Source organism: Tribolium madens, unplaced genomic scaffold (assembly GCF_015345945.1).
Source record: "Tribolium madens isolate multiple individuals breed KSU strain unplaced genomic scaffold, Tmad_KSU_1.1 Scaffold_20;HRSCAF=117;Tcas5.2_LG4, whole genome shotgun sequence".
Taxonomy (NCBI): Eukaryota; Metazoa; Arthropoda; class Insecta; order Coleoptera; family Tenebrionidae; genus Tribolium; species Tribolium madens.
The window spans coordinates 3,932,650-4,058,439 of record NW_025400985.1 but is presented as its reverse complement, the minus strand read 5'-3'; the positions used below and the strand labels follow the sequence as shown (position 1 = coordinate 4,058,439).

The window sequence follows — 125,790 nt, the reverse complement described above, 5'->3', positions numbered from 1 at the left end:
GCTTTTATGAGAAAAATGATTTTATAGTGGGTTGCCATTTAAAAAAATTAATTTTTTTGTAGAACTTGAATATAAAAGGAAATTTCGAAAAATTTTATTCTTGTTAAATCATCACATTTTTATAGTACTTTAGCACTCATCAATTAGTTTTTTCAAAAAATAAATAGTTTAAGCAAAAAACGTTTGGTTCCATACTTTTTATTCACCTGGTATAAGGGCAAATCCTTTTCAAATCAAATCACTTTTCATTTAGATTCTGACTTGTTCACTTTGTTCTAGCTTTCTGAACTTTTTTTTGAAAATATTCTCATCAAATGCTTTCTCATCACTTTCGAGTGATGTTGAATGCAATAAGTCACTTGATTTATTTTGCTTCGTGTGCAAATGTTATCACAACGACAAGCTAACTGAAGCTAATTGTAGAATGTAAAACAAAATAAATCAGGTGACTTATTGCATTTAACATTACCGAAAGTGATGAGAAAGCATTTGCTGAGAACATTTGAAAAAAATTCAGAAAGCTAGAACAAAGTAAACAAGTCGGAATCTAAATGGAAAGTGATTTGATTTGAAAAAGATTTGCCCTTATATTTAAGGCTAGTGCCTTAAACTTCTAGATCTTCTTTGTTCAGTGATCAGTGGTAATTTTTAGAACAAAGGAACTTTTTATTTGCTTTAATTAGTACGCAGTTACTCAAAGAAGTTGCAATTGATCATTTTTAAGCAAAAAAATAGTCTTAAAACAAATACTTTTATAAAAATCCAGTTTTAAGTAAGATTAACATGCATTTCTCCTATATGGTTTGATAAGCAAATCTTAACTTCAAAAAAATTATATCTTGAAAACTACTCGGTATATTCTTTTAAAAATTTGGATTTGAATTAATAAAGAAATGCTCTACACGATGATGATAATGAAAAAAAAATTACTCGTAGTTTTTTTCTTAGACTATTTCGATTTACTTCGAACTTCTTTGAACACTGTTCGAAAAAAGTTCCCCAATATTAAATTTCAAATTGCAATTGCTAGCATGGTCTTTATTTGAAAGAAATCGACCTAATAGTTATTGAGTAATAATTTTTTGGAGTTGAAGTATTTTAAATTCATTTAAATTAGAAAATAATTATTTAGTTCAAAGTTTGTGGACTTTTTTTTAGTGCATTTAATTTGTCAAGTTGTCACGACATGCCCTTTTTTGTCGCCCTGTGTAATTATAAACCGAAAAAACTATTTTGTAGAAACTAATATTTAAAATACACTGTCCGCCAAAATTGACCGGACAACTAAAATTTTGCAATTTTTTACATTGCATTGAAGTTCGAAGAAAAGTTCGCCAATATTAATTTTCAAATTGCATATCATTCTAAAGAGCAAATCCATACCTTTATAATGGTTTTTATTTGAAGGAAATCAGCCTAATAGTTATTAAGTAATGATTTTTTTTTAAGTTAAAGTATTTTAAATATATTTAAATTAGAAACAATTATTTAGTTCAAAGTTTGTCGCCCTGTGATATTTGGTAATTTTCTAAAGCTTCCACTTAGGCGCTAGCCCGGGGCCCCAGATCCTCTTAGTCCGTTTCTGTCAACTCCATTTCGAATTCGGATTCCAATTAACTTTCGCATAATGAGCGAGTATTGCAACATATGACCGCCGGCCGCCCACCGCGTTATATATTTAACAAATCGATACGGCCCTGCTAATTATTCGGTAATGTTAAGTGGAAATTGCATGTGTTTGGACACGAATTCGTCGCGGTTACGGCGTCATAAACGCCAACTTTGGCCTTTACGACGCTCCCCGACGCCTCCTTAATAAGTCCCGTTAACCGACCGCGCGGCCGCACTGCATTTTAATATTCGTCCCTAAGGGCGATAAAAAGAATGCGTGAGATGATAAGTTTACCCCCGACAAGGGTTTTTAATCCCGATCGCCCCTTCGAGAGCCGCAAATTGTTAAGATCAAGGCCGGACGCTTAATTAGTTGCGAAACTTCACAGTTCCCAACACAACCAATCGCATGAATATTAACCATATTTAAGGCAACAGGAAGTTAAAGGAAGTCGTTAGACTTTATGAATACGTTAACACCAAAAATTGCACTAAAAGCTCTTAGCAAATTCCTAACTAGTTCGCCGTGATACTCACGAAATATTACGTTTAAATTACATCCCGATCTTTTTAATTTATTCCGACACTTCCAGACCCGGCTTAATTATCCTGATGATGCAAACGCGGCGAGGACTCCAAATCGCAATTAAATCCTCGTGATTACCAGAGGGCGACTCAAATTGACTCTATTTATATCGACCATTCTTAAATAAACAGGCAATTTTTCAACTCCTCTATGATGGTTTTCGAATTGTTCTGCCAGAGGCGGTTTACTTGAACAACTCAATTTCAGGAGACAATTGTGACACACATTTCAACCGCACCTCTTTCGCTCGCATAACGACTCCAGATATTAGTCTACTTTACATTCAAAAATTATCGATCTACCATTACTACCATGGTGTCATATCTCGAAACTTACGCCAGATTGCGGTACTAAACGCAATAACGCAAATAAAAAGAGACATTATAAGGGCATGTTGCATGCAAACGCCTAACAAGAACCAGAGGCAAGTAAAAATTACTCCACGTCTGATATCTCCACTGAGATATTATATTTTTATTAAATTCATAAACCCGCTCTACAGCTACACCTAAAACTACTTTTTTAAATTACCATTCATAAATATTTTACTCCTGAAACTAATTTCAAACAATGTTTGCACATAATCTTTTAAAGAGAAATTTCCTGTTTCAGCATTTTACTACTTTTTAATTACATACGAGTATAACAACTTTTTTAGTTTTTAACTATTTCCGACTTTTAGATTTATGGTGGGCGACCATAACACACTTCGTTACTTATTAATTGTATATGGTAACAATTAAACGTAAAATTGTTATTTGGGAAATTGCAAAAGTGTAAATTTATTTTCCTACGACCATATACGAAACTAGATCATAACGCACAATTAAATTTGAACGAAAATTGGCAATATCGTACGACTCTTCTTCTTTAATCTTCTTGGTATGAAAACGATGAACAAAAACACGATTAGCCCGTCAGACCAAACTTTTATTTAAAACACAACGCGTTTCAACCACAAAGTGGTCATTCTCAGGTGAGAATAAAACTCTCGTTTTATATCGTACGAGGTCGAAAACCTGTGCAATTTGTTTTCGCACTGTGTGTTAGAAATCTAACGCACAATTCACACTCGAATGTTTTGTATTTTTTCATTTAAGGTATTTTTTTTTGTATCCATTATAAAAAATAAATTGTTATTCAACGTATTTTTGTATCCATAATAAAAATAAATCGTTATGAAAAGAAAATATGTTCGTAAGAAAAAAATTATTCATGGTCGTAGGAAAAATAGTGTATAAAACTTGCAGGAAAGTATCTAACGCACTCGCGGTATTGCCTGCACTCGGCTAACGCCTCGTGCACAATTTTCCCGCTTGTACGTTATTTATCACTTTCCGTGCTCGTTATGTAATATACTATTTCAGCTAAGGAAGCAAATTTAGATATTCTAGATATTTTTTTGAAATTCTTAATCAAGTGTGGATCAAAGGAGTGATGTTACTTAAGCGACTTAATTAATAAAGAGGTGCTTAGGTCTAGCTCTTTGATCTCGATAACATTATTTAGATGATTTCTTACGTCTAGTACAAACTAGGAATATCAAGTGACTGAGATGTGAGATACCTCGAAGAATTATTCTGAGACTTGCAATGTCATTTTTCAAATAGTTTAACAAACAAAAAAAGGTTTGATAATGTCTAAATAGGGGAGAGAAAAATTACTTTACCATTGTGCGTTTTCACTGAAAGAAAAAGAACCTCCAATCCTCATCATTATTTTGAAGGTGTCTCCAGAAAACTGTTAAACGGCTGTCCAATTATTTCCTTCATTATTCCCGTTGGATGGAATCAGTTTTTTTAAATTAATTATCCAAAATTCATTTAACTTTACACAAAGAGACGTAAAACGAAGCCAATTAACTTGGGTGGGGAAAAATTATCAAATTTTAATTAAAATTTATATCAAAAAATCACCCTGAGGTTTTATACATTGATAACTTTTTCTGTGGTCTTTTTCCTCGCGGTCTCGCCAGTAGCTTTGCAGTGTTTGAGTCGTTGTTATTTTCAGTTTTATTCTTGACTATTTTCGGTAAGTTCCCTTTTAGTTCACACATTTTTCTCAACACGAAAAAGACTAAAAGCTGTTAGTGTCGCAGATGTGGTAACGCTCGCGGCAAATCTTTTTTTTTTTCTCTTATATCGCAGCAATTCAAATGGAGTCTCTTCATGAATCATGTATACGATAAGCCTGGGGTGAAGGCATCCTCGTTTTAGTGCGTATATCCATCGAAGCGGCAACAACTTGTGGAGAAATCCAGAATTATTGACTCGGTTGTCACTCACTTCCTAGGCGTGGGAAGCGGCAACACGCGACGTTATGGCGTTAATAATCTTTATACCAGTTTCACTGATAAGCTGAAGTGGTGTTACTGGAGGTACTTCATTTAAGTTTTTTTAATTTACTAGGGCGTAACGCAGAGTATGTAATTATATTTACGCAGCATTGGAATAGTTACGGTCATAAAGTCAAAATTGCTTTTGTAAGCCTAGATTTGAGCGAAAAAATTAATCTGCATTAAGGATTTGGTAATGATCTAGATTCATCCATAATAATGTCAAATCTTTAACCTTTATTGATTGTTACAACAGCAGTCACTAGTAAATCACTGTTATTACGAAAGCTCCATCCATTAGATAATTCCCAAGTAAAGGGTAAACAGTCTGCAACTAAATAAGGACTAACTGAAAACAAACATGAAAGCTCCTTAAAGACGAAACAACAAACACTGTATTGCGTATTTTGCAAAATATCTTTGTTTCAAACTGTTGCTCAGTTTATACAATAATAAACCAGCTTATACAAATAGAATTTGTGTTTTTTTCTTTTAACGATCATGGTCTACTTTTTAAGTTTGTGTTTGACGTTTGATAAAAAGCTTTTGTATATTAATGTTAAAATTCTGCGCTTATCTTTTCTCTGTATTAATTTTTTGCTTCTGAAATGGTATATCGACTCGTAATTTTGCTCGAAAGCATCAATAATAAATAATGAGTTCTCTCCTACCTTCCTGAAAAAATGTAACCAAGTTTGATTGATGCGTTTTAAATTAAGTCCCCCAACTTGACGCTTAATAAAGCCGTTTTTGGCTCGCAACATATTAACGTGTGTGACGCGTTTCAGCTCGGTATTCCGGGCTACAAATTAAATTCAACGAGGAATCTGCTTGGTGATAAATGCGTTTGTCTGTCGTCCGGAAAAAAGAACTGTTTTAAGCGGTAGTGATTTTAATAAAAGTCCTATTACAGAACACAATTGCGGCTATAACCTGAGGTGATGGCATGTTTGAGCTTTTTCTCAAATTCCGCTATCAATTTCTCGTCTGTCAAGCGTTCCATAAGATGGCTGGAGGGCGTCACCACTGACGCGAGAAGATTAAGTCTCAGTCAAGTGTAGTACGCGGCTTAAGAGCTTCGCCGAAATGTTTCATTATTGATCCCGGGAATCAGCCCTGATTAGGACTTTTTCACCAGATTTTGGATATCAGATTGGGGATGTTCTAAAGACGGGTTATTCAGCCTCATTAGGTCGCATTGTTGTTGAATTTATAAATTACTTCCAGTAATCGCTTCATGTTTGATGACAGTTTTTTGTCTTTTGCTCTTTTATAGGGGAACATTTTTGATTTATTACTTGATGTCTTCCTTCTACATTGTCGTATCTGACAGCATACATAATTCATAAAAATTATAATAAATTACGTTCATGATCAGTCATTTATAATAAAGTTCAATAAGGGATTAAAAACCATTTTTGCAATAACACCAATGGCGTAGTGAACAGGATTCCGTGGTTTCCGCGGAACATACACTCGAGCCCCGAAGAGACTTGCACAAGTTTTTTCCATTGTCCAATTGCGACTTACAGAATTAAAATTTTACAAAACTGGTCCACTTGTCTTTAAAAAAAAATAGAAATATTGGATTTTCTTTAAAAAGCAAATGACTTTATTAAAAATATTCTTGTGTGCAATTATTATCTTATCTGTGTACTAAACAATAATATTAATAATATTAATTATGTCTTACAAACATAAACTGGGTAGTGCGAAACGCAAAAAAAAAACGATCAAAAATTGATGATAGATTTTTAAGAAAAAAAAGTGATGTAGCTAGTGTTCAAATTAGTACACGCGATATACCTGATGATCCAGAACCGTCTAATTTTAGTAATGAAAAAAGGGCAGAATATATTGATCATTAATTAATTGTTGATTGTACCAAAAAATGTCAATGATAGAAAAAACAACAACTTGCGAATTTAGAATTGAAAATAATATCAACTTTTCAAGAGCAATCTACACAAAAAAACCCGTAAGATAAAATTGATTTTTCTCCTATCAACAAGAATATAAAGTGACGCTTTATTCCCTCGTTTTTGACTTATAAATATGGTACTTTATTTTTTTGAGAATTAAATAAAAGAAATGCTGATATTTACTCTTAAAATAAGCTGGAATTGAATTGATTTTTTTGATTGTTTATCTTTTTGACTAATTGTAATGTTAATACATATTTTTTGTTTACGCTCATTTGTCCCTAGAATTAGTCTTTTCCAGACTCAATAAAATGGTACCTGAAATTTTAGGTACCAAGTACCCAAAATACAGTTTCTCCGGTCGGAAAAGTCAATTTGGTTACCATTGTAGCGATTATTTTTTAATTAATAAGAGGTGTGAATTTGTTTTTTGGGAGCTTTAGCAAAAAATGTTGTTTGTATCACATACCTAAAACGTTTTTGCGGACTCATCTGCTATTCCAGCAACGATTTTCCACAAAAACCGTATTTTAGGTACTTGTAACAAAAATAACTGTATACAGTGAGCGACAAAATTATGGAATAATCTTATTTATTAAAACTGAAAACACCTATTTTGCTTTGGAAAAAATACTCAAACAAGTCAATTTTCTTTTTAAAAAATACAATATTTTCAACTTGATATACATTTGTATGTTTGTTTTTTGTTGATATTGAAGCTTACGTTTTTCACTTTTTAAATGATTTTTTTGGAAACTTTATGTAATAGGTAACATTTTCATGTTGTCATTTCGATTGAAAAATCTATCAAAATGGGTAAAAAATTAGGGGTTTTCAAAACAAAAAAGTGTAAATTTTAAATCAAGTTGAAAATTGTGTATTTTTAAAAAAGAAAAGTGGAATGTTCAAGTATTTTTGACCAAAGCAAAATAGTTTTAGTTTTATACGTAATAAGATTATCTTGCCGCTCAGGGTATATTGAATAAATTAATTTATTAATATGATTTTTAAAAAGAATATTTCTTTTATATTATTTTAGAAGTTATTATTTTTATATAATTTTTTGAATAAATACTCCACTCATCAGTAACACTGACTAAATTTTGCAAAAATATAAATAAAGATTGAGTGAAAACTTTTAACCACTCAAGGTTTTAGAAGGGAAAAACGACGATAAAACTGTACGTTTTATTTTTCTTTTATATTGTATTCTAACATATAAGAGTTTTATTTTCAGTTCGTAGAACGCTACCTTTTCTTCTTAATTCTTGCTATTTGTTATTCTCCCGTCTTCGCTATTATTCCTTTATATTTTTTCCTTGTTTGTATATTTTTTACAACTTTGAATAAAATTTCCTTGAGACTTTAAATTGTGGGTATAAAACGAACAAACTGACATAAGTTATACAAAAATCTAATAAAAAAGAAATAAAGTTTTATTATTTTCCAAAAAGATTTGTTTTTTTGGCTCATTATTGTTATTTAGAACATTCGGTTAACCCTCTGGTGGCAATAATAAATCATAACAGTTTCAAGAACAAACAGTTGCTCTATTCACTTCAACCCTCCAAGTTCCAGATTGTCCAAGAATAACACGAAATTGATTCACCGTTGTGCGTATTGTCTGGCAAAAGCAACTTCCTCCCACAGTTAATTTCCACAATTAATTACCCGTTGTTGATTTAGCGCTTTATTTGTTTCAGTTTTTAGTGCCTGATCCAGAATATCGACTCGAGTCTGTGTGCTAGGCAGCGTCCGGAGTTTCTAAGGTAAGTCCGGTTTCCGAAGCTCATGTGTTATACATGGAATGGATTGCCGATACAGTGTAAAAGTGTCAGTTTGGGTTCGATGCATACACGGGTCAGATTGATGGCGGTCTGGTTATCAACCCTCAGGAATAACAAATCTGATAATCGGTGGTTCGCCACGAAAATTTCATAAATTTTTAAATTGTGAAGTAGAGGAAAATCCGGAGTTTGTTGCGTCGGCGGCGACTCTTATATTTCAGCGAGTGAAGCTAACAAATGGTCCCTATATCGCGACAACAGCGGATTTTAAATAAACTCAAGCCGGAGTTACGTTGAGTTTACTAAAACCCCATTTGTGAATTACTAGCTACTCGTGTTGTTTTTTAACGAAAGAATATCCGGTTTGAGAATTTATTAAAACACCTCGGAATGGTTGAAAGTGCCGCAACCACAAGGGAATTATCAGACAGCACACATCACTTAATGTAAAAATGAAATACATCAGCGGAAAGTTAACTTTAGCTCTGAATTTTTTGCAGAGCTGGCACACTATAAGATAATATTTACTGCTGAAAACCTCTTTTGAAAAATTTAAGGCGTCTCAAGAGATCAAGTTGTCGACGTTCCAAGGTTTTCAAAAATTCAACAAGTAATAACTTCCACTCTCCCGACTACCAGTAATAATACCTTTAAATCAATATAGGAGCTCGATTCGACCGCAAAGTTGCTGCATTCAAAGTTCAAACCTGCATTATTAATAAACATCGAAATTAATAAGAATAATTTAGGAGTATAAAATAGGGACTCATCTCTTAAAATCAAACATAAAATTTTTGATTTATTTGGTTTTGACGTGGTTATACGTATTATATTCCGGTGAAACTCAAATTCCAATTTTTTCAGCTTCAATTCAACCACAATTCACGTCGTTTTATTTTTGCAACATATGTATATAAGATTACATTTTTTAGAAGTAGTTATTTGAAAGCGATACTAAAGAATAAGGTATTCGTAATAACTTTGCTTTTTCTTTTCTCGTGCAAACTATAGATAAATAAATAAGCATAGGTAAGGCAAATCTTTTTACTCTTTGCAAGTAAAATTTTAATCTAAATTCAAATGTACTTGTGCACATTTGCAATGTAAATTTTTTAAAATCCTGAAAGATTTATAAAGTATGTTTATTTCTAAATCTTTGATAATCTGATAATTCCCTACCTATAGACAACACCAACCAAGAGTAAAAGTTTAATTTTGAAATTTTGTCTAGTCGTTTATATTTTGCTTGAATATCGTTCATTTTTAACGACAAAAAAATTGACACTTTTTGGTAGGTAGTAATAATAATTTATTTGTTTTTTAGATCATATCAAAGTGACAAAATAATAATATTTATTTACGTGTTTAAAGTAAAAATAAACAAAACGTAAAAATACTTCTACACAAACAGCAGCAAAGAAAACAATAAATAATTGGTGATATAGAAAACAAATTGTGAAAAAGAAGTAATAAAATAAATATTGTGAACATTATGAGTCTCCTTTGCCGTAAAATTTTCTATGATAAAAGGCTTTTAAAACCTCTTTGACTTTGAAGATTGTGAAGCAATAAAACGTAAATAATATTCAAGGAGTTGGGGCTTAGCTTCAGGTGTATTGCGTGTCGTCTAAGAAACGAATAAGAGTTTTAAACCTGCCACAAGAATATTAAATCCGAAAATCCTTGGCAGCATTCTTGACAACGTTGTTATACTGGTCGTCTATATTCCCCCAAGATCTGGTGCCGACAAATTAATTAAGGCTTAGTCTGGAAGGGGGTTTGAAAAAAACGGTCGTCGTCGCAGGAGGGCCGTATTCAAACGCGGAATCTGAAATAAGAACCGTTGCGGAATCAAACGGCGTTTGAAAGCTATTGAAAGCACCGTAGAGGCAATATCGAGCTTCTAATATTGGCCCCGAGACATTTCTAACCGATTTTTCTTAATTCGCCTGTCGGTTCGAAATCAGGTAAGTTAATTTCCCGTCATCAAGCTTTACGACGGATTTTGTTGGCCGTAAAGACGTTTATACCAAAGCTCGGAATGTTTCGCTGACGCTAAATATTTATGAACAGTTTCCGTGATTAAATCTTACAACGGGTCGTTTTTTGCGCATCAACAAAGCTGTAACTTTAATTTAGTAAAATAGTAGTGCCGACGATAATGTCAAGTTATTAGTTCTGATATTGTCGAAATAATTTGATTAGAACCACACGCAAGAACGCTGTTTTGGTAGCTTTATCGAGAACTTACATTTGCATATTTGGCGGATGCGCCGCTCGAAATAAAATAACAAATGACACAAGCTGAAAAAACGTGTAAGCTGAAAAAGTCTAGCGGGAAAACAAATGTCGACGCGCTGATTGATTTCGATGTATATTATTTGTCACGATGCACGGAAATAAAATATACTTCCCTATGGGTTTTAGCATTATTTTACTCTTTTATGCGACCAAAATGTTAATAAATTTTAAGCTAATAGCAAAATTTGACATTAAATATTTGTCTTCATAGTTATTGTGATCAAAAAAAAAAATAAATTAGATTAGGTGGTGATTAAAGTCCTTCAGATGGCAATCCTGATTTTTGACATCAAATGTCATCGGAAATTTTGACAAGTTTGCGTTTTATTCATTTTGAGTGAAATAATGTTCACTTTAGATCAGAAATTTTTTATTGTTGCAAGTTATTACAAAAATGCTGTACAAGACGAAAACAGTGAATGGTCATTTTCACTTTCAATTTGTGTGGAAAATTTGCAGCCCAAATTCCCAGCAAACGTGTGTTGCCAACTGTAGAGTATTAATCGTCGCCTACTCTAATTTCTTGTTTGATCGCACAGTAGTTGGTATTTATTCATACAAATCGTTTACCAAGACTTGCTGTTACAGTTTACATAAAAAATATTTTTATATTTTTTATTTGTCATTGTGACATTTTATCTTCCACAAACACACGTTTTAAATTTGTAGGTTTGCTTGATAGACAAACTTTTTGAATGCACTGTATATTATATTATTAAGAGTAAGTGTGGCAAATAATTCAACTAAGCCACATAAACTCATTTTTACTTCAAATAACATGTATTCTTTTATCCGCAAATGCATTCAGAGAGTAAAGAGCAACGTTATAATTAGCAAGTAAATAAACAAAATAATCAGAACGCTTTGTAATGAAATCATAACAAATGTCACGCGTCAGAATCGAAATTTGTGTTAAGATTTTTGAAAGTGTTTATTGATTTAACTAGTAGATGACTAGTGCACTTAGTTGTGCAAAATATTTAATGCTTGTATACAATGTATGTACAGTCGCGGCTCTTGAAAACTAACAGATTTACTTTTGGCATAACTACAGATTTGTCAACTGAAGTTACCACCTTACCAACTAGGATTTGATTTTTTAGGAAAATTACATTTCTCATGTTGTTTGCAATTAGCATTTTCAGAAGTAATTTTGAATGCCTAGAGTTGGTTGCCCCTTGTTGTTGACAGTTGACGTTTTCTATCAACCTCCTGCCAACTATCAATTGAGTTATTTATACAAGCTGACAGGTGACTTAATCTAAATTTTTGAACTTCTTATTGGATTCTCTTGGTATGGAAACGATAAATTATTGACACTAGTTACGATATCTTTTGTTTGTCACCACAAACCAACCTAACTAAATTTATGGCAACCTACTCACGAATATCCCTAAATTCTAGGTAGTAATTTCTTGTTGATACGATAATATTATTTGCTATTTTAAATATTCGTAGTTTTAAAAGTTTAAATTAGGTTTTCATCAAGAATGACAATGTCAGTTTTAATTTTTCGAATTCGGATGGTGCTGTAATAAAATATTAATTATTTCTGTTTACAAAATTTATGTTCATCGTTTTGAAGTAGGTATAGTTTTTTACTCTGCGAAACTGATTTGTATTATTTGAATGACATCTCAGAAACTTCAGTTTCAAGGCATTTTACAATGACAAAATTTTGGATTTGTGAAACTATCTTAGTTTTTAACGGCCGCATCTGTCTCTCCAGAAATTGCTGAAGCAGTGAAAGAGACAAGAAAGAGACAACATTGATAAAATATGGTAACAGTAAAAACGCTAAAGGGAAAAAATACAGTTGTTACTCCATGACTGAGAGGTACAGCTTTTACTAGTGTCATTTAGTTACAAAAGGGTTACTTTTGTGACGTTTGCGGATAAAGTTTTTTTTATTTATAGCAAATTTAATAATACTGCATTGTATAATAATTTTTATACTATAAATGTTTTTTAAAAGGAAAAAATGCACATATAAACATATTAATTTATATAATGGATGTTGACTTCTAATTGGGGCTGGCTGAATCGAAACGGCGGAACCCCAATTCAGTAACGACCTTGTTTCTCATAATCCAATTATAATTGACTAGCTTGCATATACTCTAGGATTACATGTTTTTAAACTTAAATATTTATTGGATAAAAGGTTGTTACAATATTGTTTGGTTTGACAAAGTTTTTATTTTTTGACAAAGTTCAAAATGTAAAATGAAAAAGTAGTTTACTAAAGAAAAAGTGTTAAATATTTAGACGGTTTATTATGAGACAGTACATCATTGTGTATAAATTGTGAATAAAATAAATAGCAAAACTAAGATTCCAGTTGTGTGTATTCTGTGTTGCCTATGTGTAAAAATTGGTGGATGCGCCGGTTTTGCAGCAATTTTTAAACCAAAAATAATTCGAATGGCCTCGAAGCGTTTAGACATAGTCGATTAATGGTATATAAAAATAATGTCACGCACTCAGTTATGACAAATGTTGCGTATTCGGCTCCAACCCTTGATCAATAGCGCAAATGTTTGCAGAAGCGTTCGCATGGCAAAAATTCCCCACGGTAATTAGACGAAGAAATTTTTCTTACATAACTCTCATAAAAGCAATTAAAACACTTGGCGTAAAACGTGCTTTAATGTGGTCGTCCATAATTCCTTCCCCGAAGCAGACGTTTCCATCTTATTTATTTAAGAGCGTTCGAAGCGCAAGAGCTTTCATAAATTGAAAACTCCGGTTTGAAACCAAGCCTATAATAATTATTTATGAAAATCGGTACGTGATTGCTACAAGACTGCGCACAATGCACCCCTATGCTCGTGAATCGTCCCTATTTTCTTTGTTTCGCCGCCCATTGTGACGGCCGATTAGGCTCTTTAATTAGAGACGTTAACAAAACGGCGCAGTAAAACTCGAGCTAAAAGAGGATCGAGATTAACAGGTCTTTAGATTAAAACTGCGAGTCTTTGACGATCAATCCCGGAATCCGGAATGACTCAACTGGGGTTGTCGATGATTCATCCCTGGAACGCACAATCAATTTTTCACTCGGTTGACGTAGGTCAGAATAATGAGCTGAGGTTTGCATTCACTCAAGATTTACTCTCATTTTCTAACTCAGTGTGCAGCCTTGACACGCACAGATGCACTCACTCGGCTATAATTAGTGTGTAAAGCGCATCATACCTGCCAGATATTTCCGAGTAAATTTAGCATAGTGATAGTGAAGACAAGATTTTCCTTGACTTTTTTGCTTTCACTTCGTAATGAAATATCAAGAAGAAGTACATGAAAATAAGCGACAGATTAATACAACCTTTGGCTTATTGTATTCAAATCCGGAGTGAATGCAGCGTTCAAAACCACAAAGGTGTGGATTCATCGCTTGGTGTTTACACTCATTGGCGCAGAATTTTCCGGATTTCATGTTTATTAGGCTATTAAACCTGTTTCAATTCCACCATACCTAACACAAAAATGCTTTTAATATTGCCCCAGCGATCCGCTTAAATAAAACAAAGGATTAATGGGCCGGAATATTTAAATGTTTTACAAACAATGAACGCGATTGTGATACAGCCACACATGAAGCTAAATACATTCCTCATATCGGTGATCACCATGACTTATTTATAAGCTGCGGTGGGAGCATTTTTGGTGTGGTTAAAGTCTTTGTGTGCGACCTGGTTGATTAAAGAATCCGGGTAATCCGAGATTGTCGATATTTCCGGTGGTTAAAAAATCGTTACACTCAACTGCAAAGTGTAATTGTACTGGCTGATTAAAGTTATGCTCGGTATGGAATGTTTCTGCGTAATTAAAAGCACTTGACACGAGTGGAGCTTGCCTTGGGGTATTTTGCAAGCAATCGACCCTGGATTTTTCCCCGACGCCTTCGTCAATTCCATGTTTATTGCAACTGCGCCACTAAAACACATTTTCGCTTTTACAACTCGAAAACCTATTAATTTTTTCTTTTCTAGTTTCAATATTTACACTTTTAATTCGTAACGGTTCTCTTTTATGTTCGTTAACAAATTTCCTATTGTGGAGTCGATTCTTAAAAGTTTTATGTACGACCCATCTCCCTACAAACATAATTTTAAAGATAGGTTTTTATTTAGAGAGGGTAACATTTTACGTCTGATTTTACGACCGTCTGACAAATTAAACTTCCAGCAGCTAAACGGTTCCATCTTCCATCATGTGAAGCTTTCTAATGGGAGCCATCTGGAAGTCGCCTACAAGGTCAACACATGAATGCTCTTTTTGTGTCTGAAGTTTCTTAAATCAAGTAAAAAATTCGTTTGTAAGCAAATCTCTTATCGGTGATGAGGTGAGTCAAGAAATTGAAATGTGATTTGATGAGGTATTCACCCAGAATCTCTGGGTGAATGAAAGAGGCTTTGAGTGACCTAGACAGATGGAATGTTAGTGCACTCGCACATGTGTCCATCTATAAAAGAACACATGGGGAGATTGAATGACTCATGGCGGGTCATGGGCGGCTCGTAAGGGCAGGAAGAAAGGAAGCGTCCGAATTCACTTTCGCCGTTATGTAACCGTTCTAAATAACACCAAATCCGACAATGTCGGTCTACAATGCCAATGTGAATTACGGCGAAAGTAAGTTGTGAAAGTTAAATAACGTGCAATAAATGCATAATATTATATATTTTTTCAATTTTCTGATGGTGAGATATTATTAATTTGTCCCCGATCTAAATGTACAAACACAAATTCCTCACACTTACACTTTCTTTAAATTAAAACCAATGCAAAACAACTTTTACAGTAGGTATTGCCGAACAATACGCAACACACTTACCTCTTTTGTAGAGCTTGTCGGTCACACAATTTTTTCAGTGATGATTTGGCACAAAACGAACCTACAAAGAGTGGCAATTTTTCATTTAATATTTATGCTGGCGTTCAATATATCTTCCTTCCCTTTGTGACAAAACCTCTGAAAAAATATTTCAATAAGACATCCATTAATAATGGTATATAAATTTGTTTTTTCACCGCTTAATGTGATCATTTATTTTGATTCATTTAACACTGTCACTTTATCAACAAAATTCGTTTCATTTCTATTTAAAATTAACAAAGTCAGTTCTTGACACAGCTGGAAAATATTCAACTAAATGTAATTTATCGAACGTTTTATCTAAATACGGCGAAATGAACAAGCAATAGCGTAAATCTTTGAGATTATAAAAACGGTGCAGTGAGAACGAATAATCTGTATTCATTAAAATTAAAAATTTCTACAAAAGTGCACATTTATTTACAGTCGCTGGTGAGGTGCGTAAAAACTTCTTTGAGTATAATTTAAATGTCATGCGAGAAAAGCTTTTTAACGAAAGCTCGAAATTCACTTAAAACATAAAATTGAGTGAAAATGCTGCTATTAGCTAAATTTTGTTACACATTGTTTATTTTTTATCATTTACCTTTTTTTACCAATTTTTTCTCAGAACAAATTTGTAACCTAAATAAAAAACTTACCACTATAAATAATATTTACAGAACACTAACCAAAAGTTGTATTTGATGAATTTATTTTTTACTGCAGAATAGTAAAATGAAGCAATAAAATCAACTTTTGATTTTAACGAAAATACAAAGTAATCCAGAATGAATCTGCTGGCAATCCCGACTTTAATTTTTAAAAGTTGCAATATTGCAAATTTTTAAAGTTGCCAGGAAGATACACCGTGTTTACAACTTAATCCGCTATTTAACTTTCACTAATTTTTATGAAGGTCTAACTGCAAACCCTCATTTCTAGAACCCAATAGAGGTAAAATGCTTGGTCAGGCCCGTATTCATATTTTTGTGTGTTGGTTACAGTTTTATGTTCGGGTGACCATCAAAAAATCAAACCTATAAAAGGTTGTAAACACGGTATATCTTTCTGGCGACTTTAACAAAAATACTTTCAAATCTGTTACCAATACACAATATTTCTGGATCACTTCGTAGGTATGTAAAAAATATGTATAAGCTTTAAATTGAAACAAACTTCTTATAAAGCAACACATTTTTTCAACTTTTATATATTTTGTATGTGAATAAAAAGTATGAAACCAAACGTTTTTAGCTTAAACTATTTGTTTTCTTATGATCTAAGAATTACAACTTTTTACATTTTATTCACTTTTTATCATAAAAAAAATTATACAGGGTGTTCCATTTTTATTGTTGCAAATTTAAATAGGAGAATATTCAATTTTAAAACAAAAGTTTCCTATGAACATGTATCAAAAAATGCTACGCAAGGGAGCTACACCCCCTCAAAGATATGTGTCTTTTAATACGTTTTTTTCAATATTTCCGAAACCATTTTAGAAAAAATTACAAAATTTGGTAAACAAAATGTTGAAATTATTAATTAGGGGCTTCCAAAACTGGGTGGGTTTAGGGTAAAAAGTACTATTTTTATGTGGTTTCTCAAAATTTTATAGTTTTTATAAAAAAAATCTATTTTGCGTCTGAAAGAAAGCTTATTTCGCTACCAAAACCGATGCTTTAATGAGCTATTTCAACACCAATTCGGGTGCTGAAATAGACTGGTGATTTTCAGGGACGTTTTGAGAGATTTCTTTTATTTCAGGTAGTGTGCATGAGATATTTGCAGTATTCATTGATAATTCAACATAATGTTGAAAAATATTCGAACTTGATATTTATTACCAACCACCACCTTAGTAGGGCAAAAATTCCTAAATCTTGAAAAATTGACTGTTTTGTTAAAAAAGTACGTAAAACGCGTAAAATAGAAAAAATAGCATAAAAAACTTGTTTCATAAGTCATTTATGGGAACTCGTTCTTTAAAAAACTCGCGCTTCGCTGTCGTTTCATAAACCTGAACTCGTTCCACAAAACTTGCCTTACGAAACGCGTTCTTTAATATACTATTTGCGTTTTTCCGATACAACTTACCGATTTTGAGTAAATCTGTTTTAAAAATTATGTCACAGACTAAAAACAGCATAAAACCTAAAAATTAAATTCGTTTTACCGTTTAGGACGCCCTTGATTAAAAATTTTGTTATTTCATCTTGGAATTCATTTAGGTGTGTAAAGGTTATCAGCTGTACCAAATTATGTAATCACTCAAAAACAAAACAAAATTTTATTCTTAAAACACGACCACTTATTTTATAGCGCTTTAATATTTGTTGAGTATTATTTTCTAAAAAAACAGCTTGGTTCTATACTTTTTATTCATCTTGTAATTTCTTTGCTGAACGTTATTAAACCTTATAAAAGCATATAAAATGTCCAACACTTGTGAATGAAAATTTGTAATGCGTTTTAATTCAGACTGAAAATAATTTGTCTTTTGCACTTAATTTCATGTGTGGAGCTTCTGTATCCGGCCTATGGCGGAAAGTGTGTTTGTTTACATTAGTTCATCTGCCGTTAGTTTATCAGCAAGTGTGTCCCAATGCTTTAACATAAACATCGTTGAGACAAAATCCGGTCCTGAAGCTTTCCAGATCCGTACTAGCTGTGTATGTATCATCTTACTCCCCTCCGGTTTCAAGCTGCCTCAAAGTAGGTTAAAATAATTGAATCCAACGTCTCTGTAACTAATACAGAGAGGCTTTTTCTATTCTCTAGTTGTTGTGTAACTATTATCTGTCGTAAATAACACCATACATGAAGGAAACACGAGGAAAATATCGATTTCCTTTTGGCGAATTGAATTTTTGTTAGAATTAACAGCGACACTTGCTTTATCATTGTTTAGGACAAGCAACCTAATTTGTGGGTAATTAAGGGTCCAGGAGGGATTAATTAACCCCACACGAACGTATATGGACAAGTTTAAAGCCCAAAAGGGCTCTGAATGTTGCTTAACGTATTTACACCAACATAAATAAAATTACTTAGGTATTTGAAACGATCGTAATCGGTTTCTTTGTGGGACCACACCCTGTCTGCTCCTTGTTTAGGGGCTGCTATTGTCGCCGATGAAGCAAGCGACAATACTGCCACGCAGACTAACAGAATACAAAAACACAAGGCTGCTGCTACAAGAGTCAAAGTGAATTATAAAACAGTCAAAAGAAACCTACACCTATTCAAAAATTTATAAACCTGAGTAATAAATGAAAAAAAAATGCTAGTTTGCACCAAGAATGTCGTCAAAATTTATTCAGATTTTATGGTGGAAAAAGTAATTACATTGCAGCTCATCTTATAAATGTTTATCCCTTGTAATTGACACTAATTGACATCAATAACGTTGATGAATCTAGAGCCTCGTTATGGATGAATAAATTTTGTGGTTTCTTTGTCTACGAAATACCAGAGAGGGTTTCTTTGTGCTCTTCTACATATGTAGGAAATTTAAGCGTATATAAAGCTCTTTGAAATTGAAATTTGGTAGAAAATCGGGCTTTAGGAAGAATTTCGTTTAAGGCTCTTCTTCTGGTATATTAAAATTTGGTCGTCCTCGGCTAGTCATCTCTAACTCCTTCCTTTTAGGCATGTAGCTTAGAATGTCCGCTTTGAAACAATTAATTTGGAATAGAGTTGATCTTGCAGCTGTCGGCCCTTCAGCCACCTCTCCCTTGTCTAAATTAGACAATTGTTCCCGAATCCGAAATTACAGCATGTGTATCCACAATGGGATGATTGATGATGAAGGATCCTTCGCCACAATATAATAAAAATTACAAAGTTGGGGCGCGATAAACAGTGCGAGGAGCGCGTTCTTCTCTTCAAGAGTTCGTGTTGTTCTCCATGGAATGCGGTTCAGTGAGAGTGGTAGACGGGTCAAGGGATGGGTCAGCAAGGAGGGAGCGGTCACTGGCCTCGACCATTGTCTCGCCACCCCCGTCCAGGACCGGGTCATCTGCTAGAGTACACCGCAGTCGCCTTTTTTACACCAGCAATCATGCAGGAAATGTATTTGCTTGCCTCTTCAAATGGATTAAAGCTCGAGGGTTGCGAGTTGGACAGAATTGAAGTGTTGTACTAAACGTTTTAAGCGCATTAGTTACAAAAAACGAACCGACTGCCATAAGCCCTGGAAGAATAAAAATAACGTTGCAAAAAGAAGTGTCATAAAGTAATTTTCCTTTATGAGCAGACGAATCGCAAAATATTTACACATAAGACGTTCTTAGTTAGGTCAGGTCGTTAATTAAATTCTTTTGAGAAAATTAATTAATATCTGAAGTCGTGAAAAGTGAACTGCATCTTAAAAAGGTTGGTTCTGCAAGGAATAATCTTTATAACTCCTTCTTAGACGAGTTTATATTTCCTGGGTTTACTAACATCAGAAAAATTTCCATCTTTCTGCTATAACAGTTTTTTTAGACATACTTAGTTATTATTCTTTTATAAAAAAAAAACTTGATTTGGTGTATATTTGCTGGCAGCCATAAGCATTCGAAAGTGTTGTTATCTCTGGAAAATTTATGGTTCAGTTATACTGCTGTAATCAAGTTTGATAAATAAAAATAGAATGCTACTTTCAAATTTTTTTATAATAGAATCTACTAAAAATTTTAATTGCACTATTTGCGTTAACATAAATTAAAAATTAGTAATTTTATCAGTATATTTTTGCTGATCAATAAAACTATTAGTTGATTGTGTGGGCGAAATGTCAGTGAGCTTTTAATAGAAATCACTACCAAGTTCGATAAAACTATTAATTTATTTATAATTTAATGATTTTTTTTTGATAGAGAGTCATATATTTTACAACTTCTTAAACTATTAAATTGACTATATGCGTTGCAGTAAATTAAACTGCTCGAAGAAAAGTTAGTTGAATAATAGTTTTCCTCACTTTTAGTAGAAAATCTAGCTAAAAATTTAGTAAAATCTCTCTAACTTTTTTTGAGCATGTTTTGCATCAAAAAAACGTTGGATTTTGGATACAGCTAAACATTTTCAGAACGACTTAGCAGAGCACGTTGAAATTTGGGAAACAGTTCTCTTATCTTTCCAATTTTCTTCCATCATTTATTTTGAAAATACAAGGCTAACTTGATTTTTTCTTAAAGCACGAAGAGCCAAATTTATTAATTTTTAAAAGAGCATTTTTTTTCTCAGTTAAGTAATGTAACATGTATCTTTACTTTTAATAACAAGTAAAAAAAAATCAAAAATGTAATTCTGGAAAAGTAATACTAAGGTAGCTTTGAAAATGCTGTTATTAGCGATTTGTCACTTGCATATTATCCAAAAATTAAACTTGAGTGCAATAATTAGTTTAATAATGGTATGTTAAGTGAAACTGAGCTTATAGAAATTCTCAAGTCAATGGAAATCATTTTGTTCATTTTTTGTATTTCGCGTTTACGCTTTTTTATTTTAAATTATGTTTTTTTTTCAGTTAAAATAAATGTTATTTTAACAATTATTACTAACATTTACCTTTTTTTTTGGTCAAAGTTCAGAGGGCAAAGAACTAGCGAAGATAAAGACAACATTTCCAAGGCTAACAAAATTTTACATTTTTCAAAATTTTATTAGTTCGATAATTTTTTTTAAGTTTTGATTAAAACACAGTATGGATGTGTTAATCACAGATTCAGAAAAAAATGCTTTTCTTAAAAATATTAAATTTGACCCTTCTTGATATTAAAAAAAAATCAAGTTTGCCTTGTATCCCCAGAGCAAAAAGGGATAGAAATTTGATAAACATTTGAGACTTAAATACTTTTAAGCATATGCCAATTTTCAATAAGTTTTGATGAATAGTTTTTATAATATTTAACTGTATCTATACTTTTTAGCCACCATGTATATAAAAGTAATAATAAATGCATTTTTATTAAGTAATTAATAATAAAAGCAACACAAAATAAACTTAAACAAGAACGATTTTATAGTGTTGTTTTAATATTTGGTTAAATGTGCAACTCTGAGAACGATCATTCGTGAATGTTGTTTCCAAAAAGAAATATTTTTATAATGAAAACAAATTTAATATTTTGTTATTATTTAAGAAAAACAATGAATGTTTTTATATTTGCGTATAAACTCTTAATTTTATGTTTTTTTATGTTTGTTTATGGAATGAATTCTTAGAAATACTTTAGCGCCCAAAAAACTTTCTCACAAATCATAACTAACAACGCTTTTCTGTATTTTCAGACGAGCAAAGTTCAAACAGAGCAGTGCGCACGATAAATCCACTAGCTTGTCTGTACCCTCAAATATCTTTTATCTCCATGTCATAAGTAAAAGGAATATAACAAATTGGCACATCGATTCTACAAAGAACGAAGCTTTGCAAGTCCATTCTGTCTTTTTCTCTTATATAGTATCTTATTGCAAGCGTGTTTCATTTCTTGACAATATTTTTTACCATTCTAAATAAATTAATCATCAAATATATTGTTACGTCTTATTGCTTTGCAATTTTGCGGTTTGCTAGCTAAAATGTACCAATTTATATTTTTGCCGCTCACGTCATAATTCGCAATAAGTGAAACAAAAATAAATATTAATATGTTTAGAAATCAGTCATTTTGAACAATAAAAACTTGTTGAATAATGTATAGATTTAAAAAATACATCCGTAAAGTGTTATACAAGAGTTTATCATTGTGATGGACGATAGAGCACCAAGAAAATCCTTTTTGGCTATATCTCGTCGCGTCTGAAACTATTGCTTTTTGAAAAGATTGAATTCTCCGGCTCGGTTTATGTAAACAAGTTGAGCCCAGTATTCATTCGACGTTTCCAAGGGACCTGAATAAATTAATTGGAGGGTTGTGTCCAATTTCCGTTTCTCAGATACCCGTCGTATTAAAAAATGTGCCAGTCATCAAAGACCCGACTGAATCGAATTTGGACTGAAAGTCGAATTCCCTCCAGTCACCGTAAAATTTTCTCTTCGTCGAAACGGGATTTAATTAAATTCGTGGTGTAATTAGGGCAATTCGGCGGCAAAGGGCAGAATAAAGTGGCATTATAAAGTATAAAGTGACGGATACACAATGGCCCTGCATTGCCTAATCCCCATTTCATCATGGACGTCCGAAACTGGATAATGTTGTATATAATGGTATTTCATTAAAGTTTCCGGATTTCGGAGGCCAGGAAATGTGGAAAGTTTACCTAGCGGGATTGCGTGGGGATCGTCTATATTGAGAAAGTTATACACGTCCATCCAGTAGGGTGTGAATGTCCAAATGTGCGTGTCTGTCTCTATCACAAACAATCATCGACTCGTCCCAGATTCATTAATTTTTTAATTGTAACCGACTACGTCCTTTAATTTAAATAAATTGAATTTGATGCAATTTTAATAAAGCTTTTATTGCCGTCATAAAACCGGCAATATATCGCTGATTATCCTCCTGGATGAATGTTCTCCCACCTAATTTCAATTACCCGAATCATCCTAAAAAAATCAATTCTGAAACGTTGCGCCACCTCAGTTATGTAAACCGAACCTTGAATACGTTTCAACATTTTCTATTTAGGCTACAGAAAACCGATGCAGACCATGAATGCCACTTGTCTCTTGTAAAACTGTTAATTAGACAGTTGTGTCAAAAATTTTTGCAAGTTCTGTGAAAAGTGCTTATTGACGGCTTCATGAACCATAACTATTGTGTTTTGCACGGTAAATAAAAGCAGCGAAGCGAGTATCCACTTTTTTATCATCAAGTATAAACTGAAATGCGGCTTTATTGCGTCGAATGGACGACATCCGGAATGTACCGGAATGCGAGGAAAGAAACCCTTCATGTTCCAGTCACGTGACACCGGAAGTGTCGACTCTAGAAGATCAATTTCCTCAAGTCGGCCATTGTTGGCCGAGTGATTGTAATTACCCCCGCTGAAAAATAATACTTTTAAAGGTTGTTTCAAGTTTTCATATAAATCTTGAAAGCTTGATTAGACTTGCAAATGGGGTTACAAAACCTCCCTCAATCCCATTTAGTTGTGTAAAAAGCATTTCATCATTTCGCCCTAGTGAATCACTTGTGGTCTTATTGAATGATCGGAGGCAGGTAAGAACTTTGGGCACTACCTTGACCCGACAACCATCAAACAATCTACCCACAGACACAGTAAACCTCTTTCTCGTCCAAACCTGTTTCAACCGACCATTTATCACAATTCTTAACCGAGAAGGAATCTGTCTTATTCGTGAGCTCAACAAAAAAAGTTTTTTCAGTCCTCATGCACAGAATTTTACTATGTGTTGCCAAAGTCCCAAATGTTTGGGTTGTGTTAACTTAATTATACGGAAATTTTTCTCTCGTTACTTACTGTTTGTGCAATCACCACCCAAAATCAATACCATTGAAACTCCTTACCTATTGACAAACGAACAAATTAAGAATTTCTTCGGCTCGTGAGCTATAATGTAAACAAAGACGAGGTTCCGCCCAGCAACGGCACATACCACCACCCACATCGCAGGGCCACCCTGGAAGAACTCTTCAGCGCATCTCGGATTTACAAGAGTTCAACGGTTACCTAACACAGTATGTTAGAAAGGAAATTGCTTTATATGACCGCACAATTGTAGCATTACGACATCCTTGATAAACTTTGCATCATATTTTAAAGATCATAGCTTTCTCTGAGAGGGGCAAGAAAAATCATTGCCAACTCACTACTTGCAACAAAACCCTAAACGTCACAACTGATGTTCTAAACATTCTCTTGAAATTCTAAACAAACAAGGGGAACTTTGAAATTAATGGATCGCTTCTTGAAATCAAATCCCTGACTAGTAATACTTCTACTACATTAGAATTTATAAAGTTAAAGACAATCATTTGTTGAAGAAAAACGGAACACGTTAGGTCTTTTAAATCTCGGGGAATACGGTCTTAAAATGGGAGATTCTTAAGTCTTTTGCTTTAATAATGGACGAAGTTATGCAAAGAGTGAAGGAGATGAAAGGACCTAACATGGGTAGAGGTGTGATTAATATTTTATGCAGTGCTGACGACGTTATATTAATAACGGAAAACGAAGATGACTTAGGTCTTACAAAAACAACTTTATAAATTCTCAAACACATGTAATTTACTAAACACAATGAAACAAAAAGGATAATTCCAGATCTCAGGAATTTCTTGTCGGAAAGGTAGACAAAGTAGGAAGAATAATCAATTTGAAAGCTTTGCAATGGGATTAGAATTAAAACAAATGATTATTTTTAATTAATTGTTGTTAATGGAACTTAATACTCGCTCTAATTTGTTTAAAAAAATAACCTATATTAAAATTAAATCAACGTTTCAACATCTGAACGAATTCAAAATATTGAATATTATGTAGATACAACTTTTGACCAAAAGTTACTTTAACTTTTTACATTCTGATTTTTTTTATAAATATGATTCCATAGAAATGATAGAAATTGCTCAATTAAACATCGCTATTTTAACAAAAAAAAAATAATAAAAGCTAGAATACCTACTATGCTAATCCAGGCTATAGTTTATGATTAAGAGAGAAAAAAAGAGTATTTTTGAGAAACTTACATACCGATTCAGAACAGTCTTTGAAAAACTATCAAAAGCATTTTTGAGACAAAGGATCAAACTAACGATTGACGATATTCCTGATTCAATTTTAAGAGGAGCCTCAACACTAACATGTTGAAAAGAGGGTATCTTTGGGGGATTTAGATACCGATTTAGGGTGATTTTTGGAAAAACTATGAAATGGGTTTTTGGGATAAAGGATTAAACTAGGGATTAATAATATTCCTGATTTTCAGTGTTATTGTCTTGGCGAGAAAATTAAAAAATTGTAAACAGTCGTGTGGAAATTTCGTGTCCACAAAAAAGTCCCGGTTTAAACACAGCCTCTTTTCAAAACTATTCCCGTAAAAATTTTGTGGATTTGGATTGTGGAAATATCGGTGGTTGTGTGGGGAAAAGCTTTGAAATGTCCGAAAGAGAGCAGGTTAAAATTTGGATTGTAAATAAATTTAATAAAAAATAATAAAATGATATTATTAGAAGTGACTAATTCACAATCAACAAACCTCGAAATAAAGACGCTATCTTTGTTTCTGTAGTGGAACAAAGCAAGTTTGTTGTGTTTTATTGATAAATTTTTATCGCAAATTAAAGTAAGATTGAATTTTTTTATTGGGAAATGAAGCTCAATATCAACAAGCGGATATCTACAAAAAATGCAGTTTGTACAAACTGTTTGTTAAATATTTTTTTTTATTATTTCTTCCTAGAAATTTAATTAAGTAGATGGAACATGATAAGGATGTTTTTAATAACAATTTTTCGTTAATATTTAGATATTTAAACTACTTCTAGTTTTTAATAAAAGTTTACAAAAAAAATACCTTTTTATGACTTTTGCCGCTGTATTAATTAGATTCTAAGATAAGTATAGAAAGTTTTTAAAATAAATAATAGGTGGCAAACTTCGAGTTAAATAACAAAAACTTGTGTAATTTTATTGGTTACCAATTTATTCGGTTCGGAATGAAAACACACATACTACATACCAGGTGAATAAAAAGTATGGAACCAAACGTTTTTTGCTTAAACCATTTATTTTTTTGAAAAAACTAATTGATGAGTGATAAAGTGTTATAAAAATGTGATGATTTAACGAGAATAAAATTTTTCGAAATTTCCTTTTGTTTTTGAGTTCTACAAAAAAAAATATTTTTTTTAAATGGCAACCCACAATAAAATCATTTTTCTCATAAAAGCTATACTCTAAGGATTACAACTATCTGCTTTATATTTAATTTTTTCAAAAAAAATTTTTCACATAAACTGCAATTTTGACAAAAAAAATCGCATAACTCAAAAGCAAAACAAAATTTCGTTCTGAAAATACCATCACATTTTTTATATTACTTTAATTTATATTAATTATTATTTTCTGGAGGCAAATGATTAAAACTAAAACCGCTTGGGTCCATACTTTATATTCACCCTGTATTAGATTAGACATCAAAAATTTTGACACTTACCAATTACGAGTATTTTTTACGTATTTATTTATTTACACTTACTGGCAATCATTTTGTTGATTTAATATTAAATGAAACATGATTTCACATTTTTTTTGAAAATTTTAGAATGTCTACCCAGTTTTCCTGATCTTGTACAGTTGGAGACAAAATAATTTGGTCGTCAATGTCACTTGAGTAATTGTAAAGCATGCTTTAGGACTGTTAACCTTATTTTTAGCTACTGTCAATCATAGTTCACAAGTTGTATGAACATATTTTTGATAGGAAAATATAATAACAGTCATTCATTGTAACATTAAAGCTTCAATTACATTAAAGTGTCAGAAAAGTGACGACCAAAGTATTTTGTCTCCAACTGTACCTATTCATCGCAAAGTCGATTCAGTTCTTCTAATTTCGGATAAAAACCCCACTCATAGGTTTAAATTTGTTATTCTAGGAATTTAGACATAAAATGAGTATTTAGTCTAAAACGTGGTGGTTAATTTACGATATAAGTGGGTTAGTAATGATTAATTTAGTGGCCACGCCTCCTAAATTTTTGTGACATTTTTATGTAAATGCGTCCATTCTAGTGCACGATTTAATTTGGTGATGTATAAATATCGTTAATATGGTAACAAGAATGATTTTCATACAATTTGGCTCATTACCATTAACAATAAGCACTTGGCCTAAATAATTAGTGAGCGACCGAGCCGATTCGATTACGTTGAGGCCATTCTTGTGGATGTGAATGAAGCCCGTTTTGTCAACATTGGGGGGCAATGATAATGGCGTATCGTGTGCTATGAACGTATTTCTTTTCACAGCCGTCGGTTTCAGTTATCAGGACAGGTGTGCCGTGACGTATTTCGGTTTTTCGAGCAGGTGGTACGCGAAGACTCATTCAAGCATCGCCCCCCGAAACAAGCAAAATTAGTAAATTAATCCGCGTTCACGAAAAAATTCGGTTATTTCACACGGGGGCTTTTCTCAAAGACGACGATTCCACTTTAGAATTTCCTTCGGTGCGGTTTAGAGCAAGGTAAGAGCAGGTAAGTCCTGGCCTTGGCAGTGGAGCATGAGGAGTTGGGCCCCCCTTCCTGCGCTACCACATGCCTCTTCGGCCAGTGACATTCACCAGGACCGGCCCAGCCCGCCAATGGTCTGAGTCCGCACCTGTCGACGCTCGGAAAACTTCATTATTCTAATTTCAACACTTTCACAGCGTTGCGCAATAGCACTGAAAAGTTCTTTGTTTCGTCTAATTTTTGTTTAAATGTTGGGTTTCGAGAAAAAAAGATTGAAAAGGTGCTTTGTCTGAAAGCACTGTTCGGAAAATTATACCATTGCTTTATATAAAAATTTATTCGGGCCCGGTGCACTGCTATCCCAGACAAAGTTCATGAATCTTGCACGAGTTCTCGTGTCACCTGGCTAAGCAATTTATGGCCGCAGAAAGAAACTTTTTACCAGACTCTGCAGACAGTATTAGTGTTAAAAGTGTATCAATCGATACTCAACACGTAGCAGTTTAAATATGGACGACCTGATAGTGATAATGATGCGTAATGGCAACCATCCCCGTTCTTTCACCTATTTTTGTCAAGGTTTGTTTATTTTCGTGGCAACCCTTACTGCGTTTGATTTTATGTGAAAAAAAACCTCACAAATCAAGCGATGTCGATCCTGAATTCATCCTCAACATAAAATTTCCCTCCTAATAAATATCTGATGGCGAAGGAAATTTCTAATCTAAATGCAAGTTATGAAGAGTATCTTGAAACTCTCCGAGGCTAAAGTAAAACGTGAAAATAAGTTTTATGTATGTGTGCATAATTCTTGGGCTTTTAAAAGGTGATCTAATTTCACATGAAACGAATTTTCCCCAAGTCAATTCTCATCCACTTTGTCCTGTTTTATTCTCAATTAGAATTTAATTATTTTATAATTTAACGTACAAGCAAACGTTTCCTAGGTGTCACCAAATACAGGGTGTCCCAGCGAGTTGAAGAAGTCCATTAGTGACCTTTAAATGGTAAAATAAAAAAAAATGTATAGGACATTGATAGATACTACACTTTTACTAATTATTTTCAACCATACAGCAAAATACACTAAACTTTTATTAGTTGATTTTGCTTAGTTTTAGAAATAAGACGGTTTCTTTGACAAAAACATGCACTTTTTAAAAACCTATTACACAAAAACTAAGACAGCTAGAACAAATTTTTTCTTACTTCTGCAAGAAGAAAGTACAGAATTTAAAGCTGTAGCAATTTTTCAGTGTTTTGCATTTGTAAAGATTAAAAAAAAGTTCGTTAAAAGTTAAATAACTTGAAAAATTCAAATTTAACAGCCTATTTTTTATTTTTGCATCTAATAGATTGATAAATTGTCTATCAAAAAAAACTTTTAATGTTTAGAATTGATAAATGAAAAGATATTTTACATTCAATATTAATTGTAGCAATAATGCCTATCAATATCTGGGCATTGTTGATACTATGGCAACCAATAATTCCACCACGGATCACTTATCCGTTGATTTATCCAGGGATTGTAAAAGTCGTTATAAATACTGAAATTCGAATTATTTTATTGCAAAAATAAATAATAATGGATTGAGTTTAACACAAATGTGATTATTAAGTGATATTTCTTCCATCTTTTGTGCAACTGTATACTTTTTGGCAATTGAAACAATAGTAATAATTTTTTTATGTTTAACGTTAAATATCTTTTTAGTTATTGATTATAAACACCTAAAAATAAATAATTTTATAAAGACAATTTAATAATCTTTTCCATTTAATTTTTTTTACGTTATTGAACTTTTAACAAACGCCTTCGTTTTTTTATCTTTGCAAATGCAACACACTAAAATGTCTTAGTTTTAAGATGTCTTAGTTTTTGTGTAATAATTTTTTTAAAAGTGCATGTTTTCGTCAAAAAAACCGTCTTATTTTTAGAACTAAGCAAAATCGACCAATAAAAGTTTAGCTTAAAAACATTGTTATAAAAATCTACATCAAAAATCGCTAAGAAACAGATGATGTCTTATTTAAAAAAACACAAGTTTGTATTGTAACTTATTTTTGAGACGCGCTGTATAGTTGAAAATAATTTTAAGCGATGGATTAGATTAGTATCTATCAATGTCTTATATATTTTTTTTAAATTTTACTATTTAAAGGTCACTAATGGACTTTTTTAACTCGCTGGGACACCCTGTATACAAATATTTTTGTAACTGTATTTCGGTTCGTCTTTTAACAGCGTTCCTTTGTGGTATATTTGATCACACCCTGTTAGGGCGAACTTGGAATGAAAAATTGATTTCGTTGGCCAGGTATGAGAAATGCCGGCCCTTGGGAATGCACCTCGTCTACTTTTTATACCTATGGCCGGTGTAGCTATCACCTAAAAGGCCCGATTTCTATTCTACTGCGAAGACTAGAGTTTTTCTTCCGTCTTTGAATTTATTTTGTGGTGTTTTGTCCACTTTGTTGTCATGATCCTTTCCTTGGTTTTCAAGTATCGAATTCCAAGTTGATTGAAAAAAAGTAATTTGGCAAGATCGGTGTTAGTTTGAAAGTTTGGAGGGTAGGCTCCGGTCCTGCGCGTGCCACCCCCAAATTGAATGAAGTTTACTTTCTCTGATGCGAGGGGTGCGATCGATAAAGCGGAGGGTTGTTCGATGCGTAGGACGATGCCATCCATGGCCTACCCTAACTCCCGGGCCAAACAAACCCTCGACCCCGTACCACCCACCTCAAGTTGGCGGCGTTGCTATGGGGGCCCCCACTAGCAACCGTCTCCCCTTCTTCGCTGCAACTACACTTTTGAATGCGTCCGGATCGATCCCAGATACGATTACGACGTCCACCGTCGTCATCGATTTTTTCCCTCTTGGTAAAAATGTAACGCCACGATTTGTTTGATCATTATGCTAAGGTAAATATTGGGAGACAGTCGGAGGGTCCCAAGACAAACATTTTTACCTGGAATTTTTCTGACACCTCAACGTCTTTATTGCATCGTAAATAAATTTTATATGTGCCTAGGTTTAATTTAGAGAGACATGTGTTGCGGTTGTAATAACCGGAAGTTGATGCCATTGTTGAAATGCGGGTATTTTTTGATGAGGTGGGGAAAAGGAAATTGTGGCCGAGCTCTAACCGTCAAACTTATTTTTAACCGATTTTAATCGAGCACTAATCTAATGCAGACTTCGGACTTGTTCAATTTTAAATTATTTTTCAAAAAAACACTTTTGTACGGTTTTAAATTTTATTTGTTTTGAAAACGGGACGCTTAACAAAAACACAAAACAACTCCACAATTTGCATTTCCAACAGATCCCTTTAGACAGCTTGAGATATCGACGTTTCCTACAATAAATATTTACGAAAAGGCCTGCAGTTTCACTGGTGTAATGTTGAAAAGTTTTCCCCTTCAGTTTGCTTCTTACAATCAGACTGGGGAGAAAAATTATAATGGCGCCCTTTCAAACTCACATTTGCTCCCAACGAAGCCAATAATTATGTGTATACCAACTAAACTCTCCATTTAAATATTTATTCAGAAAGTTACAAAACAGTGATTACATAAACAAATTTCTATTGGACCTTGTATCTAATGAAGATGCCATTCACGTCGTACATCTTATATCCCAAGTGGACAAATTTTTAATAGAGTATCCTCACGAGGCGAGTCTACTTTCAGCTTTTCACCAAAATTATTCAGATTTGTGACATCTTTATTCATAAGAGATTTATTTTAATTTTTTGGTAAATAATTCAAACAGAGTCAAAGTCACAGAATTTTCTTATCAAATTTATGCAATGTGTTGAAAACTAAGAATTTTTATTTATGACAGTCGTAAACGGTATTAAGAGCAATAATGAGGTATTTGTGGCTAAGCAAATTTTACCCAGGAGCCCATAAATCAGAAACGGGTTCCGAAATCTTGGTTTGCAGATTATAATTTATGGGAGTTATTAGGGCCCTATTGTCAAAAGAATTAGCGTTGGAAAATGGGGTGGCATACAGTCTTACAAGACCATAAATTCTTGATTCTAATTCTTGTAATTTGTGTTTTTTAGGGCGAAAAATGCTGGAATTTTTTTTTTCTAAATAATTTTAATTAAAAGTAAAGTGGGTACAGATAATTTAATGAAAATCTTGTAGGAGAGAAAGTTCAGTTTCTCAGCTGATCTTAAATAAATTATTTTTTTTTATAGAAAATCGGGACTGGTTTCATTTTCAAACTGTTTCAGTGCGAAGTAAGATCAAGATAAGTATCGACTTGCACTATGTAACTAATTTTTGGAGCGTAACCGTGTTTGTTACGACACTGTCATCGGAGAATTCCCGGAAACTTTCAATTTTGTTAGTTTTGTTGCAGATTTTCCGGATCCGGATTCATCACAACGACGAAGAGACCTTTTTAACACAATAGAAAAATATTTAATTTTCGAGTCTTTCACGTTCTTTTTGAAGAGTTTTCATTCAGTCCCTTTTCCACTATTTGCAATAACTCAATTTCTGTTAGATGTAAACGCTATTTCAGCGCAAACTTTATCCATTCCGGGATGTCGGATGGGATTTTAATGCGATTACACAAAGTTCGACTTTAATGCTGTTAATTACGGCTACTTCAAATAATATCAAAATTATCTCTGGCATTATGAATGTAAACAAATTTAATCATTCAAATTTGTTGATCGATTTGGCTCGGAAAATTCTCGTAATCAGAACGCCTTATGCATGCTGAAATATGTTTCAATTAAACTGTTAATATTTACAGAAGGTTCAGCAAATATTAGATTAATGCAAACATTACTTCAATTTTCATTTGGGTTAATATGTGTATTACCATGTGGTAGTATGTATAGGGAATTGTTACAATCAGTACCGAAGAGACGAATTATAATTTAAAGAGAAAATAAAAAATAAAAAATAAAAAGCGTGGCAGTGTTATTAATAGTTTTCAGCAGTAATTGTTCACTCGGGTATAAAATGTATGCAGTTGTGTACAAGGGGCCAAAATAACAGGCTTATTGTGGGGTGCATTAGATGCAACCGTTGTGGATAGAACTAGAAAAACTCGCCTAAAATCGTCGCTTTTGTCTGGTCACTTTTTTCCCTTTAGATTTACATATACCCCCTGTGAACGCCACATCTGATTTTTTTCATCATTTTTTTTTCAAACAATGCCTTAAAAGCCCTTTAAATCACCAACGTTATTCATCTCTGGGATTTAATAATTACTCCGACTAAAATGCTAAAAGAAGATTATGGATTTGTGCAAATCACGGTCCGGACCGAATTAATGACCTCTCGTCCAATCCATATCCATTTCACAATCAGATTACGCGTTTTTCATCGTTTTGTACAAACGCTTATTTTTATTTTCACTTTTGTTTTGTGTTGAATTTTTGTTAATTAAAATTAACGGGACTTGACATTAAATAGGGCAGGTGTAAAAAGGATTATTTGTTTAAATATCAGAGATGCGTCACGTTGGAAGCCATCTGATAAAAGCAAACAGCAGAAAGCTCAGGTTCACAAAGTATTATTCCGTTACAAAAATCTACAACGTAAATTGAAAAAGGCTTCACGTAATACGTGATACGTAAATCGTACCACACGTACTCTAAAAATTAGAAAAAAACAATCTAAATCAGATCGGAGGGTTTAGATTAAGTTTGTTTGTCACACAAATGTTTTAAGGGAAGTTCATTAACCTACAGTAAAAGAAAAATATTTCATTTGTGTCGTGCGTAAAACCGATTTAATAACCCAAAATAAAGCTTCCAGTTTGTAACGGATAAATAATTAATACTTAAGGAATTACCAAAAATCTTGACGTAAATAAATCAAACGTTATATAAAATGTCTAAAAACACGTTTTATGACGTGATAATACTATGTTGTTTAGAAAAATCGCTAGAAATCGACACCACCTACATAGAATGGCCTGAAAATGAAGTTTAAAATATCGAATTGAAATATTGGAAATTCTCCAAATGATTTATTGAAATGCTACCATTCTAAATATAACAATTTACACAATTATTGAACTTACACGAATGTGATATGGATGAGGAGATTTAGAATTTAATACAGTTTAAAATAATGTGGAGTACCTATAATTTCATAGTTTTTGTATTTAGTGATAGAATAACAAAGATAATAGATATTAAAGTGCAGTTTATAGATTTTAAAAGTACATTTCTTTAGTATATTTTATCTTTTCTGAATAATCGTAATTCCTACTTCAGTCTTATTTAGCTAATGGTCAAATCATATATCGATAATAAAATTGATTATCTTTGCGGAGAAATCACAAATGTATGATTTTTAGTTTATTTATAATTTATGTGAACACGGAAAGCTATAATTCCTAATAATTTTATTATTTTTGACAAACAATAACCGTAATAAATAAATAAGAAATATTACTAATAAAAAAATTGTAAAAGAAATCCGTGCTATAATTCTATAATAAATAAATTTAGGACCATACAAATCCAATATTAACTCACCTACTAAAGAAGAAAATATGGATAATAATGACAATTAAAGCGGTGGACTAAATGATTGACGTTCCTGAAAGGTGCTTTATTTTTGTTGGTATTTGATAAATTTTAGTGTTATAAAAATTAACGTTAACTACTGACATCTGGTAAAAAACAAAATTTTAGTTAAAATAATACGTAAATTATTTTCGATTTTCTACAAACTATGAGCTAAAGCAAGATCATTATTTTTATCTCCTCTAATAAATATGTATTTGTGTTTTGTACCAACATCTAATTGTAAAACTTATTATACCTACATATATGTCCTTGGTCTATCTGGCCAAAGTATTGAATAAAATGTCGCCAGAAAAAAGTGTATTTTATGTAACTGTTTTTAGTTACACAAAATGCTCATTATGACACCGAAAAGTTATTTTGATCCCAAATAACTGTCTTATATTTATTTTGCATACATTGCATATATGAATTTTGTCAAAATAACTTTCACAATTTAACAAAAATGTTATAAATAAAAGTAATTTAACTTTTCAATCGATTAGACTGACTATTGAGATTGGTATCATGAAAAACAAAAAGCCAAATTATCGTTTTATTAAAAACATTACTGATTAGATTAAAAGATACTTATAATTTGACTCTTCGAAGTTTTGGTGCAGTTTAATGTTAAAGGCTGATCTAGAAAGAAGTGTGTGTAATTTTTCAATGCAATGAAGACTTTAATATTTATTATTACGTTTATTATCTCTGTATGTTTGTCTCAAACGAGTGAGTTGATTAATTTTTAATTATTTAAAATAATGTCTGAAGTGAGTCATTAAATGTAATTACTTTTTAACTAAAAATGCGACAATCAACAAGCCGGGTAAAAAATGTCTAGGTACGACTAGTTTAGTAAAAAGGTACTTTCCAGAGGCAAAATTATTAAAAAAAATCAAATACACTGCCTTTTAAACAAACTTATTTAGCATTTAAATCAGCGTTATTAACATGTTGTTTAAGATTAGATAAATCCGGTTATTAATTCAATTTTATTGAAAATATTAGAAGTTACAGATTTTCTATTTTATTGCAGATAGTTTATTAATGTATGACGTATTTTACAAAATTAATTTATTATCGTTAGGTATACAGGGTGTTAAAAAGATTGTAAAATATTTCAGGAGGTAATAATATGGACCAAAACAAACAAAAAGTCTTAATAAACTTGGGGCCGCAAAGTAACGGTTTCGGATATATCGAAGATTATTCGTTTTTTGAAACATTTATTTGCAATTTGTTCAAGCTTTTAGTAAAAATTGTAAATTTTTCACATTCCATATCTCCGAAACCGTTACTTTGGAGACCCATGTTTATTATGACTTTTTTGTTTGTTTTGGTCCATATTATTACCTCCTTAAAGATTTTATAATCTTTTTTTAACACCCTGTATGTAAAACCTGTATTTATCTCTGTATGTGGTAAAATTGGAAATGAAAAGATAAATATGATTAGACTGTACTTGTCATCTGAAATTTTCTCGATCTATTTTATATCCTCATTGATTACATAGTTATTTCATGACTAGCATAAGATTCTTCACCTTAAAAAAGAACAATTTCAAATTTATTATCATCTGACTAAAATTTTGAATTGTGTATTGTAGGTATGTTTTTTTTACTAAAATAATTTCTTAATTTTTTCAGCCACACCATGTCAAAGTCAGTTTGAAAATAACTCGAACATTGATTGGATAAGCGGTCTGATGAAACAAATACAGAATGACAATGAAACTTTAAATTTATCATTTGGTTATACTGGGAACTTAAGTATTTTTTCTAGTTATTTTCTTAAAGCAAACAAAATGATATTTTTTTTGTAGTAATAGAAGCAGGTGACGAATGTGATGAATTTGGTCCAAAATACATAGACATACTGACAGACAACAATCAACTAATTTTTAGAACTACCGAAAGCTGGACAAAACTAGAAGAAGATCCAGACATTAGGTCAAAAATTCAAAGCAATGAAATAACATTTAGCCGTAAACTGTAAAACTAACTTGTGATAATGATGAGAAGAATTCTTTGGTAAACAACAGTTTTGAAAATTTTATACATATAACTAACTATATTTTAAGCAATTTATTATATACATCGATGACACAAATAACCACGATCCAATTTTTGATAAAGAAAAGTACGATTATGTAATGCCTATGCCTTTGATGCCAAATATCGATTTAACAGGATTCGGCGACGATATAACAGTTACAGATTATGATTTTACCAATAAAGATGTAACATTTACCATTGATGATAAGGATTTTGAAGTTAGAACAAAGCACGACTCGTATTCCAACACTTACCAAGCTGTTCTGAAAGTTAAAAATTACAAATACCTTTCAAAAAACTTGACGACACTATCTCTCACAGCAACTGTAAGTATAGATTTACATTTTAATCAAAAAATTATTTAGTGACTTAGGATTCAGGAGAGCCGCCACGATCACAAATAACTCAAATTCAAATAAAAATTGATCAAAGCAATAGTTTGAACTGTACCGAAGCTTCATATCAAATTGAGTACTCGATTGACTCTAATAAAAATAATAATAATAATAATAATATATTTCAGGTAACTACACATAGTAAAGGAACCGTGTGTAGAGACCACGTCAACAGATACAATTAAAGTAGAACTTAAAATCTACAAATTATCGAAAAATTCTTGAAAATTATAAAATTATTGTAAAAAAAAATTAAATTATTGTATATTGTGTTTCCCAGTAGTAACTTTTTTACATTTACCTTAAATACATAAACATTTGCCGAACATTTGATTTCCTTTCATAATTTATTAAAAAATTTGCAACAGTTATAATTTATACTTTTCTTTTCAATTCTATGTTTATTTAAAATCAAATATTCTTTCTGGTGTTATAGGCGTCATTATCACTAGTATCTTTGAATTTGACTTTATTTTTGAAAACGAAGCACACTGCTTCATATATAAAAGTTAAAATATTGAGTGTTTTAAATGCCTCTCTACAGGAATCTGCCTTTTTTAATTGTGCAAGAATTCGGACAGTCCTCTTTTGTAATCTAAATATTTTATGGATACTTGAAGAACTACCCCAGTTCCCATACCGCAACAAATTATGAAACATACCAAAATAGAGTTGTTTAACCATATCTTTACAAGTTTTAGAAGCCGCTGAAAGGGCATAATACGTTTTGCAGAGTTTTGTATATACATTGTCAACATGTAGTGTCCAACGTAAAGTCGCGTCAATAGTTAGTCCTAACATGGTCACATCGTTTACACAGGAAAGAATAATGGAATCATCCAATACCAAATCATTTTTTACATTTTTTGATTTAGAGCTAAATATCATACAATTTGTTTTTTGATGGTTAAATAACTATTATTTATTACCCTCGACCCAGACATTTATTTTATAATATACCTCCGTAAGAACTGTCATCGCGTCTCGTATATTATTGGTAGTAATCAAAAAATTTGAATCATCAGCATAAGATACTATGGTACAACTAGAATTAGAAATATATTTAAACATGTCATTTATAAAAATCAAGAATAATGTCGGTCCCAGTATCGAAAATTTAAACAATTACAATCTCAATCTTTTCTAAAAATTATTTTCTCAAATAAATATGTGTACCCCAGTTTTTGAGGTAGCAAAAAATAATTAAAATGAACAGCTTAATTTGTCATTATTAATGTGATTAAATTTGTACTGAATGACATTAATGACACTTTTTGTGTAAATCGGCCTTTAAATTAAAGATGCATTTAGACTTCTACAACCTACTTGATGCACATAAATATGAAAAAGAGTATATTTCACCTCAAAAACGCAGTTGCAACGTTGCAAAAGTGACGATAGCAATGGCACTAGGTGTATTATTGTTTACTACGTGATTAACGTAAGAAAAGTTGGTGATTGATCCCACGTTTAAAATACATAAAAGTTACTTTACTTCTGACCACATAACAAAAGTCATAGTCATTCATTCATTACTGCGTCATAAAAATGAAATTTGTCCTTCAAGTTTTATCTCATGTTAATAGTTGAATGACAGCTAACAATGTAAATGTCACACTTTATGCATTATTGTCAACATACCAGACATAATGATTGTATAGTAGTGGAAAAATCTTTAAAAAGTACTGAATTTGGCAATGATTTGACAATGATAAAACACATTTTTTACATTTTTATGTCTTATCGACGATTTGTACCCACAACACAACCGACGATAAAAGTCCCCTACGTAACAATTGACATTTCTTTTTCTGTGGAAAGATATCAGGAAGGTGATCTTTCTTTGTTTCATTCTAGAGTAAATTTCGTATTAACCTCGTCCGAATGATTGCCCACCTATTCCAGGTAAAAGTCAACGACTGGAATGCCGACTCATATCTCTCATCTTTTTTTTTTAAAGGCATTTCTCATCCGGCCTTAACGCCCTCATCATTTTTTATAATTCGTTGAGAGTTACCAACCGTCGTTTTAAAAATTTCCAAAAATGACAGTTAAATTCCGTTAATGTCAAAAATTCGTCATCAGTGATGTGAGTGAATTCTTGGAAAGTGAATGACATCTTGAAAAAACCAAGTTGTACACTTGTTGACGAGGGTGTCTTCGACGGGCATTACCATTGACCAGGTACAATAATGAACCCATATGATCAAAACACGCCGAGGTGGGGTGTCCAAGGGGCTGCGTCAATACGCGAGTCGGGCCCCCTTCGCGCAATCCCCACGTGGTGTCCCTCCCCTCCGGGCCCAGCCGGCATTACAGCAGCGACCGGTTCTCGCGCCAACAGAGCTCATTGTAACGCGAATCGCGGACGAGTACGTATCGCACACCGATAGTTTGTTTGTTGTTGTGTGCTCAAGTTGTTTCACACTGTAGTTTTTTGTAGTGTGCGCCCCCAGGACTAACTGACATTCAGGAGGCTCATAGATCGCATGGCGACTACAAGGTGAGGCCCTCGCCGGGGTGGTTAACCCGATCTTTCCGTTTTTCGCCGCAATGTTGGCACCGGTGGAACAAAGGCGATGCGATTTTACATTTGAATTCTTGGTGTTTTAACGGTTCGCGCCCGTTCAAGGACGATATGCACAGACGAAAGTTATTTATATAAATGATCAGTTGATGTGTCTTGTCGCTGCTTCTTAATCTTCACCACCGACGGTTAATAACGATACACACTTTATTATGTTCGCGCCTATTAACATGTTAATATTAAGGTAATCGATTTTTTCCTCATCTGGACGTTTTTATCGCAAACATGACACAACTGTACAACTATCGCTGATATTTCCCAACTGCGTTTACCTTGTCACGTCCAGACCGACCAATCACCGATCCTTTGTTTCACAGACAAAACACCATTTTTCTGCATTTTACAAAAACTAAAGGAACTAAATTGACAAATTTATACTATTTTCAACTACTTAGTCAAAGGTGCCATGAAAATTCGTTAACTCAATAACTGTCAAATTGACTGGGTGACTGTTAATTTGTTACAAATATCAGCTTGTTTCAACTGACGGCTATGCCATTGGCAATTGCTTCTGAAATTTAAACGTTTGATTTTTACAGTTTAGATTGCCAACGTGACGACAAAAATTATAATCATTTATACAGAGTTTTTTATTTTTGAGTATACAATGTAAATAGCCCTATGTTCAATTTTAAATAGACCATGTTAATCCATTGCAGGGTGCAAAAAATGTATGAAGGTTATAACAAAACAACTTATAATTACAGGCAGTTAGAGCGTAACAAAATTTCAAGTAAGTTGCTCTTAAAACGTAGTTTCATTTAAGAAACAATTGTCAAAATGTTGTTATGTTGGTTAAACTTATACGTTAACAACTTATCGTGAATTTCAAATTCACGATTGGCAGCTCTGCTTACAACTGTTATTGTTATTTGACTCATTTCATTCCGCTTGATTCAGTAGTTGGAGGTGATTTTAAATTATAGGCTTGAATTACTCTTTTATTTTGTGTTTTAATTGTGTCTTTCTTTTAAATTTCTACAAATAAAACTGACAATTGACAGGATTGAACCTCACTAAACTGTATATAGCTGGTAAGCTGGTCTACAATTCGCAATTGTTTATTTCATGAAGCAGACTTTACTTTTTTTTTTGTAATCTAAAATCTAATAAGTATATGTTTTACGGTATGTTTTACGGAAGACATGAGTATACAGGGTGTGTCAGAACTCGCGCCCCAGAGAAAAATTTCAAGTAAGATAAAATACCAGTACCATGGAAAAAATGTTTAAAAAATTCTATCTGTCAAAAAATTTTTACATTTATTTTTTGACATTTGACATTTTTTATGTCTATTTAATGATGTTGATGTTCTTGTATATCTTTTTTTATAATTATTTAGTAAAGATACAAAAATTTTGCCAATAAAAGCCACAAATAACATTAAACAGGATTACAATTTAGCATACAGCTTCCTTGTTTCCTCTTCAAATAGCCTGTAGCAAAAAAACTTGAGAAATTATTTTTTCAAAGTAATAAATAGAGTCAAAGTGCAAAATTTAAATTCTTATAACTTCGAAATTTTTATAGATAGAATTTTTTTAAACATTTTTTTATTTCCTGATTTCTTACCTTACATGAGTTTTGGCGCACCTGTATGCAATTGAAAACTGGTTGTTTTTTAAGTATAAAAATATATATATTTTTTGAAAAGAAATGAAAGATTTGCCTAATTTGAAATCGCAGAATGAGGATTTCGCATGCGGGTATTAATATTTGAAATAAGTGAATTTATGGTAGGAATAGCTCGTGAGTAATTATTGATATTGTATCTAATAAGACAAAAATAACTTCGTTTATCAGATAAAGACTTTTTTTAACTGGTCATAAATTTTACAATACAATAGATACGGTTTTGTCCATAATGATAATCCTCTACTTCTTTTGAGGGGATTTGAAACAGGTAACAAACCATCTTAACACAATTATTAAGTTACGTCAAAAGCCATTGGTATTTCTTTGTTAAATTATTAGATTTGATTAAACTTTTCATAACCCATTTAATTTATATTAATTAAGTTTGCCGGTTTCTGAGTGCAAAGCTTGCTTCATCCAAACAAACAATATTTACTTTTTAGAGTTGATAATTGTTCGATAGTAGGTTTATCGCAAATTCATTCATCTCGACGCGACGTGAAAAAAATCGTCTGGTTTACCAAAACTCTTGAAAAAAATGGGGAGGAAGTTGGTGTTTTTATCGGGAATCACTCACTAAGTTATTTTTCACAATGGCGCGCCCCGCAGTGATTAACAAACGGTTCGTTTCTTTGTCTGTATTTTCCTTAAACCGCTTTTCTTTTGATTTATTAATATGTGGTCTTTAAATAGAAAAACGTTGGCGTATCTCATTGTTATGTTTATGGTTTAGTTATGTAAATATAGATATAAAATTTAGGTTCACAATTTTCACACAGTGCGCTTGCTTATCTAAGAGCAAATACCGGAGCGAACGCGATTATAGCTTTTTTCCCGATCTCTCGTTTAATCTTTTTTAACAGGAAGGAAAACAAATGTGACATCCGTTGATGAATAAAATAATCTTGGTCGTGCGTTTTATCTTTTCTTTTGTTCCCTTGTTTCCGTATGCGCAGTTTCAAAGTGTCCTTAAATTTCTATAACTGACCTCGACTACCGCGCCTACATTATTCTTTATTATGTCTTGTGGAACCTATCGGACATGTGTGTAATATCGAATTACGCCAACAATTCCATATCCATACCAACAATGCTAATACCGAGATCAAACAGCCGTGAAACTGTTGTGTAATTTTTAATTATTAATCTAACACCAAATTGCGTGATTATGTTGAAAATGCGCCGAGATGATCTCATGGGATTGCTGATGGTACTTTTTGAAAGTGAAAGTGGTTTTTGTCGTGACCTTTATCCCCTTCTCTCGAATTTGACCATACATAGGAATGGGATCAGTTGGTGCATCAACCAACTCCAGTAAATGATATAATGCCAAAAAACAACGCCTATTTTGCTGCTTCTTCTACTTTATTAATGTTCAGGATTTTACTCAGATGAAGCGAAAATATGGGACGTTTTACGGGATTGCATCTGCCGGAAGTTGTGGTCTTTTTCCTTACACGTGGCGGGAATGTGTTATGATTGATGAAATTTCTTGTACATAGAGGCGGTCGTCGACGCCTTTTCAAGGTCTCGTAATTAACAATTACACCAAGAACTGAAGAAAAAACTCTCATTGTTTTCACTATCTCGCTCTGGTCGGTGTGTGGTCGAGGTGATGTAGCTGACAGATCGTTCTCTTCTTTTTCACTATAAGTACCAACTCAATTAATGACCAATGGTTGGTCGTCTTAAATGGTCTGGGGAATTTATGAGATATTTCGTACCGAATTCGTCAAAGCGTCGGCTTGAGTTAAGACAGGGCTATGATAAAATAACGCACAAAATTTATAAAACCGAATGTTTATTTTTGAAAAAATACATAAATATGTCAAAAAGGTATTTAGAATAAATTCTTGTGTTTACTTTATCATGACGTCAAATTTTTACAAATTGACGAAATTTTTTTGACATATGTTTGCATTTTTTTGAAAAATTAACACTAGGTTTTACAAATGTGTTATTTTATCATATCCTTGTATACAGGGTGTTTACGGTCTTAAATGAAATGAAAGGAAATGATTCATTTTATATTATTTGTTTGAGAACTGCTGCTTTAGCTTCAAAAATGGCCATCGGTATCATTACCCTGTGTTTTATCGTAAATCACGACAACCAATTTATTATTTTAATATTTGCGATCCATGTCCATAAATTTGGAAAAAAAAAGAAAAACGAATCAAACCTACTGCTAGAAGAAATTAAACTGAAGTTCTTCGAATTTTGATAAAAACTACAGTAAAAGCGAATCAAATGATGACAGTGTCAAAAGTATAAAGTGACTTTTCTCTTTTATTGTCATAGATACGATTTTTTTATTTGTTACAACAATACAATTTTATCTGAACAAGGAAATAATTCCAGTGATCCTCAAACCGTGTACCAATATTTTGGAGTTAAATAACATTCTTAATAATAACAATCGTGTGAGTTTTTTCTCGGTTACAGTATTTCTGTACTCTTCTATTATTAGGTCCATTTTCAACTCTAAGACCGTAAACACCCTGTATACACCTACAATTTTCAAATAATACAATATTTCTCTATGGTACGCATATAAATATTGTTTATTGTTTTGCACAAAATATCTTCATTTTTTTAATAAACGTTACCCGGATAAAAAGTTTGTTTATCATGATTGGTGGTGACCTATCGCAGCATTACTTAATTTGCAGGAACCATCAGTCACGAACAAAATGGGTGATAAAACTGTCAATCTGCAATTACCTGAATATGTTGTTATTACACTCGTAAACATTTACGCAATCTCCTTTCATACTAAGCTTTATTATGCGTTCTATAGGGAATTGTTAGATGGCTGGGAATTTATGCAACAGTATGTCATCTTTTATATTAGAATTAAATTTCCTTTATTTGTTGTATATGTTAGCATAGTTGCATCAACAATGATAAGAGAAATCAAAACTGATAAAAGAAAAGTGCAATCAGTTGGAATGGAAATTTTTCCGCTTAGAGCTTTGTTTGAGATTTAGTACTCCTACAGTACACCTCTAATTATAACGCTCGAATGACTTATTGACTGCGTGATATCATATATTCATTACAAATATTATTTTAAGGTGCTTCCAAATATGAACCCAGTAGAGAAGCGCAAGGTGTCCAACTGGTCTCCATATAGCAATAATATACACGGGGGCCTCTTGAGAGATACTCACCTTCGTATGCGACAAACTTTCACTTTCGAAACATAACTTTCCTACTTTATGTATCCAAATCTAATTACCTAATTTGGTAAGTTTTGAGTTGAAGGGTTGGTGTTGATTTAGCTCTCCCTTGCCACAAGTGTTTCATAAATGCGTCGATTTTATTATAATCGTGAAAGGACGTGCGTTATCGGCAACCTTGACGTCATGTCGTCGACACCACGTCCAAAATTCTAATTTAAATGTGCAAGGTAGATTACAGCTTTTATTGAATCGAGACACACGACCTCATTAAAAAATTACCAGCCGGCACGAGGATGTCCGAAAGGCCGAGTTGTGGCATCTGCTATTTCGTATGGTGAAAAAATTGCTTTCACTGATTCGAGCGACTAATTAGCCAGCCCTGTGTAGAATCGGTGGGATTTATTCAAAAACGGATGCAAAATTCTATATCTAACGTTTCCCGTGCCGCCTCCGGCTGTATTTATTCGAACCGTCCCCGGGAAAGCACTTAATCATATTATCGTTTTCTGCTTTGTTCACGGGCGTAACGTTGATGGTGATGCTGACGCAGAACGTTTTCCTGTTCTTCCTATATTTGCGTTTGACGGTTTACATGATTTAATAAAATGAACAAATTTCAAACTAAATTTGCTTTTTGTCGGATGATGATTCAGTGTTGACATTTTGCAATGTGACGGGACATGTGGTTTTTCAAAACATATGTTTCAGTTGTTGCATTAGACCAATGCAGAGTTTGGATCAACAGGATGTACAATTTCAAATTGTCAGAAAGAAGATACATGTCGATATGTCAATCGGCAACTTCACTGAACAAGGTTTAAGTTTAAAAAAATAAAAGAACAGTTGGAGAGTTTCAATTATTGCTGTTTATTTTTCTGATAATCAACATGAAAACAGTGGTAATACAAAAGGTACAACAAGTAATTAAATGTCGAGGTTTGGCTAAAACAGTATCCAATATCAAAACATTTATGTTTGTGCGAGTTGCCGTTTGACAAGCAATGTTATGGACGCATCGAATCTCGGAATTGTGCTTCTTGATGTGCGTAACTTACGACAAAGGAGGCAATTAGTATTATCGCTTAGAAGTGTTAGTTTATCGATTAAAGTGAGTCGAACAATCATGATTGAAGACGTTAAGCATTTACAACGTTCCGAACGCAGTTTGTTAATTAATCACTTGTGACAATATCTCACGGAATAGTCGATCTTTGCGAACCTACCCTTAATCTAAAATTGGAAAGATTTCAGAATCATTATTCCTGGTTTGCACGGAAGAAAAACAGCAAACAACGAAATTCGATTAAATCCAGAGATTTTATTAGGTTTTTCGCGTCCATTTGTGACGTCACTGCGACAATCTTATTCGTACTTGTTGCGACTTCATTACAGACGTAACGAATTCCGAAATTGCTCGTAAAATAAAAATTATTTTCTGTTTAAACACTACACAATACCTACTTGCATCATGAGCAATAAAAGTTGTAGGTACATTTCGTACAGGAAAATCGCACTATTTGGTATTTGTCATGAGAGTTTCCGGAGTATTGTTTAAAACAAATATTGATAATCTTGTCGAATTCCAAGAGTATCTACACTTGTTAATAAATGATTTCAAGTATGCGTTTGTTTACTCGAAGTATCCTGATATCTAAAAGAAAAGTGCTATTGGGTTGTACAAAGATGAGATAAACAATAATAAAACTCTTGATTAATTCTTTGAGTTTTCCTTGATGTCATAAGCACAGCACGATTTTAGTGTGCTTTAGATATAATCCGACAGTGGCAGTGAGTAGCAACTCATCTCATCCTCTTTGAAAGAATTTCTTCCACACAACCAACTAAGCTTTGCTTCTTGTAGGAGCTGCTATTGTCTTTTCCCTTCTATTATAGCATGTGTGAGAAACTGATTTTGTGCTCTTTGTTTTCAGGTATGTCCGTCAGCGGTAGTTGGCGCCACATGCAGTTCGGGCGGGAATGAGCTTATGTATGTCTGCGCAAAAGGTTAATAAAAGTGAACTTTTCGCGGGCCAGATGTGTCAGCCACCTCCTCGTCGGGTTAAAGTACGACCTTCGTTGGTACTTGCTGGCGGTGTAAAAAATCTCGTCGTCGGCAGCCATAATAATAGCATCCATCATGGAGTGTGCATGAAAGTGAAGGCGCTCGACGACCGCTCGGTTTGCCATATAGAATATAGACGCCGTCGATGATGATGGTGCGGCAAAAAGCCGGCCGAGACCGGTCAGCATAGTATAAATGCGGATCAATGTGCCAAAGCCGGGTAAACGTCCCGTGATTATTGTCCTCGGTTGCGCGACCTTGTAAAAGCGAACCTGATTTACCTGTGCTGGTGTGCACGCATAGATATGTATATACCTGGAGGACTAGGTTGTTTGGGATTTTTCAAATGAGTAAATTGCGACTTTACGCTCCGGCGGCCAGGAGAAGATGGCTAAACTATGTAACGAACGTTTTCTTTGCGAAGTCACGATTCATTTGTAATTAGTTCATCACGGACCGCAAGGAAAGCCTGTAATCTCGTTAGCGGATCGTTCATACATGCGGATTTGGATTACAACATGGAAAATAACTCGAAATTTATGCCAATTATATCAGAGACTCAAAGAGATCACCAATTACATATACTTTTTGTAACACATGAACGAGCGACGATATGGAAATTTCTGTTAGCGTCATCCATGATAATGTCTGTTACCATGTATAGTATAGACTCACTTTTCTACTTTTCGATTTGCGAAACTATTTTGGAGAATAGTAAATAGAAATTCAGACTAGTCTTTCTAAATTTTTACCAACTATTTATTTATTTTTTTTCAATATTTTTTATGTAATTTTGATTTTTGTGATAATTGTCTGTTGCTTTGCGAAATCCGCGCCTAGCTCAATCGGTGATGTAAGCTGTGGCAAAGCCTTCGGTTGATGTGCCGGAGGATGTGTTTATGAATATAAACGACAGGGACATCCGCCAAGATAATTCAGCATTCAGTTTGGAAACATGGTCTGTCTAGTTCCACCGGTGTGAGGTTTCCCGAGTTTTAATGAAAATCTGAATCTTTGAAAGGTTTTAACATCGGATTTTTGAGATTATTAGCGCCATTTTTGTCGTCATTCTCGCGACTCATTACTGACGGATGAGAGATACTAAACGCGAACTTTGATTGGTCGGGATTGGAAAAAGCCAAACTCGAGGATCACAACTTTTCACTGGGACGTTTTTACGCTTGATGTTTTTTGCGAGACTCGCTTTGAAGAAGCTTAATCAAATAGATTTTTCTCGTCGACGGGATAAAGACGTTTTTATCGAACAGAATGGTCAGAATCCGGATAGGCACGTCAGGAATTTAAATATCTATGAATCAATGTGCGGTTACGACCAATTTATGTTGTAAAAGGGGAAATAATTTGTTGCAGTAGATAGAGTCTAGGCTGATTTAATAAGCGGTTTTGGTTCGAAGACAGGCGACAAATAGCGCCTGATAATAATTACCTTCACGACCCAACCTTAATACCAACATTATTGTTATTAGAACTAAGAGATCAATTCTATATTACTACTTGGTGATCGATGATAAACTAACAACAGTGACATTTGCGCGGGCGAATTATTCTAAGTGATTTAGAAGCTGAACGAGTTCACGGTTTCCATCTTCTTTTATCTGGCTGTACCTATAGACCATTCGGGTTCAACGGTTCGGGAGTGCGGTGAAGGAGAAGGAGGAGAATGTCCCCGCAGCCTTGTGTGCGGATCGTGGTCGGCCGTGTGGAACGTCGGGCATGAGAATCCTGCGGCACCGTGGACTAAGTGAACACTTAAACAAAGGATCGTTACGTTTCGGAAAAATGTAGCGAATTCTATTTGCACGTACAAACGTGAGTTGTTGCGCATTCAGAAGCAGGATCATGCAGAAAATCCAGAATTCACATTATGCCATCGCTTAATTACTTGGAAACTCTCAACGATGCATGGCGGCAAGCACGGGCGCCGACTTTTAAAATCTTCAGCACAATATTTTGTCTCACGACGACAGAAAGGCAAGATGTTGATGGCATTACGAGATATTAGAATTTTTTGGAAGTTCTCAGATTTCCCTTTCGTCTTCGATGCAAGTAGTTGCAGGCATGCACTGGTTGGAATGCGAACAATGCACGGTTGTTCATGAGCTCTCAGTTTATTGCCTCGGAACGGTCTCTAAGCTCCTTAGTTGCCTGATGAAGGAGCTGGATCTCGTTGAAAACTCAGAATTGGCGCGATGTTGTTGCCTAATTACTCGGAAACTCTCTTGACATTCTTGCGAGAGCTCTCGATTCCGAAGGAATGGGGCCCCAATCGAGCATCGCGGAAATGCAAATGGACGTACTAATGGCGTCTAATGACACGACATCGTTGTTTTCTCTATAATTTAGAGATCACGCCGCAAGAGCAAGAGCGGCGGCGAACGTTAACCCGTCTAATAGAGTTGAAGGTAACGCGGTACTGCTGTTGCTCCTGGTGCCGGTGTGCGATACTCATTTGTTTGCGCTCAATGTTGACCTTGAAAACGTACGCGAACCCAACAAAGAACCGCGGAGAGTTCAAGCCGGAAACGACGGAGCGAGGGGTCCGTACGGCCGACCCGGAGGCTCCGGACAGACGATCGATGAAGACTGTCGATGGAGAGGCGACACTTCTGAGATACGACCGTCTACAACTAATTGAAACTCGCTTGAAACAGACCAGATGATGCCGTCGGACTAAACAAAAACTTAATTAGACATCCAGTGTCGCTATTAGTTAATGAATGGAGGTTGTACAGTTGGAAGTTCGGACCGACTTCTTTTTTTTTCTCGATTCGCATTGGATTGATAAAAGTTTTGCGCTTTGTTAAAAGTTTGACGTCAAATAAGAACGATGTGGAAATAACTTTTTAACACCATAGATTTGTTCGAACTGATGGTGAAGAGGTCATGACTAGCTGGATGGACGCTTTTAGGTGTCTTATTGGATGTTTTTCGATGATAAACTAAACTTTTACTTCGTTATATTGAACAATTTGTACACAACTGTGCTTGTGTTTTAATTGTGCTACTCATAACACGACAAACAATAAGTTTGAAGGAGAAATGACAGCATATCAGCATTTACTGATATAGAATTTGTTACGTTCGCGTTGATTGCGTGATGATAAAATATAATGAATGTATTTTAATATGTAAAAATCATGTTACCAGAATATGTCATTTCATGGAGAACAAGTCGGCAACAAGTCTTTTGCTACAATCGCAAAGTCGAAATAATTTAATGCCTAAAGTCTTTGTTATTTTCGTATATGTATTTATGTTTGCTGTTTAAAAAGAAACCTATCAACGCAAAAATAAAAATGTATGTTACTATTCTTGCGACCTAATTAAAAATTGACCTTTGAGGAAAACGGTTTTTGTTGGCAAAGCGACTCGAAGGACTATTAATTATGGAGGAAACAATTTCCTATTGCGCGGGGACATTGTTAAAATACAAACGAGGTCTGTAGCTAAGTTTATTCGACTTGCAATATTGAAATAATTTCCATTATTCGTGCGAAATCTTGTCAAGAGATCTGAAAGTGGTATCTGGATATGAAATCTATGCTATATGAAACAATGAGTGCTTTTGTCCCGAAGAAAATTCATGTTGCATATACGTCCTTGGTGTCGATTTTCTGCAGTTGGCCACGTCGTCGACTCCATAATAAATTCCGTGCTTCCAACTGATTCCATTGTTCTCGATTTGTAAGTAACAACAACAACGGGTTCACGGTGCACGTGCTCAGCTTTTCCGAAATGGAAAATTCTTTTCTCGCCTTCTCATTTTGTTTATCTTTCCGCCGTTGAGGAAATGTTGGCAGTGAATATTAAACTGATTTATTTGCGTTGAAAATTTGCGTATAAACCCACCACTAAATTTAGATTCGTGTGCACGTTTATTAACATGAGGGATTCGTGAAAAATGGTTTTTGCCTTTAGATTAGCTCGAGATTTGGCCTGTTGCTATTGGAAACCGATTAAAGTGGACAATCAATCGCATTTATACGCCGCTCCGGTGCTAAGAATAACCCATACCCATAAAAACTTTGGGGGATTAGGGTTTTGCGAGGAGTTTGTTGATCTGGTCATATCAGCGACGCTACAAAACGTCAAGTTCAAGGACGTTTGCGATTATATTTGGAAAACACTCTCTTGGTGTGTGTGTTCAGTAACGTCGACGGTAAATTTGGAAGCATATGCGTCTGATGTTTTCAACGCGACGGCTTGCTTTTTTTAGATCATGTGAAAAGAGAACATAAACAATTTTGTGTATATGTTTAAAGAATTTTTTATTTTCTTACGTCAATGTGTCGGATTAAACATTACGGTGAGGAATTTGTCCTTGTGATATTTTTTTAAATAATTGTGAGGGGTTGTTGAGTGTTCTTTGTTGTTGCAAAGCCGACGTGTTTATTTACATTTGGGAGTTTTTGGAACGGCACCAAAATATTCATCATTAATTTTGTTGGGTAGTTGGTAAATGGCCACTTCGTAACGAATTACTCATTGTATCGGTTTTGTTTTTTGAATTCGCTCGTGCAAGAAACGGAAAATTAATTTCGTTCAATGTTCACAATTTATTAAACGGCAATTTGGCCGAGTGCAGACGGTTTGTGTGCATTTTCCGTTCGTAAAGCAAACTGTTTATTAAGTATAAATAATGCATTCGAAAGAATATTTATAGCCGTTGTAGTAATTACATAGTGAAGCGGCCAAATCTGAAGTAAACATATTTCGGAGTTGTGGTGATTTTTTCTTAACCATCGATCGTCGTTAATTAGCTAACCCTCGTAGGCGGGGCGGCGCCTTTGGATTAACGAGCAGCACAACACTGAGATGGTCGTTCCGGTGGGAACGCTCCTTCATTATCCCTGATATGTGGGTGTGTCTGTTTAAACATGACGATCCTTGACTCGTGAGTGACGTTCGAGTGGTGCACACTTCCGCCCTTTTTGCCTCAAATATCGGGAACCTTTCACTTTCCCATCGAAAAATTCGTCCTGGACTTAAGTATATGAGGAGGTGATGGTGCAACGTGCTCCCGTTTGCGCAATTATAACAATGGCAGGAGCGTTGACCCGATGCTCTGTTGCAACCTTGCAACTTGCATCCGCGGAAGACACAAAGATGCTTGTTTAGTTTGCGCAAACCATATACGAAATCCATCCACTAAGCTGCTCTTTTATATAACCTGCTATCAGTGATATCTATTTTTGCTCTACTAATCAGTGTCGGAGCTTTCCTTTTTTTTTCGCGAATTCAATTCTTCTAATTGATTTTATTGCATAACGATACGTCTTTCACTTTTCGAGCTGTTGGCGCTCGCACGGCTATAAAGTGTGATGCATCATCTGCTTGCTCTCAATCGCCTATTAAATTCGGATCTATTCTACACATGCGAGTTTGTTGACCTCTCTGATGTTTTTACCATACAGTTCAATTATCGTTATCTTGAGTGGTCACCAAGATCGATTCTTAATCTTTTTTCCCATTCTTTTCGTCACTAATGACGTATTACCAACGCGTAACAGACTCGGTTGGTTCCGTTTGGTTTTCTCCAGCTGCACTTTGTTAAATGTGTGGAATAATAAACTCCGAGGAGGTTTTCTGTGTTTGTTAGTGTTGTACATATTTGAAACGGTTGCATGTGCGCGCCCCGGAATTATAAAGTACACATTAATGTCTTGTAACGTAAACAGTTTCGAGTTATTATGGTTATTTTTCGATGCGGCTACCGCTTACCGAGCGGTTTCCCTTTAGCACAACTTACTTCAAGAGGTGACCGACTCGAAGCGCACAGCTTTTTCTCGTATTTTACACAAGGGCAGCTTTCAAACGTTTTTAAGGAAACCTATAGATTTGAAACACCTGCAATTACACACCCGTTTGAACACACTTATAGATTTCCTGGATAATTAAAAGGCTATTGAATGTTTTGGGATTTTTGCTGAATGAATGTTGTTGACACAAAATTTTATAATTCACACTAAAAGCTTAGTGATTGTGTTACAAAAAGTGATTTTCGGGGTAATTTCTTTGATCGTGAGTAATTGCGAATAGCTTTCAGAACTTGTAGTCGTTACCAGAATTACCTTAATTATCTTAAACTTTGCAACGAAAAAATATAGATCCTTGCGTGATCCGTAAATGCTTTCGCAAATTACCGTCGCAAGCCTGTGTTTGTGTTGTTTGTTCCTACAGGATCCACGCATAATTTAGTAGCTCGTCACTTGTAGCGAAAAATCGATTCACGGTCTTAAATTTTTTTGTCGGTTTATTTTAGTGCGCCGCGCCACGTCCTTTGTGAATTAGCGGTATTTTGCTTAGTAAATGTCGGTCTGAAAGGCCATTATTTCGGCTCTTTGTGGCAGTTTTTCCGCACCGTTGCGTATACGTGAAAATCGTGAAGTTTTCGTAGAAAAGGGATCGTGGAAAACGTCTATAAATTGAGAGGGGGGAAAACATAAATATGCACTTTATTTTTAGCCAGAATGCCTAAATAAAAAAGAGGTGGCGTGAAAACGCTTTCGGAATTTTCCTCCTCGAATTAATTTAACAAGAGGGGTTTCGTATTACAAATTAGTAAGTCTGGCAAGAAGTTTTTTTGGGTGCTTAGTCTTCTGTTACCGAGCGCTGTAATTAGTTTAGTGTTTGGTGGCGATTTTTTAAAAATATCTTGACCTTATTGTAAAATGAGATTGATTTATTCGTCGCGATTTTCTTCCCGTTAGCGAAACCATATTAAATCGCTGTCGGGACTGTTAAATATTAATAAATCTCTTGCATTTGCGATTCCGTTCGAGGAAGCGACTATTCATGTTTATTTATGCGCCCGTTCTGAATCAATCTATGAATTTTTAGTATTTTTCTGGCCTAGTCTGTAATAAAAGGCGTTTGCGGAATGTTTTTTATCATTTTTTCACTAGTTTGTTCCACTTTCGTATCGTGGGAGGATCACGTTGCTCCATAGAGTTGCATCACCGCTTAACGCGAATATCGTGCACTTTTGCAACGAGGGATCTTCCTTTCACTAGAAAGCGATTTTTTTGTCATCGTTTTACCCTTCTCTATTGTTAACACCAGCTGTCTTTAAATATTCGTAAAGTGTTGGTTCATGCAACCGAAACCTGCTCTAACCGATATTAGATTAATTATTCTGCTTGAGGGATGTCTGCAAGTTTGTTGCTTTTGCCTACATCCTACAATATCGAACAGGCGTGTTGTTTATCTTTTAAATTGTTACAACGCCACCAGGTTTTTTATAAATAGTTTGTAGTAAATAATAAAAAAAATGCCACGATGAATTATTAAAATGGCTCCAAAAGCTGTAGATGTGAGTGAGGGTTAGTTAAAAATTGAAAGCTTGCTACTAAAACGCTTTTGAAAAAAATATTATCTAGTATTGTTAACCACAATTGTCAGTATATTGCAGCTTCGCATTTCTAAAGACATTTCAGAAAATATATTTCCATGAAACAGGAGAGCGAGTCAGCTGTTACATTGTATGTGAATGTGTCAGAATACGTAGAAAATTACAATTTATAAATACTTACGAACACCCGAATATAATGGACTCTTCCTGTTTCCTAAGGAATAAATTTATTTCATTTAAATGTTACAAGTTTGGAATTATTTTAATGTTGCATACTAATTTACAGTTGTTGCATGCAGGACATTTTTGATAAAATTTAATGTTTTTAATTGCGCATTAAGATTTTCCTGCTGAGCGACTCCGCCAAAATTTCAGCGTTGACCCATTTTGGGGTAACATCTGGTCAATAAAACCGTAGTAGCCAAGATTTATCGTGATACATGTATATAAAATTTATACGTGGTTTCGTCTGTGCATAAACTGGTACTAATTAAATTTCATAATGAAACTATGCATTATTCAGGAGACCTGTTGCGATTTGTCGCGTCGACATAACCACACCTTTAGTTTTCTTTCAGATTTATCTACTGAAATGGGGAAAAAAATTATAATTTTGTTAGTCTCATGGAGAACCGTGCACATAATTAATGACAATGTGAATTATAGCGACGATTGTTGAATGAGTGACTCTCGAGAGGAGTCAAAACCAAAGCTGTGTAAAAAATGATGTCGTTATCATTAATCCTAACTCGGCCATGTAGAACGGTAAATATTTTCCATTTTGTGGTAGACAATGATTTATGGGCACTGGTTTTGTAATGAAAAAAAACAAATGGCTTTTAATTTATGCGTAATTTTCTTATGCGAGTAGGTTTCGATGGTTAAAAGGTCGGTGCATATTTATGCCGCACCGTGGATTAATTATTGTGGCCACCTCTGAAGAGGAAAAATTCTTTGTTTCGTTCAAGTTCACGGCTTGGTAATTACGTTTCTTTTATGAAAAAATTGTTATTGAACGATTCGATAAAGCGGAACGAAAGAGGAGTTTTTTTGATTAAGCCATCCGGAATTGTTTATCTAGGAAGATTGATGGTGCATTATGTTTGTGAATAAATTGTCGATCGTCCAAATCTTTTATCACGTATTTTTATCGAAAGTGATAATAAATCGTTCACGTGAATTCGATATAAGAGGCGGATTGACCGGTTCCATGTATTAAATATACGCACTGGGACGCCATCAATACCGTAAATTATTCAACAAGAAGCAAATCCACTTTCGATTTCGTTAATCACTGAAAGTAAGAGTCCGCGTACTTTCTTTCGGCGTTCTACAATTTTTTACGTAATAATTTCTAGAAACCCGGCTGTAAAATCAACCCCTTTGGTTCCACTGAAAAGTAATTTTGCTCTGGAAACGGACATTGTAAAAAAGTTTTCATAGTTCGGAATTAATGAAACTCACATCTCGTAGAACTAAATTAATTTAATACCCGTATTGGAAACAAAATATGCGGGTAGATGCTAGAAATTAAGATAAATTCCTCCTTGTCACTGTTTAGTGACAGTTTCCGTCGGGGACACTGCCGGTCGAAGAAACATCAAATAACAATTTTGTTGTTTGGAGCACTTATCGGAAAATAATGGTCGAGATACCACAAAAATTCCATTCATAATGGGGTGATGATAAAAATGTGTTTTTTTGGTGCTTCTTCTTTGTTTACTGTTTTGTTTCAGAAAACTTTTTTTATCACATCTTGCTAAGACGGAATTTAGATTGGACGAAACTGCCGTGCAGATTTTAAGTTCGTCCAAAACTCTGTCAAATGAAATTGCTGCAAAACAAGCAATTGCTCAATAAAAAATAGAATTTAAATTACATATTTCGACTTATTTACGTAATGATCTGTCCAATAGTCCAATTAAAATTCCGATATGGCATTCTGAAATATTTCTTTATTTCATTTTGGGTTAAAGTTTTCTTTTTTAGAGGCGAAATGCCCGTACCTAATATCAAATTAATGACAAAAGTTTGTTTCGCAGTGTATATTTACAGGGAAAAGTTTGTTCCGACCATCTGTTTCTACAGTGATGGAAAAGTTATTTGGATTCTAAAATTTATTACCAATTTAATTAGGCAAATTTTTTTGTTCGGCAGTCATTTAACTGATTGAAAAATAGGGAGAGTGTGTAATATGTTAAAGCAATTAGAGAAAGTGATAATTTAGCTAATTATAACAAATAATGGTACAAACAAATATTGGAATTATAAATACTACATGTGGAAGCTTTTTGTTGTGATGACTGATGATGATGAAAGTTTTTACTTTAGATCCAACTAATTTTTATTGGTTAAACATCCAGACATCAGACAATTGTATTAATTGTGTAAGTCATATTTCTCGGTAAAGAATGGGAATCATTGAAGGAATAACAATTAGATATCCGCATTTATAATAGACAGAATCGATGTGAATCATTTAATAGATTATTTAACAGTTGAACATTTTTATGGTCAGGTGTCTAATTCTAGGACTTGTTTGCAAATCAGTTTAAAAATTGTTCAAATTTGTCTGTCCGAAAGGTCACTTAAACAAAATGTATAATAAATGAAGTGTCTTGTTAGAATTGATTAGTGTTAGACAAACACGCGCGTGTGGGCAAACACCGACATATTTTAAAATAGACATTTTATCCATCATTTCTTTTTCGGTAAGCCGTTATCGATTTTAGCGATTTCCACTTGTTGATGGAATCCTCGTGTGGGACACGGTCCCCGAAATTCGATGCATTTTTACGAATTCGATTACGTCCGCAAAAATGCCTTATTTATGAGAAGTGTCGCTTCGGTAATTGATAACTCGGACTTTTTCAGTTTCCAATCGATAATAATACATTATCGTCTCCCTCTCCCGTATTGTTTTTTGTTTACTTTTCCGCCGAAGTAATAAAAGTAAATTATTAACCAAACACGGCGCGAAGCGGAAAAATATAAACGATGTATGGAGATAACAGAGGAAAAAAAGGGGCGAGCGACGGCTTTATCCCCCTTCCCGCTGTAATAATGGTGATGCCAACAATGATAATTAATGCGAATTTCATCTAAGACGACGCCCTTGTTTGCTGAACAATTTCGCAGAAAAAATCGCGTTGTTGGAGTGCGTTGACTCTTGTCGGTATTATCGTGTATTTTTTCCTATTTTTCATGGTCATGGTTTTGTCAAAATTTTCCATTGATGGGTGGGGGGGAAACGAAGAAATTGACAGAAAGAGAGAGAGAGAGAGGGAGGGAAAAGGCGGATATGGTTCAGGGACGGCGCCGGTCCATATCACAGGTTTACCTTCGATACCGTGTAACCTACTCAATTTCAAATTTTTTTAATGGATTATAATACCATTACTTTCTTTTCAATAGACGTAACGTAAATCGAGCTTTAGCGAATTTATACCGATAGGTAGTACTGTTTCGAAGATCGTCATAAAGATAAAGATTTCTGGAATTAGATTAGACATCAAGAGCGCCCACCATACACCAAGTTTAGTATTAACCATAAAGAAGTAACAGTATTGTTTCTACTAGTACGAGATACAACATGCCTAATAAAGCAACTTGTCGTTAAAGTTAAGTCAACGACTATTATAATAATGGTTAATATGCTTGCGCAGCAGACAGTCTGATGGACCCTAATCTAAATAAACTGCCAGATAAGACCGTCTGGACGATGAAAGCGAATTTGGATGTGAAGGGGGTCATCCGCGATTTAGTACGTTGGATTGTCTACATTTTCGGTAATGAATAATAATTTTAAAATCTAATTCCGCTTTATTCTCTGCTTTCTTATCGACAAATTGAACCAATTTGAGAATTCAAAGGTTAATTAAGAAATAATTCAAAGTGTAAACAGAATTTCCGAAACCACACAACTTTAAAAATTTAATAAAAATGCTGCTACTTTGGTTATTTAGAACTGTAAATGTGGAATATTTTTATAATATGTAATAAATTTTTATTTTATCAATGAAACCAGTGTAACACATGTTCAAAGTCGAATGTATGGTGCTTGTTTTACAAAAGAAAAAACAGTATTGCAATCTGATTCATTCTACACAAGTACACAGTTAAGATGAAAGTAAATTAATTAGAGTTTTGTTTTTTTGACACTAGATAGGCATTTTACACATACATAATTTCTTTCCACGATTAGCATTGTATAGGTATCAATTCCACTTATCAGTGTTGTTTGTTATGTCAGGCATCATCTTATGGCTGTTCTATGAAACAATAATACTTGTTCGTTTTTAGAAATAGAAACTTCTGAAGTCAGTAAGTTGAAATAAATATTTTGATAATTAGACAATGTTTGTAGAAGGCAAGGGAAACTACCTAGAACCAGATTTAAAAAAGCCACCAGTTGTGCTAATCTTGTCGTAAATCCTGTAATTATCGAAATGTCAATAATTCTTTTCTGAACGGTGCCACTAACTTTTGGAGAAACAGAATGCCATTACTGTGCTACACCATATATCTTGTTATCAGCGAATGATTCAATTTTAATTTCCACAACATATCCTTTGGACTCTAATATTTAGAAAATTGTGATCAAAACATGTATGTATGTACATGTAGGCGTTTGTTATACAGGGTCGCTCAAAAGTATGGATACAGTTAAATGTAATAAAAAAATTATCAAAACTTATTGAAATTTGGAATACGCTTAAAAGAATGTAAATTCCATCGCCTCATATGTTTATCAAACTTTTATCGCTATTTTAATGTCAAAAAGGGTCAAATTTATTATTTTTTTCTGAGTTCTGTGATGTAACACATGCATACCTTATTAAAAAAAAATATCGAACTAATTAAATTTTGAAAAATGTAATTTTTTTAGCCTTGGAAATGTTGTCTTTACCTATCGTTAGCTCTTTGCCGCCTGAACTTTGATCAAAAAATAAGAAAACTGTTTCCCAAATTTCAACGTGCTCTGCTAAACCGTTTAGTTGTATCCATACTTTTTAGCGACCCTGTATATGATCTGCTTATATCTGTAATTACGGAAGAGGCGACGAAACGTCAATCATAAAATCCAAGATAGGCGTTTTTATTGTTCCGATTCGTTTTTGATAAGAGCGAAATTTGTTTGTTCGATTTATCACAACTTCTATTTCTATTATCATCCAATATGACTTGACCTTCCTCGCTTTCAGTCTCATCGAGGAAACCATTTCGATATCCCCTTATCCTTGAAAGTGGCGTTTATGTTTTCTCCGGGGTTGGTTGATTCGCGTTAATGTCGATTGCTCAACATCGAAGTAGGCCGCGTCGGTCCACTGATCAACAGTGATATTGCACGAGTATCCGAAAGCGATCAAGGCCACCGGCCGCGCCTGAAACTTCTTCGTTCCAATGGGGATCGGGTCTGGTCGATTGGGGGGACATGATATTAGAGAAATGACTTAGAATTGACATAGTCGACGGCGCATTTATGCAACACCACGAATCAAGGTAGATGTACTTTCACTCGGCAGTTATGCGCGCGGTTGCGTAATTTTAACGGAAACAATGCAGTAGTATAGTACATCTGGTGGCGGTGTTCGGTAGAGCATCTCGGGTGCAGAAAGTGAAGGATTTGGTGGATGTGATCTTCGGGATTTCGCGGATCGTCTCAATGGATGAGGTAAAGCTCCGAGTCGATCGCGCGATTAGGTTTAAATAACTGCCAGTGTTGACATTGGGTCAGGTTAGGTTGGGTGCAAATTTCTGGCATGCGTTCGCCCGCCGCTATAAATTAGCCGCGACACGAGCAAAACAAAATATATTTTTAAAATCGAACGCTTTTTCTAATAATAGTCGCGCGCGAATGCAACGAATTTTCGTGAATCGTTCGCGTGTGTGATGTTGCGTTAATGTCAACGTCTTTTTTCTCTCTCTGAAGAGGGCTTTATCGGTGCATCCGAGCGTGGGTCTTTGTCAGGCGTTGTACAGGAACGGTCGCCGGAAGTCCAACACTTGATTTCCGGTCGAACTTAAACACACACACGCTCCGGAGCAGATGTCGGGGCGTGTGTGTTGCGAACTTAAAACATGTTACTTATGCGAATAACCGACCGTGTTAAGGCGGCTTCACAACGGTCGGCCGTGAAACCATTTCCGCGTCAACGATGCCGATGGACTTTCACTTTGGAAAGTCACTCCCTCGCCAAAGGCTCCCAGATTCTCGCAATACGACATTCATGATGTTATGTAAATATGGATTATTATCGAAAAGACGTAACTTGACACACAATTCGAAAAAAAATTGATTTTTTATAGTACGCTTTCACCAAACCACGCTTGGCATTGAGAAAAGCATTGACATAATCGGTTACTCTTTTTTTGCAATGACTCGCTACTTTTACAAGGGTAACTGTCACTGAAGCAGTAGATCACAAACATTTAGTGATTTAGTCAGATTTTTAAATTATCCAACCAAGTGTAAGAAAGCACTTTAAACGAACGGCTTAAGTGATTTAACCTCGTTATTTACATCTCGTTTTAGTTACATTATGCACGCACATTGTTGGCACTTGCTACTAAGTTTATTTTAAATGAAGTGTATTGTTTTCACTGCTACAAATTAAAATTAAATTTTATTTCGAGAAATAAAAGCTGACAAATGGGAAGGAATGAAATAAATTATTTTATATATCCTGTTTAGTAGCTCCAAACATGTTAAATTGGTTATACCTTATTTTCTTTCAAATTATTATTCTCTGAAATTTTTTGTGTGGGTGTCAAATTGGTCAAATGAAATCTGAACGTTTTTTAGTATTTTCGCCTTTTCGTCTAAATATTTTTGTTTGTCTGATTGCGTCGTTAATACATTTTATACCTACATTAAATCATCAGGTAATGAGTGATTGAAATTGTTTTTATTTTCGCTGTTAACTCAATTGACAACAATATATTACATTGATTTGCTAATTGATAGAGAACATTGTGTTCATAACATTTGTATTAGATAAATTGAAATAATGTGTAGCGGATGTATTGTATTAAATTTTAATAAGAATTTTGATTACCAATTCGTTGAACTTCAGTTTTAAAACTATTTTAAAATTATCCAACTTTAAAGTGTCTATTGTTAATGAATGATAATCTTTGTTTTTGTTGATAAATATGAAAACAGCGATATAGAAAGTGAGAAAAAGAAGTAAAGTTCAAGCTACATGAAGATAACTAATATATTTCACTGAGACAAATTGAAAGATTATTTTTGAAGTTAATAGTACCAATATGATCATGGTTAGACAAAACTGAAAGCGGTTCTATGTTCCAAATCAAGTTTTTGCTTGCCATTTAAAAATAATTACTCAAACTGTGTTTTAGAGTGTCCTTATTTAGAAATGTAATTTACGACACAAATTCCTTTAATGAACATTTCAGCATTTTATTTTATCGTAATTACTATGTAAACAAACGTTTGTTTAATTTAAAGTTTGGTTTTATTTTTTAAACACTTAAAAAGTAATCACCTCGCAAACCTTGTGTATAAACAGAATCTATTTATTTAAAAAAAATAAGAAAATAACTTAGACGCTTTTGGTAAACTTTTTTTAATCGAGGTGAACGAGATACGTGTCATTTCTAGAGCGCTTGAAGCGAAGGTAAGGAGTCTTCCAGGTAAAGAAATTTGCCCGAAATGAGTAAAAATTTGCATGTCTAAGCCATAAGTCGAGACTTGTGAAGTGTTGCTGAAATTTGGTTATAACAAAAGGGTACTCGGGTCCCTTCCGAGTCACAGATGGTGACTATTTTTGTATGGAAAGTGATTTGCAGTTGGAAGAGGAATTTATCCAAGAACGCGACCTTATTTCCCAATGATGTACAGAAATAAACTTGTCAAGGACCGATGCTACGCAGCAAATAATCTGCACTTTTCTTTCTCCCAAAGAATTAATAATGCGTTCCAAGAGCGGTTTGTTGAACACACGACAATCAAGCGACAATGACCGTGCAGAGGCGGCCGTGAACCCGTGGAAATTTTAATGACCCGCATATAGCCATCCTAATATTGAATCCTCACAATGGTTCATTTATCTGGTCAAGTGTGAACGCGGCTTAATCTTTTCGAAGAAGTTTCGTGCGTGCCTATTCCAAGGAGCTCATTATCTGTCACGATGATGTCGACGTGACCGTCTCTATACGACACCATCCCCGAAAAGGATAAAGATTTATCGGTTGTGTCAAGTTGAAGGCCGCATTCACACCCACGGCGCGTCGATCTGACCCGGCGAGCCCCATCTGGCGATGCAATCGACGATTACCGCGAGTTATGGCGGGATCGTTCGAAATGATAGACCATTACGGTTTATTTCGCCTTTTTATATTGTCAATAATTCATATCGGACGTATGGACGCTATTAAAATTTCAAATGTGTTTATTTGAACGCGACCGCTTCATGAGATGTGTCCGGATATATTTCGTCTACGTGACGGTTGGCATTTGAGTGCTTTTTAACATTTTTCGATTGAATTAATTGCGACTACGAAACAGAGTTCTTGAAGACAACACATGTAAATGTTTCTTTTCATTAGGTTATTTCATAGGGACTAATTAAATCTCATAAATAATTGAATTTGATGTTGACATTTAATCGTTATACAGTTTAATTGAAAATGTCAGTCACTTAACGGTCTTCGATTACTTAGCACCAATACCTGAAGGAACAATGGACCAGATTTAGAAATTAATTAGCATTATTATTGTTACACTTTAACATCACTATTCAGTGTTAATTATTATGACTGTTCGGTGAGATTCCTTTTTTCACATTTTTACCACAAGGTTGATCTTTTACAAAGTTCTGTTACAAAAATTCAAAATACAATCGAAAATTTTTATTTCATATTGCCTAATAGATTTTGACTGATTTTGAAGTGAACTGCATCAGAGTTGGTAACTTATTATTGTTACATGTTGTTTTTTATTTTTACAGTTTAAAATAAAATATGTACACTTCTAGTCAAAAGAAAAGCGTAATGCCTCCGCAGACAACAGAAGGGATAAAAACTCGCATTGTCACAAAACTAGAAGAAGGTTGGTCAATTAGGTTAGTTACTCGAAAATTCCATTTTAGACTTCTGTTTTTAAAATTAAACGTCGTTGGGAACAGGACGCTACTTTGCAAGAAAAGCTGTTATTGGTCGTAAAGTAAATTATATTATTAAATTCTGTAAAACAATACGTGTGTTCCTTATTGATAAAGTTTAGTTTAGTTTTTAGTTCAATGCTTACCAAGTAACAGAAAAAAAAACCCGTTTACTGCCAAAATCGTATTAAGTCTGTTACATCACTAATTTTGATATTTGTACCTTAATACAAATTTGTCTTTCCGGACTTATAACATAAATAACTATGAATAATTGTTTCTAATATTTAGTCATAGCATTGATAAACTTGTTTTTCCCGCTGACGATATGTTTTGTATGATTATCTTTGACTACGGAACTTAATATCTTCACAAAATTTTTAGAAAAAGAATAATTTTGACAACGAAGATGGCTTAAATAAGTGAAACGATTCTTCTAAAAGATAAAATTTAATACTCTCGATTTAAATTTTGATTTTTTGGTTTCAGCTCTGCTTGGTTAAAAATAATTTTAGTTTTGAAAAATCAGGTATGCCTCAATTTTCAAAAAAACTATGTTTATGTTGAGTGAAATGCCTTTTATGTGGCAAATACCACCTTTTACTAGTTGATCTTAAAAAGAATTTGATAGACTTATTTCAAAGTATTTAAGTGACAAGTTGTACTCGTAAATTGTATTTAAGTTAGTCGTAATTCACGAGCCGCAGGCCGGAATTTGTGTCTGGAGGGGGCGTCGCTATCACCTCTATACGTTATTTGGCGCTTAAGCGTCGGAATTCGCGTCGTTAATGTTTTCATTAAAGGCGATCCTCATCTCGGGGTGTTATTTTTCATCGTTAGTGGTGGTTCGATAGGGAAGCCGCCTCCGCGACAAGAGTAATTTCCGGCAGGAACCAGGTGGTAGTCGGTGGTAATAATTTGCACGAAACGTCCGAATGGAGCGAATCTTTCATTCATTATCGTCGATGGCTTTAGCCCTTTAATTAATTCTTAACCGCGCCGCCACTGATTCGGAAAAAAAAAAGAAACCTAATCTTCTCCCAGTTTCTTTTCTCCGATTCCGGAGCTATCGCTCGAAACGTCCATATTAAATTCCGCTTTACGCTGGCTTGAGCATTCATTTTCATGGGGGTGGCTTAAGAAAATCCCGCCGGCTTTTATTCCTTATTGTTTCCATTTCCTGAAATTAAAAATGTTGGTGCGTGTATTTGGCCGTGTAACACAATTAAGCGGCTTTTAGAACCGAATTTTGACACAAAGTTGAGTTGAAATTTCATTAGCGATGATGAAAATCGTAATTAGAATGCTCCCTAAGATTGTAAAAAGGCTTTCTCACGGCTTTTTTTGTCTTGTGGCTGCACCTCAGCTGCTCTCATGCGGAAAACGGAAAGGGCGCAGACTTATACACAATTACCAGCACTTAACTGTGACTTAACTTTGTTCGGAGGTCGAAGGGTGCCTAATCTTCTGCGGCTTCCGGTCCCCAAACATCATGAACATGTTCACACCCAAGATGTCTTCTTCCTACGACTACCGTCATAAATCTCTGTAAACTTTCCACAAGTTAAGTTAAGCTGTTGACTGGAGTTAAAATCAGAACCTGTAAGATGAAATAAACATTTACCTGGCGGTTTTGTTGGAAATTGTCGAGATCTTAGTACTGGAAGTAATTCGAGATGATTAGGAAGGAACAGCAGGTCTTTGTTCAGTTTGAATGGAACGAACTACTCAGCAAATACCAGATGCCATTTTATATTTAGAAATAGTATACTCTGAATCGAATTTGAAAAGCTATTTATCTAAAAATATTAAAATTTCCTTTGAATCAGTTATAAAAATAAAGTGGAGTGACATTATAATCTTTGGCAGAACCACCAAACTGTTCAATAATAATAAACCCATAAATTATCTAAGATTGCTGTCGTAAGTAATCTTTGGCCTATTTTCGATTTTTTTTTTTTGGAATAAATTACCAAAATTTATGCATAAATGATTTGATTTTTTTTGCCTTTTTAACGTGTACGTTCCGTTGGCTCCCGGTACATAATAATTCAAAGAATCCTCTGGCAACACGTGAGTTTAACGTCGCTTTGGCAATGTGAAACCGACTGTAGAACCAGTATCTGAACTAATCTTCTTGGAATCCATCTACCTGTATTTTTCAAGTTTAACTTTAGCCTAATGCTCAATGCACACAGGTAGAGACCGTTCCAAGAATCCGGCGGAGTGAATCTGCCTTTATATTTCGAGTTTCTCTCAAAATTTTCAAAGTTATCTGACAATTTAGGTCATGAGCCGGATGCGTGACGCCGCTGCTCGACATCACCATAAAATTCAGAGAAAAATATCAAATTATTTTCGCTTACTTCACACAAACATTTTATTTATAACTCGTAGGGTGTATCGGTTTATTATTGAAATGCAGCGCGCTTTTCGCGTAGAGTAACGGCGGGAATGTGCCGCGCGCGGGTTTTTCTTCAACCGTCATTAACAATAACGTCTTGCCGGGAAAATTCACGCGCCAAAAGACAAGTCGATGTTTTTTTTTGTCGACGGTCATTCTTGTTGATATCAGGCATTCCAATTCGGCGATACCTGCCCGATGTTAAGAAGGGGTGGAAGTCCCTGCGAGTTTAGCGGGCTGTTGGAGAAGAGGAGGGGTGAAATATAGCCGCGTTTGTATCCCCTCGACTAGTTCTTATTTTATTTAACATCTGCTCGTTTCGTAGGACGGAGGTCTGACTGTTGTATTTGTGGTGCCTTTTATTATTGTTTTAAATGTTAAGTAATGTTAACATGAAGGTGTTGTAAATTCCGCGTGCGTTTCTCACTTAAGGATATTTGATCAACTTGTTAAAGTGTGAGTACCCAATTTATAGGAATTATTGATCGGGCGGGAAAATCCGTTGATAAATACCGTGTCAATTAATACCGGGATAAAATGTTTAGCATAATATTGGAATTTTCCACGAATTATCGTGACTGAGGCCAGTGTGGCATCGGGTTACTTTGCTAATAGTCTCGCTGTGGAGACGAGGGGCAGTCGGCAACCCTTTCACGTCATGCTGTCGATGATCGATCCATTTTTGTATTTTTTTCCGAGTTGCGGACTGCATGTTTTTTTTTTGAAGACGGTTAAGCGTTTGTCCATTCGTTTGCTTAACAAGCCTTGGCAACAGGTAGCGAATGACGCAGTGTTGTAGCAAAGCAACAAACAACGCACAAGGATATTGAACGGACAGCACGCCGCCGCCGGCGACTGCATTGGCGGTGGCGGTGGCGGCGACGGCGCCGGTAACCGGTTACAATTCGTCTGTAAATACAGTTCCTCTATTGTAAGTACTTACGTTTCGAGTGAATGGCGGTTTCGGCCCTGTTGGTCTAGAGGAGCGGTGCTTCAGCCACCTTGTTGCAGCAATAATTCAAGTCGGGGTTGCAGCCCTCACAGCGTTACCTTGGCAACAGCATTAGTCCCCTCGGTCGGCACATCGATCGTCCACCGCCTCCTCTTTCCGCGCCAGACACGTCTAAACACTTCGCCCCCACGCGATTTGACAGCCCCAGGATGCACCCGACGCCGCTGATTCATCGGCTGCAATCGGGGGATGAATAAATAACGGTCGCGTCGCGCCGCCATCGCGTTCGATGCCCTCGTGCCGACGTTTTACTAATTGAAGATTCGGTTGTTGCAGGGATGACGGGTAATTAAAGATGGCATCTCCGACTCCTTCAATTGAATCACTACCACGAGCAAACTCCGTTGGATCGTTTGGTGACCAAGCCGACTATTTGTCCCTATCTCCCCTGGAAGATTCCCCATTGTCAGTGAGTGGTTCGTCGCCCCCAGTCAGCGATTCCGTCGATCGAGACAGCGACCCCTCTGAGCTCCATTGCCAGCAGTGCCGCGAGCCTGTGGCCGACCCCAAACTCTTGGCCTGCTTCCACACCTTTTGCAATCCTTGTCTTGAAAAGAACAAGCTCATCTGCCCACGGTGCAACTCGGAATCGATCGAAGGCATCCTCAATAGCTTGCTTTTTAGCTCGGACTCAACGACAGACTCGTTTCATCCGACGGTCCGTTGCACCGGCTGTAAGACCAAGAAACTAGACGCGGTTGCCCGCTGCGTCGATTGTGCCAATTATCTGTGTCCGAACTGCGTCATGGCTCATCAGTTTATGCACTGCTTCGAAGGCCATCGAGTCGTCAACCTGAACGAAATCAAAGATGAATCCAAGAACGGCCTGATCTCGAATTCCACAATCACCAATGGTGAAAATAAAAACACGGTCTGTCCACGACACAAAGGCGAACTTTTGAAATATTTCTGTCGCACTTGTTCGATTCCAATATGCAAAGAGTGTCTGAATTTAGAACATCCAGCCGGTATACACGAATACGAACATATCAGCGAAGCGGCTCCAAAACAAGTCGAAGCGATCCAACATGCGGTACAAGAGGCTAAAACTAAAGCCACCGACATACGCAACATTCTTAAAAATGTCGAACACGTATCCAGTCGCTTGCAGGTGCAATACCACAAAGCCCAAAACGAAATCAACGACACGTTCATGTTCTACCGATCGATGTTGGAGGAGCGGAAACAGGAACTTTTGAAAGAACTAGAGAGTGTATTTTCGGCAAAACAAATCTCTCTTGGCGTAGCAACACAGAAAGGTCAAGAAACGGTCGAACAGATTTACAAAACGTGCGAATTCGTCGAGAGACTGAACAAATGTGCTACCATTGTTGAAATTTTAATGATTAGGAAATTGTTAGATACGAAATTGCAAGGCCTTTTGAGTTACAACATAGATCAGAGCGTGCAATCAGCATGCGAACTGGAATTTGTCTCGAATTATCAAGCGATCCAAGTGGGCGTCCGTAACACATTTGGTTACGTCCGATCGAATTCTGAAGCCGTGGTGGGACCTAGCAAGCAACCACCTATTGCCCGTCCCACCGGCGGTTCCAGCTCCAGCGGCAGCAGCGTCAATGGCAGTTCGGGGAGTCTAAACGGCGGCATCCACTGCCCGTTTACCATTTCCGGCTCCAGCCAATCAACCTCTCCATTTGAATCAAACATAATCAGCAAAAGATTCAGCAGTGCCAATAGTTTGGGACCGTTTTCAACGACAATCGGTGATTTGAATCTCAACGGTATCAACCCTTACGAAAAATGGTCGAATGGTGGTACCGACACAATGTTCCAAAACGGCAGCAGCGATCCCTATTCGTTAACGAGCACCGGTCATAGCGATCCCATGCTCGATCTCACATCGAAATTGATGTCCACGGCGATATTTCCCCCGAAATCTCAAATCAAACGCCAAAAGATGATCTACCATTGCAAGTTTGGCGAGTTTGGCGTGATGGAAGGTCAATTTACTGAACCGAGCGGCGTTGCGGTCAACGCTCAAAACGACATTATTGTCGCCGACACGAATAATCATCGAATCCAGATTTTTGACAAAGAAGGCCGCTTTAAGTTCCAATTCGGCGAGTGTGGTAAACGCGACGGCCAACTTCTCTACCCGAATCGCGTCGCCGTTGTGCGTACCTCAGGCGACATCATCGTCACAGAGCGTTCGCCCACGCACCAGATCCAAATCTACAACCAATACGGACAGTTTGTGCGAAAATTCGGCGCCAACATCCTACAGCATCCACGCGGTGTTACCGTTGATAACAAGGGCCGCATTGTCGTCGTCGAGTGTAAAGTGATGCGTGTGATTATCTTCGATCAAACCGGGACTGTTTTGCAAAAGTTTGGCTGTTCGAAGCACTTGGAGTTTCCGAACGGCGTCGTCGTCAACGACAAACAGGAGATCTTTATCAGCGATAATCGTGCTCACTGCGTCAAGGTGTTCAGTTACGAGGGTGTTTATCTGCGACAAATCGGTGGCGAAGGCATCACTAACTACCCGATAGGTGTCGGTATCAATGCCAATGGCGAGATTCTGATCGCCGATAACCACAACAACTTTAACTTGACCATCTTCACCCAAGACGGACAACTAGTATCTGCGTTAGAGAGCAAAGTGAAGCACGCCCAATGTTTCGATGTTGCGTTGATGGACGACGGCTCCGTAGTATTGGCCAGTAAGGATTACCGTCTGTACATCTATCGCTATGTGCAGGTGCCCCCCATTGGTCTGTAGACGGAGCGAGATCGTCACGAGACAGGGTCTCCAGCAGCCGTTCCCGACACTTTTTGTTGATGCATTTTTGAACGAAGCGTTCGGATTGCTGGTCTGTTATTACTATTTGTATTTATCAATTTATAAATTTAAAGTTTGTCCAAAATTGTAACGATGTGCAGTCGTCGTCATAGTTTTGTATTGTACTTCACAATGTTGATATTTTTTATTGATAGTATGTACGATATTTGACGATGCGTTTGAGACAGGAAGCCTGCCTGCTCCTTCAGGGAGCGCGGCCCGTCACCCGTGTTGAATGACCAATTCTATCACTAATTCAAAACAGGGATATTATAATTCACATTTTAGAAATGTTAAAGAATAATAAACCAAGCAGCATAGCGGTGCCTGGGCCATTGTTGTATTTAAGTCGAGCATCAATTTCCGATACGATATGATGATCTATTTTAATATGCGTGTATGATGTTGTGTATGTCCTTAGTATAGCGCGTTGTTGTTTGCGGGATGCCGCGTTGTTAGCGACCCTAGTCACCCACGAACTGTACTTGTAACAGTTTTTTTTTCTTTTAATATTATTATTGATTATTTTTTATTATATCCCCTCCTTTTTGTATGTTTTTTTTTTGTATTATTATTATTGTCTTTACTATTACTGTGCTTTGTTCGACACCGTAGCGTGCCGTGCCCCCAACTTCCAGTCGCTCGGGCGTTGTTTATTTTTAGTTTTGTTATGATTTATAAATAGTGGTATTATTACACCATATCTCTTAAGTTAGAAAAAACTACATAGGAAGAAATTGCAACTCTCCCTGTGGTGCATGCAATATACTTCACACCATCCTTCATTATTATTTTTTTTTTTAATTATTATATGAGTTAGTTGTAGCAGTAGAATATATTTGTTTGTTGATGCTGCCGAGTTTAAGATAGTGACGCTGGCCGCACGAGCATGCGTGCGGTCGCGAATCGCGGACGCTGCCGCCGCCGCAGGCGCGCCCTACAAGACTATTTACTTAGTAGCTAGGGTTTTATTTTAGTTAGAAATGGTGAGGGCGAGCGGGCGGATGGCGTCGTAGTCGTCGCCGTATTTCTCTTTATAATTTTCTCTTTCTCTCTATTTGATCGCGATTCCCCTCGCCCGCTCCGCCTCGTTGCGTATTATTATTTATATTATTATTATATTGTTGTTTTTTGAAACCGGAGGCGATGATCGCAGAACACGGGGGCTGAGCGATCTCAATCCCACATTTTACCAGCAGTCCCGTGACTTGCGCCGCGCCGTCACTCGTCTGGTCGCCGAAATGTTGTCTCTTGGTGTCTCACCGACAAGTGTTATATATGTTGTTTTTAATGTCTTGTTCAGAGTACGCTCTATTTTTTCTATTGTTCCTGAGACGTCCTTGGCGAGGCACCTTGAGAATAAACCGGCGCGGATGACCCGACCAGGATGGCTACGGCGCCCCAATGTATTACTAGAATTTTTTTAAACTTGTTGTTATTATTATTATCTTAATTTTAATGGTAAAATTGTTCTTAAATTAAATGTACATTGTTTTGTTTTCTTTGATTTTTTGTTGTAAATGCTTTTTAATTAATAATACCAATTCTTGCAGTTTTCAGTTATTTTTATTTTGTTTTATTTATTTATTTTTTTTGGTATTGTGATGTTGGAGATTGCCCAACCTTCTTATCCTAGTCCCCCACCGCCCCGAGTGATCACCTAGCTTCGAGCACGGCACGGCTGTTGAAGCAGCCCTCTTTCTTCTTTTTTTCTACTTGTACTGTAAACTTTTATACTTAGAACGTAAGTGATGATATTAATTATTGTATTCCTGCGGGAGCAGCTTGTGTAACGTTATAATTATGATATATTGAGAAAAAAAATACTATTGATATTGAACAATCTTCCTGGGCCCAACTAAGCAAATCCTATATAGGTATAGATATATAGGCATGTGTGATTTTTTTCTTATCATATATAGTCATTAGTATTAGTAGCAAGGTAGTTTGGATACTTTTAACTTATTTGTAGGCAGTCTCGCTAGAGAGGCTTGCGTTGTGTGAGTTTAGGCGTAAACTAACAAGATTAAAAAAGCATTTTCGGTAAGACTGATTCAACAACACATTTCTTCTGGTAACGAACTTAGTGATACGCAGATGCAATAGTCCTCCGGGGAGGGTGTCGGCCGTCCACCTTTCCAGCAAGATGCGCACAATGGGACGGCCGCCGTCTGCCCAGGGGTCTGTCACTTGAATATGTTGCGTTTACCTTCATGTCAATTACTCTAGGGAACATTACTCTATTTTATCCACGTGGAGTGTGTACATATGTAGTGTCGTCTCCTCCGGTTCAGCACACCACCACCACCACCACCACAAACCGCACTAAAGACCTCCATCACTTTCCGCTCCGCCTCACCGCTCCTAGTGTGTCGTCTGTTTCCATTTGTCTCTCTAAAATATTCACCTCGTTGTTTGGCCGCCAACGGCCGCACTCACATTCCCGTTGCACAATCTCTTGTTATTCGCTGCATGAGTTGTTCCAGATTATAAATTTTTATACATTTTGCTCATGTTGTAGATTGTTGTTGTGCACTGTTAATTAATAATGAGCCACGCCGCAGAGTCCACACTTCCGAGCACCTATTCCCGGTATTGCGCTCGAACAGAACCTCTTAACAGACTGTGATTATCGGAAATGCCTTCCCCAACCCCCGATGTTATTATCACTTTGCACACACCACCTGCAGCCCGCCCCGAACCGTCACCGTCGTCTTTTGCTCTCGTGAAAATTGGCGGAGGCGCCGGGCCCGCGCCGCATCCGTAACTCAAAAAAATAAAGCGTACGCTCTTCCACCACACCTCTTCGTGAAGTACGAACACCAAAAGCATTGTACGTGTTGTACTGTAAAAAGGAAAAACTTGTACTGACTGTACTGATCACACCAATTCTCCTTGCTTGTTGGCTGGAACCCGCGGACCAAAGCTCGCGCGGACCGACCAAAAGTAGCTGCTTACGTCGTATTCTAGTCTAGTCGTTTTATATCAAAAGCAAAAAATTAATGATATATTGTATTTTTATGTGCTTTGTACGTCCTTATTATGGTTGTATTGAAAAAACTGCGACGTATGTCTCTCTCTTTGATAAGGTAGTAGTAGGTATTTGTTAGGACTGACCGAGTTTATCACATTTACACTTAAGGTTATTGTAACAATACGAGCATTATATTGAGTGTTTTCTTGTTGTGAGGCCGCACATTCCACGGCGCCCGCGCCTGTTGCGGCTCTCGGGAACAGGGACTCGAACCGTGGCCCCGAGAGTCTCGCGGGGGCCCCGGACGCCACCTAGCATTAGCCGCTTTGTCCGTCATCATCGTTCCTGCCATAGGTCGCGCAGACAAATCGCAGATATTCTATATTTGATAGCAATAGTGCGTGTTATATCTGTGTAGTGTTGTGTTGGCCACGTGACACATATCGCCGCCGTCGCCGACCGTCGTGTTGCCCCATCACTCCCGATAATGTGCTTCTCTCCGCCGCCGCCGCCGCCGCTTGCTTGTCCGTGTCTCGTGTGTGTTTATCGTTAATTGAGTAGGATTTATTATTAATTAGTAGCCGCGAGCTGTCCGCGCCTAAGCTTTTGCTCTTCTCTCAACTGTAAGACTGATGCGTTGTAGTAAGTACTTACTTATATTTGCAAAATTGAATCAAGGCAATATATATTGTGAGTAATATATATTTTTGAGCTATGTTTGTTACTTACATAATCAATCAACTCGATGAGCGGGTGTAATTTTAGCCAAAAAAAAAACAAAAAATCATTGTAAAAATGAAATGAGCGTGTTCGTTGACGCAGTAGTGGCCTCTACCGCCGCTTGGCCTAGTCTGTGCATGCGCCCTCGCACCCCCACACCAAGTGCACCTCACTCGTTTATTGCGGCAGTGGACAATAACGTTACTCCACTTGTTGGCAACTACTCTATTCCAAAGTATTTTCAAAGTTGTTAAATCAAAATGTTACGATGATAAAATTAAGGTGTTCTTCTCGGTTGAAGTTTTCTTTGGAACTCGACACATTCCGAACAGATGGTTTATTTTGTATATGATCGTTAATATTAGAAAAAAACATAATTAGTGTGTGATTGTCACTTGATTATTATGGAGCACATTATCTGGCTAAAGCATTACATGTATACACTGTTGGTCCTGTTACAAGAATATCTTGATAATTTATATGTTGTAATGATAAAGTATTTTTAAAAATCGAAAAAAAAATGAGACCGTTGTGAGGTCGACGCGTCCGCGTCGACACTATTATTTGATTATTTGTCTGTTTCTTTTATTGTCGGAAGTTTCTATTTTTCATAGGACAGTTTCTTGTTATTATATAAACTAAGTGTGCCTAGTCAATAGAGTTCAGGTCAATTTTACGAAGTAATTAATATTTAAAAAAAAACAATGTTGTGCAGTTCCATCGACATTATTATGAAAAAAAAGAAAACTTGTTTTCCCCTTTGATTAAATTATTTAAAAAAGCCCAAGAGCAGTGAACAGCGCGCCCATAATGTTGCGATTTTGACCTAACTGACAAAGATGTTTGTGAGGAGCGATGTTGTGCTGATTGTGGTCATTTTTTGCAACTACCACCCACACGGCACAACAGACGCTCCCGACGCATGTTCAGTCTCATCGTTATAAATTTTATTATTTATTTAACATTTAGTCATTTCTACTCTACAATGAGTACAATATTTGATGATTAAGTCATATCAGTTTGTTACAAGCGTGTATTATTGCAGTGGTGTATCTAATAAAGCATTTCGTTTGCTTGAAATTAAATCAACTTATTTAGTAGATTAACAGTGAACCCTTGTCAATCCAGTCCTTATCGTGGTAGTAGCCGAACCTGATAGTAGATGGCACCTAATTTTGGGACATGATCGTAGACGTATTAAACCTAAGTTATTAGTAGACTAGGAAAAATACAAACACGATACACAGTTTGCTCCCAGTAAACATTTCATTTTACAGCGTTGAAATAAATCAAAGGTAAGTATTGCGAGAATTCACACAAAGAATAACCAAGCTTCAATTACGAATAGCTAATATAGTAAAAACCAATTAATTACACAATACAATGTTACCACCTGACTGTAATTTAGTTGACGTTCCTAATTAAATAAGTAAGTGAGCAAGTACCCACTACAAAAACACTAAGGTAAGCACTTTCGTACAGAATAGTGGAATTAAAATTCAAATGGTCGTTTTCAGCTTTTATCACTTTTAATTATTATTGGTACTCTTACCTATAAAATGTGTTTTAATAAATTTTGCCTCAGGGATGAATTCCATACAATACACAATTTAAATATAAAATCAGTTTACTAACTAAATATATTTTAATTAATTAAATTATGTAACAAAATCAGCGTTCCATTGTTAAGTATTAAACAAATAAGCCACAATTCAAAGAGAGCTATCCTACCATCGACTTGTTTGTGACGTGATAAGCATCTTTTGGTTTAGCAGGTGGCATCAACCTTTAAGACTTTAAATGAGATTCTAATGTAAAAACAGTGCAGCCAAATGTACACTTACTGTGGCAAATGTGTTACTAATTTAATAATATTATTGCTGCTCAAACCGAAAGATCACAGGTAGGTTTTTTCGATTTTAAGGATTACGCAGCAGTATTATTCAAGGAAGACGTCGAAAAAATGTCGTTTTCAGTCTGTTGTTCATTCGTTACTATTTGCTAGTATTTGTTTGACAGCAGGAACAAATAATAAAATATTTATTAATCATTTTTTGAGGAAATTATTTTCATCAGCCTATTACCCAGATCCCTCTTTTTCGTATAATAAACATACGTGATGCTGTAGTATCAAATAGAGCTGTTAAAATCCAAAATATCGTAATAGTCGACGGCGGCCAAATTTTTTTCAACACGTCGATAATCTGGCGAAGAGTCAACATTTCTTCCCGTTTTTTATTTCACTGTGTAGTCTGTGCTAGCAATCAGAACTAAAAATTAAAGTAATATCTATGAAAATAACTACGCAGAAGTAAATTAAAGCATTAATACAGGGTGTGTCAGAACTCGCGCTCCAGAGAAAAGTTTCAAGTAAGGTATAAGATACCAGAAACGTGGAAAAAATGTTTAATGGTGGATTTATGCTTCCATATTGAAGATTTATCATTTAAGATTTAATTTAAGAATTTACATTTAAGAACATCGATCAGTTATGCATTTTCAAGGGTAACATTTATTATACTATCATTTAAGCTTTAGTATTTAAGATTTAATTTAATTTATGAGTTCCCAACTTATTACGTTAAATAACAGACAAAATGGCCCCCCTCTGACTAAGATTACTCCATCTAATTTTATTTAAATTACTGTTTGTTTTTATTTTTATATTGTTTGAATGAATAAATTATATGCAGTTCCTTACATATGTGTTAAAATTATTATCTACCGGTATATTTATTAATTTTAAAAGCTAACTCGGGTGATAATCAACTTATTGCCACCTCTTAAGAAAATTTTAAATGACGCTCCTGTTGAAAAGTAAAACTTTTCTCTGAAATAATAAGAATTAATATGGAAGACGTTGCATCGTCGAAACTGTTAGAGAATATAGTTTATAGATTGTCACAAATCGTCACTAATTTAACAAATGTTAGTGTAAAATACATAGGTGTATCTTTAAATTAACTACTTTTTGTTTAATTTTGATTTATTTTAAATTCGAAAATTTTGTAAAATGTCAAAACTGTTGATTCTTAAATAAATCTTAAATGATAATTCTTAAATATGGAAGCATAAATCCACCATAAAAAAATCTGTCAAAAAAAATTTACATTTATATTTATACATTTGACATTTTTTTATGTCTGTTTAATGATACTGATGATCGTGGTCAATTCATAGTGGCCACTTCCCTGTGTAATTTTGTAAAAATTATTTTTCCAACAGAAATAAATAAATTTTTATAGATAGAATTTTTTTAATATTTTTTTCCATGTTCATCACATTTTTCTCTGGGGTGCGAGTTCTGGGGCATCCTGTATTTGTCGGCAACTAAAGACAAAACTTTGGAGACAGGAGGTAAAAATAGATGACCCTCCTTGAACAATGATCTTCATTTAGGAAAGTTCTCAATTACTTTCTACCTTAATATGTTATCTTCTTATCGGAAAAAATTGAATTTTTTACTGGATTTTATGAAATGGATTTAAAAAAAATTCAATATCATATACAGGATGGATTATAAAATACGCCCCGGGTTATAATTTTTGTTAGAATTATTTGGTTTATTGATCACACAAAATACAGAATTTGGAAGGAAGTTGTTATTTATAACAAGAATGTGACGTAACTATTTATATTCTCTCAGTTGTCATCATCGCCGACTAATCACGGGAGATTCGATTAAATTACAATTCCAACAATTTTATTATTTTTAGAGACGTTAGAATACTTCTTTGATTAAAATTTAACACTTTTTTGGTTATCAGTCGTTTGCTTGTCACAGATAAAATGAATAAAAATGTTCTATTCTCTACTTTATTTTAATTTTATTTTCAAATTACCTAAAAACAAAATTTAGTAATAAATAATAGTGAGCTTGTTATTGAAAGACAATTGACAAGGAATTCAAAAATACGAAAATATATAGGATGTTCCATTTAAAAGACTGAAACTAATGTCAGTTCTGGTGAAACAGGAAGCAACATTGATTGAGCATCGGTCCCAAACAATAGATGACAATAAACTGTGCAACTTTGTTATTAGAAGTAATGAAATATAGGTATTTAAAAATAATACAGTTATGGGCTTGGGGCGTTTTTCCTATTCTAGCCTGTATAGTACTAAATGTAACAATACGAAGTAATTATTACCCCTGTGGCATAAACAATACATTGTTTTTTCAAATTTTGTTGTCTTTTGCAGAAAAAAAAAACTCTTGTATTCTTGTTTAAGTGGGCTTTGAATTGAAAAATAACAAATACCAACATAATAAAAAAACATTTAATCACATTTCGAATATAAAACCTATACATTCTCTACATAAAATGATACCTAAATCACAGTATTCTTAATGCGGAGACCTCATTTGCAATCCCACACATATTTTTATTGACAGCTACATACAAAAATCCCCTATCTCCGAAATCTTCTCCCCATGTATTCCGCACAATGTAATGTGGAATATTTGCAGTCAAATCATACCCAACAATCTGGACGGCATGATTTAGCTTTGATGGATCTCCATCACAGTGATACTCAATGACACCTCCAATGTAATTTTGCCAAGTTTGCGCATTAATCGCCACAGCCAAAGGTCCATTATCTGCCAAAAGCTTCAACATGACATCTTCAGACCCCACTAGTCTAAAATTTTGAATAAAACTATCTGTTTGAAATTTTTTTAAACCTACCCTTCACACATGAAGTCTCGAATTTGGACACCAGTTGAGCCACGTCTACATTTACCCGAATAGTCGGCATGTCTTTGAATTGTAAAATTTGTGTTTTTGATCCAAGACAGTAAAGTACAAATATCTCCTCCATTGCACCCTTTATTATTCCCAGCGCAATCAATGATCTCCTGCACACTGAGTTCTTCCGATTTGTTGGTTTTGATCGCGTTCATGGACTCCACCGTTTCAATGACGGAGTAAGCCCAACAGGCCCCACAATTCCCTTGGTTGTAAATTTTTGTCACTGCATTTTTTTCTCTCCAATCTACTTTGTTTGGGACTGAGGCACGTTTGTGGCGGTGTCGTTTTGGCTGATTTGAATGCGTCTTCTGACTCAAATTTGATTGTAAATAAGTTTCAAAAAATTCCTCTGGTAACAGGTCTGAGAATTTTGTTAAACCATACATTGCTGAACCATTCCTTTTTTTGGTATTCAAAGTCTCGATTGTTTCTAGTGACTTCTGAAAAAATAAGTTAGACAATAAAGACGAAAATGACAAAACTTACCTTGAATGCTTGAAATCGGTTTTGATACACAATGGGGTCATCATATGTCTTGTTAAATTTTTTCAAGTATTCCTGAAATTGGTCTTCCGCTTGATCAGGACCTTTTATTCTTATAGGGATGACAAAAAATAGTAAAGCAATGTAAAAAAACCCCTGCAAGTAGGTACTCCACGAAGCCATTCTTATCAAAACAGATATTTTGGTAACAATGATAATACTGAACTATCTGTTGCTGACGCCATGTTTATTAATTTAATTATCTTGAAACATTATCCTAGTACAGTTTTCAAATAACTATAATTACGAGTGAAATAGAATATTTCTAATTTTTCAACATGATTTCTTATTTACATTGTAAAATGTCACAACATAACCTCAAAGTATGTTGTCAAACCACAAATATTAAGAAATAGATGACCGAAAACAGAATTACAATAAAACTAGATTATTTTAAAAATCAATTTATTGAAATTTTTAATTCATTTTTATGAAAACCATTTTTCTTTTTCTTAATATTCAACTGCTCAATACATTCTTCTGTCAAGGGGTTTCCGTCAAGATAATACTTTACATTTGGCGCAATTATTGTTAAATTTTCAGGAATACATTCCAAATTATTATTTTCCAGTCGCAACCAATCCAGTTGTTTTAAACTTCCCAAAGATTTGTAATTAAAATCATGAATTTCGTTACGTTGCAAAAACAACCATCCCAAAGTCTCCAATCCGTCCAAAGCCCCATCTTCAATTTCTTGAATTCTATTTTTATTTAAATGGATGCTCGTTGAGACATTAATTTTATTCACCACGTGGACACCATTGATATTTTGAAACGCTCTATGAGGCAATTTTCTGATTAAGTTATTTTCAAAGTTTAAAACGGTAATTTTTGGACTTCCTTCAAACCAGTTTGGGTCCCATTTTGACAGTCTATTATCGCTAAGAAGTAAAATATTTAAATTGGGTAAATTGTCCAGGGCTCCAGTTTCAATGTGTTCAATTTTGTTGTTCACCAGGTTCAGTTCTGATAATGATAAATTATTGAAAACACCCTCTCGTATTACACTGAGTTCATTGTATCTCAACCTTATTAAATATATTTTTGAGAGGTTTTTGAAAGCTCCCGGTTTTATTTCTTTAATTCCATCGTTTTCTAATACTATATCGAGTAAATCTTGTAAATTATTGAAGGCTTCTTCGTATAAAATTGGCACTGTTTCGTTTATGATTTGTATGAGGGAAACTCGCTCCAAACTTTTATCAGGACCAAAACAACCATTAATGGTACTTATGGGTCTTCTAATCCTGGCTACAGTAACTGAAGTATTATGAAATGTGTTATAAAGACAAGAATTCACAATTTTGCAAAAAAGCACAATAGGTAATAACTTGAGAATCATTTTTACAATGACAGTAATTTTACAACTGGAACATGACGATTGCGTTGTTCTTCTAGACAGGTTATTTAAGCGATAACCCTTTAGTATTTTTTTTTATTAATTAGACCTCTTAATAAGCGATAAAAATAATTCAAATAAGCCGCATTTTCAAACGCCCTCTGTTACATCCTTTTGTAATTAAGACGACTTCCGCTCACCACACGTCAAATCTTTTCCATAAAGAACGTCAAAATGGCGACTCCTATTTCGAAAAAACGCAAGGTAAATAGCTTAAATTGACGCTTCTTTCTCTTTAAATACATTCCACTCATATTTTAAGCCCAAAATGTTGTAAAATAACTTCAGTTTTGTGGGGTAACGATCATGTTTACTTGTTCCCCACAACATAACCTAATATTCTTCCACATGTGGTCCCCACTTTACCGAATTGATTTTTCACTTATTTGTAGTTTGTTGGCGATGGCGTTTTCAAAGCCGAGTTAAACGAGTTTTTGACTCGCGAGTTATCAGAAGATGGGTACTCCGGGGTTGAGGTCCGAGTTACCCCAACTCGTACGGAAATCATCATTATGGCCACACGTACTGATCGAGTTTTGGGGGAGAAAAACCGTCGTATTCGCGAATTGACTTCTGTCGTACAGAAACGTTTCAACTTCCCTGAGAATTCTGTGGTTTTGTATGGTGAAAAAGTGGCCAACAGGGGTCTTTGTGCTATTGCCCAAGCCGAGTCTCTTAGATTCAAATTGATTGGAGGTTTGGCTGTGCGAAGGGCTTGCTATGGTGTGTTGAGGTACATCATGGAATGTGGCGCTAAAGGTTTGGTTCAAGACAATATGATTTATAATTAATTGATTATTTTGTAGGGTGTGAAGTTGTAGTTTCTGGAAAACTACGTGGCCAAAGAGCGAAATCGATGAAGTTTGTTGACGGTCTCATGATCCATTCTGGTGACCCGTGCAATGATTATGTGGATACAGCCACCCGCCATGTCTTGTTAAGACAAGGTGTGCTTGGAATTAAGGTGATTTTTTCTTAAAATTGATTTTTGTGCGGTACCATTTTGTTTGTATTAGGTCAAGATTATGTTGCCGTGGGACCCCAGCGGTAAAACAGGCCCCAAAAAGCCACTACCTGACAATGTATCTGTTGTGGAACCAAAAGAGGAAATTTTGCCTGCCTTCCCCAGCAGTGAAATCAAAGCAGTCAAACCTGATGCACCACCAGCTATTCCAGTAATGGCTTAAGTTTATCATAAGATTAATTTTCAATAAAATTTGGAAAGATAACTTGTTTCATTAAATAAAACATCCTTTTTTAAATATTTTTTTATTGTGAAATTACAAACTTTTGTTTATTAACATAACAACATGGAGAAAATTTTATTCGAATGGGTTGTGTAACAGAAACCTCCATGAGAATAATGCGTTTATAACGATATAACAAAACTACTTAACACCATCCATACTAAAAATTAATAAAAAAACTCATTCCTGGGTTAAAAGTATATAAAAAAAGTAACGGACGAAATTTTACAACCATACCTCAAACTGGTGCAAAAAATTGCTTGAACATGGACCAAACAAGTGCAAATCAATACTAGGCGTTAAAATTACCCATATCACGAACATTTGATATAATGAGGATACACGAAGAGTTAGCTCACTGTTGATGCTGGGCTTGAGCTTGAGGGGGCGCCAATTTAACAGTGAAATTGATAATCCCCAATAAAATAGATTTAACAAAGGATGGTAAAGTGGGCTTTGCTGCTGTCTTCTCAAACAAAATTCGCAGTTCGTGAAACATGTTTCTATTATAAGGGTTACGTCTTGATGTGTATCTTTGAGTTAAAAAGTGATAATAGATAAAAGGTGTCAGTAGACTAGCCCGTCCCCTGAAAAAAAAAATTAATAAAATACATTACTTGATTTAGATTATTTACATAGCGACAAAAAGTACTGTAAGTGGCATCATAATAATCTCAGTGAACGCAATTAGTCTCAAAATATTCAGCGACTGGAATTCAACCAAAGATATCAAAAGGCGAGCGCCCCACCAGGAATTTTGCCCCAAAGTCTGTAAATAAAAATTTTACCAAAATGTTACTTGTAGTCTAACAAATAATTACATCAAGGAGCGTCAGTGAATAACTGGCCGAATGTAGAATAGCAAACAGTACAACAGGCAACAAAACCACTGTATTCTAGTTAAGGAAATGAATCCAGTAGTGCTCCAATTGAATCAATTCACGTTAATTATAGAAGGATACAAGTCAAGGGTGCCACATAGATAAAAATCATGGAATAGAAGAGATAATGGCAGCTATCTTCCATCAACAACTGTGCGACAAATTCACGACTCAACCTGACCCTCCCCAGCCTCTGGTGCAGCCTGAGGGCATTGATGGCAGCATTCGCAATGAGAGCCTTATAATAGGCATTTTGAGCACTCCTGTAACACAACAAAAATTTCTCAGTGAGTGAAAGTTGACGCAAAAGAAAGTGCATGTGTGATGGGCTACTTTTCACTCTTAGGATCCTTAACCAAGTACAATGTCCATTTTTGCACATGCCATGGTTTTTTCACCTAAACATCTGACAATTAATTTTATATAAACCAAGAGCAACCGGTTATCAACCGACTACCTGTAATTAACATGAGTACAAGGCTACCTTCCTGAACTTACCCAAAAATTGGCAAAAAGTAGCCACAAGTGAAAAGAATTGTCAAAACTCGAATTGCCCATAAACCACAATCGATTTTATGAGTGAGAATATGTTGTTTGAGAGCTTCTACGTTCAACCCTCGTTGTCTTTGATCTGTACTACTCGATGGCCCCGCACTGTCACTCATTTCTTCGAGATTTGGAAAACACCACTGATTTACGCTACAATGCCACGTAGTTGTTTAACAAATTTTGCAAAATAGCACGTCCGTATAATGTTAATGTTTGATTTTTACGACTAAAAAGACGGTACGTGCATATCTCACTTGCTCGTAAACACGCAATGACATAGTGACATTTACGTTTCCATGAGATTGCTTCTGATTTTTTGACGTTTGCAGAAAAAAAGGAAACTGTAATTTTTGATCCAAAACTATCACCCAAAACAGCTTTTTTATTAATACATAAGCACAAATTGGCCTTGCTGGCGTTAAATACATGGAGCTTGATCTAAATACTCATTTATAAGTATTAATTGTTATGCAGTAATTTATCCGAATGGGTACTTTTGCATTGAATGGTTAGATGTCGCAATAGTGTAACACCTGTTTTTGACATTTGACAACCAAAAGGGCGAGAGGGGCCAAAAACAAATAATTAATAATGAAATAATGATTTCGAGTTAGAAAACTGCGACCTTCACACCACAAATTGACCCTTGTTCTCTTTACAGATATGTTAATCTTTATATCCTAATTTAAAACAAGATTTCTGTTGTAGAAATAATTTTAGTGTTACCGTTAAATAGAATAGTAGAATTGTGGTTTCACCGTTAAAATCTTTAATTTATACTTAAATAATGGGATATGCTCCAAATACAGAGGACAAAAGAGCCGTTGCTTCGAAAATTGACAAAAATGTATTTGAGTTTATGAACAAGAAATTTCCGATTCCTTCCAAACTCTCTTAGAACATTACTCAAGACCTCTCCTGACTCAGCTAGACCCACTCAACTTATCTCCGTCTTCGTCGGAAATAGAGAAAGTCGTGTCCGAGAAAGTCGCTTAGTTAGAGCTAAACAGCACAACCGTCGCAACATTTTTTAATGTTTTGAATCCATGTTTTTATTAATTGGCTGTGGGATAATCATAATCGTCACAATTGTGGCGATATGGCGCTCAAAAAAACCTTTAAAAACTATCTTAGCTGAAGCAAAATACGAATTGCTTTACAATGCAGTGGGATCCAGGGCTATCATTGAGGATGTGTTTATGCGGAGTAGAAACAAAACGGGTAAGCATTTTTTAATAATAACTTTAATAACACTAATAATAATTTAGACTTGCCGATTTTGTCCGGGAAAGTCGCCGTAATTACTGGAGGTGCCAGAGGAATAGGGGCTGAAGTCGTGAAAATGCTACTTCAGTGTGACATACACGTTATAATTGGTAATTTTACGTAATAAGGACACGACTAAAGTTAAATAAATAGGTTGCAGGAATACTCAAGCAGGAGAACAAGTCTTACAAAAATGCCGAGACAGTGGGGTAACAACGGGGAATATCACCGTTTACAAATTAGACATAAGTGTGTTAGATTCTGTTAAAAGTTTTGCTAAAGTAGTAGCAGAAAAACACCCGAAAATAAATTATTTAATCAATAATGGTGAGTCACTTTTATTAATTATATTTTATATTTGTTGTCTACACCTTAGCTGGGATAATGTTTGGCCCGTATATCGAGAGTCGCGATGGCTACGAATCTCAATTTTCGACAAATTACTTGGGTCACTTTCTTCTGACCCATTTATTGCTCCCGCAATTGTGCGCCGCGGGAACTGAGACTTTAAAATCCCGAATTGTCAACGTCTCCTCATGTGCCCATCTAGTTGGAGAAATCAAATTCGAGGATATTAATAATCGGCATCAATACATTTCCGCGGAAGCATATGCGCAGTCAAAATTAGCACAAGTGCTCTTTACTAATTATTTGGAAAGTATCTGCAAGAAAGAGAATATGCCAGTGCAATTACATTCCGTCCATCCTGGTATAGTAAATACAGAGCTGTTTGATGGCACACATTTGAAGAATTTAGCGCCTTGGATACCGTCTTTGATGTTTAAGGTGCGTTGCGTAAGGAACTGTACACAAGAACCGGTCCTCAAGGCCGGAAAATGATTGTACAGTTTTGTTTATCTATGTCGCATGTTTTAACTTTATTATTGGCTAATTTTACGCTGTCATTGGTAATGAATGGGCAAAGATAGCTGCAATATTATTACTCATTGCATTGAACGGAATTTTTTCAGACTCCTGAACAAGGCGCAATTCCGATTGTCCACGCTTGTCTTTCCCCACACTTGGAGGGAAAAGGCGGGACTTACATTCACAATTGTCGGATTTTTTCGACGAGCGAGAACGCCAAAAGTGAGGATTTACAAGAGAAACTGTTCAACTTCACCAAAGATTTACTCAAGATTGAAGACTTTGGTCAAGCGCACAACAATAATAACTAAAGACTTAAAAGTGTATAGTTTTATTGTGTTAATAATTTTGTTGCTTTTACATGATTATTCTTTGGCTTATATTACTAAAAACATGTAAATAAATAATCTCTTACAAATCACCTACACCATTTATACGAAAAATTTAAGAAAAAATAAGTGCAATCAGTACGGATCATAAATCGCTTGCACCGCATGTGTTAAAAGCGAAGCAAGCTTTGTACCAAACTATACAGGCTTAAATAATATTGCACTAGTCCGCTAACATAAATTTCCAGAGCATTTTCATCAAAAAATGGGCACGAGAAGATATCGGGGAAAAACTTACGTAGAATACGAAAAAATTACGTTTACTTGTGCTTAGCCGAGGCTTGGAGATGAAAATGCTCTAATGTGAATTGCACCAGTTACTAGTATAATTTACTACAAACAAATTGTTAGGAAGCACATTGGCACAATCTAACAATTACTCAACCAATTCCAAACACAGTTTATTAACGTTGTCAACAATACAAAAGTCAACTATTCATAAATATTCACAACCAATTGCAATAATTTCTTCAATCTGTATTAATTTACGTATAAACTTTTAAATAAATATAGTACGAAAGACCTGAGTAAAATAAATTAAGTCAAGTTGGTCTATTGGAACCTACTGCAACAATTGGAATCGCTTACTGTTGACGTACGCCCATTTATACTCGTCGTGGTGGCGTCGTACCTTGGCAAATCTCTGCTTCGCGCTTGCTGTATACAAAGAGTAAAGTTAATATTTTGTACAATGTTTAATTTAACTGAATTACATAACCGCGATTGTAATGCAGTTTCACCAAATTAATGAAATTCTTACCTTCATCAAATCTTCCGCAATTTGCATGAAGAGTCTTTCAACATTCTCAGCTTCTTTTGCTGAAGTTTCTAGAAAGTACATGTTGTGTCTTTCTGCAAATTCTTCTCCTACATGTGTAGGTATTTCCCTGTCTTCCCGATCAATTTTATTTCCTTTAACAAAAATGTAAGACGTTGATTTCAATGGAAAGGAGTAATATTACCCACTAGGACTCTCAAGACTTTACTGCTTGCATATTCTTCAATTTCCCGAAGCCAGTCAGGTAAGCAGTCAAATGTGGGTTGACACGAAATATCATAGACCAATATTAAGGCATGCGCTGACCTGTAATAGCTTTGCGTGATTGATCTGAAACGTTCTTGTCCAGCTGTATCCCAAATTTGCAGCTGTAAAAAATGAATTGAAACCATTATCTAGGGAATTTTCTCCATTACTTTAACTTTCTCGTTGTCAACATCGACGGTTTTGATCATGAAATCTACACCAATTGTGGCCCCTTGGCCTGGAGGGAACAACCCTTGTGTGAACCTTCGCACCAAGCATGTCTTACCAACACCAGCGTTCCCCACAAGCACAACTTTGAATAAGAACTTGTAGTCGTCCATAGTTAATTGACACCTTTTTGTTTCCTATTATTGTAAAAATAATTCGACATTCTGGTAGCATCTGAAAGAAATTACGTCATACAGGTGTGTGCATATGGGTTTGAGGTAATATCAAAAATTAGCCATTTTTCCAGATAACAATAGACAACCAATTTTATCACCTGTTAGTACTGATAAGCTGGATCGTGGTACGATTTAAGATATGTCTGATTTTTTTCTACTACAATTCATTGTTTTACGGGTATTACCGTCGATTTATTTTGACTGATTTGACACATCCCACCACATTCCCTATCGGGATTCCCTATTCCCAATCCCACCTTGCAAAGGTGCCTCAGAAAGCGACTAAAGTACCAACATTTAGTGCCGCCACATTTTTTCTTACAAAAGATAATGCTCATTGCTTGGCCTTATAAACAAATTTGTTAATTCTTGTTAATTACTCACAAGACGTGATATAATGACTTATGTATATCCCAAATATAATTTTAAAAGAAAATTTATTTCGGAACTGTAATCACTTCCAATTTTTAATCGAATCACGCATTCTTTAAAGTCGTTCTGGTTCGAATGCGCATGTTCGTGCGTCACCACAGTTGGCTAGGCTTTCAGAAGTGAAAAAACGCAACGTACAACGTCCGCCATATTTGTTTGAGTGTGTGTTGTGTGTTAATTGGACTTTTCTCCAGCCAAAAGTAATCAAATTTGGTATTAAGAAACATTTTTTAGATGAATACTTTTGAGGGATTAATGTTTTACTCTTCAAGGTGAGTTAAGGACACTTTTATGCCAGTATTAAGCAACAACCTTGACGTTTGGGCACACGTAGGGTGACCAGATGTTTCGGCTTGTTTGAAATGCAAAACTTCCTCCAAATATCTATTAAATTGCCAAAATGTGGCTTTATTTTGATTTTCCCTATCATATTTATGTGGTTTTTGCATGTTTCTAGTGTGATGGTTCCTTGAAGCGGATTATAACACATGTCTGAAAACTGAGATAAGGTCCCACTTGGAGAATCAATATTTACCGATGCTATTTAAACCTTAATCAATTCATCAATAGATCATTTTATAAGGTTATAACGAAAACAGTCAGTTAAATGAATTATTTGATTGAAAATTTTTAATTTGGCTTACCACAAGATGACACCAACTGAATTAGGTTAAATCATTGGTATTTATATTTTTTACAAACAATATAACAGTAATCCTAATTCAAACAAACAGATACTTGATTGTTTATTCAAAAAATTGTGCCAAATTTGCGATAACGCATTGCTAAAATGTGGATAATGCGGGAAATTGAAAAGAATTATATCATTTCTGATTGTATAGTTTAATGTAATCTTGGACTTTGTGTAGACATAAATTATTGCAAATGTGTTTATGATTGGTTCCCATAAGAAGCCAAATTCTTCCATAGAAATAAAGCTCGTTCGATTCTCATAACAGTAATCCTTCAGTGCTAATAACTTAATTTAGTGTCTTAATGTCACTTCAAACACAAGATATTCGTTGTTTAGTAAAACTTTTGAGATACTGTTTTTTTTTTTATAATAAAACACGTCTATTTTTAGTGATAAAATATTTTGGAAACAACTGACGTGTTTGTTTTACGCATAAATGTGATTGCATTAGAATTTAGTAGTTTGCTTGTTACTATTTTTCTGTTTTATATGGATTTAATTTACGGAATGAACATTGTTAACTGTTTAAATGTCTTGGTATTTGTTATTTACTGAGAGTTAATAAAAATGATTATTAGATCAATTTGTACTTGAACATATATTGCATGTATGTATAATCAAGTTTTACATACTTTCAACAACTATTATGTTTAATTTCTACGTATAAACGGAATTCATCTGATGCAATAATAATTATTTAAGCGACCACAGATAACTGGAATATGCAATTGTTCTATCATAATATTGTTGTTACATTATTTTAGCTCCATGTATGTATTCAAAAGAAAAGCATACACTTCAGTGCAAAAAAACGCAAATTGTCAAATTTTTCCCAGATTTACATAGTGTGAAAACGGTTGTTTCTAAAAAGGTTAGAAAACTATCAAAAAAGGTGTCTTATTTGGTGGTCTTACCAGTGCAGTGTCATAGTCATTGTTAAAAACGAAATGGAAAAATATGGAAAAACTTGATAGAACTTTGAAAGATTCCTGACAATTATGAAATTGTGACAAAGACTGGCATTTATTAACAGGCCAAATTGTATTATAAAAAAAAACAATTTGCGTTTTTTTTGCACTCAAGTGTACAACTGCTGTACAATAGATAACAATGTATTGTTTAACAGAACTTAATAGTACAGAGTGTTTCACACAACTTTAGGAGGCTTGCGCCTAATGTACGCACCCAGATATACAAAAGTCACAAAACACTAGATACAAAAAATACACATTTAATTATTCAATTTTTGGAAACCCCATGATAGTAGTGTCAAACTAATCACTGTTTCATTAATAGTCATAAACTGCAGTTTTTCAGAAACAATTATCATGTGTTCTATCAAGAGACGGCATGAATATGATTCTAGTTTATCTATCTTAATCACTAATTAACTAAAGACGTTGTAATTTTTGAAAGGGGTAAATAAACTAGAGAAGATTATCCAATTTTTCAAAATTTGTAATCGAGGTCGTATCGGAATATTTATTATTGATTGCATCTTACAGGCGCAGGCCTCGTAAAATTACGTGAAACATCCTGTATAATTTCAAAATTTACTTTACAATCAACCATAGCTTTTCTTGCTAAAATAGCGTTCTGTTCCCAATGACGTTTAATTTTAGAAACAGGAAACTCAGATGAAATTCTCGTACAACTTACCTAACCGACCCATCTTCTTCTAGTTTTGTGACATTGCGGGCTTTTATCACATTTCTATTGCCTGTGGAGGCATTATTCAATGGAAAAAATGACGTGTGACAGTAAAGTAAAACCTGTTGGCTATGTATTCGGATATTTAAATTTATAATAATTACTATGATGTTTTTGGGATTTTATATAACTGGTTTTTGAATGACTAGAGCTGGACACGGTTGCTGTTCCTGCATTTTTTTCTCTTTATTAAGTATTACACAAAAAAAATAATAAACTTTCAAAATTATTTCAATTGTATGGACTAGGCTGATTACGCGTCCAATTCAATTTAAGCGTATTATTTAATCATTTCTTTGAACACTTTCTTCTTAAAAAAAAGGAGTATAGTATTTTCCTGTAAATATCTTGATTTGTTGATTAATTTTTGTTTTTTTTCCAGGACACTCACATGATTTTGACAGAGGCCACGATGAATCCTGAAGAGATCAAGGCGGAGTACACCTCCAGCCTCCAAGATCTCACGTTCAACAGTAAACCACTAATCAATGTGTTGACGATGTTAGCGGAAGAAAATCTAGCTCACGCTCCATACATCGTTCAGGCAATTGAAGAGCATCTGGAAAAGGTTATTTTTTGATTGTTATTTAAGCTAAAATTGGGCCAAACTGTACCCAAAACATTTCCCAGCCACACATTGTAACGTACCAAACTCATTCTAGTCTCTTTGTGATATATTTTAATAAACAGTTTGAAAGTAAGATAATTTATTTTTGCGTCTATAGGCCGCTACGGGGCCCCGAAACCCCTTTTAAGTAATTTTATTCGAATTTTTCAAATGACGTCCTTTATTCAAGTCAAAGGTACGCCATTTTTTAAATTTGTAAGAAATATATGAGTGTTTATAAAATAGAGTGTAAAACAATACGAACCAAACGTGACTGCTTATTTAGGTAATTATTTAAGTGTGTGATATTAGGCCTAGCATTTTATTGGTTACTTCAGAATAGTGTTACAATGGTGTGAGTTTATTCCCTAACAGGTTCAGACCAATGTCAAACTTCCTATTCTGTATCTCATCGACTGTATCGCCAAGAACATTGGACAAACTTATATGCAACTCTTCAGCCAAAATATTGTCAAGACATTCTGCAGCGTTTTTAAAGTGGTAAGTTTAGACGATCATTCACATCGAAGATTTTCATTGTGAAAGAAGATCAAAAAACTAACAGGATGATGAAATATTATTTCTGTAGATGACACAGAGAACTGAAAAAAATATGCATATACACTCCTCGTATTGAAAATATTTATTATTGCGTGCACAGTTGTCTGCAGGAATAATAAAAACTGTTTATAATTACCAGCTTTTATGACTAAGTTATTGACACTCCAATCGTTACTAGAGTACGATTACAGATGTCTTTCTATATTTCTGTGACTTGACATTTTTATTAACTTTGTTTATTTGAATGTGGTATTATGCAGTGTGATTTTTTTTATTATCGAAACCGTTTTCCTCCTATTTTCCACAAATGAGTGGTTTTTCTTCTTACGAACATTTTTTTTTTATTTAGCTGATGTTCATATATTGATAACACAAGGTTATCATGTGATAATATGTAATTGTTAAATGAAGTATAAATCTAAAAGGAATGAATGTTACATTATGTTTACATCCTATATTATATCTTTTTTACATAAGCAATTTTGTTTTTTGAAAAAATTCAGCCTTAGCCCGGGTAAAGTAGGCGCCGTTAAGGCTCCGAACTCCCATTAAACCCGCGAACTTTTCAGGTGGACGAAGAAACGCGTGCTGAAATGTTTAAACTTCGTCAAACATGGAACAACGTCTTTCCTCAAATGAAACTATACGCGATCGATGTCCAGATTCGGATGTTAGATCCGGCATGGCCAGTTACAGCCCAACCCACTTCCAACAGTATTCATTTCAATCCCAAATTTCTTAAAACAACCAAAACTGAAATTGCTACACCTATCGTCCCCGAAACAACAACCACTCCTCTGGATATGGAAACCTTCACGATGCAACAAAAACTAATCCAGAAACAAAAAGAACTCATCGAACTTCAACAGAAAAAATTGAAATTAGAGCTTTTACAAACACAAGTTAAACTCCAAAAGCAATTGGAAAACAATCCAAATGCTGTTGTTGGCAATAATGTACCACCAAGAACTCAGGTTAGTTTATTGATTGTCTAGTGTCGTAACAAATCAGTTTATTAAGGTCGGCTTTGCATTTTTTTTTTAAATTATGTCAGTTAGACACACGTCAAATAATTAATTTAAAAATTATGAATCATAACGGAAGCGCTAAAAAGAGGAATCAACCAGTCAAGGTCTACATAAGACAAAGACCGTTTAGTGAACATGAGTTGACAATAAATTCTACAAATGTTATCCAACATATGACAAATAACGAAATAATTATTAAATCAGGTCTTGTCGAAAAAAGATATGGTTTTGATCGAGTTTTTGGTGAGGAAACTTCGCAGAAGGAAATTTATAATTCCGTAGTTGCACCTCTTATCAATTGCATTATTTCGGGTTATAATTGTACAGTTTTTGCTTATGGTCAAACCGGGACTGGAAAAACGTACACAATGATCGGAAATCAAGTAATAAATTCTGAAGATTCAACAATTGGTTTAATACCCAGAGCCGCGATTCATTTATTTGAAGAATTAGAACAAATCAGTTCGAAAATTGAGTACACAGTTCGCATTTCATTTATCGAGATTTACAACGAAGAAGTCCACGACCTTTTGAATAGTTCAACAATACCATTGAAAATATTTGAAGATCCGGAAAATAAAGGATCAGTTTGTATTAAAGGTGTAAAAGAGGCGACTGTTCTTAATTTACAAGAAGTCTACGATTGGCTGAATACGGGTTTAGTGGAAAGACAAACAGCATCGACAAATATGAATCGCCACAGCTCTCGGTCCCATTCAATATTTACAATATCGGTATTAACTCGTCAATTGACAGTGGAAGGTGATGAATTAATTACAGTTGGTAAACTTTATTTGGTCGATTTAGCCGGCAGTGAGAATGTTGGAAGGTCAGGTTCTACAGAACTACGAGCACGAGAAGCCGGCAACATAAACAAATCACTTCTAACTTTAGGAAAAGTCATCAAAGCCTTGGCACAAAAGACTCAACATGTGCCTTATCGAGATTCAAAATTGACCAGAATTCTCCAAGATAGTTTGGGAGGTAAAACAAAGACTTGCATGATTGCGACGATTTCAGCGGCTGCGAACGTGTGGGAAGAAACCATAAGTACGTTGGATTACGCTCAAGTGGCACGAAATGTTTCGAATTGTCCTCAAGTTAACGAAAATAGAAAACAAGCCAATATTCTTAAGGATTTAAAAGACGAGATTAGCAGATTACGGAAAGAATTGGCAATAGCTCGGGCCGGCGAAGGATTCTACATCAGCCGAGAAAATCACGAAAGATTATGTGGAGACGTGGAGAGATTACAAACAGAAGCCAATGTTAAGAAACGAAATCTCGAGGAAGTCACGAAGAAAAACACCGAATTGGAATTGTCGATTAAAGAAAAAGATGAGAAATTACGAAATTTGAGCCAATGTTGCGACGATTTGAAACGTGAGTTGCGAGAAAAGGACTTGCAAGAGAAACGGAATAAAAGCGTGATTGATTATTTCAAAACACGCGAAAAAGAAATGAGATCGGCTGCTGAACAGTTACGGAAAGTGTGCGAAGTTTCGACGAAACATGAAACTTTGTTTTGTCAGAAATACGAAAATCAATGCGCGATCAGTTTGAAGAATGCCGCGTCGGCAAAAAATGCCTATAATTTGTTTGGTGATTCATTGAGGGCATTGCAGAACGCGACGAAAGATCATATTCACCGTCAAAATGTTTCGTTGAGTGAGGTTCAAGCGAATGTCGGATGTTTGAAGGAAAATGCTTGGAAAATGTGTAAGCGATTGACTGAGTATTCCACAAAATTTCAAGATGATTCACAAAACGATATTTATAAAATGGATGAAAATAATTTTTTGCGCGAGCTTGAACAGCGTCTGGATCCTATGTTTACGTCTCAATTTTTTGAAACGCAAAAGAAAGCGGTACAAGATTTAGAAAAGTATAATGAAGTAAAAATGCACGAGGTGGAAATGATGACAACGCGTTGTATAAATTCCATGAAGCAATCCTTGAACGATTATATGCTTTGTGTTACTGATGTTATGAAAAATCAGTCGTCTTTAATTGAAAATGTTAAAGGTGCAACAGTTAGCGATGAAGTGGTATTGAACAAAACAGTGGATGATTGTAAGATCAAAGCGCTCGAGTTTATGAAAAATTTGGTTTCGGATATTAACAAAAAATTTGTTTGTCAACTTTACGAGACAAAACAATTAAAAACTCGATACTCTCAAGAAGTAGAAGACATCAAGACTATGTTTACTACAGAATCTGATTTTAAAGTAAATAATATTATCGCAAATCTAAAATTGGCCGAAAATAATCAAAATAATTACGAAAATGCAATCAAAACTTTTGCTAATGAAATATTGGAAAAAATCAAAAAAGAAGTAGATGACAACATACAGTTTGTAGCTCATATGGGAGATACACCCGTAAGACAGAATTATAAGTTTCCCAAAAAAATCGAAGAGGCGCTATCGAAATCGATTCTTTTCGAAAAAATTGATGGCAATGTTAATTAGTGTTTTGTTGTGATTTTTATTTAGTTTTAATTATTACATACGTAGTTTTAAAAAGATACTGTCTTTTATTTTGATTTGTTACGACAAAATTGGTTAATAACTTGGCTGACTCGTTGTGTAATATAAAGTTTTTTCTAGAATATTTTATTAAAACCTGAGGTAGCAAAACAACTAATGCCAGAAGTGACGAAGCAATTAATTCCGGGCGCAACACGTGATGTTAAAAGCAAGTCAGGTTTGGTGAGTTTCAAAAAGCATTTTAGTAGGAATTATTTTTATGAAAATCATTTTAGGGTCTCGGTACGAAAGCACAGCAAACAACGCCTAAAATCACACCAGTAAACAGCGCTTTAGTGGCTACAGCAACAAAACCAACTCGTGATCCTCGCTTATTACGTCAACAAACGGAGAAGACTACCAACGGCACCAACAGCAGTAGTAGTACTAGTGTTTCATTAGGATCTAAGAGTTCAGTATTAGATTCTAATAATAAAGTTGTTACAAATACAAAGAGCGTTCGAGACAACCGTATCGAACCTCGTTTAATTAATAATAAAGACAATGCTCCTCCATCCAAACTAGACAAATCCAAAACCTTCCTAAAATCCAGACAATCCGAACAAAAACCAATCAAACCACGTAGCAAAAACAGTGCAGACAACGACTCGAAACCTTTCTCGGGTAAAAGTTCAATAAATCTGTTAGATTCGCCAGTTAAGATTAAAAGTGAATTGAAATCACCGACCAAATCACCAAATAGGCATAAAAAGAAAGATCATAGTATGGACAAAAAGGGTTTCAAGCGTGATAGGGACAACAAGGGTCACAAAAATGACGCGTTGCCGACAACTTTCAAAGGTGTTAAGGCCAAAAATAGGAATTATATTAGAAGAAACCGTTCGCCATCGTATAGTCCCGAACCGAATCAAGATATCGACTTGAGAGTATCAGGACCTCCGGAAAAACAACCACGGCTACACCCAGAAACTGCCGAAGAAAAAAGTAAGTTTCTTCTGCAGGCATTAATTTCAAAAGAATATAATCTACTGGAAATGTCATCATTTGTAGGCAAATTAGCCGCTCAAACGGGAATGGACGTGGACTTGAGACAGTTAAACGACGCGCCAAAGAAGAGAGCATCAAATGAAAGTTTGGAGAATACTTCAGTCAAAAAATCAAAAACGGAAGTATTTGATGCGTAAGATTTACATTTACATATTGTAGATTTATTTTATTAAATATTTTTTTATAGTTTGTTCGGAAATGAAGATACGGATCTTCGCACTGTTCTACCTGTGGCACAACCAGAACGTCCCCCGACTCCTCCGCCGCCAATCATCTCTCTCACGGATAAAGAGAAAGATTCTCCAAAGAAATCTTCAGATTTTGATGCTGTACGAGCGAAACTTGCCAATGCTACTGGGCGCGACAAAATAATGGCCAAGTCCTGTAAGTTACTAGGATTTGTTTTTAATTATATTTTTAACAATGTCGATCTAGTCCGAAAGAAGCGGACTCAAGACGAAGATCTTCGAGTACCACCGGTGTCACCTAGAATCAGTGACATCAAGAAAATCATCATTTCTTCAGACGACGAGCAATGCATCAAAGCTGGAACAATGACGAAGGAGCAAGAAAAGCAACTAATGAACAAGATTATCGCACAAATCGAGCAACAAAAACTGCAAGAAGCACAAATGAGGGACAGTGAAGAGTCAGTTGGAAACCTTCAACCAGTCAGTGACGAAGAACTCGAATTTAATGAAGAGACTGATGGAAAATTCGGGGACAAGGATGATAGAGTCAATTTCCATAAATTTTCCAGGGATTCCAGGGAGTCTAGAAGGGGTGGGTCGTATTGGAGGGGTGGCAAAAGACGTCATTGGGAGAATCCTCACGTGGGACCACATCCTAGGCCGGCAATAAGACCTTGGTTGCATCAAATGAACGCTTGGAGGCCCATGGGACCCACTTTTAATCGCCAAGTGCACACTCCCGAATACAGCGAATTTTCAAATCAAGAGGTTGATGGAAAGAAATCACCGGAAGCTCCAGCAGAAGTAACTGTGGATTCAGTAAATCAGGACGATATTAAAACCATCAATATCGATGCAATGCCGCGTGATATAAGATATTACGACGAGACCGCAATCGTATTTATGAATTGGGATGATCCCCGAGAGATTTCGTTCCAAAACGGAAGTCGTCGTGTTACATTCGACGATAAAGATATTTATTTATTATCCTTCAATGAAGGATATAAAGAGCTTTGTATCAACGAGACGATACATAAAGTAAGATTGGGGGCCCCCAGTCGTGAGATCTTCATCGATGGGAAACCCTACGAGTGTTACTTCGGGGGTCCCGGAATAACGATAGACCTAAACGGGAAAATGACTGTGGTGAAATTAGACGGCCCCCCACCTCAGGTGAAAATCGGCACCGTCAAAAGAACGGATCTGGTTGCCGGCAAAGTAAATCTGATAATCGATGCGAAAATCTTAGTTCCCGTTTTTCTGGATGCCAAAGTGCAGAAGTTTGTTATTGATGGTGAAACACATACATTAAAATTTGTAGATGCTTTGAAAACTGTTTTAATAAATGATGTTCCATTTAAAGTTGAATTTGGTGGCCTCCCTAAACCTATAACTGTCCATGATAAGAAACACTTTATCAGATTTTCAGTGTTGCCGAGGGGTGTTAAACCAGGTCTTGTGTGTATTAAAGACATGGAAGGTGTGCAACCGGCTGAGACTGACGAAAGTCAGGACAACTCAGCCTTTGCTGTTGACATTAACGAGCCTGCTCTGCCCGTCTTCTTCCGCAAGAAAAAGGTGGAAGATGAGCAAGACAGGAACTCGAATTCGCCACATTTCTTCCAGAGTTTCATGCAGCAAAGTAAGTCTCTTTTACAACCAATGACAAGTTTACAGTTTTGTGTTTCAGACAACTTGGACGTGCTTTCAAGTGTAATGACTTCCTCGATGACACCAAGTGCCACTAGTGGAGGATACCAAGTTGAAAATCTGGGACAGAACATGGACACTCAGAATAGCCATTCTATGGATACCATCCCTTATGTGAATCCAGTTCCGGTACTACCATCCTCGGTCAACATCAACGAACTGTTCCAGAAGTTGGTAGCTACTGGAATTGTCGCTACCAAAGAACCAGTACCAGAACCACAACCTCAACCACCACCAATCGTTAAAACTGTGAGACGCAGTACGATCGAAAACCTCAGGCCAGTTACTTTCACTAGACCTGAAACGTTGAAAATACGCCAAAATCTTCTCTATGAAGCACTTTACTCAGGGATGCAGTGCAGCAGTTGCGGCATGCGTTTCCCTCCAGAACAAAGTATACACTACAGCCAGCACTTGGATTGGCATTTCCGACAAAACAGAAAAGGTAAAAAGAACATCAGAGTTGCCGCGAGTCGCAAATGGTACTACTCACTTTCCGACTGGAAGAATTACGAAGAAATTGAAGATTTGGAAGAAAGAGAGAAGAACTATTTCGACCAACAACAGTTACAAGCTGAGGGTGCAGGTGATGATGTTGATGAAGAAGTGGAAGTGCCGAGTGTTCCTGCCGATCCTGATGTTCAAGATGCCCATTGTGAAGTGTGCCAAGACAGATTCGACCATTTCTTCAATGAAGAGAAAGAAGAATGGCATTTAAGAAATGCGGTCAGAGTTGAAGATAAAACGTATCATCCTGTTTGTTATGAGGATTATCAAGCGTCGTTGTTAGAACCGGTTGAAGAAACTAAAATTGAAGAACCGGAGCCGGAAGAAACTAAAGAAAAAATTGAAGAAGCGAATATACCCGGACTTGAAATAATTTTGGATGATGATGATGAGGAGGAGGAAGAAGAGAAATATAAAGAGGATGAAGAAGTTATAATTGAAGAAAGTGACGAGTCGAAGCCATCAAACGAAGAAATTAAAGAAGAAAACGAAAATCAGGAAGAAGATGGTGAGGACGATGACGTAATTATTCATGAAGTCGTACCTGAGAAAATTGAAGTGGACGATGATAAAGAATATGCCGATAGTTTACCTTCCGATACTCCTATCAAAGTGGAGCAAATTGATGACGGTTTTATGGACGTCGAAGAAGGCCTAATTAAAATTAAAAATGGAGGACAAATTAAAATAAAAAGTGAACCAATCGATCCCGGTAAGTTTTATAAGTGTTTTTTTTATTGTAGTGAGTTACATCTTTTGTTTTTTTAGATGAAATGTTAGAGGCACCCCGAGAAGAGTCAACCGTGTCCTTTACAGAGCCGGTTCAGCCCACTTTTATAAGTTCGATCGATGGTAATACCGAACCCGTTTCGAGCGTTCCAACATCGACAGCAAATATCGGAAGTAAAATTAAAATAAATATAAGTAAACCTTTACCTGTGATCGCCCCAAAAGAGCCGAAAGATATTCCGTGTGATAGCGTGCCTAGTTTAGAACCGGTTATAGATCCATCACAACCTCTACCACCAGGAGAAGAACCAGTCCAATTAAATATCAAACCTGCTCTGAGAGGCATAGAACTGAAGAAATTACCGCCAGTGCAAAAAGGAAGTGAACTGACTGGAATGTGTAGTATAATGTGATTAATTTAAATAGTGCTGAGTGAGTGTGTGTATATATTGTGGTGATGTAGACTAAAAGGGGGACTATTTATATAAAAACTTGTTTCATTTTATCATTTGCACTAAAATGGATTTTTGTAGGATTTATTTTGAAATCACTCTGTACCTATTATTCGTATCATGATAGTTTTTGACATTTAAAAAGTGTTAAGCCATTTTATGTCTGTTGTTGTCATTAATTTTTTGAAAATAAAATTTATTTTTTAAAAATCGTGTATTCCAATAACGGTTTCTTATACATATTAATTTTAATAAAGGACGAGCACATGGTATTAATTTAAATGTATGACTACTTAAATAAATGTTAGTTTCAGCTTCAATATGTTTTATTTCTTAATTCAGCTACAAACTGCAATTATGCGGCCATCTGGGAAAGGGAATCGTGTCTTTGATATTAGTTATTCCTAAAATTAGTTGCAAATATCTTTCAAAACCTAAACCAAATCCTCCTGTTGGCACCGATCCAAATTTTCTTAAATCCAAATACCAGTCCAAGTGACCGTTATAATTGGGAATTTTCTTTAATAATTCTTCATAATTATTTTCTCGCAGGCTTCCGCCAACAATTTCTCCTACATTAGGGCCCAATAAGTCGAGTGCGGCTACGGTTCCGTCCCCATTGTCTCTCATATAGAAGGGTTTCATGTCTTTTGGCCAGTCTATGACGAAAGTGGGCACTTTTCCAAAGTATTCAACAAGAAACATTTCATGCTCCTTACCAAAACCTTCTTTGGAATCGAAATTTCCTCTGAACTTATCTGTATTCTTACTTAAAATAGTTACAGCCTCTTTGTATGTAACTACAGGAAAAGTTTTATCCACCCAATCAAAAGACACTTTTTTCTCTTGGCATTTTTCGATATCCTCAATCGAATCATTGACTAGTTTTTTTGTGACTTGTTTAATTGCATGTTCAATGCAGGCTATAAGCCCATCTAGTTTTTCCACGAACGCAATTTCTCCCTCCAGCATATAAAATTCAGACAAATGCAACCTCGATTTGGAATTTTCAGCCCTAAACGTGGGCCCGAAAGTATACACCTTGCTTAAACCATGAGCTACAACTTCTAAATGCAACTGTCCCGAGACGGTCAAAAAAGACTTCCTATTAAAGTAGGCTTCATCTTCGATTTGACCCTCTTTCGACATTGATTTTATCAAATTTTTGTTGTCAGGAACTACTTTAAACACCTCTCCAGCCCCTTCACAATCATTTGAAGTTAAAATAGGTGTATGAACATTAACAAAGCCTTCTGAATTAAAATGATTATAAATAGCTAATGTCGCTGCATTGCGCAATCTTAAAAGTGCCCCGAATTTGTTAGTTCTTGGTCTGAAATGTAGATATTGCCTGACATATTCAGGAGCATACTGTTTACGTGGTGCAAACGGGTAACCTTCACTTACGACGCATTTGCCGTACACTTCGATAGTGTTTGCTATTAATTCTATCTGGCCTTTTGGTGATAAAGTAAGAGGCCCTGAGACTACCACCGAAGCACCGGTAGTTACATCTTCCGGTTTTAATTTTTTGGGAAGCAAAATTTGGAGTTTTTTGGCAGTGGAACCATCGCTTACATCGAGAAATATATGTTCTTTCTGATCCCGCAACGACTTTATCCATCCCTTCAATTTTAAGAAATAAAATTTTATTTGACAAGTGGTAATTTGAGGTTACCTTCACTGTTATGACATCGCCAACACCATTTTTGTCAAGTATGTGAGAAATTGAAGAGAAGTTTTTGTTTAGAATATTCTTCCAAATTAAATGGGGCACCTTTTTAAAAAATAAATAGTTTTTAAACATATTTATTTCAAAAGTTAATCAGTCGGTAAATCAGATTTCCATTTTAAATATTTGTATATATGAACATAACCTAACTTTGTTTATGTTTAATTATCCAGTTTCGTAGTTTTTGCTGTGTTATTTAAGACAGAAATGGCAACTGGATTCAGTTTTGGGGCCAAGTGAGTATTAAACAATGAAATGTGTAAGTTTAACTGAAATATTTAAGAACAACCGCGCCCCCCACGTTTGGTACTGGTTCCATAACGTTTGGAACCCCAGCAAACCAACCAACACAACAATTCGGTTTTGGGAACCTTCCCACTTCTACTTCTAACTTATTTGGACCCCAGTCTGTACCCACCACTTAAAAATTATTGTTTACATTTTCGGCTTTTAGGCCTGCTACCTCAACCCCCAACACCGGCTTCGCTTTTGGAACGTCAACTCCTGGTTTTGGAGCCCCTGCACAAAATCCTGGTTCAACCAGTTTTGGGTTCGGTACTCCGACTGCTAACACAGGATTGACTTTTGGTACCCCAGCTTCAACTGCGGCCTCCACTGGTCTAGCTTTCAAGCCTCCGGCCTCAACAGGACTCAGTTTTGCCACTCCTGCCTCAACGGGACTGAGTTTTGGGACTCCGGCTTCTACAGGATTGAGTTTTGGGACGCCCATTTCTTCGACTGGACTGAGTTTTGGGACTCCAGCCGCGTCAACAGGCCTGACTTTCGGTACTAGCACTTCGGCTCCTAGTACAGGACTTGGTTTTGGAGCTAGTACCTCAGCTCCAAGCACTGGTCTATCATTTGGAGCCCCAGCTTCGGCGCCAAGCACGGGGCTTAGTTTTGGGGCACCTGCTTCAACTCCTTCTACCAGTTTTAGTTTTGGAGCTACAACTTCGGCACCTACTCTTGGTTTGAGTTTTGGTGCTACAAGTACTGCAGCGCCTAGTTTGAGTTTTGGGGCATCTACTGCAACTACAGGGCTCAGTTTTGGAACTGCTACCACTGGTTTAGGGGGACTTGGGAGTCTCGGGACTTCTTCAACTGGTCTAAATTTAACATCAACGGCCACTACTACTACTCAGAGTATAGGTTTAGGGGGTATAGCTTCAACTCAGTCGAAACCTGGTACTAATTCCTCGACACAAAAAGAATTACCACCGAAAGAACAACCATTACCCAATGAATTTTCTCAATTGGTAGAACAGTTTAAAAATATTGTTCAAGAGGAGAAAAACCGTAGTTCTGATGTTGCGCGATGTTCAGTTAAAGAATTTAGGAAAGTTGAATCAGAATTGGATTCTTTAAACCACCAATTAAATCAAGTTGAAAACCAATTGTTGAACAATCGCAGTCTTGCAGAACAATTGAAGTATGACACAGCCAAGGGTTTGCAAAACATTGAAATGGCCCAACGTACCCAAGACACGCCCCCGAGTCTTCAGTACGATAATACAGCCCCTCTACAGTTTTTCCTAGAACTTGCGGATACTTTTGAAAAGGAATTGCAAACATTAAAATTAAAAATTGACAATACTGAAAAGTTTGTTAAGAAGTGTAGCGAACCAAATGTTTTGACATCACAAGGTAAAAATTATAAAATTGTAACATTTGTTTTATAGATAATTTCAGATCTAGCCTTGGGTTTAAAAAGACTCCATGAGACTTTTGTGGCTTTGGCAGGGCGCATGCAGTCAATTCATAGTCAGGTTGAAACTCAAAAAGAAGTTTTTCTGAGTTTGCGTAAACAAGCGATTAAAGATAATGTTAATCCTTTTGAAAAAATGGATAAAAATATGGAGGCCATGCATACAATTATGAAAAATGCACTCAGAGCTACACCTCCGAATTTAGCTTCAGGGCCTACTCCTTTCAACACCATCGCTCTTGGAAGCAACAATTTAGCTATTGCGAGTCAACAAGCCCAGCCACCGTTTCCCACTACGACTACAAGTTTAGGTAATATTATAATAAAAATATTTTCTTAGATGAAATTAATGTTTTTGTAGGGTTTGGTCTAGGAAATACAGCCCCAACTTTTGGAACTTCAGCTGCTAACACATCAATGTTTAAACCAACAGGTTTTGGAGCCTCCCCCTTTCAGTTGAATACGTCTTCAAATTTTCAATTACAAAAACCCCCAACCGGTAATAAAAGAGGCAAACAATAGATTCTAAAGCTTTATTGTAATAGATATTTTTTATAAATTAATATCTCGTTATTTACAAAAATGATGAGACTTAGACTACACCGCGCCCACTTGAAGAACAGGTATTAAAAGTTGAAAAGCGTCTTGAATGTAAGAACTACTATTTGCAGCCTGTAATATATCACAATTAAAATGAATACTACTTAAAACTTTTGTTACCTCAAAAAAGACATTTGTTATGAGACTGTTTATTTCTTCTTTGTTTTTTGAGCTGGAATTTTTAGCGTTCAATTTGTCTGAGAATTTTGCGGCGACGACGCCAATTAGCGATGTTAAAGTTGTTGTCAACCTAAAATTAAGATAAAACGAATTTTTGAGGGCATTTTGTATAAAATGTGATATTCTAGTTCTTTTCAATAAATATTTTTTATACTTTGGGCTACTTACTGCACTAAACTATCCGCTTCATCAGCGGTGCTTCTATGTTCTTTCACTAGCAACAATTCCCCAGCTTTGTGAAACTGTTCCACTGCGATTGCAGTTAACTGTGCTAAAGTTTCAACAGCTTGTTGGTGCAATTCTCTGGCGTCACAAATTTCCAGTTTCAAGTTATTCAACCACGACTCAGTTTCCTCCCAAGTTTCAACCAATTTCTTATAGGACATTGGGATATTAATTTCACTAACAGCTGAATCCAGTTTTTCTTGGATTTCACTCCAGTTTGCATGTTCATCCTCTTCTTCATCAGGCAATTCACAAAGCTCTTTCACTTGATCCATCGTTTCCTGCATTTCAACTAAAGATTCATCAGTGTAAGACTCCAACAAAGTTTGTAATTTGATGTCACACTGTTTTGAAAGCATCTCTAATGCTTCCAAATGTACGAGACCTTGATGATCATCAAATAAAGTTTCATAATTTTTCGCCTTTTTCGCGAAATGTTTCTCTTCCAAGATTTTATTTTCTTGTTCGGCTTTTTCTTTCGCTTCACGTAATAATTGTGAAAGTACCGGTTTATCTTGATCTATCTTCAAGAACGCTCTTTTCTTCTTCAAACCTGGATCACCTTCTTGTAGCACTTCCATTGTTTTCTTACCAATAGTCTCCAATGTATCCAAACCTCCGGAAATCACTTTGGTACCAGTTGTCTCAACTAATTTAGTGAGTTGTGACACCCCCATCACTAAGTTTCCTAGCCCAAAACCAGAGTTATTGTCAATGTCCTCTTCACGTATGGTTTCTTTTGATTTTTCTTTTTCTGCTTGGTTTATTTTCGCTAGTTCTTCCGGATCTGGGACTCCTATTCCCGTTTCAAGAACTGTGCTAATTCCTTGCGTAAGCGTTGAGACTCCGTGAGTTGCTGTTGATATGATTGAGGAAACGTCCCAACTGCCCCACGAGCCCCAACTGCTGGTTCCAGAAGACACTTTTACTTGCGGAGATTCATTTATTTCTCGCTGTGGTTCCACTTTCTGACTTGTTGGTTCATTTACTGGTTCCCAATCATCATCGTTATCCCACATATTTTCTTCATCCTTTTCTTTTCCCCAGTCAATTTCAGATTCATCCCAGAGGTTTTCTTCAAAAGGATCTTCTTTCCGGTGATGATCTTCTATTTTCAAAGTTTCATTCTTTATCTGTTTTTGTTCTACAGTCCTAGAAACATCTTCACTTACTTTCTTTTCCTTTTTAGCACATTCTAAATTGTCTTGAGGTGTTTTGTCATTTTCACAACTCAATTTCGTACCTAGTTTTTTTGTAACTTCAATTCCTTTACTATGCTTAACAATTTTTGGCTTGCCCTCATTTGAAGCTTTGACGTTATCAACATTACAAAGTTTACTCCCTAATTTTTTTGTTGCCTGTGTTTTTGGAATGCCAGAATCGTCCCTAATCTCGTTGGAATTAATGTTGTCTTCTATTTCGTTCTGTAAATCAGTTTTACCTTTCTCGTTCTTTTTATTGTTGTTTTCTTGAGTATCCTCTAGTTTTACGTGATCTAATTTACTTATTGAATCATTTACAGTATTTTCTTGAGTTTTTGTAACACTTGAAACAGTTTTGGTATCTTCGTCGTCTGATTGAAAATCCTCATCAGCACTCTCGAAATATTCACTGTCTGATGTCTCCATTTCTTATGTCTACTTCCAAAAGCAATAAAAATTTTAGAAACTGTTTAATTAAAACAGCTGTTTTCTCACAAAAACATGGGTGAGTTGTCACTCCTGTCAAAATTTGAGCTGACGTTGGAAAAAAATTGCGTCCGAAAACATTATGTAAATAATTGTAGGTAAGAATAAAATTTAGAAAAATTTACTATTTACACGTAAAGTAAGGTATTGTGGAATGTAAAAATTATATCTTTTTTATGTGGTTTTCGGTCCGATAAACAATCGAACGCAACGATTTTCAAACGATATGCCACAAAGCATAGTGCTTCAAATATTAATGTTTTAGGAAAAATGAAACACAATTAAATGAAAATAATTTATCCAGGGAAAAACCTACATCTGGTAGCAGTGTATGTAGCACAGAAATAAATAAATAAACTTAACTCGCGTCAAAAAATGGACTAGCAAGAACATTTAGAATTTAAAATACTTATAACAAATCAGAGTCAACCAAAAAAGAAAAACAGCTCCTACAAATAATTGTCAATACGAACGAGGCCACTGATTGGACTTATCAGTAAGTGGTACATAAACAACACCCATAAGAGATTTACGTTGAATGGAACCATCTGGTAATTTATCAATTTGCTCTAACTGTTGATCTCCTCCAGCTGGTCCCACAGGGATGATTAACCTACCCCCAACCTAAAAAAAAATATTATACAATCTTGGTCAAAAATTGAACACAACCACACTTTTAGTTGATCAAGAAGAGGTTGGGGTAAGGTCGGGGCCGCTGCCCCTACATGTATAGCGTCGTAAGGCCCCAAATCTGGGTAACCTTGGCGTCCATCGCCTAATAACAGTCTCAGTTGGCCAGACTGTAATAACTCGGGTTGGTCTCTTTCAATATTTTTGATGGACATGTCTACTAGTTCTGGCATGTGGTCAATTCCAACGGCAATTCTACAAAACTAAAACTAAGAAAGAAAATTTTTGTATTAAATAATACCCTTTCTCCCCAAGCATGATTGCCATGCAAGCTGTAAGATAACCACTTCCAGAGCCTACATCTAAAGCTCTATTACCATTTAAAAGCTTGTCTTTGAGAAGCTCTAAAGCATGAGCGTGCATATGAGGGGCACTGATGGTAACCCCATAACCTATTCCTTGCGGAGCGTCCATATAAGGGTTGTTTCTGGAGTAGTTGCCCCTATCCACCGACAACATCGCGCTTTCAACAGCATCGCTCCTTATAATTCCATTTGCTTGAAAACACAACTGTTATAACCTCAAAGCTACTGTTGCACAATTTACCTCTTAGATTTCGAATTAATTCAGCGTTTGTTTTCCCATGGGACCTCCACGCCATCACCAAAGATGAGATCAATAATGTACTGAGCAGCAATATATATCGCATTAATTTATTTACAGACAACTACGAAAATTTTCCATTTTCAAAACATGTCAAAGTGACGTTTATTATTAAAAATTTTCTACGACATGTGTTAGGGAATTTTTATTGCGTAATGTAACAGGTGGCAGTGACCTTTAGCGGCACTTTCAAAGTTTTCTTTACAATTATTGATTTAAAACGTCTATCACTTCATTAAAATCGGTTACAAACCACTTTGCTTTTGCTTGGACGGTTGGTCTTATGACATTTCCGCCATACCCTGGAAAAAATAATTTGCATTATAGTTTCCCCACTTCAAAATTGAAAATACCAATAAAACCATCAGCTGGAGGAGACGCTTCTAAATCAGTAGCCCCATCACCGATCAGTATTACATTTTTGTAATTGTGTTGTTTTTTTAATAAATCAATGACAACCGCTTTGCCACCACTTCTTGAAGTTGGTGCATTTTCATCAAAACCGGCATGTTCTCCTGGAAATATAAGGACTAATCTGAATCCCTACATTCTTATAATTTACCTGTATAATAAAATTTCAGCTTATTGGCATAAATGTGGTCATAAGGAATATTTAACTGTGCCGCAATTGGCGCAATAATACATTTAAAACCTCCAGAAATTAAATAAACAGGAATTTTACGACTGTGCAGCAAGTTTATCAAATTCCTACAATATTAAATAACAGAAAAATTAAATTTCACGTAAATTTTCTTCCTACTTGACTCCCGGAGTCAAAGTTGGTGGTCTGGTTTTCAAAAAATCCCGGATTTGAGTCAATGTTGGTTGTATAATATCCAGGCGCATTTTAAGTGATTCTTGAAAGGTCATTGTTCCTGTCATTGCTTTAGTCGTTCTTAAAAAAACACCAATGAAAAAATTGTTAAATAAAGCACAAACTTACAAATTTGCAACTTCAGCGCCCTTATTACAAAACTTGGCGAGTTCATCGATCCCTTCTTCTTGAATTACTGTTGAATCGACGTCAAAGCAGACACAATCCGCATTTTTCAATATTTTTTGGACTTCTCCACTCATTTTGTTCTTTGGGACTTCAATTCGATGTTTTACTACTGTTACTGAGGAGTAACGACTTTAACCTAAGCAAAATAATACGTATAACATGCGAAGGTCAAACTGATAAGTTATTTATGTTGTATCTTTCTTAATCGATGTGACGATTTTAATAATACTTAATTTGTCCATTTCTAGTAAACTTCTAGACTTTCTTTATGAAATAAAAAATAAAACATTTGACTATTAAAGAAAAAAAATTACAAATTAAAGTTAATTACAATTAATTATAAATTAATTAAAAAGATATTATTTATTTACTCGCAGATTAGAACTAAATCATCTGGTAGAGCATTACAACATGCACAACTTTTTATTCTTGATTTACGAAATATTACTCTTTATAAACAGATGGCGTATTCGAAGTAATTAAAGTTGCATACTTACTTACTTCCACAAAAATTTCGAAAAATGAAATGGTAATAATTTTATTTTATCTCGCTACTAATACACAGACTGTATCATTATTATAAAGTGTGTTTTAATATTGCCCACTTATCATGCTTTTATCACTGTTTATCTTTTATGAAAAGGGTTGAAGCATTTATGTAGATAAGCAGGTATAACACCTTAAATTATTTAGACTATATGCGTTTAGTAACTGTAATTATAGCAATTGTGCTCTAAATCAAATAAATTTGTCTTAAACTCTGTTTTAAAGACGACTTGAAACTCTTAAAACAACTTGTTGCTAATTGGCGCAAAGACATGCGCTGAGTTTCTTTAATATTGGCATAGATATAGTTTTTACAATTGTGCGCTTCCTTCTAGCCAAACAAACAAAAAATTAAAAAGCAAAAATGTTTAAACTATATGTCATATGTGTGTGCTTCTTTATATTGTGGAATGTTAATAAAAGTGAACAAAGTATGTGGGAACAAGTAGCGAAATGGTAAGAATTATAACTTGTTTAATTGATTTTAAAAATTAATTAATGGAGCAATTTATTTTTGTATGCACTGTAATGAAAAAAGTTTGGCAGTGTTATTATTTTTTAATTAGGTAAATTTTTAATCAGTACTGAAATATTTTTTTAAATAACATTATATTATATTTTATGGTGCGTTTAACAAATTTCTTTTGTTCAAAAATTGATTTGATAAGAAAATATGATGAAATATGATTGGTCCAGAATGAATCTGTGTGGCGCCTTTGTGTCTAGTAGTTATTGATTTTGAATCTAACGGCGCCAGCACGAATTCGAATCTTAATTTATTGCAGTGTTAAGGAATGGTCAAAAAAATTAGGCAACGAACTTTATAATCTAAGTACAACTATGACAAGGAAAAGAAAAATTGAAAAGGTAACAAAAGCACAAAAAAAATCAAAGCGTGGTTAATGTTTGGCAGAGTTTTAGTCAAATTGTGGACAAAATCCATTACGAATCAGAAATGAAGCTTTTAATTCATATCACTGATAAAATGAAAAGAACTATGGAAAAGAAAATACAAGCAGTTGAGGTAAGTATTTTCGTCACCTCACAATCAAACTTCCCTAAAATTCCTTAGCGTATTGCCCAATACGCTGAATTTCTAGCTTATCACAGAAAAACTGATTACATTGAACCCAATGGTACATTTTATTTTTATAACGCTGATAACATAACAAACACCACTTGTGACTGTGGTAAAGAAAAAGAGTTGGAAAAAGAAATACAAGAAGCTAAGTGTGTCTGGTGGTGCGAACAGAAAGACCTACCAGTGACAAAACCTTTAAAACATAATTATTTCACAAAGAGAAGAATTGAAGAACTGTTTGCGCCAGCTTGTGATTGTTCGACCATTGACAGGACTAGACCCCAAGAAAATTTTAATTTGTTACCACTGAAAAAACATCCGAATTATGGAGACACTCCCGTTAATTTAAATTTAAGCGTTGTTAAAATTGCGACAAATATTTATGAGCGAGGTACTTAAATTTTTTTTCTACTGTCAACACTTATAGTTTTTTTTCTAGAACAAGAAGTACTGCAAGGGGTACGGTGGAGCGAACCTTTAGATATGGTTTTTAAGGAGAATTTAGATAAGGATCCGACGCTTAAGTATCAGTATTTTGCAAGTCCTCATGGTTATATGCGACATTATCCTGGTGAGTATAATTAAAAAATCAAAAAGTTTTGAAATATTTTTGCAAGCTGTGAAATGGTCTGATGAAAGGTACGACCAAACGTACGACCCTAGAACACGATCATGGTATACTGAAGCTATGACGTCGCCAAAAGATGTTTTTATTCTTCTGGACAGTTCAGGATCTGTTTGTAAACTCAAGAGAAAGATTGCAGCTCACATTGTTAACAATATTTTGGATACTCTTAATGATAACGATTTTGTTAACATTTATCTCTTTGCAAATAGTACTAGACCTCTAGTACCATGTTTCAAAGACACTCTCGTGCAAGCCAATGAGGAAAATTTGCGCTTGTTGCGTGAAACTTTAGACAATTACAATCCCGACTTTCAGGCAAATATTGCAGTTGGACTAGAGAAAGCTTTCACTCTTTTGGCCGAATTTCGGGAAAAGGGAATTGGCTCGTTATGTAATCAAGCAATAATGCTAATAACAGAAGAAGCTTTCTTTCGTGAAGACGAACAAGAGTTTTTTAACCGTTCTAACTGGCAATATGGTACTCCAGTTCGTGTTTTTACTTATCAACTCGAACGAAGCGAATCTGATGCAAGACTTTTGGAATGGATCGCATGTTCAAATAAAGGATATTTCGTGAACATTTCTCTAATGCAAGAAGTTAGAGAGAAAGCTTTGCCGTATTTGAATGTAATGTCACGACCTATTAATTACTGTCACAAAGACAACCCTCCGAGAGGTGAATTGATATGGAGTTATTTATACATTGATCTCGCGGATCGGAGATACACAAATTGGTTGTGGAGGAAGCTTGAGGGTAACAGACAAAGGGCGATTTTTTTGGATCATGCAAAAAGAGATTTTACAAGATTGCAGAAAGTTTTAACCAGCGAATCGCATTTTCTACTCCAGGACAATCATGTGATTGGAAGTTTGCAAAGAGTGGCAAATAATTCAATAATTTGTTTCAGGATTATGAAAAATATGAAAAACCGAATGAGTATGATTACATGACGACACTTTCGCTCCCCGTCTATAGTCGGCGAAGTGAAGATGTCGATCTTATTGGAGTCGCTGGAATTGACATCCCTATCAAGCTTTTAAACTCGTTAATACCCCACCACACGGTATAAAAATTGTTTATTTGGCAATTTTGCAAAAATATGTTTCAGATTGGTGTAAACGGATACGCATTTATTGTTACAAATAACGGATATATTTTGATGCATCCGGGACATAGGCGCGAGGTACGCAAGTGTAAAAATAATAATTTTTTAAATCTTTTTTCCAGTTTGAAAATATCCCCAAACCGACATTCAACAGAGTGGATTTACTCGAAGTAGAAATTTTAGACGACACAAACGAACCGCGAATTTTCGATAAATCAATTGTGAAGGTGTGGATACATGTTCTATTGTGTCTTATCTATGTGATTTTTCTTTTTAGCTGAGAGATAAAATAGTGCAACAAGTCACAGGTTCCGATATTTTGAAAGTCAAATATGCATTGGACAATATGGTTAGTAAATAATTCAGATGCGTTTGTTAGCAAAGACCTAAAGTCTGTTTTTTCTTTAATAGAAATTACCAATTCAAAATTTTGGTGAAAAAAATGGCCACAAATTTTGTTTGTTTTTTGTTCTTGAACATAAAAAATTTGTTAAAAAATGATGGTTATGTTTGATGTTGTACTGTTGTCAAAATTTTGACTTTTATGAATCTTGTGTGATTGTTTGCTCTTTGTAAGACTTTATAATCGGATATCAAGGTCAGAATTCAGTGCTAATAATATTGATAGAACCACACTGTAAGTAAGTACAATGTTGTGGACAAAAATGAGGTTCTTGTTACAAAAACTTTAATGAAAAATGATGATTGGCAATAAATTTTGTGTAATTTATTGAAATGAGCTCAAAGTTGATGCATTTTATAAACTCTTCTTTAGCTTTAGTTTCAAAATTGTTACTTTTTCAACTCGTTTCTTAAAAACGCTGCACAAGACACTAATTTAATTGCATTCTTTCCGAGGTTCTTTCTCATTCATGTTTATTTCGTATTTTTGTCAATTTTTTGCTAAAAATTGAGAATATTTAGCAAACCTGCATTACAAATTGCGTCTACATTTTAATGGGCCCTTTTTCTAACTTCCTGCTTGCGAACTATTCGTTCCGAATTTCTAAAAACTCTTAGCGGTACCGAATTTGTTCGTTTTTTTTAGCAAGAACATCAATTTTGTCCACAACATTGTACTTACTTGCGGTGTGTTTCTATCAAAATTATTAGCACTGAATTTTGTCTGAATTTTGAGCAAATAGGCAAACAAGATTCATAAATGTCAAAAATTTGACAACATTTCAATATGAAAAAGACCACATCAGTTAAATCCGAAAACTGTTAAATCAAATTTATCAGATTTAATGAAGTAATGTATTTGAAATATCATCAAATTCATATTTGTTACCAAACATATTTCTTTCAAAAAATATACATATGATGATTTGCAATTAAAAATGTATTAATTTCTTTATTAAAATTATAATTTACCAAATGTATCTTCGACACCGGCTTCACCTCTAGGCTATAGTCCTCTTCAGAAACACTTTGCCAGACTTTGCTTACAGTTGGATTAACTGTTGTTGTTGGTATTAATACCTAGTGCATGTCCGATTTTGCGTAATAATAAGTACTGTATAAAAATTAGTTTGACCATCAGGTGTATTGCTGGATTCACCAAAATACCAATTTTCTGATTTATCAAAATTAATTCCTAGACATTCATCATTATTTGGAAAGAAGCCATGTGCTAAAACATATTTTTTCATCAAAATTGCTAGAAAATACTCCTTTTTGACACCGTGAATTATGATTATGTTGAAACAGCGTATTATTCTTTCGTTGCTAACGAAAAATACCATTTAAGATGCAAACTTAATTTTTTTGGTTATTTTGTTAATAGTAGTATATTTAAAAACTAAGATGTTTTTAATAATAATTAGTTTTTAATTCAAACTTTTTACTGTGAATTATTCCACAAAAATTACATGGAATGTTATTCTATTCACTACACCATTGTATTTTTTAATTTTGCAATTATTGGGCCTGAAATTTCACATTTCACTTATACAACTCATTTTCGTGCACGGCGTGCGGTGAATTTACAAATGCCTTTTTATTTTAAAAAATCATTATTTAATTTAAATTATAAAAGTGATAAAGTTTAGTTAACAATAAACAAATTAAACGTTACATTTCTCCAAATATTGAGAAATTCAGGTTGTCCCAAATATGATTTCAAATTTAATGAAAAATATCTGTTTTTTTACGATTTCATGAAAAATTTCAAAATAACGGTTTTACTTGTCATTATTATTTCTATATTTTATATAATCTGTTTTATTTATACATATTTGTTGTTTGTTTTAAGTTTTTTGTATTTTTTAAAATTGAGACTAGATTCAGATCTGTTTTTGGATAAATCTTTTGAAATTAGTGAAACACACATTTCAAATTCAAAATACAATTTTGAATTTTTTATATTTGTTTTGTCAAGATATTTCAAAAGTAAAATTCTTCCAAAAAAACGCTCTAAATAGATGAAAATACTGCATTTTAGACAAATTAGTTTGTTTCTTAGGAAAAAGTTCTAATTTATGGTTTTTCAAGTTTTTAATTTGGTTTGGCAGAAAGTTTCAAATTTAGTGAGTTTCTCAGTTGGAATAAAAAATAACAATTTTCAATTTTACAAAATTTGTGAAATTTTTCAATTTTTTATTTAAAATTTCGAATATGGTGACTCTCTCAATGAAAAAAACCTTACAAAATGCCATTTTTACAAATTCGATAAATTCTTCACTGAAAAGTATAGTTTAAATTCATAGAAATAAACGAAATTAATGTATTTCCAGGTTCAATTTTGCAATTTTGACAAAATATTTTAAATTTAATGAGCTTTTCAGTGGGAATGAGCGAAAATAACTCATTTCAGACTTGCTCTATTACTTATTTTTTCTAATTCGTGAAAAACATTCTATGTACACCTCAAAAACACCAAACAACACCTTTTTAGATCTGATTTTGCAATTTTTTATTTTGTTTTGCCAAATTATTTAAGATTTAGTGAGTTTCTTACTGAAAAACGCTCTAAATAAGCGAAAATAATGCATTTCAGAATTTTTGCAAAATCTTTTGAATTTTATGTTAGTTACCTAATAAATGCTTATTACGCAATTAATACGTTTCCTGGTCTGGTTTTAAATTTTTTGACTTTATTTTGGCAAGAAAATTTCGAATTTAGTGAGTTTTTATAAATAGAAAAAAACAATTTTCAGGCTTAATATTAGATTTTTTTCCGATTTTTACAAATTTTGTGGAACTTAGTGAGATTCTCATTTAAAACTCACTAAATCCAAGGTTTTCTATACCTCATTTTTCAATTTTTCATTTTACTTTTACTTTTTGTAAAATATTTCGAATTCAGTGACTTGCAAATGCATTTCCAGGTTCAATTTTGCAATTGCTTATCTTGTTTTGTCAAATTATTTCAGATTTAGTGAGTTGCTTAAAAACAAAAACACTCGAAATCCATCGAAATAATCCAAAAAAACTCATTTCAGACTTAATTTTGCCAATTTTTTTACTTTGGTCAAATTATTTCGGATTTAGTGAGCTTATCAATTGGAATAAGAAAAAATAACAATTTTCAGACATCATTACAGAGTTTTTTTTCTTATTTTTACAAAATTTGTCAAAGTTAGCGATATTCTCATGAAAAACTAGAATAATTTTGCAATTTTTTATTTTATTTTGTTTTATCAAAATATTTCGAAAATAGTGACTTTTGTTTAATGAAAAAACAAAAAGAAACGTTCTTAGTCAAATTTCGAAAATAACGATTTTACTTATAATTATTATTTATTAATCCTAACTAAACTAAATATGTTTTGGCTAAATTTTTTGAAATTGGTAAGATTTTCAATAAAAAACAGTCTCTATTAGTAAAAAAACATTACAAGATCGAATTTTGCATTTTTGAAATTTGTTTTGACACAATATTTCAAATTTGGTAAGACTCTTCTAAAATAATGCATTTTAGACAATTTTAGAGTGACATAAGTGGTTTATGGTTTTTCAATTTTTTAATTTGGTTTGGCAAAATAACAATTTTCAGGCTTGATATTAATTTTTTTCTGTTTTTACAGAATTGTGAAATTTGTGATATTTTCATAAAAAACTCACTAAATCCAAATCTAATTTTTCAATTTTTTATTTTAAATTTACTTTTTATAAAATATTTCTAATTCAGTGACTCTCTGAATGTCACATTTGTAAATTCAGTAAATTTTTCAGTTTAAATTCGTAGAAATAAACAAAAATAACGTATTTCCAGATTTAATTTTGCAATTTTTTATCTTGTTTTGTCAAATTACTTCAGATTTAGTGAGTTTCTTAAAAACAAAAACACTCTAAATCCATCGAAATTTTTTTTTTCAGAAACGCATAGTGTTGAGCAAGCGGAGATACGTTTTCATGGCGCTAGGCTCGGCTTTCAGTGTTGGAATCGCCTTACCGGACAAATACGGTCTAATGGTGGCCAACATCACGATTAAAAATATCGCGAATTATAAAGGAGGCTTACTCCAAACAAAAAATTGGGCCGTTCACCCGGATTGGTATTTAAGACCATTCTGTTTGCTATGTAACAAAAACGTTACATTTGTAGGGTTTATTGCGGCGACAACAGCGGAAAAGAACCGGAAGAAGTCGTGAAAAATTGTTTACTACTTTGCATTCAAAAGAGTACAATTTATTCCTCTTGCTTTATAGCTGTCAATATTTTCAATTTTCAGGAGACATGGAAAACAAAAATGTAAATTGCGAGGAACCGCTTTTTAAATCACTTTTGTTCGATGCAGAGGTTACCAAATGGTTCGACGAACCAATCCCAAATGAAGCACAGTAAGAATTAATCACTTCTTCGTTTCCAACTTTAAGTTGTTTTCAGCTTCACGAAACAGTATCTGGTTGATAATGTTTTCATGGCTACACATTCGGGCTTAACGCGTTGGAAGTCACTACAACCACAAACTTTCGAAGAAGTGGTTGATGATGACGAAGGTAAAGGAAAAAAAGAGGTTTTTTGGGGGAACCGATCAATCGATGAAGATTGGTACAAAAGAGCCGTCCAAGAAAATTTCAACAGGAATGAAGATCATTTTATCTATTCTGTCCCGTTTGAAATCTCGGGATATGAATACAATACTATGATAACAAGCATTAATGCAATTTTTGTAACAGCTGAAGGAAAAAAATCACCGGTGGCGGCAGTCGGAGTTCAATTCAACCACCGAAGAATGCTTGATGTTTTCAATCAAACAACTGCAAAAGTAAAAATTGTAGAATCAAAATTTGGAAATTCAAACATTTTTTTATAGTGCGACAGTGCCCAAAAACCATTTCAATGCGCTTGCAAAGATTTGTCTTGTTACATCTTAGACAACAACGCTTATGTCGTACTTAGTAACGAGAAGGAATATACAGGGCGTTTTGTTGGCGATGTTAGCCCTATTATAACCCACCGTTTGATACAAAATGGTGTCTATAAAAGAATCAGAATGTTTGACTATCAAGCAATCTGTCAGAAACCACCAGAGTCAAAAACCAAGAATTCTGCTACTATGACTATCACTTTATTTAGAAGAGTATGCAAGCTGTTTTGATTTACATTTCTTGACTATTTTGATTGCAGTTGCTCGAAAATTTATTAAACGTTACTGATTGGGCCCTAGCAACAATTTTAATGTTGATCGCTTCTGTTACCGGAGGTCCTGATTATGAAAGCACAAAAAATGAAACACTTTTGTATGAAAGACTCGAAATTAACAAAACTGTTCCGACCCCTTGTGACAAACAAATGTGGTTGTTTACTTTGGGTGATAAGTTTAATTCCGTCGATTATTCGAATAAATCGTCAAAAGCCGGTTGTGATTGGTAAATCGGCTTGTTGTTTTTTTAGTACTTGAGTGTTTTTTTCCAATTTCAGGTATTATGTCATCGAACGGATTCCCCACAGTAATCTTTTGTTTATGGCGGCAAATCCAGTTTGTGAACTGGATACAGTGAGCCATTTCCAGTCCCATTCCAAAACGCCTACACCTGTTGAAATTGACTACAACGACAACGAGACTCTTGCTTGTTACATCGCAAAATACAACAATTTTACTCGAAGGTTTTATACGAAATGTTACAATTATAGCTCTGATGTAATTCTCTCTCTCTTAATATAATCCCTGATTAAAAATTGATTTTTCAGGAGGATAAGCTTGCAGGGAACAGGACGTATTGTGGTCATACTTGGAAGCCATAATTTGTATCTGTATTGCTTGAAATAAATTTACATTGGAAATCGAGATTTTAATGACTACACCCCGCTCCTCAATTGTGGGTAGACCGAGGTAATTTCCTTCTGCAAAGATGGCAATTTGCCAAGAATTAGGAGTGATTATCGGATCGGATTATAGTCAACGCGCTGAAAAACTCCTATCATATTTTTCACGCTTCGTAGTGCGGACCAAATTTAGATTGTTTAATGCAACGTTTGTTGATAACGATGATTGGGGAGGTTAATTGACTGTGTTTGGGGGTGATTCTTCGTTTTAATTCCCGATGCATTATTGGCTAAAAGTAGAAAGATGTTAATTTGAAACACAGTCGCTGTTCTGAATAATTTAGATCAAAGATCTAATTATTATTCATGTATACAACTAAAGTAAAGTGATTTTAATCGTATTAAAATCATTCCACAAATGTCACAAGGACCACGTGTTGGAATCGTTTGAATAAAACAACGAGAATATAATAAAAACAGCAAAGCTGGGTTTTTGCTGGAAGTGACGTGACAGTTAATTAGTAAATAACTCGGATTTGGGGTACGTCTTGAATAATTGACAACGAAATCGGTTGCAGGTGATGGCAAGAACTTGCACTGGAGATTGACAAATTTAGGCGCTCTTACGAGGAATGACTAGAAAATATTACATAGCTAAAATATTCCTCGGCATAATTCTCCACGACGAGCTTTCTCTATAATTGAATTTTTTTGGAATGTGGTTTTTGATCGCTAAATTCAAAAAAAAGATATAAAGCTTGTCTTTCGGGAAAATTAACGATATTTATTCATATGAAATTTAAATATAGAATGTGAGCCCGCCGCATGTTAGTGATTTTAGTGGTTGAAAGCAGTGGCGGCTCGTAGTCTTTTATTAAGAGGAGGCAGATTTTTTTTATATAAAAAAATAGTAATATACGTGTAAAATCATAGTGGCCACTTCTCTGTGTAAATTTGTAAAAATTGAGTTGTGTAAATCCGACTTTAAACATCCAATTGTTTTTTAGGGACATATCTATCAAAAATGACAATTCTGAAAAAGTCGGGTTAAAATATTTCACATATAAAATCTATTACGCCTATAAATGGCCACTATGATTTGACCGCGACTTTATCTACTGACCACGAAAAGCTCACTTTTAACAGCAAAGAAAAATACAAAAATTGACTAACCTTTTTAAAATTTTTCAATTTTTTTGAACGATTTATTAAATTTATTAATTTCCATTTTCGGGGCCAAATCTACATTTGTGGCTATATTTTATTTACCCTAGAGATGTAATTTGCTACTCATACATATGTTCTTGACTTTTCGTGTGTCTTTCTATTGCCCTTGATATATTTTTTTAATTTGTCATACCCCAGTTTTAGACCATGCTTATTCACCACGACTTGAAAATGCCCCAAATTTTTTTTATTTGTTTTGCTTCCAGTTAACCACTCATATTGAATATACCAGGAATTCACAAAACTATATTATTAATTAATTTTCCTACGACCCTAAGAGAAAGTAAGTTTTTCCACTCTAATTTCAAAAAGGAAAGTGGCCAATTACCTCCCTCATCTGTGAATATACAGGCTGTTTCACATAATTTTACGAGGCTTGCGCCTGTAAGATGCAATCAATAACACATATTCCGATACAAACTCGATTAGAAATTTTGAAAAATTGGATAATCTTCTCTAGTTTGTTCATCCTTTAAAAAATTACAACGTTTTTAGTTAGTTAGTGCTTAAGATAGATAAACTAGAATCATATTCATGCCATCTCTTAATAGAACGAATGATAATTATTTCTGAAAAACTGCAGTTTATGACTATTAATGAAACAATGATTAGTTTGACAACTACTGTCATGGGTTTTCAAAAATTAAATAATTCGATGTGTATTTTTTGTATCCAGTGTTTTGTGACTTTTGTATTTTTGGGTTCGTACATTAGGCAAGCCTTGTAAAGTTGTGTGAAACACCCTGTATAAAACCTCTCAGGGAGGTAGAAATTTTACCTCCCCCATAGAAACTGAAAAACATGCTGCTAGATTTAATGGCAAAACTGAAAAAAAATTGAAAAATCGTTAGTATTGAAGTTTTTTTTGCTGGAGCGTAGGAAAAATTATACAGGGTGTTTCAATGAAAACGAGCCACCACGAATATCTCAGAAACTAAAAAATTTTTGCAAAAACGCCAAAACAGGTCAATTTTGTTTCCGAGGGGGACATTTTTTGACGTAATTTTTAAATCATCCCCAGTAACCTTTTAACCCCTCACGCACCCCAACTTTCAAAATTTAAATAGCACTATCCTACTTGTGGCACATCAAATGAAAGCTATTTTAACAAGTTTTTTAGAACTTTTTACCAAAATAGAATCAGACCATCCATTTATAAGATACAAGGTGTTCTAATAAAAACAAACCAGAAAGAATTTGCAAAAAAAACCGAAAAAGGTTAATTTTGTTTAAAAAAAAATACATTTTTTGACACATTTTTTTAAGCATCCCCACTAACCCCTTTAACTTGTTCCACTTCAATTTCGGAATTTCAAACCGACTCACTTGCGACAGATCAAATAAAAGTGTTTTCAAAATGTTATTTGAACCTCTTTTCTAAAGATACCTATTCATAAGATATTTGCAAAAGATAATGTTTCTAATTAGTAATTATTACTAATATTGTTATAAGTATTATTGGAGCTGTAAGAAACTTTTTTTAATTTTTATATTTTACTGTCAAAATAATCGTTCTAAAGGACAGGAGGTAATAAAGTTTCTTATAACTTAATGTAAGTACCTAAAAAGAGTAATGTAGTTCTTAAATTCCTTTGTACATATTGACTGCTGAAAGGTTAGTTTTTTTGTCGATATTTTATGAATGTTTAGAAATGTGTTTTCATTTTTTGTATCACTAGTGGTTGGTGCTATTTGACATTTTAGAGTTAAGTGGCATAGAGGTTAAAGAGTTAGTGAAGGTGCTTTAAAATTGCGTAGTGTCCTTTTTAAAAACAAAATTAACCTGTTTCGGGTTTTCTTTTGCAATTTTTTTCTAAGGTGGTTCGTTTTTATTAGAACACCGTATCTCATAAACGGATGGTCTGATTCAATTTTGGTAAAAACTTTTGAAAAGCTTGTTAAAATAGCTTTCATTTGATGTGCCACAAGTGGGGTAATGCTATTTAATTAATTTAATTTAATTTAGTAATTCTACCATACACTACACTAAAAAACCTACACTACATTTTGCATTTTTGCAATCTTGGATTATTGCAAAAGACACCGTTGCAAATTTTGACAGATTTCAGTGTTAAAACTGGTTTACTATTATTTATAGCAAAACAATCAACATTTGAACAAATAAAAAATTATTGATGATAAAATTATATAAAAATTGTAATTTCTAGTAAATTATTTTATTTTTAACTTATATTTCCTCTGAGGAGGCACTGCCTCCCATGACGAGCCGCCACTGGTTGAAAGTGAAAAAATTTAAGAATAGCTTTTTACTCCTCCGCGAATTTTTAATAAAAAGCTGCAAGATGTTCGTTTTAGCGCGCAAAGAGGAGTGTTGTAATTATTTTGCGCATATATTTCGCTACCTTCCGATTAAACCCTCTCGTTCATATAATATCAGCCGTCAGTGTCATTTGAAATAATGGTGTGATGTAACAGAACATGACTAGTGTTTGATTGATTAGAGCCCTCGATTGCGTTCAATCCGGTTGTCGCCGTTATTTCTATTAAATTGTAGGTTTATTCTTCGTCCATGTAACATCCAACCACATTGATTTACAGCTGCGGTCATTATTAATATTGGATGAAATTTTAATAGTTTCGATATTGGCATAACGTGAATGATTTGATTTGTGTGTCAAGTGAATTATCGATGATGCATTCAGGTCTAGGTTAAAAAAGAATGAGAGTTTAAAAGGAACCAAGAGACAACTTCAGATATCGAGTGTCCTTCAGCTTACGCTCATCAGCATTATTCAAATCCTCATTTTTCCGTTTTGCAATTCGGTTACTTATTAATACGGGTGAAAAACCCTTCGGAAATGGTATTAATTATTAATTTGTGACTTTGGGTGTCAAAGGTAAAAGACGAGGATTTTCGCATCGATCATCGAGAGTCTCAGCTCATTCAGCAAATTAAAAAAAAATTGTTTGTGGTCTAGCACGCAAAAGTTTGTCTTGCAAAGTTTGTGTTAATATATTTTGGGTCCTCTAACTAAGCAAAGCAGACAATTTATAATCTCCCTAAAACGTTTATTGATTGAATTTATTCAATCACTTATTTTCACGAATCATAAACAGTTTCCAAGTTAATTGGATGATTTATTGAACATTATATTGTTCACGGGAATAAAACTAAGCTTTAAATCTTTCTCACAGTTCCTATCTTGAACGATAAAATATAAAATATAACTAGGAAATACATAAAAAGGAAAGTTTGAGCGTTTGATGCAGTCTTTGTCGGTTTTAAGTTTATCTCTCATTTTATTGCTATTCAGATTCGGAAATAATCTTATGATTCTATTCTCTTGGATATTACAAGATAACTTCAGGAAATTACATTTTATTATTAGAACAATGAATTTCATTAAAACTGCTAATAAACTCCGAATCGTTTCATAAAAACGTCCAGTGACAAATCTTCCAAAGAATAAATAAATAGTGCTACAAAAGCTGCTTCCGGAAACAGATTCATCTATGGTGTTTTCTAGACACAATGATTTATGCCACTTTTGTTATCCTGATTTTTGCGAAAGAAAATTAATTCTTTGTTTTCGTGTCGTGCTACTTTTGTTTATCTAAGCGATGACTTCTTTTTTTAAATGAAGACTAAAAATAACAGACAAATTTTCGTCCAATATTTGCGTTACAAGACTCTTACATCATAAATTCTAAATCGTAAAATTTTAAAAGGTGTTAAAAATGTTAAAAATTCAACTCGACAGCTGTCATTTTTTGTACAGTAAAAAGCATTTTACTTCTCTCCATCATGTATGTTCTTAAAAATTGTTTCAAGCGACAGTAATTCGTATTGTAATTTGTAATTTGGTTAAGTCCGTTAAAAATGTAATTGTTGAATAAAATTTAATCGTAAGATAAATACATACACACGGTGAATATAAAGTATGAAACTAAGCGTTTTTGTTTAATCATTTGCCTTCAGAAAATAATAATTAATATAAATTAAAGTAATATAAAAAATGTAATGGTATTTTGAGAACGAAATTTTCTTTTGTTTTTGAGTTTTGCGATTTTTTTTGGCAAAATTGCAATTTAGGTAAAAAAATTTTGATAAAATGCAGATAGTTGTAATCCTTAGACTATTACCTTCATGAGAAAAATGATTTTATAGTGGGTTATACAGCGTGTTTCAAAAATAAGTTACAATACAAACTTAATAAATATAATAAATTTAATAAAAATAATACATTTTTTAAAAGTGCATGTTTTCGTCAAAAAAAGAACGTCTTATTTCTAAAACTAAGCGAAATCGACTAATAAAAATTCCAAGAAACATATGGTGTTTTGTTTGTGTAGTAACTTTTTTTGAGACACGCTGTATAGTTGAAATTAATTTTAGGCGATGGACTAGATTAGTATCTATCAATGTCCTATACAGTTTTTTAAAATTTTTATTATGATCTATTATTAAAACGTGATAGCTCCAACTCTCTCAACCCCTGTAAAAATTAATTTAACCATCTCTCTCGAACAAGAGAGGAAAATGGGGACGACAGAGCAATTTTGCTGACCACTATATCAAAAATATCAAACTTTCGACAATAAACGATGATGAAAAATGAAAATTCAATCCAACCTTTACTGAACCGGATGAGTGACTTTTGTTAATTAATATTATTTGAGCCAAAAATCCATAAAAATTAAAATTAAACAAAAAAAATCCACCAAGAGTGCGTTGAATTTCCATCATTCAATCTGACACTTCTGACAGTTGTTGTCATTTCGCGTCAATGTAGTTCACAGTCTTCAAGAAAATCAAAATAATAAATTTGTTATACAAATTCTGTATATTAATTGCAAAACTTTAAAAATATATTTTTGTGAAGGTTAGACAATTTGGAAACAAATTGTATATATTGTTAGTTGCATAATTAAAAAAATATATTTTTATAAAAGTTACGCAGTTTTGAAACGAATGAGAAATATCAAATCTGTCAAATTAAATTTTTGAATTTTTGCCAAACCAAAAAATTAATAAATACATGAAAATGCCAAACAAAATAACAAGAATTGCCTTAATTTTGACAGCACCAAATAAGTAATGCAAAATGCTGAAATGAATTTAAATTACTCCACCAATAGTAATGCACTATTTCTCTAACAAAAAAATCAATTCCTCTTTTTCCTTACTCACTACACACTTTTTTACTCTTTATTAGAAGAAAAAGACAGCAGATAATATGCAGCAAAGATATCTATTTCTGTCAAAAATTTTGAAATTTTGGAAAAAAAAACAAAATTGTAGCATTTTGTCTAATTCGTGGACATAATATAGATCTAAAAGCGTACGAACACTGTTTAATCAATTTAAAAGTCACTAATAGACTTTTTCAACTAGCTATATTATTTTTCGTCATTTCAATGCTCGACTATTTCCTCTTTGTGGCACGTGCCAAGCAGAGATTCAAAAGTTGTCGTTTTTGCCACACCTCCCGCCTCAATTTTGTCTTGCATAACAAATCAAAGCTGTAAGGAGCTTATGTCATCGGTATATTCTCAAAAAAGTGTATCAAGCCTTTGGGAATTAAAGTCTTGTAAAGTTGAGGATGGTACACGCGCTACATTTGCGCGACTGGTATGCGCACCGTCTGTGATAAATCTGTGTCTATGGAAGCACGAATCGTCAGTGTCGCGTGGTGAAGAGACCCAACAAAAGTCCGAAAACGGCACTTTGTTAGATGTGTGTTTTCCGGCGAAACTTGCCGGCGTACTTTGACAAAGACACGCCGATTCTCAATCCTCCGGTTTAAGTTTCGCAAAGTTTCAGGTGAGTCGGATGGGACTTTGTTTGCTTTAAACGGATGAAAGGGTAATTTGATACTGAGCGATTAAGAATCGAAAATGCAATCCAAATAGTTAATGGTATCAGAGTTTACTAAGTGTGCAAATAAAAATTATAAAACCGCAAACAGAAGACTTATTTATCATACTCAGTTGGCACATATTTTGCCACTAATAATAATTACGTAAATTGTTATTTAAATTTATTTAAATATAGTGTCAAAGCTATCCATGAAAGTTATTAATCTGACATTTGACACCTCGTATTAAAAATTGTGGTCCGTTCACAATACACTCATATCACCGCCAACTATGATGCCAAATTTAAATAAACACCTATTATAAACTAATAATTTATTGGAGATAAAATTAATATTGCATTTAAGTGACATAAACGCTGAATGGTCCAATTAGTTTGATTTATAATACTCGTAATATGGGTTTCAAATTCGTGCTTACGTCAGAGTTACTTAGCCATTAAAAAAATGTAATGTAATGTAAAGAATTGCTGATCTTAAAATGGTCTTTATTACTGCTAAATTGATTTTTTTGTAATCTGGTGAAAAACAAAATGTCAATTAAAAAATGAATTATGTTTAGTGAACATTCGTTTGAAACAACACAGCAGGGCGCAAAGTGGATTTGAACGCATTAATTAAGTACCTTTTCTTAATTCGAATTCTAATATTTTTTATACCAACTTTTAATTCAAAACTTATTATCGTCTTAACACAAATTTAAAAGCGTAAAATTAGATTTTCGAAATTCAGTGTCAATCATTGTTTTCACGACTTTATTAATGTATTAGTGGAACTTTAAAAAATAAATTTATAAGGTTTTCTAAACTGAGTATACAGGGTGTTAAAAAAAGATTGTAAAATATTTAAGGCGGTAATAGTATGGACCCAAATAAACCAAAAAAGGGTTAATAATCATCGAATGTGAAAATTTTTAGAATTTCTACTAGAAGCTTCTCTTTTTTATTTGAACAGGTTGCAAATAAACGTTTCAAAAAACGAATAATCTTTGATATCATTGAAACCGTTACTTTGCGGACCCATATTTACGTATTAAGACTTTTTTGTTTGTTTTGATCCATACTATTACCTCCTGAAGAATTTTACAATGTTTTTTAACACTCTGTATAAATTTATTTTTTAAGACTCTTCTCTGTATGCCTTACTTTTTGAACACAATTTGACATTTTTATTAATTAAATTAAAACGTCAACTTTGTCAATACCAAAGATCAAAAATATTTCAAAGTCGTAGATAAAGCTTAGTATTCTGCTCGCAAATAATGGTTCAGAAGATTAACAAATTCGTTTATGACTTGTTTTTTAAACTTCACATTTTTAATAGTAATCATTTAGTGACGTTGACTACTTAAATACAGGATGCGCCAGAACTCGCGCTTCAGAGGAAAATGGCATGTAAGGTAAGATACCAGGATCATGGAAAAAAAATTAAAATAATTCTATCTATAAAAATTTTGAAGTTATGAGAGTTTAAATTTTGCACTTTGAGTATTTATTTCTGTTGGAAAAATAATGTTTCTAGTTTTTTTTTTGGGTCAGGATATTAGAAGAGGAAACAAGGAAGATGTATCCTCAATTGTAACTCTCATATACAAGATCATCAGTACCATTAAATAGACAAAAAAATTTCAAATGTAAAAAAAAATGTCAAAAGTTTTGACAGAATTTTAAACATTTTTTCCATGTTCTTAGTATCTTATCTTACTTGAAGTTTTTTTCTGAAACGCGAGTTTTGCCACACTCTGTATATTGCATGCAACTGTAAATAAAAAAGTAGTTACAACATTGTAGAAATTCCCTTTATAACTAAAATGTTGCTTTATGATTACAATATTTAGTGTGTAAAATCTTTGATGTCACTTAAAATTTTTTAAAGGAGATTCAAATGCTAATTAACATAAAAATAAATCTAATAAAAATGTCATATGCAAATGGTGGATGCGCCAGGCTAGCGCTTGTTTCAGAAATGAGTAGTGTCGTAAATTTTGTTAAATACAACAAAACAATCTTTTTAACAATGTATTAAATTGCAAAATGTAATGATGAAACTGTTAAAAAAATATGGGCAAACTAAGTTCTCGATTTTTATTTTCATTTAGAAATTATCTTAACAAGGATGGTGTAAATTTTTTGAAGAAATAACTATTCCAATACAAAAATCTGTAGAAAATCCAATTTTAATAAAATGGTACGTTAATGTAAAAATTCTCAAAGCTATTGCAATACAAGATCAAAAGACTTATTTAACTTCTCTAATTGGAATCGAAATAGTAAACATCTTTAATTCAAAAAAAAAATTGAAACTGGAGTACATTAAATATTTTGGTTTTTATTAATTAAATTTAAAATTGATTTAAACCTAGCATGAAACAAAAAACTTTTCAAACTTTGTGACAGAAATAAAATATTGAATACAAATTGAAATAATTTTCAGACTGGTTAGAAATTATTAAATTAAAACGCCTCTAAAAAACCACATTCAGCATAATGCCCAAACGTATAAATTCGACCTTATCTATGTGGCCAGTTGAAAGAACAAAGAGATAAAAATCCTCACTAAAAACTTGGTCGTTAGTACAAATTGTTAAAAATCCAAATTACAATTTATCAGCTATAATTCACAATAAAGCACCTGCTCCATTTTCAAGTTTATTGTTTTATTTACAGCGTGATAATGGAGACATTTCACATTTCCTTTGGTATCTGATGAATAATGCCGTAGCCACGTTTTCCAATAAATAGCCAAAAGGTGTTACTGAGCAACTGCATTAGCTGCTTTTATACCACTTCTCGTTTGATGGACTAGAATAAAACGATACGGCAGGAGT

General features: G+C 34.5%; 15 protein-coding genes across 23 annotated transcripts in view; 8 read left to right on the top strand and 7 right to left on the bottom strand.

Annotated features, from left to right (window-relative positions):
* Positions 1-4,158: 4,158 nt before the first annotated feature.
* On the top strand, positions 4,159-70,224 carry LOC123004762 (brain tumor protein). 7 transcript variants are annotated; one of them, XR_006412706.1, is made up of 7 exons: positions 4,159-4,228; positions 8,158-8,223; positions 35,734-35,856; positions 35,910-36,117; positions 36,168-36,467; positions 36,515-36,612; positions 36,665-36,808. XR_006412706.1 is itself a non-coding variant. In XM_044398181.1 (2 exons), exon 2 carries the CDS (start codon positions 66,217-66,219, stop codon positions 68,662-68,664), a length of 2,448 nt encoding a protein of 815 aa, XP_044254116.1. In that variant the 5' UTR covers positions 8,158-8,223; positions 66,198-66,216; the 3' UTR covers positions 68,665-70,224. The 7 variants fall into 7 exon arrangements, 5 of the variants coding, with proteins under 5 accessions (XP_044254116.1, XP_044254115.1, XP_044254113.1 ...); XR_006412707.1 differs by lacking the exons at positions 4,159-4,228; positions 8,158-8,223 and adding an exon at positions 34,730-34,816; XM_044398181.1 differs by lacking the exons at positions 4,159-4,228; positions 35,734-35,856; positions 35,910-36,117; ... (1 more) ...; positions 36,515-36,612; positions 36,665-36,808 and adding an exon at positions 66,198-70,224.
* A 6,461-nt stretch (positions 70,225-76,685) lies between these two features.
* Positions 76,686-78,066, bottom strand: LOC123005087 (cathepsin O-like). The gene is made up of 3 exons (XM_044398700.1): positions 77,659-78,066; positions 77,110-77,612; positions 76,686-77,062 (listed from the first exon to the last, which is right to left on the bottom strand). Exons 1-3 carry the CDS (start codon positions 77,836-77,838, stop codon positions 76,756-76,758), a joined length of 990 nt encoding a protein of 329 aa, XP_044254635.1. The 5' UTR covers positions 77,839-78,066; the 3' UTR covers positions 76,686-76,755.
* Positions 78,067-79,207: 1,141 nt separating this feature from the next.
* LOC123005089 (40S ribosomal protein S3-A) lies at positions 79,208-80,343 on the top strand. The gene is made up of 4 exons (XM_044398702.1): positions 79,208-79,318; positions 79,507-79,873; positions 79,921-80,078; positions 80,131-80,343. Exons 1-4 carry the CDS (start codon positions 79,289-79,291, stop codon positions 80,299-80,301), a joined length of 726 nt encoding a protein of 241 aa, XP_044254637.1. The 5' UTR covers positions 79,208-79,288; the 3' UTR covers positions 80,302-80,343.
* Positions 80,344-80,544: 201 nt separating this feature from the next.
* On the bottom strand, positions 80,545-82,089 carry LOC123005088 (Krueppel homolog 2). Its single transcript, XM_044398701.1, has 5 exons — positions 81,741-82,089; positions 81,324-81,505; positions 81,183-81,250; positions 80,997-81,130; positions 80,545-80,948 (listed from the first exon to the last, which is right to left on the bottom strand). The coding sequence occupies exons 1-5, from the start codon at positions 81,905-81,907 to the stop codon at positions 80,717-80,719; spliced, it is 783 nt and encodes a 260-aa protein (XP_044254636.1). The 5' UTR covers positions 81,908-82,089; the 3' UTR covers positions 80,545-80,716.
* A 244-nt stretch (positions 82,090-82,333) lies between these two features.
* On the top strand, positions 82,334-84,345 carry LOC123005086 (retinol dehydrogenase 12-like). Its single transcript, XM_044398699.1, has 5 exons — positions 82,334-83,012; positions 83,060-83,167; positions 83,211-83,384; positions 83,434-83,843; positions 84,029-84,345. The coding sequence occupies exons 1-5, from the start codon at positions 82,838-82,840 to the stop codon at positions 84,233-84,235; spliced, it is 1,074 nt and encodes a 357-aa protein (XP_044254634.1). The 5' UTR covers positions 82,334-82,837; the 3' UTR covers positions 84,236-84,345.
* Positions 84,240-86,003, bottom strand: LOC123005090 (ras-related protein Rab-30). The gene is made up of 5 exons (XM_044398703.1): positions 85,840-86,003; positions 85,508-85,739; positions 85,276-85,459; positions 85,074-85,225; positions 84,240-84,970 (listed from the first exon to the last, which is right to left on the bottom strand). The coding sequence occupies exons 2-5, from the start codon at positions 85,676-85,678 to the stop codon at positions 84,866-84,868; spliced, it is 612 nt and encodes a 203-aa protein (XP_044254638.1). The 5' UTR covers positions 85,679-85,739; positions 85,840-86,003; the 3' UTR covers positions 84,240-84,865.
* Positions 86,004-86,237: 234 nt separating this feature from the next.
* Positions 86,238-98,218, top strand: LOC123005080 (pre-mRNA cleavage complex 2 protein Pcf11). The gene is made up of 11 exons (XM_044398691.1): positions 86,238-86,445; positions 88,960-89,145; positions 89,560-89,685; positions 90,315-90,719; positions 93,383-93,484; positions 93,538-94,246; positions 94,313-94,442; positions 94,497-94,693; positions 94,745-96,142; positions 96,191-97,429; positions 97,486-98,218. The coding sequence occupies exons 2-11, from the start codon at positions 88,969-88,971 to the stop codon at positions 97,857-97,859; spliced, it is 4,857 nt and encodes a 1,618-aa protein (XP_044254626.1). The 5' UTR covers positions 86,238-86,445; positions 88,960-88,968; the 3' UTR covers positions 97,860-98,218.
* Positions 90,744-93,375, top strand: LOC123005081 (kinesin-like protein KIF11). Its single transcript, XM_044398692.1, has one exon. The coding sequence runs from the start codon at positions 90,833-90,835 to the stop codon at positions 93,242-93,244; it is 2,412 nt and encodes an 803-aa protein (XP_044254627.1). The 5' UTR covers positions 90,744-90,832; the 3' UTR covers positions 93,245-93,375.
* Positions 98,095-99,738, bottom strand: LOC123005085 (probable asparagine--tRNA ligase, mitochondrial). The gene is made up of 2 exons (XM_044398697.1): positions 99,577-99,738; positions 98,095-99,524 (listed from the first exon to the last, which is right to left on the bottom strand). Exons 1-2 carry the CDS (start codon positions 99,703-99,705, stop codon positions 98,241-98,243), a joined length of 1,413 nt encoding a protein of 470 aa, XP_044254632.1. The 5' UTR covers positions 99,706-99,738; the 3' UTR covers positions 98,095-98,240.
* LOC123005084 (nuclear pore complex protein Nup58) lies at positions 99,580-102,269 on the top strand. Of its 2 annotated transcripts, XM_044398695.1 has the most exons (5): positions 99,580-99,866; positions 99,914-100,036; positions 100,085-101,274; positions 101,320-101,646; positions 101,697-102,269. In XM_044398695.1, exons 1-5 carry the CDS (start codon positions 99,838-99,840, stop codon positions 101,855-101,857), a joined length of 1,830 nt encoding a protein of 609 aa, XP_044254630.1. In that variant the 5' UTR covers positions 99,580-99,837; the 3' UTR covers positions 101,858-102,269. The 2 variants fall into 2 exon arrangements, with proteins under 2 accessions (XP_044254630.1, XP_044254631.1); XM_044398696.1 differs by lacking the exon at positions 99,914-100,036.
* LOC123005082 (protein FAM114A2) lies at positions 101,854-104,065 on the bottom strand. 2 transcript variants are annotated; one of them, XM_044398694.1, is made up of 3 exons: positions 102,284-104,063; positions 102,056-102,185; positions 101,854-102,007 (listed from the first exon to the last, which is right to left on the bottom strand). In XM_044398694.1, the coding sequence occupies exons 1-3, from the start codon at positions 103,966-103,968 to the stop codon at positions 101,933-101,935; spliced, it is 1,890 nt and encodes a 629-aa protein (XP_044254629.1). In that variant the 5' UTR covers positions 103,969-104,063; the 3' UTR covers positions 101,854-101,932. The 2 variants fall into 2 exon arrangements, with proteins under 2 accessions (XP_044254629.1, XP_044254628.1); XM_044398693.1 differs by having other exon boundaries at positions 101,854-102,185; positions 102,284-104,065.
* Positions 104,066-104,309: 244 nt separating this feature from the next.
* LOC123005427 (protein-L-isoaspartate(D-aspartate) O-methyltransferase) lies at positions 104,310-105,504 on the bottom strand. The gene is made up of 4 exons (XM_044399172.1): positions 105,265-105,504; positions 104,960-105,215; positions 104,703-104,913; positions 104,310-104,652 (listed from the first exon to the last, which is right to left on the bottom strand). Exons 1-4 carry the CDS (start codon positions 105,365-105,367, stop codon positions 104,491-104,493), a joined length of 732 nt encoding a protein of 243 aa, XP_044255107.1. The 5' UTR covers positions 105,368-105,504; the 3' UTR covers positions 104,310-104,490.
* LOC123005428 (phosphoserine phosphatase) lies at positions 105,452-106,743 on the bottom strand. Its single transcript, XM_044399174.1, has 6 exons — positions 106,696-106,743; positions 106,265-106,460; positions 106,082-106,216; positions 105,884-106,029; positions 105,675-105,836; positions 105,452-105,623 (listed from the first exon to the last, which is right to left on the bottom strand). Exons 2-6 carry the CDS (start codon positions 106,396-106,398, stop codon positions 105,529-105,531), a joined length of 672 nt encoding a protein of 223 aa, XP_044255109.1. The 5' UTR covers positions 106,399-106,460; positions 106,696-106,743; the 3' UTR covers positions 105,452-105,528.
* A 430-nt stretch (positions 106,744-107,173) lies between these two features.
* On the top strand, positions 107,174-115,917 carry LOC123005426 (voltage-dependent calcium channel subunit alpha-2/delta-3-like). Its single transcript, XM_044399171.1, has 18 exons — positions 107,174-107,326; positions 107,656-107,737; positions 107,784-107,894; positions 107,943-108,342; positions 108,391-108,522; positions 108,569-109,437; positions 109,488-109,643; positions 109,689-109,763; positions 109,808-109,912; positions 109,963-110,034; positions 114,006-114,184; positions 114,235-114,311; positions 114,362-114,470; positions 114,517-114,898; positions 114,947-115,213; positions 115,261-115,502; positions 115,555-115,774; positions 115,825-115,917. The coding sequence occupies exons 1-18, from the start codon at positions 107,235-107,237 to the stop codon at positions 115,876-115,878; spliced, it is 3,624 nt and encodes a 1,207-aa protein (XP_044255106.1). The 5' UTR covers positions 107,174-107,234; the 3' UTR covers positions 115,879-115,917.
* A 6,864-nt stretch (positions 115,918-122,781) lies between these two features.
* LOC123005020 (gamma-aminobutyric acid receptor alpha-like) overlaps positions 122,782-125,790 on the top strand; it is a 34,454-nt gene continuing 31,445 nt past the window's right edge. Inside the window, exon 1 of the mRNA XM_044398607.1 lies at positions 122,782-122,911. The gene's annotated coding sequence lies outside the window, so the exon portion shown is untranslated. The remainder of the gene's footprint in view (positions 122,912-125,790) is intronic.

Bases quoted from the DNA above. Each gene is read 5' to 3' on its own strand.
- LOC123004762 (XM_044398181.1), top strand. From the start codon at position 66,217: ATGGCATCTCCGACTCCTTCAATTGAATCACTACCACGAGCAAACTCC.
- LOC123005087 (XM_044398700.1), bottom strand. From the start codon at position 77,838: ATGGCTTCGTGGAGTACCTACTTGCAGGGGTTTTTTTACATTGCTTTA. The intron at 77,613-77,658 runs GTAAGTTTTGTC...TTATTTTTTCAG, and splicing joins ACCGATTTCAAGCATTCAAG to AAGTCACTAGAAACAATCGA. The intron at 77,063-77,109 runs GTAGGTTTAAAA...TCAAAATTTTAG, and splicing joins CGAGACTTCATGTGTGAAGG to ACTAGTGGGGTCTGAAGATG.
- LOC123005089 (XM_044398702.1), top strand. From the start codon at position 79,289: ATGGCGACTCCTATTTCGAAAAAACGCAAG. The intron at 79,319-79,506 runs GTAAATAGCTTA...ACTTATTTGTAG, and splicing joins CTATTTCGAAAAAACGCAAG to TTTGTTGGCGATGGCGTTTT. The intron at 80,079-80,130 runs GTGATTTTTTCT...TGTTTGTATTAG, and splicing joins AAGGTGTGCTTGGAATTAAG to GTCAAGATTATGTTGCCGTG.
- LOC123005088 (XM_044398701.1), bottom strand. From the start codon at position 81,907: ATGAGTGACAGTGCGGGGCCATCGAGTAGTACAGATCAAAGACAACGA. The intron at 81,506-81,740 runs GTAAGTTCAGGA...GTTGTGTTACAG, and splicing joins TACTTTTTGCCAATTTTTGG to GAGTGCTCAAAATGCCTATT. The intron at 80,949-80,996 runs GTAAATAATCTA...TTTTTTTTTCAG, and splicing joins ACAGTACTTTTTGTCGCTAT to GGGACGGGCTAGTCTACTGA.
- LOC123005086 (XM_044398699.1), top strand. From the start codon at position 82,838: ATGTTTTTATTAATTGGCTGTGGGATAATCATAATCGTCACAATTGTG. The intron at 83,013-83,059 runs GTAAGCATTTTT...ATAATAATTTAG, and splicing joins GCGGAGTAGAAACAAAACGG to ACTTGCCGATTTTGTCCGGG. The intron at 83,385-83,433 runs GTGAGTCACTTT...TCTACACCTTAG, and splicing joins AAATTATTTAATCAATAATG to CTGGGATAATGTTTGGCCCG.
- LOC123005090 (XM_044398703.1), bottom strand. From the start codon at position 85,678: ATGGACGACTACAAGTTCTTATTCAAAGTTGTGCTTGTGGGGAACGCT. The intron at 85,460-85,507 runs GTAATGGAGAAA...CATTTTTTACAG, and splicing joins TTGACAACGAGAAAGTTAAA to CTGCAAATTTGGGATACAGC. The intron at 85,226-85,275 runs GTAATATTACTC...TTTTTGTTAAAG, and splicing joins AGTCTTGAGAGTCCTAGTGG to GAAATAAAATTGATCGGGAA.
- LOC123005080 (XM_044398691.1), top strand. From the start codon at position 88,969: ATGATTTTGACAGAGGCCACGATGAATCCTGAAGAGATCAAGGCGGAG. The intron at 89,686-90,314 runs GTAAGTTTAGAC...CGAACTTTTCAG, and splicing joins TCTGCAGCGTTTTTAAAGTG to GTGGACGAAGAAACGCGTGC. The intron at 93,485-93,537 runs GTGAGTTTCAAA...AAATCATTTTAG, and splicing joins TTAAAAGCAAGTCAGGTTTG to GGTCTCGGTACGAAAGCACA.
- LOC123005081 (XM_044398692.1), top strand. From the start codon at position 90,833: ATGAATCATAACGGAAGCGCTAAAAAGAGGAATCAACCAGTCAAGGTC.
- LOC123005085 (XM_044398697.1), bottom strand. From the start codon at position 99,705: ATGTTTAAAAACTATTTATTTTTTAAAAAGGTGCCCCATTTAATTTGG. The intron at 99,525-99,576 runs GTAACCTCAAAT...TTAAAATTGAAG, and splicing joins GCGATGTCATAACAGTGAAG to GGATGGATAAAGTCGTTGCG.
- LOC123005084 (XM_044398695.1), top strand. From the start codon at position 99,838: ATGGCAACTGGATTCAGTTTTGGGGCCAA. The intron at 99,867-99,913 runs GTGAGTATTAAA...GAAATATTTAAG, and splicing joins GGATTCAGTTTTGGGGCCAA to AACAACCGCGCCCCCCACGT. The intron at 101,275-101,319 runs GTAAAAATTATA...AGATAATTTCAG, and splicing joins AAATGTTTTGACATCACAAG to ATCTAGCCTTGGGTTTAAAA.
- LOC123005082 (XM_044398693.1), bottom strand. From the start codon at position 103,968: ATGGAGACATCAGACAGTGAATATTTCGAGAGTGCTGATGAGGATTTT. The intron at 102,186-102,283 runs GTAAGTAGCCCA...TCTTAATTTTAG, and splicing joins GAAGCGGATAGTTTAGTGCA to GTTGACAACAACTTTAACAT.
- LOC123005427 (XM_044399172.1), bottom strand. From the start codon at position 105,367: ATGCGATATATATTGCTGCTCAGTACATTATTGATCTCATCTTTGGTG. The intron at 105,216-105,264 runs GTAAATTGTGCA...TGTGTTTTCAAG, and splicing joins ATTAATTCGAAATCTAAGAG to CAAATGGAATTATAAGGAGC. The intron at 104,653-104,702 runs GTGTGGTTGTGT...ATTTTTTTTTAG, and splicing joins CTCTTCTTGATCAACTAAAA to GTTGGGGGTAGGTTAATCAT.
- LOC123005428 (XM_044399174.1), bottom strand. From the start codon at position 106,398: ATGAGTGGAGAAGTCCAAAAAATATTGAAAAATGCGGATTGTGTCTGC. The intron at 106,030-106,081 runs GTAGGAAGAAAA...TTAATATTGTAG, and splicing joins ACTTTGACTCCGGGAGTCAA to GAATTTGATAAACTTGCTGC. The intron at 105,837-105,883 runs GTAAATTATAAG...TTATATTTCCAG, and splicing joins GCTGAAATTTTATTATACAG to GAGAACATGCCGGTTTTGAT.
- LOC123005426 (XM_044399171.1), top strand. From the start codon at position 107,235: ATGTTTAAACTATATGTCATATGTGTGTGCTTCTTTATATTGTGGAAT. The intron at 107,895-107,942 runs GTAAGTATTTTC...AAAATTCCTTAG, and splicing joins AGAAAATACAAGCAGTTGAG to CGTATTGCCCAATACGCTGA. The intron at 110,035-114,005 runs GTTAGTAAATAA...TTTTTTTTTCAG, and splicing joins AATATGCATTGGACAATATG to AAACGCATAGTGTTGAGCAA.